Here is a 144,179-nt window from a genome sequence, read left to right on the forward strand (position 1 = left end):
TTTTCTTGTAAGCAGTTAGTATGCCAAGATAATTCATGTTGTATGCCTTTTCACGTTCGTCTCTCATCTACAGCTTGATAAACATTTCCTCGATGTTTTTTCGTGATAAATGATTTCGGGGAAGTGACGTAGTAAATACTTTTGGATTTAATCGGGCATAGGTTGCTAGCTCTAAACACATCAATCACGTTTTCAAGATCATCGTTCATATCACATTTAAATTGAGTTCTATGGTTGTTAAAGGAAAAACTACACGTTTCGTCAGCTAACAGTCTTGATTTGATAGTAGTGGCAAGTTATTGACGTCAAGTTTTAAAGTATTGAGCCAAGTACTGACCCCTGTAGAAAGCCTTTATCTATCTGCTAAGGTCAAATTTTCAGCAATGATTGATATAAATTGTGGACTATTTTCAAAGATACCCGAAGAAAATCCAAAAATTTTTTTTTGGAGATCAAAATGATAAAGTTTATGTAAAAGAATTGAATGATTAATTGTACTGAAAGCTTCATATCAATCAATTAAAAAACCAAGACCACTGATCAACTGTCAGCATCCTTATTGGTGTATACTATTCTTTTGATCCTCTTAAAAAGAATTTTCACTGTAGAAAAATTCAATTTCAAGGAATTGAATGGTGTTTGCCAACCAAATTTCTTGATAGTATTTTTTTCCATACAATCAATATGTGCAGTTTTGATAAATAAAGATTGGCTTCACCCCCCTGTTTAAAAGTAGCATTGGGGGCATGCTTAAAAATTGTCTGTACTCTTATCTCATTTGCTACATCAAATTGTCTAATCCCATTTACTATATGAAATTGTTAATATATATTGCGTAAAAGCGTAAAACACAAGGACTGTGCTCTAGTATTCCTTTAGAAAATAGAATGGGAGGCATATTTGAGAATCTTCAAACTCTAATCTTGTTCAGAGAATTAAATTGTCTCTACCTGCCAATGTTTGTGTTAATATCTGTGTCTGGTTTGGGGCAATTTTCAGAATATCTTTAAATCTAATCTTTTTAAGCGTGCCATACGAAAATCTGCTTATTTCTACTGCACTAGTAACAACCCCAATATGACAGATGAATAAAGCAAATTGGCCCATTAAAAAAATGTCAATTTTGATATGAAATTCAGGAAATTAGAATAATGAACAGGCCTAGTTGCAAAATGTTTTATGCAAAGTTAGATTTAATGGAAATATACGTTGCAAAATTAACTTAGCTCAAAAAACATTGATGTTTCTACATTCTTGCGGTAAATATCCACATAACTGGATTTTCTATGCTAGCTCGATCAAAAAAGGTTTTAAATGAAAGCATTTAACCTTGTACATTCTAAATACATGAAAAATTACATTTAAGAAACGAAGCGCAAGATAATAACTCTATATCAAATTCGGAACCAATTGCAAGAAAGTTGGTTTTGAAGGTTCTTTACTACTGCTACTTAAGTTTATGTTTCTGATTAAAAAAGCAACGAGGTCTTTCAGTTGACCAGCTGACCTTAACTTGCTAATAGAGGCGCGTTCTTCCCCCATACTGTACCCGCTCGCACATAATATTTTCTCACCCTGTTGTATTATTATAATATTTTTGTAACAATTGCAACGCATTGGCATTTCTGGCATTAAAAAGACTGAAAGTGAAATGCTGAATGTTGTAATAGAAACAAATGCAGCATATAAAATTTCTCAATTATTGCTATGAAACGTGCAAAGTTGTGCCAAGCGGTTTTAATTTCTGAAAAGACCTACTTTGTTTCCTTTTAATAAATGCACGTGCTTACTTACGTTTACGTCTAGCCTTTTGTTGCTTTGTATATTGCTTTGTTTATGAAATATTTTCCTACACATTTTTTTGGCGTTATATTCAGGTATATTGCTGAAGTCAGGAAGAGGTTGAAATAAAATGACACGGAGGGCGTTTATCCAAAAGGGGATATTTTTTATTGGTGGCACGTGAGCATAAAATAACCCATGAGTGATTTGTTGTCCATTATTATATTGGCTCCCATTTTTTACAAAATATTTGCTTTCATCAGTATATTTGTCCATTTTCTTATACTACTTTCATTTGTTCTTTTATATTATTCATATTATATTTTCTCTTTACATTTATATTATTTCATTTGCTTATCATCATGGAATTATGATTTTTTTAATGTAGTACTAGACATAAATTAACATATCTCTAATTTTGACCTTGTTTTCAAATCAAATTCATATTTTAATAATACACAAATTCAGGTCAAACATCGGGGATATGTAACTAGATAGATCTAATGAGTTTCTTCCATTTAAGCCTGGTTTCCATATAGCCGTTAGGCTGCCTGCGACTGCTTTCTGCCATCTTCCATCTTCCATTATCCTACAGCTTTCATTTTGTAATAGTTACTGTAATATGTAAATATCATTTCCTCTTATTTAATCCTCTTAAATTTAGCGGTGTTGTGTTAATGAAATAAAAGTTATAAAGGTTGTACTTTATTTACACGCACACAAGGGAATAGAGTTATTTGTAAACAACCTGTGTATAAAAGGGGCCTCTGTTGAGCTTAAAACAAATCGAGTCTCAGTGAAATCTAAGTAAGTATTTTATCGACTTCTCTGAAATGCAACATTATGAAAGGAGTAACTAAACTCTGGACTTTTGTTTGGCATACCGTAAAAACCAGACCCTAAGATCCTAAGACCCAGGACCCTTAAGTACTAACAACAAAAAGGACCCTTAACACCAGAAGGGTTTTCACCTCGATAAGAAAATAGTTGATCGCAGTTGACTGTCATCATCGCACCATGAGGACATATCAACTGTCAAATGCGCTTTTGTGCCAGCTACGGCGTTCTTCCGCATATTATCCACATCAGCTGCTGCCTTCAGATAAGTCAGAAAGTCACAAGGAATTTGAAGATCTTTCAAAGTTATTTAACCACTTGGAGTCAACCATAAAGAAGAGACACAGATCAAGATCAAGGCCTGTGTCAGAGATGAAGATGCAGGCACTTTCTTTGGTTGCTGCTTGTCGCTTTTGCGTGATTTTTTTGATTCTGCCACCCCTATACTGAGAAAATGACATTATTGGCAAATCATGGGGTGTGTAAAAAGAAGTTTGAAATGATTCTGGAACTGATATCTACTAACAGGGGTCAGCTTCAAAAATCCCCCGCATAAAAATAAATTCAATAAATTATTTGATATTCATATTCTATAATCCAATGGCAGAGGTTTTCAGGATACATTTTTTGATATAAATATTTGTGCAAAGTTTGCAGGAAAATATCAACAGTTCTGTGGCAACCACTCTCAAAGGGAACAATAGAAAAGAAAACTAGAAAAAGCCCAAAAGGCTGCCGTAAACTTCCTTGTCGCTTTCTGACTCCATGACAGACTCATTTGAAGGCAGCGGCATACTGGAAAAACCAGACCCTATGACCCTAGGACCCCTATGATCCCTAGGACCGTTAACTACGAAGAACAAAAAAGGACCCTTAACTACTGTTGGGACCACTATTTCTAGCGGTGCCCCTATCTTAATATTTAATGATAAACGAAGTGTAAGATGAAGACTCAGAGAAAAATCACCATTTTGTGTAACTATTTTGTATCAAATCCATCAATATTCTATTTCACATTTTCGCCGATCACCATCATTACTTCAACTCTACTCCAACCAACTAACTAACTTATTACGAGTTACAACATACATAATCACGTTGAATGAGACTTTTCGATTGATATTTTCCATACGTTTGTCCTTATTAGGTATTGAGAATCAAAACATGTTATTTACCACTGCGTTAAATCAAATATAAAATCAACATTATAATTAAAACTCTACATGCTGCCATGTATCTCGGCAAGTATTACACTATTGAATGTAATAACAATAACTGTGTGGGGTCTTGGGATACCAAGGAAGGTCTGGGCCCCAACACATCTCCCCTCCTTGACTCGCTCGAGTCAAGCATAAGACGTGTGCGCCACTCTGAATCCTGCGCCGCTGCTCTCCGTACCTTTGTCACACCCTTCTTAATCTCATGCTCCACACCCTTTTCGCTTTCCAACCTTTCACTTTCTTGAACCGAACTTGTCACACTTTCCTTGTCGCCATTTATGTCTCCATGTCTCCATTCTATAGGGTACAATTTTTGCAAAGGCCTAGAAATAAAATCTGGTTTGTTACGTGAAATAACGCATATCTTTGCCCCTCTGATATGTCCATCTCTCCCCATTATGAGCTTGTCTATTCTCCCAAGTTTCCAAATCGATCTTTTCACATTGTCCTCGTGTACCACTACGGTATCTCCAACTCTGATTTTGGCCGTACCTTTACCTGAAAGCTTGTGGTGCTCCCGCAAATTTACTAAGTACTCGGTTCGCCATCTGTTCCAAAAATGGTCCAGGTTTTTCAACAAATACTTGTATCTTCTAGAATACGAAGCATCGTTACTATTAATATCTTTAGCATTATCTGGCAATGTTACCAACCTTCTACCAAAAATTAAGTGCGAAGGGGTTAATGGCTCCGAATCGAGCTCTTCAAACACGTAAGTTAAAGGCCTCGCGTTAATGATACTTTCGACTTCGAGAATCAATGTGCGAAGCTCATACTCCGTTAGTTTTGCTTTCCCAATAACTTTGCGCAGACACCTTTTAACTGTCCCAACCATTCTTTCGAAAAACCCACCCCACCATGGTGTCCTTTCTAGATTGAACTTCCAAATAAGTCTCTCGTTCTGTAAAAAGGTTAAAAATGTGGGGTTTTTGTTTTCAAATTGTCGAAAAGTTTTGCTGCCGCCTTGAACATTTTGGCATTATCAGAAATGGCAAGGCTTGGCACACCCCTTCTGGTTACAATCCTACGAAAACACCTTAAAAATGACTCCGTAGATAAATCATTGACGAGCTCTAAAGAGACCGCACGCGTAACGCAACAAGAGAACAAGGCTATGTACACCTTATTCATGCTCCCATTCTTTGCTCTTACAAACAAGGGCCTGATCTATCCAGCGCCAGTATTTGTAACGCCCCAGCAGTGGAGGTTACTGCTGGAACTACTGCGCTGGACCTACATGACACCACCGACGACAGTGATGCAAAATCAGCATTACATAATCTGCGTTTAAAGAACATAGGTCGTATGACTATCGGGTATCCAAATATAAATTCTATTAGGAATAAATTTGATGCACTATTAGCGATAGTTTCACAAAATCTTGACATTCTAATGGTCACCGAGACAAAAATTGATGATTCAATCCCAAAGGGACAATTCTATATTGAAGGTTATGCTGATCCACTACGGCTTGACAGAAATTGTGAGGGTGGCGGTCTGTTGGTCTATGTGAAAAGTGACATCACAATGAAGCAGTTAAAGTCATTTAAATTTGATCTTGACATTGAATGTATTTGTTTTGAAATCAATTTAAGGAGGAATAAGTGGGCTCTTTTCAGTGTTTACCGACCACCGTCCCAATCACAAGATCACTTTTTCGAAAATCTTGGCAAAGCAGTTGATCATTACAGTGAAAAATATGACAAATTTTTATTACTTGGGGATTTTAATACAGTAGAGACAGATCAACAGATTCGTACTTTTATGAATAGCTATGACCTCAGAAATCTGGTGAAGGAGCCAACCTGTTTCAAGGCTGACAATCCACGGTGTATTGACCTAATCTTAACCAACAGATATAGGAGCTTCCAACATACCACCACTACCGAGACAGGTCTCTCTGACTTTCACAAAATGATAGTCACAGTTTTGAAAACGACGTACCAAAAGGCTGGACCTACTGTTATTAACTATAGAGAATATAAGAAATTTTCGGAGCAGACTTTCAAACGAGAACTTAAGGAAGAGTTGGCTAGCATTAAAACAACTGATTTAGACTACAGTTCTTTTCAAAATTGCTTTGAGGAGGTACTTGATAAGCATGCACCGATGAAGAAAAAATACGCTAGGGCCAATGATGGTCCCTTCATGTATCGAGTTCTTCGTAAAGCTACTATGCTGCGTTCTAGGTTGAAAAATAGATATAATAAAAGCCGCACAGCTGAACATTGGGAAGCGTTTCGTCGACAGCGTAATTTGTGTGTCAAATTATTTAGAACGGAAAAGAGAAATTTCTATAAAAATTTGAATACTTCTGAATAATCGAACTCAAATATTACCCTTATCGATAATAATAGGATGATTTCCAATGATAAGGAAGTTGCAGGAGCCATGAACGATTATTTTGTATCGATTACTGACTCATTAGGTCTTACAGAGAACAGGGAGGTTACCATAAGTACAAATGGTTTATCAGATCCTATAGAAAAGGCTATAATGAAATATTCAAAACACCCTAGCATTAGGAAAATTCGCAGTTTTGCTCGAATTAACGGCTACTTTAAATTCCAAGAGGTTACTTTGGAACAGATGCACTCTGAAATTGAGGGGCTTAATCCTAAAAAGGCAAAAACCTTTGGAAATATACCCGCGAGAGTGCTGAAAAATAGCTCTGACATTTGTTCCGAATCGTTGCAGCTTGTTTTCAATAACTGCATTCAAAATGGTGTCTTTCCGGACCTATTAAAACTAGCAGATGTCACTTCCCTCCACAAATCGGAGGAGAAAACCAATAAGAAAAATTACAGACCGGTTAGTGTATTACCAACTGTTTCAAAGGTTTTTGAGAGACTTATGGATAAACAAATTATTGATTATATGCAATCTTATTTATCGTCACTTTTATGTGGTTTTCGTAAAGGGTACAATGTGCAGCACGCATTAGTTCGAATGCTTGAAAAATTAAAAGCAAGCTTAGACAGGGGAGAAAATGTTGGCGCAATCCTTATGGATCTCTCGAAAGCCTTTGATTGTATTAAACATGACCTCCTTGTAGCAAAACTAGATGCTTACGGATTCAGCCATGAAGCACTGTGTCTTGTTAACAGCTACTTGGAAAATAGGAATCAGAGAGTTAAGATTAATGGATCATTCAGTACCTACAAACAACTGTTCCTTGGTGTTCCGCAAGGATCAGTTCTTGGTCCCCTCTTCTTTAACATCTACATAAATGACTTACTCCTCTCCTTAATGGGTACGGATATCTGCAATTACGCGGATGATACAACTCTATATGCGTGCGATAAAAATCCCAATAATGTAATTGCAAGGCTAGAGAAGTATAACTATGACTCAAGTATAACTATCCAATGGTTCGCTGATAACTTTATGAAGTTGAATACAAACAAATGTAATTTACTTATTCTTGGTTAAAGTTCTAATCAACAGGTTAAAGTTAATGTAGGAGATTGTATCATAGAAAACTTGGAAGAGGAAAAGCTACTAGGTGTTGTGATAGACAAAAAACTCAGTTTTGAGACACATATCAGTAGGTTATGTAAGAAGGCTGGTAGCAAACTCACCGCCCTCGCTCGCATATCTGGATACATGGACGCTAATAAACTTAAAATCTTAATGAGAGCATTTGTAATTAGCCAATTCGAATACTGTCCACTAATCTGGATGTTCCACAGTAGGCACTTGAATAGTAAGATTAATAGAATACACGAAAGAGCTCTGAGAATTGCATACAAAGACTATGATTCTAGCTTCAACACTCTGCTAGAAAATGATGGCTCGGTAAATATTCATGTAAAACACCTGCAAAATTTTATGATTGAAATGTTTAAAACAAAGGGAAATATCAACCCTCCTTTTATGAGGGAGATTTTCTGCGAGCGTCTTGCTGTTTATAATTTGAGAAATAATAATGAATTTATGGTACCAAGAGTAAGAACAACCATTTATGGAACCGAAACTATCAAATATAGAGGGCAGCGTCTTTGGCTCTCTTTACCTCAGCACATAAGGAATGCTCAATCTATTAATGAGTTTAAGAAAGAAATTAAAAGCTGGAATGGCACAGACTGTACATGCAAACTATGTAGGACGTTCGTGCCACAGCTTGGTTTTTTGTGATTCTATCTTTTAAATAGCTCAGGTTTTTATATTTTTTTTTTTAATGGATCATTTTGTACTTGAAATTTTATGTATTTAATCTCGTATGTATTTAGTTGATGTAGTAGTTTTAATAGTTGGCTTGGATTAACACATTTCTTTGTAAATAGCTATGTAGCGCTAACTTCAAATAAATTGATTATTATGGCTAATTAAGTGATTCACAGACACCTAGATGTTAATTGGTCCGGATAATCTAGGAGGGAGCAGTCAGCAATAAGCTGACAAAGGTCCCATTCTGTCATCTCAAGTTTACATAGACAATGTCTGTCTCAAAATCCTGGCTGTTCCTAGCAGTGCTGTCTTTTGTATCACCTGTAATTTTACATCAATTCCGATCTTTTCCATGTGCTCTTCAACACAATATGATATACACCCTAATGCCCCAATCACAACAGGGATGACTGTCACCTTCTTCATATTCCACAGATTTCCGATTTGCTCCTTTAATGGTTGATATTTCTCAATTTTTTCTTGTTCTTTACCTTTTACCCTATTATCACCAGGAATGGCAATATCGATTATCTTCACATCCTTTTTTTCCTTGTCAACAACAACAATGTCTGGCCTTCTAGCTTCAACAACCCTATCACATTGAATCATAAAATCCCACAGTAGCTTAAACTTGTGATTCTCTAAAACTCCTTCAGGTTTCTGCTCATACCATTTTGTGGCTCTTTCAAATCCGCACTTTTCCGCTAACAACCAATGAATATACCTTGCCACATTGTCGTGTCGTCTTTTATATTCTGTCTGTGCCAGTTTAGCACATTCGCTCACCAGATGACTAACTGTTTCTCCCTTGTCACCGCACATTCTTCATAAAGGCGTATCACTTGTTTTATCAATGTAGTGCTTGGTATAATTAGTGCGCAGCGCCTGCTCCTGTGCACTACACACTAATGCTTCAGTGCACCCTTTCAGATCTCCGTTCCTTAACCATGACCAGCTTTTTTCCCAATCAATTCCGTCAGTATTCTTAGTAAATTGCCCATACATCGGCTTATCTTTCCATCGTTTCTCCAAGCGCCTTTTTGTCTCATTCCTATGTTCATTCGGTGCTACTGCCTCTTCAGTATTCATTGCCCCAAGGTCTCTCACTTTTGACATAATATTGCCTCTAGCATGCTTCACATACCAAGCCAGGTTGTTTGTCTCATTTTCAGTACAATACTCACAACTTATCAGCCCCCTACCACCCTTTTTCCTGCTAACATAAATTCTTGCTACATCGCTTCTAGGATGAATGTCTTTATTCATTGTCATTAATATCCTGGTTCTTCTGTCCATACTTTCTAGCTCGTCTTTTCTCCATTTAATTATTCCTGCTCCATAGCGCATCAGGGAGATTGCCCAGGTATTTGTTGCTTTAATCTTATTCCTTCCATTGAGTTTTGACTGCATGACAAGTCTAACCCTTCTGAAATATTCTCTTTGAAATAATTTCTTCATCTCCTCTTCTTTTATTCTATCCAACTCTGTTATTCCCAGATACTTATATCCTTCTTCACCAACCTCCTTGATCTTTTTCACATTGACAAGTTCAATCTCTGCACTTCCTGTTAATTTTCCCCTTCTTAAGGTCACAACACCACACTTTTTTATCCCAAATTCCATTCCTATATCTTGACTAATAAGGTTAACAGTAGATGTTAGACTGTCAAATTCATTTTCGTTTTTCGCGAACAACTTCAAGTCGTCCATGAACAACAGGTGATTGATCTAAACACCATCCAATGTATATCCCATTTTGACTTTTCTGAGGACTTCGGTAAGAGGTATCATGCAAATGACGAACAAAAGTGGTGATAGGCTGTATCCTTGGAATATTCCTCTGCGAATATTTACAAGCCCTAGAGTTTCCCCACATGATGTCAGTTGTACTTTCCAGTTGGTCATCGATCTTTCTATAAAGTTAACAACATTGTCTGATACTCTATAGAGCCTTAGACATTCTATTATCCAGCTGTGGGGAACCATGTCGTAGGCTTTCTTATAGTCAACCCACGCCATGGCTAAGTTTTTATGCCTTCTTTTACAATCAGCAAGAATCGTCTTATCTACCAGAAGCTGATCCTTTGTACCCCTGCTATTTCTTTTACAGTCTTTTTGTTCTTCAGGTAACATCTCATTCTCATCCAAGAACGTGTAGACATTTCCAGAGATGATTCCTGTCAACAGCTTCCACATTAATGGCAAGCAGGATATGGGTCTATAGTTATCCACTGCATTGCCATTTTTTGGATCCTTTTGACATAGCACAGTTCTGCCGGTGGTCATCCACGAGGGTATTTCTATTTCATCATTTATCAAATCATTGAGTTGGGCAGCAATTCTTTCGTGTAGAGATGTAAGTTTCTTTATCCAAAACCCCTGGACTCCATCAGGGCCAGGAGCTTTTCAGTTAGGTATCTTCTTGGCTTGCTGATTTACCATTCTAGTTGTTATTTCAATGTCATTTTGTGATAGATTAGGTTTGTTGTTTTTTAACTCCTCTAACCACTTAGCCTTTTTATTGTGCTGTGTTTCGTTGTCCCATATGTTCGACCAAAATTTTCTACTTTCATCTGCATCTGGTGTTGTATTCTCTCTTTTGTCTTTACCCTGTAGTTGTTGATATACCTTCTTTTGGTCATATTGAAACATTCGATTAATTTGGTATTGTCGCGTCCTTTGCTCGTACCTTCTTAGTTTGAAAGCCTTGGCTTGCATTCTCTGTTTCAACTCTTCAATTACAGTAGAGATTCGTTTTCTCGTGATGTTATACTTTTTTGACAGTTCATGGTATTTCCCTTTCTTCGATACTTCACCTCTCTTTTCGCGCTCAAGTATGTTAATGTGCTTTCTAAGTTCATTAATAGATTCGCTTATTCTTCTTTTCCACCATGGTTCTTTTGTCTTATTTTCTACCTTTGGTTTCCCTATGCCTAGTTTCCTCGCAACATACAATGCAACAGCACTGATCAGTTTGTTTGTGAGAAGTTTTTGCTATTATCATTATTGCTATTATCATCAAAAAGGCTTCACCTCAAAAGTATCAGGTACATTAGAGCACACAGCAATGATGAGCCATTTAATAAATAAAGCTCGCATTAAGCAACGATCTTTAGTGGTATCTTTGCTGGATCTTAAAAACGCATTTGGCGAAGTTCACCACAAGCTGATACCAGCTCTTCTTGCTTATCATCATATACCTTCGGAAATTCAATCATTGATCTCAAGCTTATATCTAGATTTTAAGACCTGTATCATAACTGATAAATTCCAAACCCCTGCAATTCCCGTTCGCCGCGGCGTATTGCAAGGTGACTGCCTCAGCCCCCTTCTTTTCAACCTTTGCTTCAACACGTTCATACAATACATCAAATCAGATAAATATAAGCAGCTTGGTTTCTCCCCCCATGATGGTAATGACCGCATGTTTCAGCCAGTACACTGGTTTCAGTTTGCTGATGATGCTGCTGTTGTTACCAGTGGAGAAAAGGAGAACCAACTCTTATTAAACTGCTTTACCAGATGGTGCCAATGGGCAAACTTCATTGTCAGGGTTGACAAATGTGTTACCTTTGGTGTCAAGAAACACTCTACGCGATCCCTCCAATTTCAACCGAAACTTTTCATCTGTAACCAAATAGTGCCTGCTGTCAAAAATGGCGATTCCTTTAAGTATCTTGGTCGTTTCTTTGATTTTGAAATGAGTAACCAAGATCATAAATCTAAACTCGTTTCTCTTTTCTCTACTCTTATGAAGGATATTGACGACTTACCTCTCCATCCTAAAAACAAACTGCTATTATACCATCGTTATATTCTGTCAAAAGTTTCATGGCATTTTACTGTTGCAGATCTACCAAAGACCTGGGTTGTCCAAAACCTAGACAATCTTGTTTCCAATTACATTCGCCAGTGGCTTGATCTTCCTGTTTCTGCAACATTGAGTGGAATAATCCCCCCAAAAAATCAGTTTGGCCTAAATCTACAACTGCCTTCTATCAAATTTACGCAATGCCAAACTGTCTGTCGCAATGCCCTAAAATCTTCTCCTAATATTGACATTCAAACCCTATGGAAAAACACCAGTCATGGCACGAACCTACAGTACGACATCTATCGTAATACTAAAGAGGTATTAAAGGCTGTCAAATCAGACAACAAAGAACGTCTCTCCCAAAACTTAACATCTCAGGGAGCCACAATTACCTTCCTACTGAAACATTCATTGGAAAAGCTGAACGGTATTTGGTCAAGTACACAGAGCAATTTGCCTAGTAACATCTTTAACTTTACCATCAAGTATCTTAACAACACTCTTCCAACTCGAAAAAATCTGCTGAAATGGAACCTTAGTCAAACATCTGACTGTGAATTCTGTCTTCTTCCAGAAACACTTCTACACGTTGTTGCTGGATGCAAAGTGTACCTTGACCAAGGACCCTATACTTGGCGTCATAATTCTGCATTAAACTTTCTAGCCACTTCCTTCCAAGCAATAAATGGGTCTTCTCTCTACGCAGATTTACCAGGCTTTCTTTCCCCTTCTATCATAACTGGAGATCAACTACGCCCTGACTTACTTCTCAAAACTAAGGAAAACTGTCTGTACGTTTTAGAGCTAACCATAGGCTTTGAAAAGAGGTCAGGAAAAATGCCACCCTCGTATCAGACTTAAAACGTCAGTTTAAGTCAGTCTCGTTTGTCAATCTTTCCATCAGTTCACTTGGTATTTTTGGCGACTCCTGCAGCTCATTCATCGACATGTGTGACTCTTTGTCCATTGGTCATCAACAGAAACGCTACCTCATCTCCAAACTTACAAGCATCTCCATTCGCACCACATACTATATATTCTGCTGTAGAAACAAAACTTGGACTAATCCAGAGCTACATCCCTTTTAACAATTTTTTTTTTCTCATTACTACGATGTAATAGTTTTTATTTTGTAAACACAGGCTAGCCAGTTACAAATTACCTTGTAATAGTGAGATTTGTAATTGTAGTTTTAACAGGAATTCAAAATGAAAAGTTTCCATTATTATTATTATTATTGCCAGACACAAATTCGGGTCAGGATACGTTACCTGAGGAAATAATTGATTTAAAAACCGGTGTACGTCTCCCAAAAACAGATGAGCAGTGGAAACTTGCGAATCAGTTCTTCCATTCAATTTTATCGAATTTCACTCTCCGTCAGGATTCGATTGGTGAAGCCATCATCCACATGAATGAAGTCATCTTTAATTATTGTAAAGACACATATGGGTTTCAAGAGAACAATTCAAACAAAGGACTTGTCGAAAAGTATCAACATCATAGCCTCAAAAACTTGAAAAAAGACCTGAAATTACTTAAGGATAGTCATGCTTCGTTAGACGAAATACGATACGTCTCCCGTCTCTTACGTAGCAAACTTGCTAAGAAGACATCTACTATCACTTCCTGCGAAACACTTGACCATGATCTTTCTATTTCTAAAAATTTCTGGGGTTATGTTAAACGCTTTCTACAAAAGAAACCTTCCCTTCTTCCATCGTTCTCACTAGAGCGTTGCAAACAATTCTTTATACAAACACTCTCTGCTAAGCATCCAAACAAACAGTTTCCCATTCCATCTTGGATTCCTTCCTTCAGTAATCCTACTCATCCTTTTCATTCAGATCCTCCTCCGTACCAAAAGATAACCTCCATTATCCGTCGCATGAAATCCTCTAGCTCTCCTTGTCCAATTGACAAAATATCAGTGATTTGCTTCAAACGCTGTCCTTATTTTCGCTCTTTCTTAACTGATTTGATTCGCTTAATCTGGTTATCTGGACATGTCCCATCGGAATGGAAAAAAGCTTGCACTATATTAATACACAAAAAAGGAGATACAGAGGATCCCTCAAACTTCAGACCTATCACTCTCCAATCGGTCCCACTAAAAATCTTCACATCTTGCCTCCGAGATTCTGTATTTGATTTTCTCAAACAAAATAGTTTCATAGAACATCAGATTCAAAAAGGTTTTACCCATCAGATATCGGGTACACTAGAACATACTGCGATCATGAGCCATATAATAGACAAAGCTCGAATAAAACAACGGTCTCTAGTCATAACATTATTGGATCTAAAAAATGCCTTCGGAGAGGTTCATCACAATCTAATCAAATCTGTTCTGTCTTATCACCACGTACCAGAAAACATCCAGTCCCTGATTTCTAGTCTCTACATAAATTTTAAAACCTCTATTATCACAGATAAATTTGTTACCCCTGCTATTCCTGTTAAACGTGGAGTTCTTCAAGGTGATTGCCTAAGTCCCCTTCTATTTAACACTTTCATTCAATACATAAAGGCAGAACATTTCAAACAACTTGGGTTCTCTCCCCATAGCCAACCAGACTGTATGTTTACCCCAGAGCACTGGTTTCAGTTTGCAGACGATGCTGCAATCATTACAAATGGGGAGAAAGAAAACCAGCTACTCTTAAACTGCTTTACAAGATGGTGTCAATGGTCTAACATGATTATAAGAGTAGACAAATGCACAACCTTTGGTATTAAAAAATTCTCAACACGCTCCCTACAATATCAGCCAAAGCTCTTTAGCAATAATGAAATGGTCCCTCCTGTCATAACTGTAGAGTCTTTTAAGTATCTTGGGCGTCACTTCGACTTTAATATGAGCAACCAAGAACATATGTCTAAGCTCAGCTCCATCTTCACAGAACTCCTAACGCAAATTGATTCTTTACCTCTCCATCCAAAGAATAAGCTGCTTCTTTATAACAGCTATCTTCTCTCACAAGTTTCGTGGCACCTCACAGTAGCCGATCTATCAAAAACCTGGATCGTCGAAAACCTTGATAATCAAGTTTCTGCATTTATCCGCCGTTGGCTCGATTTACCCATAAGTGCTACTTTAAGTGGCATTATTCTGTCAAAAAACCAGTTCGGTCTTAACTTGATTCTTCCTTCTGTTAAATTTATGCAGTGTCAAACTGTTTGTCGTAATGCACTGAAATCCTCTCCCAACAAAAACATCCAATCTTTGTGGAAAAATACCAGCCAGAGCATGAACATCTAATATGATGTTTACAGGAATACTAGAGAAGTATTGAAGGCTGTTAGATCAGAACATAAAGAGCGCCTTCAAAACCATCTTGTATCTCAAGGTACCGTTCTTTCCTTCATCTTTGACTACTCTCTTCCTATAGCCTCTAAAATATGGACCACGGTTCAAAGCAACATGCCCAAGAACATTTACAGTTTTACTATCAAAAATCTTAGCAACTCCCTTGCCACGTGAAAAAACCTATCTAAATGGAACATTACTCAGTCGTCCGATTGCTCTTTTTGCCATATGCCAGAAACGTTACTTCACATTGTTGCAGGCTGCAAAACATACCTCGAAGAAGGCCGTTACACATGGCGCCATAACTCTGCATTGAACTTCCTAGCACAATCTTTAAAAGCTATACCTAATTGCTCTCTTTACGCAGACCGTTCAGGTTATCTCTCACCCTCTATCATAACAGGAGACTCTTTCCGTCCTGATCTACTTCTAGTCACTTCTGACCATCGACTATTCATACTCGAGCTTACAGTAGGATACGAAACTAACTTGGATGTTAATGCTAACCGCAAAAAAGAGAAATACTCGAATCTCATTCACAGCCTTAGCTCAGCCTATTCTTCTATCATGTTTGTTAATCTTTCTATCAATTCCCTAGGTATCTTTGGTCTCTCTTGCTCCTCTTTCATTGACATGTGCAACGCTCTAGATATCAGCGAGAATCATCTCCGCTTCATGATCTCCAAACTATCCAACTTAACTCTCCGTACTACCTATTACATTTTCTGCCGCAGAAATAAATCTTGGAATAATCCTGAACTTCTTCAATTCTAACGATCTCTGCTACTGACGACTTCTAAAACAAACAATGACGAACACACTTTTTCCTTCTTTTTTTTGTTAATTTCTTTTGTTTGTGGTTGTAATAGTCTTTTTTTTGTAAACCCAGGCTAGCCAATTGCAAATTACCTTTGTAATAGTGAAATTTGTAATTGTAGTTTTAATTGAATTGAAAATGAAAAGTTTCCATTATTATTATTATTATTATTATTATTATTATTATTATTATTATTATTATTATTATCATAGTCGTAGAGCGGTCGCGTGCGGACGCTGCTGTACACGGCTCCGGTTTAACTTCATTTATCAAGCCTGGATTTATTCGTTTCTATAAATTGTTTCAGTCAATCGATCAATAACGGTTAAAGGACTTTGGAAAGACATGGTTCGATCTTATATTATCTCAATTCTCATTCTATTTACCATTTGTTCGTTTTGTGGAAGGGACTTTGTTACGTTAGGCCGACATCAATGGCGCTGTAAACGACAGATTCACAGCAAAGATACTGGACCCGATGGAGCAATTAACATTCCATTGATTAACACCAGATCAAATTCTGTTGTTTTGAACAGTCAACAATGTGTTAAGTGCTGCTGTGGCAAGTCCTGCAAAGGGATCAAAGGCCTCCGCATTCATCAGAGAAATTGTAAGGTTTTGAAAGGGCTTGGCGAAGAGCAACTGCATGAAATTGTGACTGATGATGATCTGGATACCAATGACAACCCTGGTGTGCCTCTTGAGGAATATTTTGAAATAAAGCCAGGAATTCGCCTACCTAGTTCTGACAATGAATGGTTACTCGCCAACTCGTATTTTCAATCTGCACTTGTAGATGTGTCCATAAATGAGTCATCAGTTGATAACGTTACCAGGTTGATGATGGATTCGATTTATGATTATTTTAGGGACACATGTGGTGTGATTGAAAACTGCAACAAAGACCTGTCTACAAAATACAAGGACCACTCATTCAAAAGCTTTAAAAAACAATTAAAGGCTCTTAAATATTCTAAAGCCCCCATTCTTGAAATTAAATACGTATCTGGACTTATTCGAAAGAAGCTCAAGACAAACATTCTACAAACAAATACTTCTGACACAATTGATCATGATAAATACATCGCTAAAAATTTTTGGAGTTACGTCAAACGCTTTTTTCAAAGTAAGTCATCACTTCTGCCATCATTTTCTGCTACGCGGTGCACCGAGTACTTTAGTAATGCTTTTTCTGCCCTTTATCCAAATAAACGATTCACTATTCCTTCTTGGATACCTTCTTTCGATGAACCATCCTATCCATTTGACACACAACCTCCATCATATCAAGTGATAACTTCTATTATACGTCGCATGAAATCCTCCACTTCTCCCTGTCCCCTTGATAAGATATCCATCATTTGTTTCAAACGTTGCCCTTACCTACGATCTTTCCTCACCAAAATTATTCATAGCATTTGGATATCTGGCAGTGTTCCATCCGAATGGAAAAAAGCATCAACGATATTGATCCACAAAAAAGACAATACAGATGATCCTTCTAACTTCAGACCAATAACCTTAGAATCTGTTCCCTTGAAAATCTTCACCTCCTGCCTACGTAACTCTGTTTTCAACTTTCTGAAACAAAATGGTTTCATTGAAAGCCAAATTCAAAAAGGCTTCACTCCCAAGATATCAGGTACTTTAGAACACACGGCACTTATGGGTCATATGATAAATAAAGCTCGCACAAAACAGCGCTCTTTGGTTGTTACCCTGCTTGATCTCAAAAATGCTTTCGGCGAGGTCCACCATAATTTGATTCCCACTATTCTTTCGTACCATCATATACCATCTCATATTCAGGCTCTGGTCTCCAGCTTATATTCGGGCTTCAAGACCTCTATCCTCACAGATACATTCCAAACCCCTGCCATACCCGTTTGTCGTGGTGTTCTTCAAGGTGACTGCCTCAGCCCTCTTATCTTTAATCTATGCTTCAATACGTATATTCAATACATAAAAGCAGAAAAATATAAACAGCTTGGCTTCTCTCCCCACGACGAAAACGATCGCATGTTCCAGCCAGTGCATTGGTTCCAATTTGCTGATGATGCTGCGGTTGTTACTAGTGGTGAAAAGGAGAACCAACTCCTGTTAAACTGCTTTACAAGATGGTGTCAGTGGGCAAACTTTGTAATAAGGGTTGATAAATGTGTCACCTTTGGCATTAAGAAATACTCAACAAGATCTCTTCAGTTCCAGCCAAAGCTTTTCGTGAACAACCAAAGCGTGCCTGTTGTTAAAAATGGAGAATCTTTCAAATACCTTGGCCGCTTCTTTGACTTCGAAATGACCAATGGCAGTCATAAAGAAAAACTGCTATCAATGTTTCCCAGCCTTCTGAAAGAAATTGATGACTTGCCTCTGCATCCCAAAAATAAACTTCTATTGTACCACAGATATGTATTGTCCAAAGTTTCTTGGCACTTCACTGTTGCAGACCTATCGAAGACCTGGGTCATTGAGAACCTCGATAATCTTGTCTCTAAATACATTCGCCAGTGGCTTGATCTTCCCATAAGTGCTACTTTAACTAGTATAGTTCTTTCTAAAAATCAATTTGGTCTCGATCTTCAGCTACCTTCTGTCAAATTCACTCAATGCCAAACTGTTTCACGCAATGCCCTCCGAACTTCTCCTAACACAAACATTCAAGCTTTATGAAAAAACACCAGTAGTGGGATGAATCTGCAATACGACATCTACCGTAACACCAAAGATGTACTGAAAGCAGTAAAATCAGACAGTAGAGAGCGCTTGGCATACCAATTACTATCCCAGGGTGCTATTATTTCATTTCTGTTGGACCACTCTCTTAAAAAGCTCAATGGTCTTTGGTCTGTTGTGCAGAGCAACCTACCCACGAACATCTTCAACTTCACCATCAAGTACCTGAACAATACTCTCCCTACGCGCAAAAATCTAAGCCTTTGGAACCTAAGCCAATCATCTGATTGCGAATTCTGCCTTCTTCCCGAAACTTTACTCCATGTCGTTGCAGGCTGCAAAGTTTATCTCGAACAAGGTCATTATACCTGGCGTCATAATTCTGCTCTAAATTTTCTTGCAACCTCCTTGAAAGCAATAGAGGGATCCTCTCTTTTTGCCGATATACCTGGCTTCTCCTCACCATCCATCATAACTGGAGACAATCTGCGCCCAGATCTACTTCTGCGTACAAAGGAAAACATTCTTTATGTTTTGGAACTAACGATAGGATTTGAAACTAACCTTAACTGCAATGCAGAAAGGAAACGTTCAAAGTATGCTCGCCTTGTCTCAGATCTAAGACCAAGGTTCAAATCTGTGATATTTGTAAATCTCTCCATCAGCTCTCTTGGCATTTTCGGCGACTCATGCAGCTCATTCCTTGAAATGTGTGACTCTCTTTCCATCGATGATCAACACAAACCATATCTCATTTCTAAGCTTTCTACGATATCCATTCGTACCACCTATTACATTTTTTGCTGTAGGAACAAAACATGGACTAACCCAGAGCTACTCCCCTTTTAACGTTTTTTTTTTCTTTTCTCTTTACTATGATTGTAATAGTCTTATTTTTGTAAAAACAGGCTAGCCAGTTACAAATTACCTTGTAATAGTGAGATTTGTAATTGTAGTTTTAACTGGAATTGAAAATGAAAAGTTTCCATTATTATTATTATTATTATTATTATTATTATTATTATTATGGCTAATTAAGTGATTCCCAGACACCTAGATGTTAATTGGTCCGGATAATATAGGAGGGAGCAGTCAGCAACAAGCTGACAAAGGTCCCATTCTGTCATCTCAAGTTTACATAGACAATGTTTGTCTCAAAATCCTGGCTGTCCCTAGCAGTGCTGTCTTTTGTATCACCTGTAACTTTACATCAATTCCGATCTTTTCCATGTGCTCTTCAAAACAATATGATATACACCCTAATGCCCCAATCACAACAGGGATGACTGTCACCTTCTTCATATTCCACAGATTTCCGATTTGCTCCTTTAATGGTTGATATTTCTCAATTTTTTCTTGTTCTTTACCTTTTACCCTATTATCACCAGGAATGGCAATATCGATTATCTTCACATCCTTTTTTTCCTTGTCAACGACAACAATGTCTGGCCTTCTAGCTTCAACAACCCTATCACATTGAATCATAAAATCCCACAGTAGCTTAAACTTGTGATTCTCTAAAACTCCTTCAGGTTTCTGTTCATACCATTTTGTGGCTCTTTCAAATCCGCACTTTTCCGCTAACAACCAATGAATATACCTTGCCACATTGTCGTGTCGTCTTTTATATTCTGTCTGTGCCAGTTTAGCACATTCGCTCACCAGATGACTTACTGTTTCTCCCTTGTCACGACACATTCTACATAAAGGCGTATCACTTGTTTTATCAATGTAGTGCTTGGTATAATTAGTGCGCAGCCCCTGCTCCTGTGCACTACACACTAATGCTTCAGTGCACCCTTTCAGATCTCCGTTCCTTAACCATGTCCAGCTTTTTTCCCAATCAATTCCGTCAGTATTCTTAGTAAATTGCCCATACATCGGCTTATCTTTCCATCGTTTCTCCAAGCGCCTTTTTGTCTCATTCTTATGTTCATTCGGTGCTACTGCCTCCTCAGTATTCATTGCCCCAAGGTCTCTCACTTTTGACATAATATTGCCTCTAGCATGCTTCACATACCAAGCTAGGTTGTTTGTCTCATTTTCAATACAATACTCACAACTTATCAGCCCCCTACCACCCTTTTTCCTGCTAACATAAATTCTTGCTACATCGCTTCTAGGATGAAGTTCTTTACTCATTGTCATTAATTTCCTGGTTCTTCTGTCCATACTTTCTAGCTCGTCTTTTCTCCATTTAATTATTCCTGCTCCATAGCGCATCAGGGAGATTGCCCAGGTATTTGTTGCTTTAATCTTATTCCTTCCATTGAGTTTTGACTGCATGACAAGTCTAACCCTTCTGAAATATTCTCTTTGAAATATTTTCTTCATCTCCTCTTCTTTTATTCTATCCAACTCTGTTATTCCCAGATACTTATATCCTTCTTCACCAACCTCCTTGATCTTTTCCCCATTGACAAGTTCAATCCCTGCACTTCCTGTTAATTTTCCCCTTCTTAAGGTCACAACACCACACTTTTTTATCCCAAATTCCATTCCTATATCTTGACTAATAAGGTTGACAGTAGATGTTAGACTGTCAATTTCATTCTCGTTTTTCGCGAACAACTTCAAGTCGTCCATGAACAACAGGTGATTGATCTTAACACCATCCAATGTATATCCCATTTTGACTTTTCTGAGGACTTTGGTAAGGGGTATCATGCAAATGACGAACAAAAGTGGTGATAGGCTGTCTCCTTGGAATATTCCTCTGCGAATATTTACAAGCCCTAGAGTTTCCCCACACGATGTCAGTTGTACTTTCCAGTTGGTCATCGATCTTTCTATAAAGTTAACAACATTGTCTGATACTCTATAGAGCCTTAGACATTCTATTATCCAGCTGTGGGGAACCATGTCGTAGGCTTTCTTATAGTCAACCCACGCCATGGCTAAGTTTTTATGCCTCCTTTTACAATCAGCAAGAATCGTCTTATCCACCAGAAGCTGATCCTTTGTACCCCTGCTATTTCTTTTACAGCCTTTTTGTTCTTCAGGTAACATCTCATTCTCATCCAAGAACGTGTAGACATTTCCAGAGATGATTCCTGTCAACAGCTTCCACATTAATGGCAAGCAGGATATGGGTCTATAGTTATCCACTGCATTGCCATTTTTTGGATCCTTTTGACATAGCACAGTTCTGCCGGTGGTCATCCACGAGGGTATTTCTATTTCATCATTTATCAAATCATTGAGTTGGGCAGCAATTCTTTCGTGTAGAGATGTAAGTTTCTTTATCCAAAACCCCTGGACTCCATCAGGGCCAGGAGCTTTCCAGTTAGGTATCTTCTTGGCTTGCTGATTTACCATTCTAGTTGTTATTTCAATGTCATTTTGTGATAGATTAGGTTTGTTGTTTTTCAACTCCTCTAACCACTTAGCCTTTTTATTGTGCTGTGTTTCGTTGTCCCATATGTTCGACCAAAATTTTCTACTTTCATCTGCATCTGGTGTTGTATTCTCTTTTTTGTCTTTACCCTGTAGTTGTTGATATACCTTCTTTTGGTCATATTGAAACATTCGATTAATTTGGTATTGTCGTGTCCTTTGCTCGTACCTTCTTAGTTTGAAAGCCTTGGCTTGCATTCTCTGTTTCAACTCTTCAATTACAGTAGAGATTCCTTTTCTCGTGATGTTATACTTTTTTGACAGTTCATGGTATTTCCCTTTCTTCGATACTTCATCTCTCTTTTCGCGCTCAAGTATGTTAATGTGCTTTCTAAGTTCATTAATAGATTCGCTTATTCTTCTTTTCCACCATGGTTCTCTTGTTTTATTTTCTATCTTTGGTTTCCCTATGCCTAGTTTCCTCGCAACATACAATGCAACAGCACTGATCAGTTTGTTTGTGTCAGTTATGTTTTCCTGGGTATGACGTAAAACTGCACCCGGTTGTGGAGTTTCAACGTGGGAGAATGAGGTTACCCTTTGCCGCAACTACCTCCAGGTCACCCTTGGGCAAGGTGTACTAGCTGTTAGCTCTCCCCGAGACCATGAAATGCCGGGTTGACATCCGGCGGGGGCTAGTCTGTCTCATGGGTAGGGGGGACTCTTTAGCCTTGGTCGGCAACCCCCCTAGTGATGGTGTCACAAAAAAAAATACCAGTTGGGAACTTGCTACAAAGAACGACCTCTTTTATGAGTGAGATGAATCAAAACAGTGATTTAGATAACAGCGTAAAGGAGACTGGAACTGATGGTGAAGGTCTCTCGCTCGGCAGGTGTCCCATGGAGGAGCAGCGTGGGCCCGGTCGTCATCCTACTACTGCCAGAACTGGATGGTCGAAAAGTATGAATGTAGCAGTAATGGAGTGCTATTTTTTGAGTAAGCCTGTAAACGATGACGGAAAACCAGTGAGAGGCTATAGACGCAGAATGCATAACATTTGGAGAGAGAGACATAGCTTCAATCTGACTGAACAGAGATTATGTGACCAAGCTCGCATGATTAAAAAGAACGGTTGGCTGACTCATGTGGAATTGGAAGAAATAAAAAGAAGAGTTACAACAGAAGAGGAAGGGGTGATAGATGATAGGAGCGTTGGAGAGGAGACTGTAATTAATGAGATACCAGTGACTGAGCCTGAAATAGAACCTGTGGTAACTTTTCTGGAGAGAAGTGAGAGAAGCGAAGCGAATACAAAAATGATAGAAGAAATTATCTCGTGTCTAATCTTTATACTGATTTCCACACTTCAATTATAACAGCTAATTTCAGGTCTCCGGCCATTCCAGTCAAAAGAGGAGTACTGCAAGGGGACTGCCTCAGCCCTCTCATTTTCAATTTATGTTTCAACACCTTTATTCAGCTGGTAAAACAAGACAAATATAAACAACTTGGATTTTCTCCTCATGACGGCAATGATCGCTTGTTTAACCCGGTTCACTGGTTTCAATTCGCTGATGATGCTGCAGTTGTCACAAGTGATGAACGCGAAAATCAATTATTGCTAAACTGTTTTACAAGATGGTGCCAATGGGCAAATATGATCATCCGCGTAGACAAGTGCATCACCTTTGGAATTAAAAAGTTTGCAACTAAATCTGCACAGTTTCAGCCTAAACTCTTCATTAACAACGATCCTGTCCCTTTTGTGAAACATGGCGAATCTTTCAAATACCTGGGTCGTTTCTTCAATTATGATATGAAGAACCAGGAACACAAGGATCACTTGACCTCTTCTCTCCGTGAGATGCTCAAAGTTATCGATTCCTTGAAAATTCACCCGCGGAACAAAATTCTACTGTTTAATCAATACATCCTTTCAAAGCTCTCTTGGGATCTCACAGTTGCTAATCTCTCCAAAACGTGGGTTTGCGAAAACTTAGATCAGCTTGTCACAAAATTCGTTCGACAGTGGCTCGAGCTTCCAATATCTTCGACATTGAGTGGCATAGTTCTTTCTCGTAAACACTTTGGTCTTGAGCTTCTGCTTCCTTCCGTAAAGTTTCAACAGTGCCAGACTGTTCTTCGAAACTCACTCAAATCTTCGCCCAACGAAAACATCAAATCCCTATGGATGAACACCAATTATGGACCTAATATACAGTTCGACGCATACAAGAACACTAAGGCGGTACTGAAATGTGTAAGGGATGAACACACTGAAAAGCTCAAAACTCAGTTAACATCTCAAGGCTTCATCATTTCATTCCTGCTTGAGCATTCATATACAAAGTTAACCTCACTCTGGTCTGCAGCTCAAAGTAAACTTCCAAAAAACATCTTCAACTTTACGATAAGGTATCTCAACAACACACTAGCCACAAGGAACAACCTCTGCTTATGGAAAATTAGCTCTTCTCCAGATTGCTCATTCTGCCTTCAGCCTGAATCACTTCTTCATGTCGTAGCTGGATGTAACAAATACCTTGAGCAAGGGCGTTTTACTTGGAGGCACGACTCTGCCCTGCACTTCATTGCATCATCATTTCAATGTATCCGAGATGTATTCATTTTTGCTGACATTCCCGCTTATTTATCACCATGTATCATAACTGGCGATTCGTTCCGTCCCGACATGCTAATCAAAACTGCTTCTAACTGTCTGTATGTCATCGAATTAACTGTTGGGTTCGAGACTAACCTGGACAATAACGCTTCGCGTAAAGCTGAGAAGTACCGTTCCCTTCTAAAGGAACTACGCCCTAAGTTCAAAAAAGTAAACTTTGTTAATCTATCTATCAGCTGTCTCGGTATCTTTGGTAACTCCTGTGATTCTTTCATCGATATGTGTGATGAACTAAAACTTGACTACCAACACCGTAATTTTATAATTAAAAAACTGTCAGCAATAATTATACGCACATCCTATTATATATTCTGTATGCGCAATAAGACTTGGACAAACCCTGAACTGCTCTCCTTCTAAAGATGCTTTGCACTCATATGATTTATTTAAATATTATAACTTTTGTAAAATTAGTAAACTTGTCACCAGGCTAGCCGATAGTAACTACCTGTAAAGTGAGGTTACTGTTGTAAGTAGAAGAATATAAAATAAAAAATGTTTTCATTATTATTATTATTATGGCTAATTAAGTGATTCACAGACACCTAGATGTTAATTGGTCCGGATAATATAGGAGGGAGCAGTCAGCAACAAGCTGACAAAGGTCCCATTCTGTCATCTCAAGTTTACATAGACAATGTCTGTCTCAAAATCCTGGCTGTCCCTAGCAGTGCTGTCTTTTGTATCACCTGTAACTTTACATCAATTCCGATCTTTTCCATGTGCTCTTCAAAACAATATGATATACACCCTAATGCCCCAATCACAACAGGGATGACTGTCACCTTCTTCATATTCCACAGATTTCCGATTTGCTCCTTTAATGGTTGATATTTCTCAATTTTTTCTTGTTCTTTACCTTTTACCCTATTATCACCAGGAATGGCAATATCGATTATCTTCACATCCTTTTTTTCCTTGTCAACGACAACAATGTCTGGCCTTCTAGCTTTAACAACCCTATCACATTGAATCATAAAATCCCACAGTAGCTTAAACTTGTGATTCTCTAAAACTCCTTCAGGTTTCTGTTCATACCATTTTGTGGCTCTTTCAAATCCGCACTTTTCCGCTAACAACCAATGAATATACCTTGCCACATTGTCGTGTCGTCTTTTATATTCTGTCTGTGCCAGTTTAGCACATTCGCTCACCAGATGACTTACTGTTTCTCCCTTGTCACGACACATTCTACATAAAGGCGTATCACTTGTTTTATCAATGTAGTGCTTGGTATAATTAGTGCGCAGCGCCTGCTCCTGTGCACTACACACTAATGCTTCAGTGCACCCTTTCAGATCTCCGTTCCTTAACCATGTCCAGCTTTTTTCCCAATCAATTCCGTCAGTATTCTTAGTAAATTGCCCATACATCGGCTTATCTTTCCATCGTTTCTCCAAGCGCCTTTTTGTCTCATTCTTATGTTCATTCGGTGCTACTGCCTCCTCAGTATTCATTGCCCCAAGGTCTCTCACTTTTGACATAATATTGCCTCTAGCATGCTTCACATACCAAGCTAGGTTGTTTGTCTCATTTTCAATACAATACTCACAACTTATCAGCCCCCTACCACCCTTTTTCCTGCTAACATAAATTCTTGCTACATCGCTTCTAGGATGAAGTTCTTTACTCATTGTCATTAATTTCCTGGTTCTTCTGTCCATACTTTCTAGCTCGTCTTTTCTCCATTTAATTATTCCTGCTCCATAGCGCATCAGGGAGATTGCCCAGGTATTTGTTGCTTTAATCTTATTCCTTCCATTGAGTTTTGACTGCATGACAAGTCTAACCCTTCTGAAATATTCTCTTTGAAATATTTTCTTCATCTCCTCTTCTTTTATTCTATCCAACTCTGTTATTCCCAGATACTTATATCCTTCTTCACCAACCTCCTTGATCTTTTCCCCATTGACAAGTTCAATCCCTGCACTTCCTGTTAATTTTCCCCTTCTTAAGGTCACAACACCACACTTTTTTATCCCAAATTCCATTCCTATATCTTGACTAATAAGGTTGACAGTAGATGTTAGACTGTCAATTTCATTCTCGTTTTTCGCGAACAACTTCAAGTCGTCCATGAACAACAGGTGATTGATCTTAACACCATCCAATGTATATCCCATTTTGACTTTTCTGAGGACTTTGGTAAGGGGTATCATGCAAATGACGAACAAAAGTGGTGATAGGCTGTCTCCTTGGAATATTCCTCTGCGAATATTTACAAGCCCTAGAGTTTCCCCACACGATGTCAGTTGTACTTTCCAGTTGGTCATCGATCTTTCTATAAAGTTAACAACATTGTCTGATACTCTATAGAGCCTTAGACATTCTATTATCCAGCTGTGGGGAACCATGTCGTAGGCTTTCTTATAGTCAACCCACGCCATGGCTAAGTTTTTATGCCTCCTTTTACAATCAGCAAGAATCGTCTTATCCACCAGAAGCTGATCCTTTGTACCCCTGCTATTTCTTTTACAGTCTTTTTGTTCTTCAGGTAACATCTCATTCTCATCCAAGAACGTGTAGACATTTCCAGAGATGATTCCTGTCAACAGCTTCCACATTAATGGCAAGCAGGATATGGGTCTATAGTTATCCACTGCATTGCCATTTTTTGGATCCTTTTGACATAGCACAGTTCTGCCGGTGGTCATCCACGAGGGTATTTCTATTTCATCATTTATCAAATCATTGAGTTGGGCAGCAATTCTTTCGTGTAGAGATGTAAGTTTCTTTATCCAAAACCCCTGGACTCCATCAGGGCCAGGAGCTTTCCAGTTAGGTATCTTCTTGGCTTGCTGATTTACCATTCTAATTGTTATTTCAATGTCATTTTGTGATAGATTAGGTTTGTTGTTTTTCAACTCCTCTAACCACTTAGCCTTTTTATTGTGCTGTGTTTCGTTGTCCCATATGTTCGACCAAAATTTTCTACTTTCATCTGCATCTGGTGTTGTATTCTCTTTTTTGTCTTTACCCTGTAGTTGTTGATATACCTTCTTTTGGTCATATTGAAACATTCGATTAATTTGGTATTGTCGTGTCCTATGCTCGTACCTTCTTAGTTTGAAAGCCTTGGCTTGCATTCTCTGTTTCAACTCTTCAATTACAGTAGAGATTCCTTTTCTCGTGATGTTATACTTTTTTGACAGTTCATGGTATTTCCCTTTCTTCGATACTTCATCTCTCTTTTCGCGCTCAAGTATGTTAATGTGCTTTCTAAGTTCATTAATAGATTCGCTTATTCTTCTTTTCCACCATGGTTCTCTTGTTTTATTTTCTATCTTTGGTTTCCCTATGCCTAGTTTCCTCGCAACATACAATGCAACAGCACTGATCAGTTTGTTTGTGTCAGTTATGTTTTCCTGGGTATGACGTAAAACTGCACCCGGTTGTGGAGTTTCAACGTGGGAGAATGAGGTTACCCTTTGCCGCAACTACCTCCAGGTCACCCTTGGGCAAGGTGTACTACCTGTTAGCTCTCCCCGAGACCATGAAATGCCGGGTTGACATCCGGCGGGGGCTAGTCTGTCTCATGGGTAGGGGGGACTCTTTAGCCTTGGTCGGCAACCCCCCTAGTGATGGTGTCACAAAAAAAAATACCAGTTGGGAACTTGCTACAAAGAACGACCTCTTTTATGAGTGAGATGAATCAAAACAGTGATTTAGATAACAGCGTAAAGGAGACTGGAACTGATGGTGAAGGTCTCTCGCTCGGCAGGTGTCCCATGGAGGAGCAGCGTGGGCCCGGTCGTCATCCTACTACTGCCAGAACTGGATGGTCGAAAAGTATGAATGTAGCAGTAATGGAGTGCTATTTTTTGAGTAAGCCTGTAAACGATGACGGAAAACCAGTGAGAGGCTATAGACGCAGAATGCATAACATTTGGAGAGAGAGACATAGCTTCAATCTGACTGAACAGAGATTATGTGACCAAGCTCGCATGATTAAAAAGAACGGTTGGCTGACTCATGTGGAATTGGAAGAAATAAAAAGAAGAGTTACAACAGAAGAGGAAGGGGTGATAGATGATAGGAGCGTTGGAGAGGAGACTGTAATTAATGAGATACCAGTGACTGAGCCTGAAATAGAACCTGTGGTAACTTTTCTGGAGAGAAGTGAGAGAAGCGAAGCGAATACAAAAATGATAGAAGAAATTATTATTATTATTATTATTATTATTATTATTATTATTATTATTATTATTATTATTATTATTATTATTATGGCTAATTAAGTGATTCACAGACACCTAGATGTTAATTGGTCCGGATAATATAGGAGGGAGCAGTCAGCAACAAGCTGACAAAGGTCCCATTCTGTCATCTCAAGTTTACATAGACAATGTCTGTCTCAAAATCCTGGCTGTCCCTAGCAGTGCTGTCTTTTGTATCACCTGTAACTTTACATCAATTCCGATCTTTTCCATGTGCTCTTCAAAACAATATGATATACACCCTAATGCCCCAATCACAACAGGGATGACTGTCACCTTCTTCATATTCCACAGATTTCCGATTTGCTCCTTTAATGGTTGATATTTCTCAATTTTTTCTTGTTCTTTACCTTTTACCCTATTATCACCAGGAATGGCAATATCGATTATCTTCACATCCTTTTTTTCCTTGTCAACGACAACAATGTCTGGCCTTCTAGCTTCAACAACCCTATCACATTGAATCATAAAATCCCACAGTAGCTTAAACTTGTGATTCTCTAAAACTCCTTCAGGTTTCTGTTCATACCATTTTGTGGCTCTTTCAAATCCGCACTTTTCCGCTAACAACCAATGAATATACCTTGCCACATTGTCATGTCGTCTTTTATATTCTGTCTGTGCCATTATTATTATTATTATTATTATTATTATTATTATTATTATTATTATTAATATTATTATTATTATCATTATTATTATTATTATTAACATTCCATTGATTAACACCAGATCAAATTCTGTTGTTTTGAACAGTCAACAATGTGTTAAGTGCTGCTGTGGCAAGTCCTGCAAAGGGATCAAAGGCCTCCGCATTCATCAGAGAAATTGTAAGGTTTTGAAAGGGCTTGGCGAAGAGCAACTGCATGAAATTGTGACTGATGATGATCTGGATACCAATGACAACCCTGGTGTGCCTCTTGAGGAATATTTTGAAATAAAGCCAGGAATTCGCCTACCTAGTTCTGACAATGAATGGTTACTCGCCAACTCGTATTTTCAATCTGCACTTATAGATGTGTCCATAAATGAGTCATCAGTTGATAACGTTACCAGGTTGATGATGGATTCGATTTATGATTATTTTAGGGACACATGTGGTGTGATTGAAAACTGCAACAAAGACCTGTCTACAAAATACAAGGACCACTCAATTAAAAGCTTGAAAAAACAATTAAAGGCTCTTAAATATTCTAAAGCCCCCATTCTTGAAATTAAATACGTATCTGGACTTATTCGAAAGAAGCTCAAGACAAACATTCTACAAACAAATACTTCTGACACAATTGATCATGATAAATACATCGCTAAAAAGTTTTGGAGTTACGTCAAACGCTTTTTTCAAAGTAAGTCATCACTTCTGCCATCATTTTCTGCTACACGGTGCACCGAGTACTTTAGTAATGCTTTTTCTGCCCTTTATCCAAATAAACGATTCACTATTCCTTCTTGGATACCTTCTTTCGATGAACCATCCTATCCATTTGACACACAACCTCCATCATATCAAGTGATAACTTCTATTATACGTCGCATGAAATCCTCCACTTCTCCCTGTCCCCTTGATAAGATATCCATCATTTGTTTCAAACGTTGCCCTTACCTACGATCTTTCCTCACCAAAATTATTCATAGCATTTGGGTATCTGGCAGTGTTCCATCCGAATGGAAAAAAGCATCAACGATATTGATCCACAAAAAAGACAATACAGATGATCCTTCTAACTTCAGACCAATGACCTTAGAATCTGTTCCCTTGAAAATCTTCACCTCCTGCCTACGTAACTCTGTTTTCAACTTTCTGAAACAAAATGGTTTCATTGAAAGCCAAATTCAAAAAGGCTTCACTCCCAAGATATCAGGTACTTTAGAACACACGGCACTTATGGGTCATATGATAAATAAAGCTCGCACAAAACAGCGCTCTTTGGTTGTTACCCTGCTTGATCTCAAAAATGCTTTCGGCGAGGTCCACCATAATTTGATTCCCACTATTCTTTCGTACCATCATATACCATCTCATATTCAGGCTCTGGTCTCCAGCTTATATTCGGGCTTCAAGACCTCTATCCTCACAGATACATTCCAAACCCCTGCCATTCCCGTTTGTCGTGGTGTTCTTCAAGGTGACTGCCTCAGCCCTCTTATCTTTAATCTATGCTTCAATACGTATATTCAATACATAAAAGCAGAAAAATATAAACAGCTTGGCTTCTCTCCCCACGATGAAAACGTTCGCATGTTCCAGCCAGTGCATTGGTTCCAATTTGCTGATGATGCTGCGGTTGTTACTAGTGGTGAAAAGGAGAACCAACTCCTGTTAAACTGCTTTACAAGATGGTGTCAGTGGGCTAACTTTGTAATAAGGGTTGATAAATGTGTCACCTTTGGCATTAAGAAATACTCAACAAGATCTCTTCAGTTCCAGCCAAAGCTTTTCGTGAACAACCAAAGCTTGCCTGTTGTTAAAAATGGAGAATCTTTCAAATACCTCGGCCGCTTCTTTGACTTCGAAATGACCAATGGCAGTCATAAAGAAAAACTGCTATCAATGTTTCCCAGCCTTCTGAAAGAAATTGATGACTTGCCTCTGCATCCCAAAAATAAACTTCTATTGTACCACAGATATGTATTGTCCAAAGTTTCTTGGCACTTCACTGTTGCAGACCTATCGAAGACCTGGGTCATTGAGAACCTCGATAATCTTGTCTCTAAATACATTCGCCAGTGGCTTGATCTTCCCATAAGTGCTACTTTAACTAGTATAGTTCTTTCTAAAAATCAATTTGGTCTCGATCTTCAGCTATCTTCTGTCAAATTCACTCAATGCCAAACTGTTTCACGCAATGCCCTCCGAACTTCTCCTAACACAAACATTCAAGCTTTATGGAAAAACACCAGTAGTGGGATGAATCTGCAATACGACATTTACCGTAACACCAAAGATGTACTGAAAGCAGTAAAATCAGACAGTAGAGAGCGCTTGGCATACCAATTACTATCCCAGGGTGCTATTATTTCATTTCTGTTGGACCACTCTCTTAAAAAGCTCAATGGTCTTTGGTCTGTTGTGCAGAGCAACCTACCCACGAACATCTTCAACTTCACCATCAAGTACCTGAACAATACTCTCCCTACGCGCAAAAATCTAAGCCTTTGGAACCTAAGCCAATCATCTGATTGCGAATTCTGCCTTCTTCCCGAAACTTTACTCCATGTCGTTGCAGGCTGCAAAGTTTATCTCGAACAAGGTCGTTATACCTGGCGTCATAATTCTGCTCTAATTTTTCTTGCAACCTCCTTGAAAGCAATAGAGGGATCCTCTCTTTTTGCCGATATACCTGGCTTCTCCTCACCATCCATCATAACTGGAGACAATCTGCGCCCAGATCTACTTCTGCGTACAAAGGAAAACATTCTTTATGTTTTGGGACTAACGATAGGATTTGAAACTAACCTTAACTGCAATGCAGAAAGGAAACGTTCAAAATATGCTCGCCTTGTCTCAGATCTAAGACCAAGGTTCAAATCTGTGATATTTGTAAATCTCTCCATCAGCTCTCTTGGCATCTTCGGCGACTCATGCAGCTCATTCCTTGAAATGTGTGACTCTCTTTCCATTGATGATCAACACAAACGATATCTCATTTCTAAGCTTTCTACGATATCCATTCGTACCACCTATTACATTTTTTGCTGTAGGAACAAAACATGGACTAACCCAGAGCTACTCCCCTTTTAACGTTTTCTTTTCTTTTCTCTTTACTACGATTGTAATAGTCTTATTTTGTAAAAACAGGCTAGCCAGTTACAAATTACCTTGTAATAGTGAGATTTGTAATTGTAGTTTTAACTGGAATTGAAAATGAAAAGTTTCCATTATTACTATTATGCTGATGTACACAGTTCTGATGTTATAACTGGCTTGTTCTTGATGTTTCTTGAAATCGGATCAATACCCATGATCTTAGATCTCGAGAACTTTTCTCAACACTCTTGCAGTTCCTAAAAGTACAGATTTTTGTATTAGTTTTATCTGCGTCTTGACTCCAATTTCCTTGATGTAGTTGCTCAAATTTCGTGTTACTGTTCCAAGGGCTCCCAAGACAATAGGAATAACTTTTGCTTTCACTTTCCATAATCTTTCCACTTCTCTCTTTAATTCGTCATACTTTTCGATTTTCTCTATCTATTTTTCAGCTATTGTCACATCTCCCGGGACTGCAACATCAATGATGTAACACTTCCTTTCTTTCTTATTGACAACCACTATGTCAGGTCTCCTTGCCTGGATTTCATTGTCTGTTTGAATATTGACATCCCAGAGAATCTTTACATTTGTTGTTTCTACCACTCCATCTGGTTGATGTTCGTACCATTTATTTCCACAATCTATGTCATACAGGCGACAGACATCCCAATGGAGGGCTTTCGCTACACAGTCATGTCTACGTTTATACTCTCTCTGTGCCAGTTTTGGGCATTCACTGACAATGTGGCTTATTGTTTCCTCTTTCTGATTACACATTCTACATTTCGAGTCCCTCTGCGTCTTATCGATGTTTGCTTTAATTGCATTTGTTCGCAATGACTGGGTCTGCGCCGCCATTATCAGTCCTTCAGTCTCCTTTTTCAATTCCCCGTCCCGGAGTCATCCCCATGACTCTGGGTCATTTATTTCTTTTGTCTGCCTGAAAAACTGTCCATGTAACGCCTTTTCTTCTAGCTCTGATCGCCTCTCTTCTCTTCTTCGCTTCTTGAAATCTTTCTCTGACACTCTTTCTCCTGCCTCGCATCTCACTGATGACAATATCCTCTCTTTGCTATCCTGAACATAGTTTTCAAGCCCCAAAATTGCGAGCTGAACACAATCCTCAATTTCTACAAGTCCTGGTCCTCCTTCTTTACGGGGTAGGTAGAGTCTTGCTACACTATCTCTTGGATGCAGTGATCTGTACATATTCATCATTTTACGAGTACCCCGATCTATTTCTTTCAGCTCATCCTTTCTCCAGTCAACGAAAGGTGCCGTGTATCTCATCATTGAAACAGCCCAAGTGTTTATGGCAGTTATCATATTGCCTCCATTAAGCTTAGATTTCAGTATCTTTTTCACTCTTCTCTTATATTCTTTCTTTAGACTTTCTTTCATCTTTTCACCTAATACTTGATCAGCTTCCATAACTCCAAGGTATTTATAACCATTTTCCTCGTGTATAGACCTAATGGTTTCCTTATTTGGTAAGTCAATGCCATTAGACTCGACTACTTTCCCTCGCTTCATAACCAACACTGCACATTTTTCTACTCCAAATTCCATACCTATATCATTACTAACAACTCTGACAGACTGTATCAATGCATCTAGTCCACTTTCATTCTTCGCATAAAGTTTGATGTCATCCATGAACATTAAATGATTTATCTGCTCTCCATTTGAACTGAACTTATAGGACGCTTTCATTTTACGCAGTACTAACGTTAGTGGTATCATAGCAATCACAAACATTAATGATGATAAACTGTCTCCTTGGAAAATTCCTCTGGCAAATTTTACCTCACCAATCGCTTCCCCACAAGATGTCAACATGGTGCTCCATTCCTTCATACTGTTGGTCAGCAAATTTTTTACATTCTCTGCAGCTCCAAACATGTTCAAACATTCCTTCAACCATGAATGTGGGATTAGATCATAAGCTTTTCTATAATCCAGCCAGCCCATTGCAATATTCTTCTTTCTTTGCTTCACTTCCTTCATGATTTTCTTGTCAATATACAATTGGTCTAAGCACCCCCTACATCCTTTCCTCGATCCCTTTTGTTCTTCTGGTAATACATTCTTAGCCTCCATAAAAGAATAAATCTCACCTGCCAATATTCCTGTCAACAATTTCCAGCACATAGCGAGACACGTTATTGGACGATAATTACTAGGCACCCTTCCTTTTTGTGGATCTTTGACTATCAAAACTGTTCTTCCTTTAGTCATCCATTTTGGTACATTTCCTTTCCTCAAGCACTCGTTGAGCTGCAATGTAATTCTCCCATGCAGATTAGTAAATCTTTTCAACCAGAAGCCCTGAACTAAGTCAGGTCCTGGTGATTTCCAATTTGGCATTTTATTAACAACCTTTTCTACCTTTTCCCTGGTAATCACAACATCATTTTGCCTGTCAATTTTAATTTCCTCCTTCAAGTCCTGCAGCCATTCTGCGTTTTCATTGTGCCGTGTTGGTTTGCTCCATATATCCTTCCAAAATGCCATAGTTTCTTCCTTTTCAGGTCGTACTTCATTTCTCTCTCCGCCATTCAATTCATCATAGAACCGACTTTGGTTTTCCCGAAACAGTCGATTCTGTCTAAATTGATCTATTCTAGCTTGATATCTTGTAATTTTTCCTGATTTAGCTGTAATCCTTTGTTTTAGTTCTTCACTTACTGTTATGAGACCCTTTTCTTTTAACCAATACTTTCTCTGTAACTGTTCCTGAAATCTTGTCTTAATTGTCTTCCCTTTTCTTAACTCTTCAACTCGGCTTAAATCTTTCCTCAAGTATTTTACTTGCTTCTGCAACCTTCTTTTCCACATAGGTTCTCCTTGCCTCTTCTTTCTAGTGATCTTTACACCTAATCTCTCAGTTGTAACAACTGATGCTGCATATAACAAATCATTGGTCGCGGTGATATTTTCGCTTCTTATTTTACCCAGCAAGCTATTCATCTTTTCAACTTCTATTTTGACAGAACTTTTATTTAGACCTCTCAGAGCAGGTAGCTTTGTCCTTTCAGGTTGGTGTAGTACTTCAAAAAGCCTCTCAGCGATCGCTATTTCCTCGTCTGAAAATTCCTCATCGTCAAAATTTCTAGCACCATTTTCAGCTGCTCCTGTCTCATTATTCTGCTGTACATTATCATCATATTCTATTTGTAATTCTTCGCGTCTGTTGTTAGCATCGCTTTCCACACTTTCACCCTGGCTTTCATCGTCACCTCTGTTGCCTTCAATTGTTTTCTGTCTCTTGATCTCCTCCATCTCTAACTCTGTTATCCAACCCTTCAGTCTTATTTGCCTAACTTGGTCTAGCAGTCTTTGCTCTGATACCTGAGCAAGATTTCTACTTCTCCAGATATTTACCATACGTTTCCGGTAACCCCTCTTATTTGGCTCGCTCGTGACAAAGCACTCCATCACTGTTCTGTTATCTTCTCTTGTCCACTGATTTCTAGTTCTACTCCCCACAGTTGATTCCGCAGTAGCATGATATCGACCGAGGCTGGCCTGCGTAGCACCACCACCCCTGCCGGACGCGACAGCTTCACCTGTGGATCCACTCCCGTTGACGTCGTTCTCTATGTTATTTTCAGAATTAATCATCATTTTCTTTTGAAGATGAGGTTGTGGTTTTGCCTCACCAACAAAGCAGTATTTTTATCGTGACACCATCACTAGGTGGGTGCCGACCAGGGCTGAAGAGTCCCCCCTACCCATGAGACAGACTAGCCCCCGCCGGACGCCAACCCGGTATTTCACGGCCTCGGGGAGAGCTAACAGGTAGTATACCTTGCTCAAGGGTGACCTGGAGGTAGTAGTGGCAAAGGGTAACCTCATTCTCCCACGTCAAAACTCCACTACCGGATGTAGTTTTTTGTCATACCCAGGACAAATTATTATTATTATTATTATTATTATTATTATTATTATTATGAAATGAGTAACCAAGACCATAAATCTAAACTCGTTTCTCTTTTCTCTACTCTTATGAAGGATATTGACGACTTACCTCTCCATCCTAAAAACAAACTGCTATTATACCATCGTTATATTCTGTCAAAAGTTTCATGGCATTTTACTGTTGCAGATCTACCAAAGACCTGGGTTGTCCAAAACCTAGACAATCTTGTTTCCAATTACATTCGCCAGTGGCTTGATCTTCCTGTTTCTGCAACATTGAGTGGAATAATCCTCTCAAAAAATCAGTTTGGCCTAAATCTACAACTGCCTTCTATCAAATTTACGCAATGCCAAACTGTCTGTCGCAATGCCCTAAAATCTTCTCCTAATATTGACATTCAAACCCTATGGAAAAACACCAGTCATGGCACAAACCTACAGTACGACATCTATCGTAATACTAAAGAGGTATTAAAGACTGTCAAATCAGACAACAAAGAACGTCTCTCCCAAAACTTAAGGAGGCAGTTCAGGGTAAAAATGCTGAATAACTGAAAATATGGACCAAATTCAAAAATTGTTTTTTTGCATTCTGTGATGCATATTCTATGCCCCTGAGGTTGAAAAGCTGGTATTTGAAGCTTTACTTTTGAGAATTTTCAATTTGTTGTGAGACCACTTACAAATTTAAACCTTAGCAACGAGTATTTTTTGGTTGCTATGGTGAGTTTTTAACAAAAAAATGCCAAATACAGCAGATATTTAAACCGACAGAAGTCCCAGGTGCTTGTCCATTGTCCATTCCGTCTTTTCCAGCCTCTTTACCATTCAAAATTGCATTCACTTCAACTCAGTTTCTTCAATCTTGAAGCACCTCGTGAAATGCTTTCAGTTCACAAACCAAAATGACGCCTGCTAAAAAGTTTCGATCTATTCGGAGGAAAGTACGTAAGGGATTCAAAGGTATAAAGATCCAAGATATTCGTAAGGCAGAACAAATTCCATCAGCGAATGCTAGTCCAGTGCAGGCTACAAGTCCTCCTCTTGCAAGTAGTGCACAAGGGCCTAGTGAGTCAGGAAGTGTGGCAGACCAAAGTTTCGACCTTGACTCATCCTTCGACGTTATCGATGAAAGCAGTTATGAGACTAGAAACAGGTCTTTACAGCTCGGTAAAAGATATGAACAAATTCATCCTGCGTGTGGTTTCAAAATTATTGACTTTGATCTGCTAAAACAGAGTCTAGAAGCAGCATTTATTTGCACACTTTGTAAAACCGACAAAACGGGAATTGATATCATGGTAGATGAAAAGAAGAGAAAAGGACTTGAAGAAAGCTTGTCTTTTGTGTGTAAAAATTGTGGAAATGAAACTCTACTGCAAACAAGCAAAGCATTAACTGGCAGGAAAGTTTCAGAGGTCAATGCCCGCTCTGTCATAGCTTCATCTTCGATGGGTCATGCCAGATTGTCAGATTTTTGTGGCACCATGGGACTACCACCTCCACTTGCAAAGTCCAGTTATCAGCAACAGCTGAAAAATATATGCAAACATATTGTACAAGCGACTGAAGGAGTATTGATTGAAGCTTCAGAGAAGCTGATACAGATAACAGAGAAAGAGGAACCATTTCAAATACAGTTTGATGATAGTGGTAGGAAAATTGCAAATGTTGGTGTCACAGTTGATGGCACATGGCAAAAACGAGGACATTCTTCCCGGATTGGAGTTGTTTTTGTGATGTCAGTTAGAACTGGTGCTGTTCTTGATTATGTTATCAAATCAAAAACATGTCATGAATGTCGATGTCATGAAAAGGATAACAAGGAGACAGATCAATATAAATCTTGGCATGAGAATCACAAGTCCCGTTGTGAAATAAACCATGAAGGATCATCAGGAGAAATGGAGGCATCTGGTGCAATAGAAATATTTTTAAGAAGTATTGAATCTAGGGGACTTAAGTATATTGATTTTGTGGGGGATGGAGACAGCAGTAGTTTTGGGAGAGTTAAAGAGGCATTGGAGGGAAAATATGGCAAAGATTATGAGGTCAGAAAAGAAGAATGTGTGGGTCACATCCAAAAAAGAATTGGCACTGCCTTGAGAGAATTTAAAAATAAAAGAAAAAGTTGTAAACTTTCAGATGGAAAATATGTTGGTGGTAAAGGGAGACTTACAAAAGTTGTTATTGACAGTATTCAAAACTATTATGGATCAGCAATACGAAACAACAAAGGATCGATTGATGGAATGAAGCAAAGTATCAAAGCCATTCAGCATCATTGTATCATAAACAACTATTTATCATTGGAAGAACAACACCAGTTTTGCCCTAAAGATCAAGATACATGGTGTAAATTCTGGAAGGAAAAGCTATACAATGATGGAAAATATTGCCAAGATAAGAGGCTACCCGGTGTATTTTTTGAAGAACTAACACCAATATTTCAAAGGCTTTCAGATGATGCATTGCTTCAAAGATGCCTGAAAGGATTGACCCAGAATCAAAATGAAAGCCTTAATGGTCAAGTATGGACAAACAGGTGTCCAAAAACAAAGTACTGTGGGACCACAAAAGTTAAAATAGCTGTTTGTGAAGCAGTTTCCATGTGGAATACTGGAGCTGCAAGTAGAGCTCTCCTGATGAAATCTTTGGGTATCAAAGACCTTGGTCCTCATACCTTGAAATATTTGAGGAACCAAAACAAACAGAGGTTGCAAAATTCAAAAAGGAAATCTAGCATGGAATTTAAGACAAAAAGGAAAGCACTGCGTCATAAGGGTAAGAAAAATAAAAAAAACTCTGATAAAAAGTCATATAAAGCAGGTTCTTTTGATATAGACCCTCTACCTGAAGTCAGACAAAAGAAGAAAAATAAAGCAAGAGGAGCAACCAGAAAGCAAGTTGATGATGAACATAATAATAAGAGAAAAAGAATTGATTCAGAAGATGATAGCAATTGTCAAAATATAACATTCATTGATGAAAAAGAAATAGCTGTTCTAACAGAATTCAAGAAAAATAAGGTCTAAAGGAAGAATTCTGCATGGAAGTTTATTATGAAGACTTAATTGTACAATATTTATCACCAGGACATTGGTTTTATCCTATATTTTGGCATCATTTTGGTTGTGAAATAATCCTAAAACTTTACTATGCGTTTTCTCAAAATTTAATATTGTAGACGTGCGTATAGGAAAACATTGATAAATTTAAAATCTGTTGCCAGATCAAGCTCAAATTTTCACAGTATATGTATTTAAGATAGTTCTATGCAATGAATTGACAAGTTTACAAAATTTCTTGTTGAACATATTTGAACTACAAAAAACTATTTTTTGGACATTCCCCCCTATTAATTGATAATTTTGAGAAAACCCCAATACATTGCACAGCTTGTTGCAATGCAGTTTCTCTGCAGAAGTTTCAGCTTCCTGTGGTTGATAGAACTTGTTTTATCAATGTCAAAGGCAAAAAGAGTACACTTGTTTACATATTGTTTCCATGGAAACCAATTTACTTTTTTCATTAATAATTATCAAAAATTGTTTCTTATTTCAATGTCATCCACTAGCAGAAAAATGGTGTATGTATTGACACTTAAACAAAAGTTATGTTGGTTTTGTTAAAACTAACATTTATTCAAATATAACATGAACTGCCTCCTTAACATCTCAGGGAGCCACAATTACCTTCCTACTGAAACATTCACTGGAAAAGCTGAACGGTATTTGGTCAAGTACACAGAGCAATTTGCCTAGTAACATCTTTAACTTTACCATCAAGTATCTTAACAACACTCTTCCAACTCGAAAAAATCTGCTGAAATGGAACCTTAGTCAAACATCTGACTGTGAATTCTGTCTTCTTCCAGAAACACTTCTACACGTTGTTGCTGGATGCAAAGTGTACCTTGACCAAGGACGCTATACTTGGCGTCATAATTCTGCATTAAACTTTCTAGCCACTTCCTTCCAAGCAATAAATGGGTCTTCTCTCTACGCAGATTTACCAGGCTTTATTTCCCCTTCTATCATAACTGGAGATCAACTACGCCCTGACTTACTTCTCAAAACTAAGGAAAACTGTCTGTACGTTTTAGAGCTAACCATAGGCTTTGAAACAAATCTCAACTGCAATGCTGCCAGAAAGTCAGGGAAATATGCCACCCTCGTATCTGACTTAAAACGTCAGTTTAAGTCAGTCTCGTTTGTCAATCTTTCCATCAGTTCACTTGGTATTTTTGGCGACTCCTGCAGCTCATTCATCGACATGTGTGACTCTTTGTCCATTGATCATCAACAGAAACGCTACCTCATCTCCAAACTTACAAGCATCTCCATTCGCACCACATACTATATATTCTGCTGTAGAAACAAAACTTGGACTAATCCAGAGCTACACCCCTTTTAACAATTTTTTTTTTCTCATTACTACGATGTAATAGTTTTTATTTTGTAAACACAGGCTAGCCAGTTACAAATTACCTTGTAATAGTGAGATTTGTAATTGTAGTTTTAACAGGAATTCAAAATGAAAAGTTTCCATTATTATTATTATTATTATTATTATTATTATTATTATTATTATTATTATTATTATTACTATTACTATTATTATTATTATCCTACTATATCTTCTGTCGTCGAAACAAACCATGGCTAAGCCCCGAACTAATTGACTTTTAAATATTGTAATGCAGATAAGCCAATTATATGATGCCTGTAAAAGCGAGTCGTATAATTGTAAATTTAAAATGTATTCAATGAAAATGAGATGTTTAAAAAAAAAATTATTTTTCAACTCTTCTCATGGTCTTGATGGTATACCAGTGTTTTGTCTATGATCAGGCCACCTCCCGTGGCTTAAGATAATAGATCTTTAGTCTTCCATGCAAACCAGTCTTTCTTTTCCAGCTCTCTATTTCGTCCTATTTGCTGTAATCCAAAACTTTTCTCATTATTCTAGCAGTGCCCAACAAACAAGCTTTCTGCAGAGGATCTAAACCAGGTTTAAAGTCGATATTTTCAAGATACTTTGCATCATTCTTCGTGACTATTCCTAGCGCACCAATGACAATTGGTATTATGTATACTTTTGCTATTTCTCTATTCCAACCCTTCAAAAGTTCATACTCCAGATCTGTATAGTGCTCAAACTTTTCCTTCTCCTTCTTTTCAACTCTTGTGTCAAAAGGACATGCCACATCAATTATATAGCATGTTCTTCCTTTCTTATCCAGTAGGACTAGATCAGGCTTGTTATGGTCAATACTTATTTCTGCTTGAATGGAAAAGTCCCATAATAGTTTGACCTCTTCGTTTTCTAAGACCGCCATTTCTTTATCTACGAAATGTTCGTAGCTCTTTGCAGTGGTGGGAAATCCATATTTTTGGCACATCTGCCAGTGAAGGATAGCAGCAACTTTGTCATGCCTTGCTTTTTTATAATCGTTCTGAGCCAACTCTTTACATTCTGATAAAATATGGCTGATAGTCTCATCTCTTCCACCACATAACCTACACGACGGCGAAATGTCTTCTTTGTCAATATTATGTCGTATCCAATTCGTCCTAATTGCTTGACCTTGTGCCGCCATGATCAGCCCTTCTGTTTCTTTCTTCAAATACCCTTTCTTAACCCATAGCCAACTGTTATCGTCGTCCCTTACTTCTTCTGTTTCCCTTAAGAATGCCGAGTGTAGTGACTTGTTGTAATATTTCTCCTCTCGTGTTCTGCGTAGTTTCTCTTTAATAGTTTTGGGATTCTCATTTTCAGACATAATATCTTCATTCACCACCTCTTGTAGTAACATCTCTTCGCTTTCATTAATATAGAATCCCAGGCTCGTCTTTTCAAGCATCACACATTCTTCAACACTTATTAGTCCTCGTCCGCCTTTCTTGCGTTTCAAATAGGTCCTGTCTACATCTCCTTGAGGGAGCATGCTTCTATATATTGTTAGCTATTTACGGGTTTTTCTATCCATGTGTTGTAATTCTGCTTTTCGCCAATCTACTATTCCAGCTCCATATCTAACTATAGAAACTGCCCTGGAATTTATCGCTTGGATCGTATTCCCTGCATTAAGACTCGACTTTAAAATCTTCCTGATACGTCTAAAATATTCCTTTGACAATTTTTTTATTCATTTCCGTATTTTTTGTTATATCGCATTGGATTATACCTAAATATTTGTACCCATCATTGCTCTCTAATGTCTTAATTGTCTCTCCCGAAGGTACGTCTGTTCCATTACTGTCCACTACTCTACCGCGTTTCATTTCTAACATTGCACATTTGGAGATTCCAAACTCCATACCAATGTCCTTACTGTATATCCGGGTTGTTTTAACTAGTGAGTCCAATTCATTCAAACTCTTTCCATATAGTTTTAAATCTTCCATAAACAGGAGATGATTTAGTTTTCCCCTGTTTCGGCCTAACGTATATCCAGCCTTCATTTTTTTCAGGACCATGGATAATGGAATCATAGCCAATACAAAAAGAAGAGGCGAGAGATCTCCTTGAAAGATTCCTCTCTTTATCTTGATCTCATCGAGCATCTCTCCTCCCGATGTCAATTCGACAGTCCAAGATCTCATCGACTTTCTTATCAAGTTGTGAATGTTTTCTGCTACATTAAACATGGTCAAGCATGCAAGTATCCAGGAGTGGAGAACCATATCATAAGTTATTATTATTATTATCAAAGCCCTCCTTCACGTTGTTGCAGGCTGCAAAACATATCTGGAACAAGGCCGATACACCTGGCGACATAACTCTATCCTAAACTTTCTAGCTACCTCACTAAAAGCTGTCAATGAATCTACCATCTACGCTTATATACCTGGCTTTCTTCCACCATCAATCATAACTGGGAAAACCTTCGCCCTGATCTTCTCTTGAGGACTAACAACAATTACCTCTACATTTTAGAGCTAACTGTCGGCTTCGAATCCAATCTTAACACAAATGCTACAAGAAAACACAGCAAGTATGCTCCTCTTTTATCTGGTTCACAGCGGCAGTTCAAATGTGTCTCCTTTGTTAATCTTTCTATGAGCTCTCTTGGCATCTTCGGCAATTCCTGCAATTCGTTCCTCGAAATGTGTGACTCTCTCCACCGATCAGCAACAAAAACGATATCTCATTTCTAAACTTTCCAACATTGCCATCCGTACTACGTACTACATATTTTGTTGCAGAAATAAGCCATGGACAAATCCGGAATTACATCCTTTTTAACTTTGGTTTTTTTTTTCTCAGTTTTCCCTTTTACCTTACGATTGTTATAGTCTTTTCTTGTAAAACCAGGCTAGCCAATTGCAAATTACCTTGTAATAGTGAGATTTGTAATTGTAGTTTTAACTGGAATTCAAAATGAAAAGTTTCCATTATTATTATGACAAAAAATACCATCGACGCAAGCATCGAAAATCACTTTAAGTAACTGACCAGACAAGAGAAGCAAAAACATTTCATCTAGCCTTCAAAAAAGTACTGTGCATGAGATAACGGAGTTTATCAGACCAGGGTTTAGGGGGCCTTTAGAAGGAAGGGAGAATGAAATAAATGGACAATGTTGGCAGAGCAGGGTGCAGCGGCAGAGCACAAATCAGGCGTTTACACAACCTCAAATCAAAAGTCTTCCATCAAAAAGTTCCCCGAAGTTCCGCACTTCTTTAACTTCCCCGCCCATACAGCACACACTGCATGGGTTAATTGTCACGTGGTGAATTTCACAGCCAAATTGCTGGTGAAGATATCGAAGAGGGGGGGGGGGGGGGCGCAGTTTTGATTTTTGACTTCGAAAAGAGTTCTTATTTCACCGCTGCGAAATATTTCGCAATAGGCGCCTACAAATGTTTAGTTTTGGGAAAAATCACAATATAATTTCGCAGTCTGGTGGAAATCTAAAAGGACTTTTGGAACAAACTCGTAGCGAATTCGGTGTCTGAAGTTTAATGCCCGCTTGTGGTGATGAATTTCATAGGTACGTCGATGGATTAAGAAGAAATTAATAAGTACCAGCTGGTTTGAGGGGGGGGGGGAGCAGTGTTTTGAAGTTAATTGATCGATCCTTTAACCCCTTTTTTTACAAAAATTGCTGTCACGCCCTGAGAGACCGCCGCCATGACAGCAAAAACACGCAAAGCCGAGAGCTACCAAATTTACTTTGATGAACAAATTGACGAGCTGAAAAAAGAAATGGCAAAAAAAGAATGTATTAAATCACTCAAGTCGACAATCGAGAAGCAGAACCATCGAATTCACGCTCTTGAATCAAGGATTGTAGTAATGGAGAACCTAATTGCCAAATTGCATGATTACAACGATGATAATGAAAAATATCATGTTTATGGCTTCGCATAAATGGAATACCTCTACCAGCTAAAGGGGAGAAAGAGACAGGTTGTATCGAAAAGGTCAAAAAGGTGTCCAATGAGCTTGAAGTTGACATTCCTGATTCCGTATTAGACTGAGCCCACAGAATTGGAAGACCTCAGACAGTGCGTGGAAAAATAATTAATCAAGTTATCGTGCGTTTTACGACCAAGACCAAAGTTTATCGCGCAAGGAAAAATGCCGAAAATATCGCATAAAGCATAAAGCATAAAGTACTCACATAAAGCTCGACCTCACAAAGAAAAGATTCAAGTTGCTAGAAAAGGTCAACGTTTTCATGAAAGAAAAGGCTTGGTTATGCTTTTGCCTATGTGAACTGCCGACTCTGTGCAAAGATCGGTGATCAGTTCCATCATTTCAATTCAGAAGAAGACCTACTTGATGAGCCCACTGATGAAGCTCAAGGTAGTTCTAATCCACAAACATGATAATAAATTTTCGATTTCAGTTCAAGTTGTCGTTTTGTTTTTCCTCTAGGTTCTTAAGTTGTGACTGTCTGTGGAGCGCGGGATGATAGATTGGGGTGATGGGGTGGTAGAGTGCTTGTTGGATAATTGGGATTTGTCCCTTAAGCTTCGGTGGGCTATTTATTTTGGCGTTCCATTGGCGCTTGAGGTGGCTGGCTTTAGGTGTCCGGCGGGTGTTCCATCGTCCCCATCGTTCCGCTCCGTCTTTCTGTCATTTCGTTCCGTCGTTCCGCTTTCCGTGTTTTAGGGATAGCCCTCAAGTTGTTTACAGTTTGTTTACGATATATTTTCAACTCGGTTTTCCAATACCCTTGGCATATTCAATACAAAATAGTAATATATTTTCCATTGTATTGAGATAAAAGCTTTTAAAGAAATCACCATATTTGGGACTTAAGCCTTCATGAGCAATCAAAACCCAAAAGGAAGGCCTTGGTTGCGTACATTTTATAACTAGATGTAGTGTGTAGTAACTGTACTTTTTTGTATGTTGGGACTTACATATATTGTTTTTCAGGTTATTTCTTGTTTTTTCCACTACGGCTTATTGATGGAGGTTGTATGGGCACAACAACTCTGTTTTACATTGCACCAGCGAGGGGATTCCAGTACCGCGATGCCGGTTGAAACCAATCAGTAGCGAGCAGTAATAGGTTGCTTCCGTCAAAACATTGTGCCGCAAAGAAAAAACCGTAAAGCCGCTCTCAGTGCTTTTTAAACTTTTAAATTATACTGGTTTAGCTGTAGTTTTATCGCAATTCCAAGCCTGGTCTTACCACTAACATTGATGATACGGTTTCTTGCAGTGCACTCTTTTAAACTACACATTAGTTTCTTGCCCTTGTTTTGTCGCATATATAACTTTGCTAAGGTGGTATTCATTTACGCAATAATTGAACTTATTAAACGAATCCCATTGGGAGTTATTTTTTTGTGCGTTGTAACCACAATTGTCTTCGGAAACTCCTCTTTGTTTATGCATATTTTTATACTATATGTATGATATGCTATACGCTCCACACAAAATGGACTATTTTTAGATCTATCATAGTCAAGGGAACATTTCAACATATTTCATCAGATGAACCTCCTGCCCGTAGTGGCGAAGGTAGCGGTCATGCTGGTTATGCTGAGCATGACTAAAAATTTTCAGAGCTAAAGACATTTATTATAACGATTAAAACTTTCCTTCATTGAAAAAGTACTTTCAATTTGAAAGTTTTAAAACCCCTCTCGTCCAGTTTATTCTACTGCCCTTCCTCACCTTGGTCCCTTTTGGTTAGTCATGCTCATTCTGAAGAGCATCACCTACCATAGGGTTTCTTTACGCAGAGAACCCAACCGCTCCTGTGAGTCGGCAGAGTTTCAATGACTTTTCAGTTGGTATCCCTGCGGTAAGTCATGTTCACTTGGAATAGCATGACCTCGTCACTATAATCATAAACCTAGCACTGATTTGATGGCCTGAATTCCATCTTGCGCATGCTATTTTGGTCCGTTTTGGACTCCAAGTCATGCTCATTTTTTTCAGCATAACCGCCCTAAATCTCCCATACATGAAGTACCTTAGGTCTACTTGTGAGCTGAGAGAGATTGCTGCAAGGGAGTGGGAAAATTCAATCGAAGCTATTTCCGAGAGATACATTGTTTATTAACTGCTACAGGGATCACTTGCGTGTGGCTGAGCAAAGTAATTGTAAACCAAAATTGTAATTGAAAACCAAAGTCCGACCCTTATCGGTGAAGAATCCTACCATTGCGTTGTTGATCATACCATAACTTGTTGCTGATAGACGAACTTGTACCCTGAAACTTGCCTGTGTGTTCAGTATTTCACCAAAACCTTTTGCTCATGGAATTGTACTCTTGAAAATTTCCCTTTCTGTCAAAATCACACATATAACTTGTTGCTGATGGATGGAATTTTACAATCAAAATTGCCTGTCCATTCTGGTTTATTCGATATTGCAATACATGTAATTTTACCCTGTAATTTACATGTTATTCAATATTACACCATGACTTGTTGCTAATTATGAAATTGTACTCTGGAATTTGCCTGATATTGGATATTTGACCATAATTTACTAATGGATCGCACTTAGAAATTATTTCTAATCACACTATATATGTAGCTTCCACTCAGCCAACCTTCTCAGTGCAGTTCGATTTCCCTAGGCTTTCTGTTGTCAGGAGCACTATGGGGTTTCTTAAACATGAAAGACCAAAGTTATAGGAAAGCCTTTGATGTTGGGCTTGGGCTTTACTTGTTGGTGTTTATGGCATGTTATAACTTCAATACAGGGATCAAAACTTTTTGTATATGCTAAACAGTACTATCCTTGATACATTTGTTTAAAATATGTAAAAATTCAGCTTACAAAATTTAAGCTAAGTTTAAAATTTTGAAGCAAAAAACAAACATCCCTCAATTCCCTGTATCATAAGCAAGGAAGGGCCTACCTATCATTGAGGGCTTATCATGCCTAACTAATCTTAATTCAGAAACATCATCAAAAGTGTCAATAATTGATAGTAAGAGATTGGATATTTTAGCCATTGCTGACTTGAATAAGTTGATTTATCAAAAGTTAAGATTTTGTAAAAAAAATTTTGTAGATATAATGTTCTCTCATCTGCAATATTTTTCCAGTGTGATCAGTAGTTGGGGGTTTTCAAATGAACAATTTTTCAAAAACATGGTCCCAAAGATATGTCCAAAAACACAAGATTTGAGAGTGGGGTGGAAAGAACATTTAGATGTTGAAGTCATTGCCAGAATTGATTGCGATCGAAACAAGAGCTATTTGATTCAATGTACTAAAAGGGCATTACCCCCCTTTTCCAAGCATCTAAAGGGTGTGGTTGTATATAATCCCCCATCGGCTTTCTGTTCCATACAAAGCATGACCATTGTCTTAAGACCAGCTTCGCCACGACCTGCCCGGAGGAGAGTGGTTGTGGATTTCGCGCTAAGATTCTCGATTGTGATATGAAGAATTAATTTTAGTTATGGCATCGAAAATGGTTCTTGAACCCCAAAAAGTAGAAGAACTTATTATTGCTACTATTCAAAATATACAAGAAAAGAGAAAGCGAGCAAATTAAATTACAGTTTGTAAATCTCTGTCAAAGACTGATGGCCTGAACGATTTCAAAACCTCACGGTAGCTGGCAATGATGCTTGCCGAAGGGAAAATACAATATACTAGGACTCGAGCAAGTGAATCTTTTCGAGTATGCGAGCCAGATTATATTTTGACACAAAAAGAAAATGAAAATAACAGCGAATATTCTCAAGACTCAAGCGAAGAGATGGAAACAAATCTAGGAATCGAAGAGCGCTTTCAAAACATAGAAAACCAACTTGCGATAATCTTAGTGTAGTAAGATTAACTACGATATTGACCTAAAGTTAGGCTTTAATCAACAATAAATCTAAGCTAAATGACAAACATGACGGCCAATGATACAGACGACCGCTGGCAACAACAACCGCTGGCCCACAGGCCACAGGGAACTAAAAGTCATGAAATATGTCCATACAAGTGAATATCATTTATTATGACATTCACCCTGTCCTTTAAATATCAAGTCTATCGACGGGGCGCCAGATTCGCTCAGAGCGCCGCAGAAGGGTGTGCTCAGAGTTAGCAGGTATACTAGCTTGGTGGGTTGTTGTTGGTACGTCTTGTTGTACAGAAGAATCTACAGTTGTAGTTTCTGGCACACAATCTTGAGGCTGAATTTGAACTTGACTTATAAATATGGGTTTGGGTGCAAGATGCTTTGTCGACACAGTTGTCTCTCTACCATCAGGATAACGTACAAAGGCATAGTGGGGGTTTGCCTGGAGAAGCTCCACCTCGTCAACGAATGGTTCAGTTTTATTTATGCGGACATGACGTTTGATGAGCACAGCACTGGGTTCTGCCATCCAGGTAGGTACCGATGCACCAGAAGAAGATCGTCTAGCAAACCTGAACAAACGCTCATGGGCTGTCTCATTTGTGGCAGTACAGAGCAATGACCGTATGGAATGGAGAGCATCAGGTAAAACAACCTGCCAATACTTGGTATGAAACTTCTTAGATTTTAAGGATGTTTCGATAGCCTTCCAAACGATACCATTATATCTCTTAACCTGGCCATTTCCAGCCGGATTGTAGCTTATTGTTCGACTTGTGGCGATCCCTTTTTCTCTTAGAAATGCTTTTAGCTTATGACTCATGAAGGAAGAACCACGGTCTGAGTGAACATATGCTGGCATGCCAAACAAGGAGAATAGAGTAGTGAAGCACTTGATCACTGTAGAAGTTGTTATATCTGAGCATGGGAACACAAAATGGAATCTTGAATGTTCATCCACTACATTCAAGAAATACCTGTTTTCATTGTTGCTTGGCAATGGACCTTTGAGGTCGATATTTAGTCTTTCAAATGGTTGACTTCCTCTGGCTTGTGATATTGGGGCTTAGATTCTGCACAGATTTGACACTGGTTTGTGAAACGCTTTACCCCTCCATTGAATAAGGTAAGTTCTTGCTACGAACAAAGTGGTTAAGCCTGGTAACACCAGGGTGGCACAGTGCCTCATGGAGGGTATACAGGGAATCTTGAAGTGCAGCGCCACAAGTTGCTCTGGAGAGTGCGTCAGGAAGTACATTCTCCTTTCCTGGCCGGTATACGATATCAAAGCTATAACATGCTAGTTCAAGCCGCCAACGCATGATTTTGTCGTTCTTTATTTTACCACGGTTGCGCTGATCAAACATGTAAGATACAGACTTTTGGTCAGTTCTCAGTGTGAAGTGTCTTCCTGTCAGGAAATGTCTCCAATGCCTGATTGCTTCAATGATAGCTTGTGCTTCCTTTTCTATAGAAGCATGCTTAAGCTCACTCCCTTGTAATGAACGAGTGTGGCTGCTAGTGCCACGTCAGATGCATCGGTTTCGACTTCAAACGGTACAGTTTCATCAATGGCCGTAACAAATGCTTCTTCTACAGTTTTCTTTAAGTTGTAAAATGCAGTAACAGCTATAGGTGGCAGAGGGAATGACTTGGAGCTTTTAACCCTATCCAGACTAGGGGGGGCACAAAGTGCCCCCCTAGTTGGTTTTTCTTTCATAACTTCAGGAGTTTGAAAGCAATACCCCTCAGACCTCCTGACTTTTAGTTTTAACTTATCTGACCCATGTTCATATAAAAAGATAATTTTTTTATTATTAATCAGGGGGTTGTGTAGGGGCGTTTTCAAAACTAGTCAAGTAAAAAATAGTTCAATCTGCCACGGATTCGCAACAAAAGTAGATATATTGATGAAAATTAGTATCTAGGCATTAATTTGTGCTCTTTTCATGATTTCTCCTAAGGCATCAAAAATGAACTCAAACATGGCATTTGGTTGTATCGATCATTTAGTTATATAGAAAAAACTATAGCCAAATACAAAATATGTTGAGTTCTTTTGTTAGGAACGTTAATAATTTTGAGAAGTAACATTAAAATTGTGTCAATCTTTATGTTTCTATTAGAAAATGCATCAAATTTGCTTATTTTGATATCTTAGCCCGATGCTTTGGAATTAATGAATGTTTTAAAATTTTCTAAAATTTTCTAAATTTTTGCTTAACCCGGCCACCATTATGATGACGTCATCGTAAAACCACGTGACTTAAAAATTGAACAATAATACTAAAATGTGGAGAAAAGACAAGAGAACCATCCAAACAAAGTTCATTGTCCTAGCTAGAGGGACAAAGAAATTACGGAGGGGGGCACTTTTTGCCCCCCCCCTAGTCTCCCGAAAGTTTCAAAAAGCCTAGTCTGGATAGGGTTAAGTGGCTTGATACGGTTGGAGAACTCTGGGATCCATTTGGAGTAGTAGGAGAACAAATCAAGGCACCTGATGAGGGATTTAGAATCATGAGGCACAGGTAGGTTACGCAGAGGGCTTAGTCTCTCTGGATCTGGACGAATAATGCCTTCTTCAATTTCATATCCAAGAATAGCAAGTTTCCTGGCTGAAAGACGCTTTTTGAGTTGTTGTAACAGATGTTCTTTTCCTTTGCTGCAGCAAGAAACTTTTCAAGGTTTGCACCATGTTCTTGTTGATTTTTTCCACAGATAGTGATGTTATCCAAGTGAGGGAATCAGGGGCGCCTACACAAGGGGGGCTGGAGGGGCAGCTGCCCCTCCTGTCCTCTTTGAAGAGTGGCAGAGGGGGCAAGAAGTGCCCTGAAAAATGATGACCTCTTTGGCTACTCTCGTTATGTTTATATCTATTAGAAAATACTAGAAGGATGATAACACTAACACAAAAATGCAGAGAATGAAAGGTTTGCCTGTGACACGGTTGGCCACAAGAGGGAGAGCGGCAAAGATAATAAATGATAAACATAAAATGTGTTCCCTCCGAAGTACTCCAGGAACCTAAGGAGGATAAATCGGTATAACAACGTAGAGGGCAATCAAAATTTTACAACCAGTCCATTTATAACAGCTATGATTTTTATAAAACCAAATATCGTGAATAGTGAGCGACAAGGCTATTTGATAACCATTTTCATTTATGGATAATTTTGTCAACATTTTCTTTATGTTTAGAATCTTTGATGGTAGAAAACCCAGCTGTATGAGTGGCACATATTCAAGTTAATATTTTATTATATTACCCCACCCTCACACCCCTCCCACCTAGGAGTGCTCGATTTTGTTAATAGAAAAATTTAACAATTCGCCTTCGGCACAAACACTGCCCCTCTTGCCCTAATCTTGTGCAGGCGTCCCTGAAGGGAATACAGCACTGAGGTTGTTTTGTTCAATAAACTTCATCATTTCACGCTGAAAGCAAGCAACCCCATTTGTGACACCAAACGGTAGTCGTGTGAACTGATAAAGTTTGTTACATGCTTCGAAGGCTGTATATTGCTTATCTTCCCTTTTGAGAGGAACCTGATGGTAAGCGCTTCGTAGATCAATTGTGCTAAACTCTCGGTACTGAGCAATGTCATTTACCAAGTCATTTATCCTTGGTAACGGAAAGGCGTCAAGCTGCGTGAAGCGGTTAATAGTTTGGGAGTAGTCGATAGCAAGTCTATTTTTATGGTTATCATCCTTGGTCACGACAACTTGTGCTCTCCAAGGGGAGTTGCTTGGTTCTATGATCCTTTCTTTGAGTAGCCTTTCAACCTCTCCTTCGATGAACTTTAAATCATCCCTGCTGTAACGACCAGATTTGCTTGCAATTGGGTGAAAGTTCTCAGTTAGATTTGCAAAAAGGTTCAGGTGGATCCATGTTGAGGGTACTGAAACCGCAAACTGACAGTGGGGGTTGGCTGCCCCCATACTGAAATGTAATGCTCTCATGCTGTGACTGGAAGTCCAGTCCAAGTATAAGATCAGAACAGAGCCCAGGAAGGACTGAAAAGCAAAGGTTGCAGTATTTCTGGTTCTGGTATTCAAAGTTAGCGCAAAGTTCCTGTAACATTGGCTGATAAGGCCGTAGAAGCCATGGAAACAGCACTACTAGATGGTTTCACAGTCAGCTCAGCCCTACACTCCCCTCACAAAAGTATTGCACCACCTTGTTCAAAATGGCGGCACTTTTTTTCAATATTTTGACAATACAAAACATTTGAATACATGAATTGGGTGAAATAGGCATATTTTATATCAAATTTCGGCGGGAAAAGTTTGCAAATTTTGCTGACGCCATAGAAAACCTAGTTAGAAATGTAAATTTGACGGAAAAACATTATTGTTTGAAAAAATGTAGACCATGCCTCAGGGAGAAAATTAATCAAATGAGAGACGAGTCCCTATATAATTTTTACAGGGAAGTGGTCTTTAGTTTTTAAAAATTGTTGACCATGCTAGATGCAGCCACACAACAGCTTCAATAAATCAAAAAAGGTTTCTCGAGAGTGCTTCAATAGTAATAAACCGAGAAGTGGGTGAACAAAAAAAAATTTACGTTAGAGGGGTGGCAATTTTGTCTGTTTTATTTCACCATGTTTACACCAAGAGACAGTAAAAGACATGAAGCTCGACGCTGAGCAATGTTTTGCAGCTCAAGATTCTTCCAAACAAAAAAAATGAGTGTCTTACACAAATATAAAATAGAAATTCACCTATGTAAAAGGAAACCATTTTTACAACGATTTATTTCAGAACAAGATAAATTCAAATTTTTCCGTGGTGTCGTTCAAGTCCAGATTTGTATATTGTTGAAAATGTTTGGCTTCGTATGAAAAACAATCCGAACCATGAATTTTAAAGGTTCTTGAAGAAACAAAGAATCGTTAATTAAAAGAATTCTTCAGGTTTGGAATGAAATTCCATAATAATACGTTGCCCAATTATATGCAACCAATTCAAGGAGGCATAAAGCGGTTTCAAAGTTCATAGCTCCCGTCAAAATATTAAAATTTGAAACTGTTAAAAGACGTTTTGAAACTGTTATTTTGAAAAAATGTTTCTAAAAAGATTGAAGTTTTGATTGGTGGTTGTTTCACTTCCAACACACTCCCATTCGCCACTTAAACACAATCAATTCGCACAACAATAGCTTTCGATAATTGTTGCGCCATTTTCCCTCCTTCGAGGTGGTGCAATACTTTTGTGAGGGGAGTGTAGATTTGGGTGGAAAGAACTCTCAGTGCTGCCACTGTCAAATAGTGCCTTTTCATTCAAGTTTCCTAGGCTGATTGTAGCTGTTGACTTTGAAAGAAACCCAGGACTTTGAGTAGTGGCTATAACAGGTGAGTGTAGAGATGCTGATACCCTTGAGGTAGCTTTACTTTGACAAACTTTGGCATAGTGTTCCTTTTTTGACTCTTAGCACATGTAGCATCCTTTGCAGGACACTTAGATCTTGGGTGCCTGTTGTTGCCACAGAAATAGCAGCTGGAAGAAGATGTTTCTACAGCAGCAACCAGAGTATGCTCCTGGCTATCTAGAGGGCTTGAAGACTCAGCAGGAATAGCAGCATTGATGAGTGTGTTTAGAGTTGAATATGACTCAGAACTCTTCATGGCTGACTCAAGAGATCTAGCCTGATCAAACATGGTTTTTAAGTCGAGGGTATAATTTTCCAAAAGTCTTTGGCGTATGATATTGGACTGTAATCCAGCAATAAATGCATCTCTTATACTCTCTTCACAGTATTGTACAGCTGTGACGTTCTTGAAGTTGCAATCTTTGCTAAATGCTTTCAGGGCTTGTAAATATTCGTCCAATATTTCAGTTGGAGCTTGTTTCCTAGTAGCTAAAAGATGACGAGCAAAGACTTCGCTTTTCGGTTTGATAAAGAGAGTCTGAAGTGCTTCAATCGATGTTTTATTATCTTCACAATCTTCTATGTGTTGAAAGATACTTGGGGAGACAAAATTGGATAAGACTGCAAGTTTATCTAAAACTTCTTGTGGTAAAACGGCCAAGAAATTATCAAACGTACGTTTCCAGTGAAGCCACTCCTTCGCCGCTGTTCTACTGTTTGGATCGGTTTCTAGTCGCTCTGGCCGTAAGAATCTATCCATGTCCTCTTGAGAATATTGTTGATTAAGATTAACTGCGATATTGACCTAAAGTTAGGCTTTAATCAACAATAAATCTAAGCTAAATGACAAACATGGCGGCCACTGATACAGACGACCGCCGACAACAACAACCGCGGGCCCACAGGCCACAGGGAACTAAAAGTCATGAAATATGTCCATGCAAGTGAATATCATTTATTATGACACTTAGAAAGACTTGACAAAGGAGTCGAAGAAAATGATAACAGGGACGATATGCAAGGTAGACCTGATAAATTCTATGATATGCTAGCAAAAATTAACCTACCAGAAAGAGTAAAAAGAGAACTAAAAGACAAAAACTTTGCTTTAAGGCTTGAAATCATAGGTCTAAAGGAATTGATTGGAGAAAAGATTAATAACCGACCGACGAAAGATGGAGAAAGTTCTCGAGAACAAGATAGTGGTGACCTTTGGAGATTTCCTAAACATACAGTAAAGTCGCGTCAATGTAATGAGATGTTCGTTAAAACTCAAAACAATTTCGAAATTTTGGACAAAAGTATAGAGAAAATTTCAATGACAAATTAATTTTCAAACCAGTCATTGAGAGAAAAAGAGCGCCAACCCAGTCTGCAAAGTCCACGACAACAAAGAAAATCTTTCCCAACATTGTCCCCGGAGACCTGACTTTTGCTGAAGTCACCAGAGCAGAAAAGTACGCAATCTCACCAAACAAAGATATGATCGTAAGAAAATTGCAAGAAAAGCCACGAGTGCAAGAGCCCATCAACAATCTAAAGAGGCCAGTGCTAACTGTTTTAGGAGATTCAACCATCAGGGGTATAAAAAGAAAGAAATTAATCGAACTGAACATAAATACAATTTTTTTGTGAAAACGTTTCCTGGAGCTACTGTCGACGATATTGAATCATACATTATTCCAACGCTGAATAGGAAACCAGATGTCCTTGTTATTTACTGCGGAACCAATGATTTGTGGAAGGAGGAGCCCAAGAAAATTGTCACAAGTTTAACCAAACTTGCGATTCATGCAAAGAAGACCGTCCGAAATGTGGCTGTTCCAAGCATACTTGCTAGAGGAGACTCCGATCTTTTGGAAAAAAAGACTACAAGTTAACACGATGCTAAAAAAGTCACTTGCAGATAAGGAGATTGACTTCATTGAACACAAAGTTTTTATTCTGATTGGAGATATCTTCTTCACGATGATGCAATCCACTTAAATGACAACGGTACAAACGTTTTAGGTAATTATTTAGTTAAATTTTTTAATACTATCTGACTGTTCTCTGATCTTTTAGAACATGATGAAATTGGGATATCAGGTATTAATCTTTCCGAGCAAAAAACGAAAAGTCAACTGACTACACATAAAAATCATATTTCAAGTATCCCACTAAGGCCCAACACATTAAGATGCAAGTTCCACAATAAAATAGAGTCAAAAACACTTGAGTCCTTGACTGTAAGCCCAATTTTAAGTTGTAGGTCAAGTAGTGAACGCTCTTTTTCCTCGATTTCAAACGCTTCTGAAGCAGACGGTGAATGTTCCCTTTCTGCATCTTCAATCGAATTCACGCAACTAGATGGTTCGAATGAAATTAGGGAGATTTTTTAATCTAAGAACGAGAAATCTAAATAATCCTTTGATTGGACTCTTAAATATAAATAGCCTTCGAAACAAAATGATTGACCAACGATTAGTTATTGAAAAATGCTTGCCTGATATTTTGGCAATAGAGAAAACAAAACTAAATTCAGACTTCAAAACTGAAATCTTTCTAAAAAATAATTACCAAAAACCAATCCGGGGTGATAGGAATGAGTTTGGTGGGGGTTTGATGCAATTTGTTAGGAAAGGGGTCCTTTGCAATAGAATTCCTGTTGTTGAGAGCCTGACTAACGAGATAATTTGTTCCGATCTGTTGGTTTGCAAGAAGAATTGGATAATTTTTAGCATTTACCGACCCCCAGAAGCTTCAAACCTGGAACTATTTTTCAGAGAACTGTCTTTTTCATTAAACTCAGCTTTCGACAGACATGAAAATGTTATCATAATGGGCGGTATAAATATTAACACTCATGATACCGGGTACACTACACTAATCTTCTTCTGTGATGTGTCTGCACTGTCTAATTTAGTAAAGGACAAGACATGTTACACCACAAATATATAGTTCATCAATTGATGTCATATTGACAAATAGACCCAGGTGTTTTCAAAACATCAGTGTTTTTTAAACTGGCTTGAGCGATTTTCATTGCCTTGTCCTAACTCTAATGAAAACACACATACCCCGTCTCAATCCTAAAATCATCAGATACCAATGCTATAAGAAATTTGAATCTGAAAAGTTTCTCCAAGATGTAAAGGACAATGACTTTAAAACCGATTTAAATGATGCTGATTTGGCATACAAGAATCTATCGTTCACCTTTCGAAAAATTGTAGCTAAATATGCTCCTTTAAAAATAAAAGGGGAAATACTGCCCCTTTTATGAATCAACAATTGCAAAAGGTAATTTATACCAGATCAAGGCTGGAAAAAGATTAAAAAAGAACCCTACCGTACAAAATAGAATTAATTTCAAGAAGCAAATAAATAAATGTGTATCTTTAAGACGGAAGGCGATTAAAACTCATTTTAAGGAAGCAATCAGACATGAAACTATGTCAACTAAAAAATTCTGGGATATTGTTAAACCCTTTTTATCAAATAAAGGAGGACTTATAACCAGCGATATTTCTCTTGTGAAAAATGACACCGTCATAACAGAGGACCAAGAACTGGCAGAAATTTTAAATGATCATTATATAAAAAAAGTAGAAGAATCCAGCGGTAAGAAGCCCATTAGACTTGCAACAAATCGCTTGGTTCTTGATAAGTATAAAAACCTTCCTAGTGTCCTAGCTTTCATTCAAAGCCCAGAGGAAGTCCTGGCTACTTTCACTTTGCAAGAGATAGGCAGTCAAGAAGTTGCAAAACTATTAAAATCCCTGAGTGGCAAGAAATCTACTGGTGAAGATCAGATTCCCCCGAAGCTTGTATCCTTGGCTGCAAATGAAGTACAAATACTTTATCCACGGCAATAAACTGTAGTATTAGAAACTTTTTTTCCCCAAACGATGCAGTGAAAGTGGCAGTTTGCCCACTAGATAAAAGGGAATCAAATCATACATTAGAGAGAAATTTCCGCTCAGTTAGTGTTCTCAATACCCTTTCAAATATATATTGAAAAGTCTAAAAAAATCAATTGGTTCAACATTAAGATTACACGCTTTCAGTCTTCATTGCTGCCTATCGACAAACGTATGCAACCCAACATTTTTTGATACGTTTGATAGAAGACTGGAAGACTAGCCTTGACAATGACTATCTCGTTGGTGCAGTCTTAATGAAACTTTCGAAAGCTTTCGGTTGTGTCCCACATGATTTGCTTATCGCCAAACTGCATGCGTATGGATTTGATGAAAATTCTCAAGTTCTAATTTCTTCCTATCTCAACAAACGAAAACAATGTGTTCGGATAAGCAATTCAAAAAACCCTTTTCAAGAGGTTATGTCTGGTGTACCCCAGGGCTCTGTGCTAGGACCAGTCCTGTTCAATTTTTACATAAATGACTTATTTCTATTCCTAAAACATGCAACCCTCTATAATTATGCAGACGACAATACACTTTCTTATTTTTCTAGAAATATGCGTGATCTTGTATATATCTTGCAAGAAGAAACGGGAATCGCCTTATCATGGTTAGAAAAAAATGAAATGATTGCAAAACCCTGAAATATTTCATGCTATAATTCTTAGATAAAACAAGAAAAATACTAGTGGAGAACAAATGATCATTAATGGTAAAAAAATTCAATCTGAGGAAACAGCGGAGCTTTTAGGAGCAACGTTGGATTAAAAAGTTGATTTCGACCCGCATATTTCGAATCTTTGCAAAAAAGCTGCAACACCATTGAATGTTCTTAAAAAGATTAAGACGTTTATTGGTTTCCAGAAGAAAAAGGTTCTTGTCCAGAGCTTCGTAGATTTCAATTTCAATTATTGTCCCTTGGTCTGGTATTTTTCATTGTCTAAATCATTACAGAAAATCGAACAGATACAAGAACGTGCCCTTTTCAAGAAAGATTTCTCTATAATGATCATACAAGATCGTATAACGATCTGCTTGTGAAGGCAGACAAATGCACGATGCTCGTCGCTTGTCAAAGAGTTCTGTGTATTGAAATATTCAAAACAGTAAAACAGTAAGGCCCACCTTTTATGCAGAGTATTTTTAAACTACGTTTGTCAAATTATTCATTAAGAAATCCAAATAACTTAGCCAATGTTACACCTAATCAAACAGCATCTGGATCCAAAAGTCTTATGTCAATCGGGCCACAGATTTGGAATGGCCTACCCAACGAGTTGAAATCTGCAGAAAATATGAAGAGTTTTAAGAATCTAATAAGACAATGGGACGGACCGAATTGCAAATGCAGTGCCTGTCAGTTTCAGCCAGAAAATGCAATGTACCCTTTTATTTGTATCCATAATTCCTTTTTATGTACTAACTGGAAGCTATATTCGATTTTGATTAGTTAACATTGTATATCTATGTATTTATTGTTAGCCATTGTTTCTTTACAACAACAACATGGGAGATTCTAAATCTTGTACCGACCTGATTTTTACCGATTACTCTAACCTCTTTGTTCAATCCGGTGTTCATTCTTCTCTGCATTAGCAATTTCAAGACCAAATGGTTTATGGAAAATTATCTGTCACTAACCTGGCACCGCCCCCTTACACTCGTTTGGTACTATGATAAGGCTAATGTCAAGGCGTTTCAGAGCAGCATTGACTTGTTTTACTGGCAAAAGCATCTTGAAAATATTATACATCCTAACGAGTAGGTTGAATTGCTCAATGAAGTCCTTCTAAACATTTCTCTAACTTTATACCGAACAAGTTGGAAACTATGAGGCCTCGCGAGGCACCCTGGATAACGCAACCTGTGAAAAACTTTTTGAGGAAAAAAATCAATGCGCACAAAATCTTTGAGAAGAATGGCCAGCCAAACGACAAACTTGATGGAATAGAGAAGATGATATCAGAGGGTTCTAAACTAGTTGAGAACGCAAAGAAAAATTATCTTTTAAAGGCTGGAAAGTCATTGATCAACGCTGTACTAAACAAAGCTAAGATCCCACTTACACCGCCACTTCTAGAAAATGATATATTTGTAACGAACTTCACTGAGAAGGCGCAAATATTTAATGATTATTTCTTGCTCCAGTGTACGACAATAGATACAGGTAGTGAAATCCCACAGGATGAGCCAGTAACTGCCACCCTGTTGAATGATTTTGCATTTCTGAGGAAAAAATACTGAATATTATAAGATCACTCAATCCTAATAAAGCACGAGGCTGGGGTGAGATTTCTGTGAGGATGATAAAGCTGTGTGATATAACCAGGGGCGGATCCAGACATTCGCAACATTCGCACTGGCGAATGTCAGATTTCCACATGTCTTTTGGTAATTGTCTGTTAATATCTTTCAGCATTGTGAATATTGTACTAGAAATGGCCAGATAATAAAAAAAAGGTCCATAGAATACAAGAAATAAAAGTTTTGTTTCCTGCTCTAGTTGCTATGATGTCACCTTGTTGTTTACTTTTTAGGTTTTATTCCCTCGTTTTCGTGATTTAGAGATGATATATTCGAAAGAGGGCTCCCCCTTTTACGCATAAATTCACAGAGCACCAATAAGGTTTGATGCGAATGTCGAATGGAATTATAATATATTAGGCATGCGTGCGCAAACGAAGTAGTACTGAAAAATGTATGCCAAAAATTTGTGCGAATGTCAGTCCAGCTATGTTATTTAGCCATCTGAAAACCAATAGGAAATGTATATGGGAAAATTTTTTGCGAATGTGGCGAAGGTAGATGCGAACTATGTTCGGTAGCCAGTTGAGGGAGAGAACCTTGGAAAGTGAGTAGATAGAAACCTCGCTTCCAGATCAACGGCCATGATTGTTGTTGGAAAGCTGTGGAGACAGTTGCTTGCAGATAAGCAGCAATTGTACTTCAGAGTGAGTGAAAGGAGTCAAATATAAGATGATTTTTAATTTGAATCAGCGGATTTCTTATGAAGATGTTCAAAGTTTGTCGAAGATTTTGGTTGATGGATGGAATTTGATAGATGGCAATATGCGAGGACAGTTCAGTTTGACCTAAAATTGTTGAACCAAAATTTTGCCTATGTTTTCATTTTCATGATGGAGGACGTTATTTAGACAGAGATTCAGACTCAAATAATATTTTGATGACTACATGATGCTTTTTAAGGTAAATAGCCATTTTTATGCAGGCTTTCAATCAGAACTTTTAGCGTTCGAGTCAGGTACATGATGTACTGTACATCTTGATAATGATGATGTAGCATTCTGACGAATGATTCTGTTCTATAGATATCTTGAAGAATTTGAATATGCTGGATTTTAGAGTTCTAAATATTTTTTATTGATAGATGTTGTTATTATCACAAACCTGTAAATAGTTTGACTGTGCTGGGGATTTGTTTTTGACTAAGATATTGCATTTTCTACGGCGTATTCTTTTCTTGTTAATTTTATGCTGTCAGTTTTGGAAAAATCTAGACTGTCATATTTGTAAATGAAAAAATTGTAATAGTATTTTGATTTTATTTGTCTGGTCATGCCATAAATATGGTAACCCTTTTCACAAGTTTAACCTCTAAAACTAGTAAAATTATTTGTGGATTCCACACTATAAGAGTATACCATTTGAAACTTTTGGTTCTGAAATACCCTTAAGATTCATTAATTTTTGTTTATGAATTTGCAAGTGACTGACAGTTTTCTTTTCTATGTAATTGTGTGTGTAAATAAATGTAAATATGGGTAGTAAATAAGTGCAATCAATGGAATGTTCCTAATGGGGGAATTACTACATTATTAATAAGAAATTCACAGCAAGTTGGTCCTGCCAAGTAAATATCTTATATAAATCCATATAGTAAAAGTTACCATGTTTGCCTTATTTTTTTGCCATTACTGACTTTGTTTGATGTACATTTTAAATTTATATATAATATATTTATGATGTTCTTGTTATGGAAAGACAATGAATTGTTTTAAATTCTGTTACATTTGCTGTTTTACCAACACCTGAAAATACTAAAATTGTATTATGTGTATTGACCTAACTTGTATTTTTGGCCCTGTTTAAGGCACATCACACAGCAGTTTAGATAGAAAGGCGAATGCACAAAATAAATAACAGAAAGCTCTGGGCCCCTAAGGTATTTGGTGTTGAAGTCAAACATTTGGGTGGATATTGCATTGAAAATTTCTACACTTAACACAGTATTTGATTGTTAAATGATATCATTGTATAAATAGAACTAAGATTCCTTTCTTTAAATGGCTGTTTTTTAAGTGAGTGACGTAAAATGTTTTTCATGAGTTTTTCTCCCTGAGAAGGGGTGATACACACACCTAATATACCCTTATTTTAGCTCATCCTCTTTGTTCTTGACAATTTGTGATTCTGTGCCTAGACTTGCCATTAAATCATCATTAAGAGAGCATTTCAAATCTTTGCTGCTGTTTTTCCATCACAAAAGCCATGTAGGAAACAAAACATGCCAACACAACAAAAGCTTGATGAGTGTTTCTCAAAATTTTTCCAGAGATCTCTTTTCTTGTTCACTCAATAAGTAAAATGCCAAATTGTCAATGAAATCCAGACCTGGCTGTGATTCTTAATATTTGTCCTTAAATTTCTCAACCTTTGAGCCTCAATATTTTTATTTAATCTATGCTGTTTAAAAAATGTGTTGTTAGTTTCCTAATCCGAAAACTTAATATGAGGAAAAATACATCTTTAAGTGGAAAACTTCGATTCTGAGACTATAGTAAATTTGACTGATTTTTTGGGCGTGGTCATATAGGCGTGGTCGAAACTTTGCGAATGTCAGATTTTTTTCTGCATCCGCCCCTGGATATAACCTTGGTTATACCACTAAAGATTATATTCATAAACTGTTTGAGAAAAGGTATATTTCCTGAAATATGGAAACATGCAAATGTAGTTCCTGTTCATTAGAAGCATGAGAAAAATGTCAAGGGGAACTATCGTCCTATTTCTCTTTTAACAATCCTTGGAAAAATACATCTAAAAACTCATATTTGACTCTCTTTACTCTCATCTTGTCTCCTTGAATCAGCTAGAACCCGAATCAATCTGGTTTTCGTCCAGGCGACTCAACAATCAACCAATTGATCTTCATAACGCATCCAATATTTACAGCCTTCAATTGTAATCCACCACTTGATGTTCGGTCTGTGTATCTCGATATTTCAAAAGCGTTTGACAGAGTATGGCATGATGGCCTCAGATATAACCTAAAGCGATGCAGTATCTCTGGTCAGCTCCTATTTCTTTTTCAAACTTTTCTCAAAAATCGAAAGCAGAGAACAGTTCTGAACGGGCAGGCTTCTAACTGAAGGATGGGGGATATCTTAGCTGGTGTACCCCAAGGATCTATATTGGGACCCCTGTTCTTCCTTGTATATTCAAATGAACTGACTGGGATTTTAAAGTGCAAAGCTAAGCTCTTTGCAGATGACACGTCCCTATTCACTATAGTTCAAAACTCAAACACAACTACCAGTGACCTGAACTACGACCGAGAGTTGGTGAGGAAGTGGGCTCACGATTGGATGATGTCCTTCAATCCTGACCCAAAGAAGCAAGCAGTTAAATTAACCTTTTCGAAGAAAAAATCCGCAATTGATCACCCAGTAATACTATTTAATAACTTGCCCGTCATGAAAGTTGATGAACATAAACATCTTGAAACTGTTTAAAATATTATAGCCATTTAACCATGAGGACTTGGGTCCGCATTTTATATTCACACTGTTTGTAGTTAGAACCGCAGGGTATCATGTTTCAAGTTGAGTTGTTATGTTGAGTTTTGGTGAAGTCGCAAAAAGAGAATTCATCGCTAAAGTTTCGCTATTTTATACGAGTGAACTCGCAAGGTTGGGGTATTTCCAACAACTGGCACCTCCGACGGGACCCACACGGGGTCGTGGAATAATTTGGTGGAAATTTTAGCGGGAAAATGTCTGAGAACGGCGACTCAGGAACGACGACGCGGGACGAAATGGCCGCACTCGAAGAATTGAAGGACGAGAGAGAAGTATTTAAAGAAGCCTTAGAGGACGCATTTTATCGGTTAAATGAATTAAATGGTACCGAAAATGTCGATCAGGAGCTCTCAAAGGAAGTTAAAGAACTTCAAATCGTGATAGAACCAAGTTTAACCGAGATTAAAGACCTCGACGTTAAGATACAAGCGGAAATGCGAAAGTTGAAGTTAAGATCGTGTTTGGTGGAAGAAATAAAACGAAGCAGGGCATACGCTGCCAAAGTACAAGTGGCTTTGAACAAAGCCGCAGTAACTGAAAAGAAACAATTTGAAAGGGGAATTGTAACCGGAATCAGGGGTTCAACGAGAGCCCAAAGGGAAGACCCCAGAACAAGACAGGGAGATATGTCACCGGGTTTTCTATTTTCAAATTTCCCACCAGTGGAGCTTTCAAGTGAAGGCGCAAGGGCAAGTAATTTGGAGAATTTTGGAGAAAAGGCCGACATTGGTGCGCAAAGATGGGGGGAGCAGCCAGGAGCGTATGGGCAACAAGACATCCTAGGACAGTACAGCGCCTTTGGACAGTTTGGAACGAATACTGGACAACCAGGACCTATCGGACAGTCAGCAAGCAGAATGCAACCTCAAACAAGATTCAACCCTCTCCCAGGAAATATGCGGGAACGTGAGAATGCAGTTAATTTTGGAGTCCAAAATATGGTAAAACTGCCGAGGTTGGAGCTTAAACGCTTTAATGGGGACCCAATGAAGTGGTTAGAGTTCTGGGAGAATTTCGAAAGAAATGTCCATGACAATCCAGGCTACTCGGATGTACACAAAATGTCATACTTGAAGGCATGTTTAGATGGGCCAGCGAGCACGACGATCGCCAATTTGTCAATAATTGGGGACAATTACAAACCAGCAATAGCAATCCTCAAAGAAAAATATGGACAGACAGGATTGTTGAAGGAAGCCCATATGGCAGCTTTAAAGGCGACACAAGGAGTTTCAAATGCAAGAGATGTGAACAAATTGAGGAAATTTTATGATGATGTAGACTCACACTACAAGGCGCTGTCGGTATTAGGAGTTCCAGGAGAGCACTACTCGGTAGTTGTTGTCCCAGAGTTGATGGGTAAAGTACCAAGAGATGTAGCAATCAACATACGTCGATCAAAGGATGTTAATCATGAGTGGATGATAGGAGAGTTTCTTGATAAGTTGTGGCAAGAATTGGTGATAAGAAGTGCGAGTGAGTCACAAGACCAACCAGTAATCGAAAGGAGAAGAGAGGGCAGAGTACTTTCAGTCAACAGTACCTCTTGTGTTTACTGTCTTGGAGAACATCAAAGTAGAGAGTGCAGCCAAGTCAAGGATCCTGATAAAAGAAAGGACATTTTGCGTAAATACAACAGATGTTTTCAGTGTCTTAGGAAAGGACATCCTCAAAGACAGTGCAGAGATAGGAGGCAGTGTGACAAGTGCAAGAAAACAGGGCATCGATATGCAGAGGAGAAACAACCCCAAATTTGCATGTTGCCACTAAAGGAGCTATTGCGTATCAGACGGTGCAGGCAAAGATTAACATACCAGGGTATGACTCAGTTCCATGTCGCATGCTGCTAGACACAGGTAGTGACAAAACGTATTTGGTGCAGAAGATTGCTGACAAATTGAAAGGTAAACCCATTCGACATGAAACAAAGGTTCTTGATACTATTCATGGAAGCAGAAGCCACAGGTGTGCTGTTTATAATTTAGAGATCAGGAATATGGAAGGAGAAGTTCAGCTCATTACAGAGGCCGCAACGCTAAGCAAACTGACAACTGTGAGGAACGCCAGACCTGAAATTGTACAGCAAAGATTTAAGCACTTGAAAGACATCAAATTCTCAGATGTGTCGGAGCACGACGAATTGGAAATTCACGTCATAATTGGTCTTGAAGATTTGGGTAGAGTAAAGACAGGACGTTATATACGGGGGGAGGAAGATCAGCCTATTGCCGAGGAAACCAAATTAGGATGGACTTTGTTAGGACCAACTTATCAAGGAACAAAAACTGATGATCAAGAAAGTAAATTGTTGTTTTGTATGGAGAACAGGCCAGAGATAGCTACAGAAGTAGACAGGCTATGGGACTTAGAGACTGTCGGGATCCGAGAAGGTGATCCAGTGCACGTGGAGTTCAAAGATACAGTCAAGTTCAACGGTAGACGTTATGTAGTAAATCTACCTTGGAAGTCAGCAACAGCCAAAGCCTCATTACCAGACAACAAGAAGCTATGTGAAAAGCGGCTACGTTCTCAGCTGAAAAGATTATCTAGAGTCCCGGAGCAGTTAGAAGCTTATGATGGCATCATACAAGAGCAGATAAAGGCGGGAATTGTGGAAAAGGCTCCCAAGAAAGAAACAGGGGTAACAGCCACCCACTACATACCCCATCATGCTGTCATTCGACAAGAAGCAGAGTCAACAAAAGTGAGAATCGTGTTTGACGCGTCAGCAAAGGAGAGGAAAGGTAGCTATTCGCTAAATGAGTGTCTTCACAAAGGACCACCATTGATCCCTATGCTGTTTGACATTGTGCTTCGGTACAGAATGTACCCCGTTGCTCTGGTGGGTGATGTACAAAAAGCCTTTCACCAGATTGAAGTAGCAGTTGAAGACAGAGATTGCCTAAGGTTTTTGTGGGTTGAAGATCCAAAGAATGCAATTTCAAGGCTTTCTGAGTTGAGGTTCACTCGGGTTATCTTTTGAGCGGGTCCGAGTCCATTCTTGCTAAATGCGACGATGCAAAGGCACATTGGAGGCTATGAGGAGACAGATCCAGAGTTTGTCAGGTTGGTGGTTAAAAGTTTATTTGTGGATGATTTTGTTGGTGGCGGTAGAAACTCGACAGAAGTTATCACATTGAAAAAGAAACTCACCGATGTAATGCAAGAAGGTGGCTTCACTCTTCACAAGTGGAAGTCAAATATTGAGGAAGTGTGCAGCTCGCCAACGGTGGACAGTGAAGGCGATGAAGACGAAACATTTGCGAAGCAGAAACTTAATCTGGATGAGAGCCGAAGTAAAGTCCTTGGGATAAAGTGGAATCCAAGGAGTGATATAATGGCAGTGGAATTGTCACAGGTTGCAGAGGAAGCAGAAAGGGATCTACGCATGACCAAAAGGGAGTTGCTGAGCCGCTTGTCCAGAATCTATGACCCATTAGGAGTTGCGGGTCCGATCACCATTGTTGGTAGAAAGATCTTTCAAGATGCTTGCAAAGAAGGTATAACTTGGGACAGTTTGGTCAGTGAAGATCTGCATGGTAGATGGAAGACATTTGAAAGGAATTTGAAGCAAAGGTCAGAGATAGAGTTCCCAAGATGTGTTGCATTGTCAGAGAAGCCAAAGGAGATGTCATTGCACACCTTCGCAGATGCAAGTCAAACAGCCTACTGCGCGGCCGTGTATTTGGTTGTGACGTTGCCGCAAGGAAAGTTCAGTAACCTGCTGACTGCTAAAACCAGGCTGCCTCCATTGAAGAAGGAAATGACAATTCCACGTTTGGAGTTGACAGCAGCACGGATTGCGGCAAGGTTGGCAGCGACAGTAAAACAAGCACTGGCAGGATTTGAGTTAAAACGGGTCTGCATGTGGTCGGATAGTTGCACGGTTCTCCATTGGCTGCAAAGACGAGGTCAGTATCGCCAATTTGTTGAACACAGAGTCAAGGAAATCGAACATCTGTCAAATGGTGCAACATGGCAGTATTGTCCAACAAGCGAAAATCCGGCGGACCTTGGCACAAGGGGCAAAACACCGCTACAATTACAAGGAAGTGACCTGTGGTGGCAGGGACCATCGTGGCTGATTTCTGATCAGTGGCCAGAACAGCCCATCTTGTCAAGGGAAACGGAAATCGAAGATGAAGAAATAAATCCAGTGTTACAGATGGCCACGACGATAAAAGAAAGGGGACTTTCAAGTTTGATAAGGTTGAAAGATTATAGCTCAAAGAGAAGATTACTTGGTGTAACTGCGTGGATTTTGCGTTTTATGAAGAACTGCAGGGCAAGCAAGGGAGATAGGCTCCAACTGAAATACGTTACAACGGACGAAGTAAAGGAAGCGGAAGAAAGGTGGGTGAAAGTAGTACAATCCGAAATTGAGGAGAGTGCAAATTACAAGCAGTTGGTGCAACAGCTGAACGTTGTAAAGATAGACGGAGTAATGAGATGCAAGGGAAGATTGCAGTTTTCTGGATTGTCGTTTGAAGTACAGAATCCAGCGTTGTTACCAAGAGGACACCATTATACCAATTTGGTAGTGAAAGAAGCACACGAACTTGTACTTCACGGATTGGTGAGTATGACGTTAGCCGAGGTCAGACAAAGATATTGGATTCCAAAGGGCAGGCAAGTAGTGAAGAAAGTGCTGAAAGAGTGCAAGCAATGCGCAAAGAGAAGTTCCAAGCTGCTAAAGGGAACAGTCACAGCTCCGTTACCGGAACTTCGGGTTAAACCAGCACGTCCATTTGAGGTAACTGGATGTGATTTTGCAGGTCCAATTCACTTGAAAGGCAATGAGAAGGCATACATCGCTCTTTTCACATGCGCGGTAACACGAGCTGTTCATTTGGAGCTTACAAAGGACATGACAGCTACTGAGTTTAGGGTGGTTCTGCAAAGATTTGTTAGTCGCAGAGGAGCACCTAGCACAGTCATTAGCGACAATGCAAAGACGTTTAAAAGCACAGGAAAACAGTTGAAGAAGATATGCGACAACGAAAATTGGCAAGGATATTTAACGACGAAGAGAATAGACTGGATATTCAACGTTTCCAAGGCACCGTGGCAAGGAGGATTCTTCGAAAGACTGGTTGGAATCTCGAAAACGACCTTGTACAAAGTCTTGGGACGTTCGAAGCTGAGTTTCAGAGAGGTTGAGACAATGCTCATACAGGTAGAAGGCTTGATGAACAACCGACCGCTGACCTACCAGACGGATGAGCTTGAAAGTGAACCTCTGACGCCTAATCACATGATTTTCGGATATGCTTTGCCAACCATCGCCAACGATGCAAACGATGCCAATGAAGAAATGAGTGACGATGAGGAGTCTTCTGCAAGGGTAAATAAGCGACTTAAGTACGTGTCGACAATAAAGGCTCATTTGTGGAAGAGATGGACTCGCGAGTACTTACAGGGACTGAAAGAGTACCAAAGACAAGCTGGCCGAAAATCGAGAGTGCCGGAAATCGGAGAAATCGTGCTTATCGTTGACAGCACCATCCAAAGAAGACATTGGCGAATGGCGAAGATAGTCGATCATATAAAGAGCAGAGATGGAATGATAAGAGCTGTTAAACTGCACGTTTTGAGCCAAGGAAAGTTGATAGAATTGGAAAGACCATTGCAAGGTATTGCGTCGTTAGAAATAAAAGCACCGGTTTCTGAGAGGAAATCTACACCAGATGGGGAAGACGTAGAAGAGAGGACCAAGAAAAGACCAAGAAGACTAGCTACGTTTGCCGGAGAAGAAACGAGAGAACTACAAACTCGGGTTTTGAATCAAGAAGATTAACTTCTTGATTGGGGGGAGTGTTTAAAATATTATAGCCATTTAACCATGAGGACTTGGGTCCGCATTTTATATTCACACTGTTTGTAGTTAGAACCGCAGGGTATCATGTTTCAAGTTGACTTGTTATGTTGAGTTTTGGTGAATTCGCAAAAAGAGAATTCATCGCTAAAGTTTCGCTATTTTATACGAGTGAACTCGCAAGGTTGGGGTATTTCCAACAAAACTACCTTTGTCTTTGTCTTTCTCTGCTCATATAAAGGTCGCTATCTCGAAGAAAAGAAAATGTTTTGGTAAGCTGAGATTTCTCTTCAGCTATCTGCCTAGGCATACTCTAAATGAACGATACAAGCTCTATGTTCGATCCCTTTTTAGATTACGGCAATGTTTCATACCACATTCCACCAAAAGTATGTGACTTTACCACCAAAAGCGGTAACACCTTATCAAATTTAATAGAGAAGCTAGAGTCTGTCCAATACAACGCTGCCTTAGCTGTAACAGGAGCCTGGAGGGGAACGTCCCGAGAAAAGCTGTACCTTGACCTTGGGTGGGAATCTCTAAACCTCCGCAGATTGAGCAGACGCAAATCAATCCGAACAAGTTTTATGCGGATAAAATTTATCCGGCACAGTGTAAACTGGCTCTTATAAAGTCATAAACAATTTAACCCTTGACTACACAAAGGACCCATTGCCACCACTTCAACAGGTGCAATATTCACTTCGCGAACGTGACACAATCCGGCAAATACGAGCAAGGTCTGAAAAATATAAATCTAGTTTTTATTCTCACTACTTGTCCGAGTGGAACAAACTTGATCCTGAAATTAGATTGTGACCTTTTGTTGCTGTTTTCAAGACAAAGATACTTTATAAGATCCGCCCCCCCCCCCCCCTACAAAATCAGTATTTGGGATTCATGACCCGAAGGGCCTGTCTCATCTTACTCAACTCAGGGTTGGCTTCAGCAAGTTAAACTTTCACAAATTTCAACACAACTTTAGAGATACAATAAACCCAATGTGCCCAGGTAACGATGGAATCGAGGATACGGAGCACTTCTTGTTGCTCTGCCCCTCTTTTGGTGTTCAAAGGACTGATCTCCTCGCTGGAATATGTACTCTTGTACGACCATATGGATATGCAAATCTTGCAAATGATGTTGTGTTGCAAATCTTATTGTGCAGCGATAAGAATTTTCCAAACCATCTCAATAGAAGCATTCTTGAGTTAACAGTACGTTTTAAACAAGTTATATATGAGGTGTGATCTGTGATATTGCAAAATTACTTAAACTGCAGCAAACATCTTGTCTTCTGCTATTCGCTAATATTTTTGCCAGACATCTAATTTCAGAAAAAATGTAGTGTTCTTTGTTTTTTTCTTTCTTTGGTAATTCGTACGTAGTTTTTCGTGATGCCACGGAGTAGTCAAAGTATTTTGCACCCAGTGGCATTGTCCTTGTAATGTCGTTAAGTATTTTGTGGGTAGTGTAACTAGTAAATTTGTATTGTAAATTTTTATTGGAATGTAAAAAAAAAATAAAAAATCTCTGGAAGTAAATTTGGCAAGCTACAGTTGGGGGAGAGCGGTCGTAAGACTACGGTCGAAGACTAAGAGGCGCCACAGCTGTGTGCTGAGCAAAAAATGGCAACACACCTCCAGAGAAGTTCACGTTCAAGCCAGAAGATTGGTCGAAATGGATCAGGAGATTTGAACGCTTCAGACTGGGGTCTTAGCTGAACAAAAAAAAAAGATGAAGAAAATCAAGTGAATACGCATATCTACACTACGGGAGACGAAGCAGATGACATTTTGCAGCCTTTTGGAATGAGCGAGGCTGACAACAAGAAGTATTCCGCGGTTAAACAAAAGTTTAAGGGGCACTTTATTATAAAGCGCAACGTGATATTTGAATGTACTTGCTTCATTATGCGCGTTCAATGTGAAGGTGAGTCAGTTGATAATTTTATAACTGATTTATATACCCTTGCTGAATTTCGCAATTTTGACACACTCCACGATGAATTAGTCTGAGAAAGAACTGTTGTTGGAAAAAGAGACCAAGTTTTATCAGAACGACTACAACTGGAGGCCGATTTGACGTTATCGAAAGCTATAAACTTGGTTCGACAGAAAGAAGTTGTTCGAAAGCAACAAAATTTAATTTCAAGTTCAGTTTTTACAGGATCAAACGTTGATGTGCTTAATGACAAAAGGCAAGCGAGGCCGAGACAAGAACAGCAGAATTAGTTAAGAAAAGAAAAACAAGCAACCGCAACCCCGAGGGAAGTTCTTCTGAAGTGAGGCAAAAAGAAATGTGATAAATGCTTTGGTCCTCTTCACAAAAGAATCCACTGTCCAGCACGCAATTCTCATGCAACTCGTGTAGAAAAACAGGACATTTGAAAAAGGCTTGCAGAAGTAAAGAGCTCAGTGAAGTTTTGGGTGAGATCTTTCCAATTTTTTCTGCTGATAATAATGATGATATATTTATGGGTGAAGTTTGCATCAATTCAGTGCATAGTAACACTCATGATATGCCTTGGCAGGCTGAGGTTTGCTTGAACCGTGTAATCGGCTGACATTTATGCTAGATTTGGGGGCAGATGTCTTTATGATTCCTCATTCGTTATTTGAAAAGCTAGCCAAAAAGGAAATTCTTGAATTGGAGCCTACAAATAAAGTATTATTAGGCCCTTGTAATAATAAAATCAAATGTTCAGGAAAATTTACACGAAAATGGAGTGTAAACAACGAAATGCTAAATGAAGAGATAAAGATCTTCAAACACCTTTGTTAGGAAAAATAGCTAATTCCAAATTGAATTTAATTCAAAAGGTTGATCACATAAACGAAGTTGGAGAAAATTATACCAAAAGGGTTCTTAAAGGGGCTGTGTCACGGTTTTGTAAACAAATCAAATACACGGGACATTGCGCGTTTTTAGCTTAACTTGCACATCGGGATAATGGCGGATGGTGCTCCGGTGCATCGATAAGCTCTATTAATTGTATTTTTTGAGCGTATTTACCAAACTTGGAATGGATATTTGCTATATTTCAGCATATGTACCGACAATCGAAACAATAAGTGTGATATTAATTTGGTCTAGGCTAAGGAAGTGAAGCTTCATTCAATCATGACGAAGATATTCCGTTTGTCTTGGTGAATTCAGATGGAACTAGACATTCTACAACAAAATGATTGCTTAAAATTTGTCCAGCAAACTTTAATAATGTTTCTCGCTTATAATATTCATCGGTAAGGTAGGTTTTTTGGTGTCATTTCGGCCAATTTCTATAAACAGTTCCCTGCCAGTTACGGTATCCTAGCCATAAGAGTGGCCTTTGTTTTTTTGTATCGTCATCGTTTATCCAAAGAAATATGGTGATAAAAGTGAAGTAGGAGCCTTCATTATTCGTTTCCTTCCATAAAACATCCAGAAATGCCAAAGGTTCCCACGATGGGCACGGATACAAAAACTGTTTGCTATTGATCGCAGGTTTTTTCACCCAAACAACTTTCGCAAACTAGCGTGTTGCCACGCGGGATGTACCTTGTGACACAGCCCCTTTAATGAAGCCTTTCACCGATACTGTTCTGAGCCAAGAACAGAGATAATTCAACTACCGACTGAGTCGGGCCAGAATGGTGGTTTAGGGAACTTATGGGCAGTTGTAGGGGCATTGGCGATTGTTGTTGAGAAAATCGGAGGCAAATCTCTTTCAAACAAAAATGGCAACAATTTCTTTCATGGTACTACACAACATCTTTATTGAAAAGAATGATACTATTCCATCAAAGCTTGATTTGTCTGTTAATTCTTCAACACAACAAAAGCGATAAAGAGCAACAATACGCAATGTTATGTTAATGAAAGCTTCTCACAAGATTGTTGATCTAAGAAAGAATGAAGCAAATAAAGCCAGAACAACCATTAAGGTGAGTTTGCATAAAAAACTACAGACCCTTTATGGCAACCAAACATTAAGTGCTAATTAGACACTTAATTGTGATTAACAGAAGAACAAATAACTTTTTTAAACACGCAAATTACTAACAAAACTATTACGCAAGCTGGATGATAGAAATTATTAATATCTTTTTACTATGTTTCTACTTAATTAAAACTGTTTTATGCATTATAATTCTATTGAAGAAAAATTATGCGAACAATCTTATCAGAAGCATTAAACCTGTTATTCACTCTGCTAACCCCAGCTAAACCCACTATTCAGGCACTCCCATAATATAAAGATTTTAGTAAAACAGCAACAAAGGACTGCATTTCAAAACCTAACTTTAAGATTGAGAAATACAAAAGGAAAATTATAAAAAAAGAGCTGTAGCTACAAGCTCAACAAATAGGGAGCTGTACAGCAATCTGATTGTTGGCAAGATCAAATTCATATAAGGGGTTTTTTAGAAAAAATTTAAGTTTTACCAAACCTATACTGTGTATTCAAAACTTTTACAAATTTTGTTGAGACTTTGTTATTCAATCACTAAAGACTTTGAATTATTTGTAAATATGCTAATCTTGCTAATGTTCAGACATGACCATTATTTTTTAATGTCTAATGATTTACTGTGATAACTTTAAAATTGATAGTAAGAAGAATAGTTGTCCATATGTTGTTGACCCTGAATATTACCAGAGCTAGCTTGCTGTGGTGGGTTTTGCGCATTTATCAAATGTTGTACAAGTTCCAGTTCGTGCTGTCTAGATTTTTCTGCTTCTTCTCTAGCAAGGGACAAAATTCACTCATTCCATTTTGCCTTTCTAACTGGCTTCTTCCTTCTTTCGCCTTCCTTGCTTTTGAAGATATTCAACATTTCATCATCATCTCCATTTGCCAGACTATCATCATCACTTTCATTTTCAAGGGTTCTGGCGTCTATCCTGAAAGTGAAAAAAATAAATTATCATCAAAACATCCTTAATGCCAGTATCTACTGTTAATCCAGCTTTATTGTTAGTTTTACTGAAATTCACGTTTATAATGGTATAAGAATACTATAAATTATGTCCAGGCTTGAAGTTCTTAAAGGAGAACTGACACGCAAAAATAACTTTGGTTTATTCGATGCAAAATTTGTCGCTGACTTCTGGAAAATCTGGAAAAAGTTTTCTTCTAGGATTCGCCGTTTTTCTGATATTTGCACTTTTATCCGTCAATTACGTCACAGCCAGGACTCGGAAATTTCCCGAAGCGGAAACAAGATTATCGCCAGGAGTTGTTAAAATTCTCGGTTGACGTCACAAGTGACATGTTAACAATGCCGTTGTAAAGGCTTTGACCGCAACGGTGAAAGTACAAATGAAGTTTCGTGTTTTATTGAAAATAGTGTGCGATAAAAAGACAAAAAATTGTCAGGCATTTCATTTATAAGTATAAAGAAGCTAGAAAGTCCTAGCTACATGTCTGATAAGACGCTAATATCCACATAAAATTTATTTTTATGCCATGATATCTTCCAAGCAGCATGCTTCGAAACATTGAAAGAACCTCAAAGCTTGTGAAAAAAGGAGTCGACTTTGTTTGAAAACTGATACCGTTTCTTCAAAGTTTTTATTTTTACAATTACAAATAAAACCGCAACATAGGGGTGGGGGGATGGGGGGGGTGGGGTTGAAGCAATAGCCAAAAGACAAACGAAATTCAGTGGAGACAGCGGTAAAAACGATCCTGCAACCTGCTTTGGGTGCAGTAATATGAATTCAAGAAAAACCTTGGTTGATGGGAGCTGCGAGTGTGACTAAAAAATAATTTCACTGAACGTGATTGTTGTATTTGAACAGAGGTTGAGATACTAGTCTTGCAAAAAGACCATCCCCCACCCAAGTCAAAATTGCTTGCAAGAGAAGAGAATGTGCCAGTTGATAATCCTATGACAGCTAAACAGAATTTTCTTCGACTAAGAAATCAAGTTTTTTAACTAAGAGGTAAGAGCCTATTTCGTAAATCCAGATTTTTCGACTGCCAGGTAACTTATCAGTTCCCGAAACCTTCACGTCCGGTGAAAATGGCATATAATCCGCACAAGTCGACTTTTAACCCGCCTTTACTATTTAATATCACTATACAGTTTACTCGTTTGAAACATTGAAAAATTCAGCGAATTAGGCCATACAGACAAAGCAGTCTGGACAAAGACGCCTCAATCTCAAATGAAATTCTAGTTTTACGATACCTGATCTCATTTAGATTGTAGCAATAGCATTGTTTTTAACAGAAATTCCATATCAGTTCGTGCTTCCAATCTGTTCTTTGTTCATAACATCGTCACTGTTGAGCCATGGGACGACTGTCTGCCCAAGCGGCAGCGCTGGCTGGTAGCAAAAACTCAGACGGCTTAAACTCTCCATTTGTCTCGAAATCAATGTAATAAAACTCGGACTCAGAGTCCCAAACCATTGAAAAAGTCAATTATGTGTCATAAATGCTTGTCCGCAGCATTTTGTTAAAGGTTTCTATAGAGAAACACAATGCGTGCTGAGAACATGTCACTTGTGACGTCAAAGATGATCGCCCACTCGTGACGATTTTCGCCTCGAGTCTCAAGTTGTCGGAACAATTGTCGTTTCTCAACTTAAAACGCCTGTATTTCAAAAACGGTAACTGTGATTTAAAAAAATTTTTCGATCCCGGAATTTGCTTGTCACAAACTACCGTTTTAGCCAAAGTTATTTTTGCGTGTCAGTTCTCCTTTAAGAAATTCCCTAGTCTTAACATTTTCTTTAATCATTGCTGTTATTTCGGATCAAGTATGGTTTCAGTTAGAAACGGCACTTTCATATAAAATGTGTCAGTTGTGGCCGAGCAATATTCTTATGACTTTCTCAAAAATTGGTTGATCCTGAGCTTGAATATTTTTAGAAACTATTTTCTTATTTCTCCAATACAAAACCAAAGCCGAGTTTCCTTTAAAAATCATATTAATGGGCATAATATTTTTGGATCTGTTGTCTCTGGCTTTCTTCAATATGTTGATTTAACGCTGCTTTATAACAATTGTCAGTCAATGTGTAGTATTTACACTTAAACCACAGACCTGGATGATACTTTCGTGGCTTTTTTGTCCGGTATGTTGTTTTCTATGCCTGCTTCGTTGGAACATTCGCCACAATAGCTAACGCCTGTCCCGGACCACCATCCTGGAGTCTCGTCATTCTCTTCTGCAAAACTACATGCGTTACATAAAGGAATTTTGCAACTTTCGTACAACTGAAACAGATGTCGGTTTTTGAGTGACACAAAGCCATTTTTTGCTGTTTTGTTATTGGCGCCAAATGATGAAAAATCTTCCCTAAGTATGCACTGCTTCATTTAAGCAGAAAATAAATTACTTTTACAATGTTCGTAATTTATGCATTAGGCTCGGTGCATCAGAGTCGCTCCAGAGTCGCGTAAGCGATAGGTTCAGTCGCTCTAACTGCATTCTGCTGCACTCAATCAAATCAGTCGAATTCAATCCATTTAAATGTCGCTCTTCTCATGCGCCTAATTCAAGGAATAGGCCCGGCTTATGAGAAGTTTGACTTTTAACCTAGGCGTAAGTCAGTTCTTATCATCAATATCAAATCAATATTATCATTATACAATTATCTTCTAAGATAAATTTCTCAAGAGTGATATTATAAAGTTTCTAGCAACAATAAGATATGTGATTACCGAAGCAGCAGGGCTGCGAGTTTTAAAGCAACAAAATATAGAAAAAACATAAAAAACTACGTTTGATACTCTTGCTGCCGGATTGTCCAGGGAGGTAAAAGTTGATTAAGGTGTTATGAATACCAAGTGATGATGACCACTAAGTCTGTTTCAAACAGGCGCCTTTTACTTGCAAGCATAAGATCATTGCATCGCCTCTTGGTTGTTGTGTTACGTTCATTGTCAATTTAATATTCATTTCCACAGGTGCGTGCGGCACACTGCTCATGTTTCATACTTTAATATGTTTTCCTATTTATGCGAGAACTGTTTTTATCAAGAGAGTTGGTTGATTAGTGAAAATTCTTTCATTTCTGGCTATTCTACCTAAACATTTTTGTCGGTTTATGCCTTTAGACTAAAGAAAACGTAAATCTTGCCCAAAACATTAATCACGTTATCTTTGTCCTCTATATTGAAGCCCCCTAGACGTCAGACATTTTCACGCGAGGAACGAAACTTATTAATGATTACCAAAGCTTCTAGTATATCTGAATTGTAGTAGGAATAAACTGAATGCGTTTTTTCATATTTCCTAGTTTGACAAATAGTTCGAAAAATTGAAAGACTTCAAGCAAAAAAAGATACCTGACAAAGAAATCATAAAACATGTCAGCAAAACTGCAGGAGTAGATCATTAGGCCGAACATAATCAATTAAGCATGGAAATTCATTTCACATGAACAATGAATTACCTGCGCGTCGTTACGGCTTTGATTTCTCTTAATTTATCAATTAATTTTCACAAAATAATCTTTCTTTAAAAAAGAAGAAATTTGGGCCACAAGGCTATCTAAAATTGCTTTTAAGTAAGTACATTGTAAACATTTTGACTGCTTTAACAAAGCCAAAGGGAATTGGCAGAAAGTTGTATTTTGTTCTTCGTACAAGACCTATTATCGGTAATTTGAGAAAATCAAACAACAGTTAACTTTAAAAATTTTTTACTGCCTGCCTAAGAGCTTTGAACAACACGTTTTGTTTCATCTATGCTAAAGAGTACATTTTATATTATTTGTTGTTGTAAGCATGTGTCAATTTGTGTCGAAGAACGTTTGCCTTTTGATTTTAAATAAAAAATGCTTCGATGATTATTTCTATTGCTTTCTAGAATTTCCAGAACATCGGCACCAATATGTTAAGGGTTGTTTTGTTTTTTGTGATTATGGCTGTACACTCTGAAGGTAAGGATAAATATTTCCATTCATATTTCTTGACAAAGCTTTAGATTTAGCCAGAGTAAATTGATAGTTTATGTAGACGAACTTGCACGTAAGTTCGGGCGTAAAACAATTTTGTTTTGCTGCGGCTTTTTGTCTCCGCAACATATCAATTACTGATATTGCCACTATTGTCATATTCCTCAAGAGTATTATGTTTGCTTTGGCCTCGATATGGTAGCTCTGTCAATATGATTCTACTTGACGGCAGTAAATTTCATGGTGTGTCCAAAACGACTGTCCTTACTTGCCACTCTAAGTTTAGCTAGCGGTGAAGACACTGCTGTTATATTTATCCAATGTCATAAACATAAAATACTTTGAAAACATTTTTGACGTATATGATGAATAGAAAAAGGCAAATCATCTCAAAAAGTTTATTCGAAAATAAAATGCTGGCAATCTGTTACAAAGAAAGTACAATGTTCATTCTTTACAACATCAAACACATTTCATCAAACCAATAGCAACAAAATAGGGATTCATAAAAAGAATTGTAAGAACATGGCAAATGAAAATGAAAAATATCGTGCTGTGAAGAAGTATTTCAGGAAAGAAGTCTATAACGAAAATTAAATTGAGGTTGAGCATCTCCAAAGGGAAAGTAGGACCATAAAACCAGAAAAAAGCAAAAGATGATGTCAATAAAGCCGCGATGAAAATCAGTAACAATAAAGCAGTCTTAAAGAAAGAATAGCAAATGAGCTGATAAGTTAGTCAAAATGAACTACACCAAAAGATAGCAAACAAACTGAATGAAATATTTGAAATCCATAAAAATCAATCTAACACAGATGAATCAGTTCTTCTACCAATACCAAAGCCAAATAAACATAGGGGTCTGTTGTAGAATTCGCGGCCAATTAATCTGCAAAATACAATGAGAAAAAATTCTATCTAACATGACACAGAACACATAACAATCAATCACCCTACATGAGAGGACGATCCACGTCTGATATTGTTAGACACGTAGATTCATAGCTGGCAAGGCGTAAATATACAAATAAATTACAAGTTGATCATTATGTGAATCGATAGAAGCAGCGCCATTGATACAAAACAACAAAAGCCTTTGGTGAATGTATTGGAAACAACTCTAAAAGAAGATGAACAAAGGATGAGTCGCATTTTCTTGGAAGAGTCGTGCGCATCAACCTCCATAAAGTTTGGAAAACATATAAAAAAAGTGGAAACAAAAATAGGATCCCTAAAAGATGATGGAATTTCGGAAATTTTTTTCAACATAGCTCTGATTTTTTATAAACATTCTCAATTGAAAAAGAAGGACAGAAAATATACCAAGAATAAAAAAACAAACAAATTTATGCTGATGATGGTGACTTCTTGTCCAAAGAAAACTCCCGTTCTAAAGTATTGAAAGAAATTGTAAAAGACTACCTTGGAAGATTTAACTTGAAAGTAAATGAAGAAAAAACAGAAGAAATGCTTTCTGGATCAGCCACTGAGCAGTGAAATGAAAGAAACAAGAAAGAGAACTACTGTCATTTATTGTGCTTAAGAACAAGCACACCATATGAACAATCTTTGAATTACTGGTTTGAATCTCCACCTAAAAAAAGATATACCGTGAAAGAAAAAAAAACCCTGCCTATATTGCTTGACAAAGACATCATAGAAGCAGCAAAATACCATCAACGATTGCAAATAAGACAATTTAAAACATGAGAGGACCTTAACATCCTTAGACATCTCGCGAACGAGCTGCATAGATTGATAGACTACTAATTTTATCTGTAGTGTCGCACAAGGTGAACAATGGTAAGCCCAATGCGCAGAAAGGAAAAGAGAGAGGATCTTTAGGGTATATCAAGTCAAAATATGAATCCAAACGTTAAAGTTAGGAAACATATATGCTAAATTGTGAATCAAGAAACGCCAATCAGAAACAGGAGTGGCGAAACAGGAATGGGGCTTAAGCCCCCAAACAATACTTGTTAACCTCAACGTTGGCAGCTGTTGTAGAGACAACATTCTGAGCCAGAGATAGCATAAATTGACGTTTTCTGTTTTTACAATAGCACAAGAAATCCCTTTACAATTTAAGTGACCATAGCTTCACGAGCGATAAACTAACTAACTCACTTAACTGTCGTGGCAAGTGCATTGTATACCGAAACACTGGAAGGTGTCAACGCTGTGGCTAACGGGAAGATAACTGGGTCCAAACCAATACCCTGGGCTTTTAGTAATTACAACAGCAGCTAGTCTACTATGTAGGTACGTAGTTACGTAGCCTGTCGCCATGTCTGAAGAAAAATGGTACTGTTATGATGCTATATTAGGTTTTCAGAATCTAACTATTTGATGAAACAAGGTGCTTAGAGCTCCCAAAGCCAGTTACACATAAGGTGCCTCGATGCAGGAGCACCGAGCCTTAAAATTCGTTTATTTGTAGCAACAAATATTTAAGAGATGCAATGCACCTCTTCATTGTCAGAGCCGTTTAGAGACAATAGAAAGAAGTGCTCATTCAAAATTTGATTTCCATCAAACGTTTTTTAAAACATCTCTTTTGTTCTCATGTTTTGCGTTGGTTAGGTCACCACTTAAAACATTTACTTTACGCACACAAGCGAAGTAAGTCTAAATTGGGCAAATACAACGCAGTAACTGTGCGGCAGCGCTTGATCATAACAAATGTTTTAACAATTGTTTGATTCGCTGGTAAAGAAATGTATTGTAATGTTTCACGGCTATTTAATTCGTTTGGCCTGGCCTTGATAAATATTTTTTGTTCAACTCATTTATTGATTTTTTCTAGCTACAGTGACAAATTATTTAGCTTTCAATTAATTTTCAAAAACGCATGCAATGTTCGGACTCATTGAAAAGGGAGCCTTGTCTATGCTTGGGTCGGGGGGCTCTAAAAATGTTAAAGCGGCCCTGGTCAACCCCATTTCTCTTGGTTTGTACTCAATCTCGTACCAAGTTATATTTTTGGGTTTGGAAACCTAAACTTTACAACTTGCCTACTGAAAGAAAAGTTTACACATTACATTAAACTAGGATGATGTTCAAGGTGCAATTGCATCAAAACTTTTTCACACGGTTTTACGATTTTAAGAGAAATAATGCACGGGTTTACGGATTTTGCAAAAACTTCAGGAGGTTTTACGGTTTTTTGGACCCTCCTTCCCAAAAAGAATCCCTTCATTCTGCAAGCAGGCTACGAATTCCATGCATTAAAACAACCGTTTCTTGTGTAATACGAATTTTCTGATCATTAGCGATGATTTTATTGTTTTGAATAACTTATGAGTATAACCATAGTGAACAAGGTTTGTAAAGCCTTTTTCTTTCTCCTTATTTGACTTCATCTGTTGTTTTAGAGCACCTTCGATGCGTTTTGAAGCCCACAATTCCCTTGCACAATTTCCAAAAGCAGCATTGTAGGCAAAAACTTTTGTTCGCAAACAGAATGTATCACCATAACCCGAAATACCAACATTAAACTTGTAGGAATCGCTTTTCTTCAAACTCCTTAGTTCAAGTGTAGTAGATATTGACCGCTAATAAGATTTAAAAACAATATTTGAAGATCAGACCGAGTGCACTAACTTCTTCTTGCTACAAATCAACAGCCAATAATAACAAGAAAATGATCGAAACACTTCATTGTCAATTCAACTACAAATTTAGAGCTATTATTCTAATCAAATTTGCATTTTGTTAGCTTGGTTTTACAAGAAAAACTATAACATGAGTGAATTAAATAATCAGAATTGGTAAAGGGGGGAAAGAATTATACAACTACCATGAGTTAAAAGAGATGTAAAGTTGGATTTGTTCATTGGTTAATTTCTGGAGCAGAAAATATAATAGATGGCACAAATGAAGTCATAGAAAGTTTGGCGGTAATTTTTCTTCTGTTGACCAAGTGAAAACGTGAAAAATTGCACAACTGACTTGAGCTAACGCTTTAGATCAGGGAAGGGCAACCCCTTTTGAGACTGGCCCAAATCTTCCAAACATTTTCTTCTAGCGGGCCAAATGTAATGAGAAAAAAGAATGCAATTGTTGTAATAAAATGGTGATAATAATATTGGAAAACTTGCGTTCAATTTAAATTACACTACAATTAAAAACTTCTTGTTTACATAGATATATTTCAACAATCGTAAGCGTGAAAGAAAAAACTGAATCAAACCACTCAAAATTAAACAGATGTCATTCAGGGCTTTGAGAAAACATCCTAGAAAGGAAATGCAGTATTATCAACTAATCAACGTTTAGCAGCGGCCTTTTAGCTCAGACCTCTCACTTTGATTCACGTTTGCATCAATTTATCTAATAGATGCTCTTATTAAGATTCACTCTTTCTGCATTTGTTAACTTTCGTCCAGTATCCCAAAGATTCTGCTGACCTTTCTTTAAGCAGAATGGATTCCTGAAAACAGATAGTGAACAAATTTTTCCATGATTCTCAGGTTATAGTGGATAATCTGAACTTGAATCAATGTGTTACATTAAAAGTTTGCGACCCCTCCTAATATTATCTTTGCAAACCAAAATATAATTTTGCCAAATTCCTACTTTGTAGCTTGAGCCGCGGACAATCAACTGTTGTTTCTTTTTATTACAAATAACAAACATTGGGTTCCTTTAGACTCCGTTTACTCCTAGTTTACTCCAAACTGCTAGTAACATGAGAGGAAAATGAATGAATCGTTTTACTGTTATTTTCATCATGTGCAAATGACCCCTATATCTGTGGAGCAAAATAAGGAGGTGCCAACAATTAACCAATTCAAGTATTAGAAGACTGGATATAGAAACTCTTATAGACTTTAGATCGTAGTTAATAGACTATAATTTTAAATATTATACTTTATTATTTTTCGTTGTGGCCCCAATTGGCTTGTAAGCTAGATATTTTTAACATAAAAATTTTGATCGATTGATTGACTGGTTTCCTTGCGTTTGACCAATCGGCGACCGCTAGCCTCTTACCTAGCTGTAGAGTCCAACAGAAAAGATTCGTCTAGAGAAGTCGTGACTTTTTTCTTGGCGTCCAACAGATTCCAAAGTCCTATAAGATGTACACAAGAAAAAAATTTAAACCCCGTTTACACTGTGCCGGATAAATTTTATCCGCATCAAAATTAGTTCAGATAGGTGTCGCGTTTACACTAGACCAACGCTATCCGCACGAATTTGAGAGCGGCTATCCGAACAAAATTAGTTCACCTAAGAAAGTAGATTAAATTAGTTCGGATAGCTATGTGGTACAGTCTAAACGCTTTTATCCGGATAAATTTTTTCCACATCGTATCTTGCACGAAAGTGATTGGCTATTTCTTCCAATTTAGTTTTCACTGTCTCCCAATCAAGACCTTTCGCCATTTTGTTATTATTTGTACATTATTTTTTCTCTCTTTAAGGGAAACCAGCATAAAGCGTTTGAAGCTTTTTAAAATCTAGAAATTTTATTTTCAATTAACTCTAGTCGCATTTTCCCTAGAAAATGTTTGCAAAATCCAATTTTTTTACGCTTTTGTTCACACCTAATGAAAGCTTAAATGTTCATAGACCTCCCAAGCTTGAGGGGTAAACTATGCCTAGTTTTGGATTGGGATGTGCCATTTAGGTTAACATTTTGGACCCATAATTCCGCAAATGTCTGAAAAAATGTGAACCATAACTTTGAAAACATGATGAAAACTATACCCATTTCTCTGCAGAGCAAATATAATTTTTAAAGCCTATGAAAAATCATCAACCAAATTTTGCATGTCCTATGCCCCAAAATCTCAATATTACACATACCTCATACCTTTATTTCTAACTGGATATTCTTTTTGCTAATGCTAAATCTCCCTTCTAATAAATTTGCAATATTTCCACAAAATTGTACCCATAATTCTGCATGTTTCTCCAAATGGTACGCATAGTCCCGCACAAATTTAAAAAATTAGTACCGATAATTATGCACTTTTCAGAAAAATGGTACCCCTAAATAATGGCACGTCCCCGTACCTTCAAACATGTTAAGGCATCTCCCCCGACCATCCAAGAGTAGGTACCGGTTTTATAAAGACCAAATTCACTTATAAAGAGCTAATTGTCGGAAGCCAAATGGAACAGAAGCGAAATGCATCTTTCAAATGTCTGAATTACCATAATTGGAATAATATCCATTTAACATCTAAGGGGAAAATTATGGCATAAGTTGTCTACAGAAAAAAAAGTCATCAAATCTTGCCCAGGTTAAAACTTAGATAAAAATTGGAAAGGAGAAGAATGTTGTTGTGAATTGTGTAGAAGCTACATAGCACAGGTTGAGTTCTTTGTCTAGAAAATTAAGAAAAAATTCGTTTTGGTGTAAAAATATTTAAACATCGTTTAACTATAAACTCATTGTATAATTTCAAAAGTTTTTTAGTCTTCAATGTCATTTCTTTCATCAATTAACTACTTGTTTTTTACTTTTCATCAATTAACTACTTGTAACTATAAATTATTCATTCTTGATTTTTAATTATATTTTTGTAAAGTAGGCATAAGTTAGCTTGTACATAAAATGTACATGGATAACTATATTATACCCACTTACTGTAAATAAATTAATTATCATTATCATTATTGTGATTATTAGTAATATTCTGTTTTAAGTTACACTAAATTCATCACAAGTAACCAGTACCATAAACGTGCTCTTTTTGTTTATCCTTCTATAAGAGCCCTTGGCTATCTGGGAACCTCATCTCTCTCTCTCTCTCTCTCTCTCTCTCTCTCTCTCTCTCTCTCTCTCTCTCTCTCTCTCTCTCTGATATGCTACGTAAACTCATATTTGACTCAAGTCAAACTAAATCCATTTTGATGACATTCATGAGCATTTGCCTCAGTCCCCTACTATTCAATCTATGTTTCAATACTTTTATACAGTACATAAAAGCCGAAGAATACAAACAGTTACGTTTTTCCCTACATGATCAGATGACCGTATGTTTTAACCAGTCCATTGGTTTCAATTCGCAGACGCTGCTGCCGTTATCACCAGCAATGAGAAAGAAAACAAACCTCTACTGAAGTGTTTCGCTCGCTGGTGCCAATGGGCTAACATGATCATACGTGTCTATAAATGCATCATTTTTGGAATTTTCCACAAGTTCTCTTCAGTACCAACCTAAGCTTTAAATAAACAACAAATCCATCCCATCTTTCTCGAATGGAAACTCTTTCAAATACCTCGGACGTCATTTTGACTTTGAAATGACAAACCAAGAACATAAATCTGACCTTTACCATCACTGGTCAACATGCTTAAACAATTCAGTTCCCAGCCTCTTCATGCAAAAAATCAGCTGCGTCTTTATCACAACTTTGTTCTTTCTAAAGTCTCCTGGAACCTCACTGTAGCAGATCTTTCAAAGACGTGGAATGTCGAGAATATTGACAACCTCGTATCCAAATACATCCGCCAGTGGCTTGACCTCCCAATAAGTGCTACCTAGAGTAGCATTATTCTTTCTAAAAACAGTTTGGACTCAGCCTAACTTTACCATACACCAAATTCTTACAATGTCGAACAGTTTTCTGCAACGCATTAGCACGAGAAAATACCAGCAGTAGCACAAATATACAATATGATATGTATAGGAACACCAAAGAAGCATTTAAGGCTGTCCAGCATGAGCATAAAGATCGTCTGCAAAACATTCTAACCTCCCAAGGATCTTTATTATCACTACTCTTTAACCAGAATCTTCCACAAATAAACAAAAAACGTCCAAGGATATTTTCAATTTCACCATAAGGTACCTGAACAAAACCCACATGGAAAAACCTGAAAAAATAGAACTTTAGCCAGACCTCTGACTGTTCTTTCTGTTTTCTACCAGAAACCCTTGTTCACATTGTTGCTGGCTGCAAAACCTATCTGGAAAAAGGCCGATACACCTGGCGACATAACACTATCCTAAACTTTCTAGCTACGTCACTAAAAGCTGTCAGTGAATCTACCATCTATGCTGATATACCTGGCTTTCTTTCACCATCAATCAAAACTGGAGAAAACCTTCGCGCTGATCTTCAATTACCTCTACATTTTAGAGCTAACTGTTGGCTTTGACTCCAATCTTGACACAAATGCAACAAGAAAACACAACAAGTATGCTCCTCTCTTATCTGGTTTACAGCGGCAGTTCAAATGTGTCTCCTTTGTTAAACTTTCTATGAACTCTCTTGGCATTTTCGGCAATTCCTGCAATTCATTCTTCAAAATGTGTGACTCTCTCTCCATCGATTAGCAAAAAAACGGTATCTCATTTGGAAACCTTCCAACATTGCCATCCGTTCTACGTACTATATATATTTTTGCAAAAATAAACCCAGGAACAAATCCAGAATTAAAACCTCTTTAACTTTGGTTGTTTTATTTTTTTCTCAGTATTTCCTTTTACCTTACGATTGTTATAGTTTTTTATTGTAAAACCTGGCTAGCCAATTGCAAATAACCTTGTAATAGTGAAATTTGTAATGTGTCCACTATTATCCATTCAATTTGCTATTTTATGATCAAACACCGAGTCATTACCAGTGACCTAAGTTGAGTGAAATTGAAGTAAGTTAAAAGCATTGTTACACTGTACATTTATGTAAATATACTGTATAGTGTAACAATTATTACACTGTACATGGTTCTCCTGAAGAGTAAGTTACTCACGAAACAGGTTTGTAGAGATAAATCATGTAGTCTTATTTTCTTCAACTCTATGATATGTCACGCTCTACGTGCTAACGTATTGAGCACTGTGCTACGGAAGTATCAAAAGACAAATTTATGTATGTAAATATATATATATATATATATATATATGTAAATATATATATTTATATATATTAAAAAAACCATTAAAAGAACTGTTGAAGTAGAAAGCACTCTTCTCAATATGTGTGCAGTGGTATTCAGGACTATTTTAGGGCCTCGTTAAGGAATTGATCACCCAGAATTCGCCAAACGTAATTAGCAGTTCCTTTCTTAATCATTCCTAAGGCACCTGCATTTACTGTCAAATGTCTTGGAACACTAACGTCAGTTTTCAAAGGCAAATTCAGCCACCCCCCTTTCCCCCTAAGAACAATGTTGATATACTATAGAAAAAAGAAAGAGGTTGTGGAGTACTCTTTTTCGTGTGCCTTGTATGATATTTTCCTATACTTTCAACATTGTTTTTGGCGGGGAAAGGGGGACGGAAGTAGTTGCACTCGGGAAAACAAATGAAAAATAGAAAAGCACAGCGCAAACACGACTTTTTCATTATCTCTCTACTCGTGTGAATACAACGATTGATACCTATAATAAAATGACGCTACCACCTCAAGACTGGTTGTGGATTATGATTGCCATTTTTAAAGTTTGCAATTATGAACCACAAAGCAAGGTAAAGAACGAACAGCTATCCTGCTCCGTGTAAACTTCCAAATATCTTTTTTTAAGTTGACAGTTGAAAACATATGACGTCTGCACGATTGTATAAACATCAGTCTGTATTTCTCTCTCGTGTTTTCAGAAGAAATTTCGAGTACTTGCAGAAAACCATTTAAATCGTCATTTTTTATGAAATTTATTTACGAAATTTCCATCACAATGATATAGATAGTGTTTAGCAAAGATTTTTCTACTAAACGTATCTCAATTTTGTTTTAGCTGCCGGCATCTCTTTCCCTGATCTTCGTGGTGGAGTGCTTCTAAGTGCTTTTCCTGGGATGTCTCCAATATCTTCAAGCTGGGGAAACTGCGGTAAGTATAGTTCACTTTTAGTCGCTTTTTATAGAAAGGCGGGTATATGTAATTCATGCTTTTAGAATCAGAATCCATAGAAAGGTTCAACTTTTTTTACTGTAAGTGAATTTCTGAAACCATTTTTGCAACGGATAAGACCCTTTGACTCTGGGAAAACTACGGATCGCCTTTGGTACCGATAGTTGTTGAAATTTTTCTAAAAAGTCTCAACAAGGTTGTGCAACAGCAAAATATTCGTGAGTCATTGAGGACATCTTTTTTCTCACTGATCAACATAAGTTGCTAAGAGAATAAGTTCTCTGCGTTGTAAATAGAAATTTAATAATCTTTAAGCAACTTGTTTTGAGATTATCGCGGGCGCCTTTGGAGCACGGGTCCGGAATGTCCAAGAAGACAGGATCAGAATAAGGCTATTTTTATAATGTAACGGAACATCCGTTATAAAATAAAAATTTATTGTTGAACGTGTCTCTTCTATTTCAACTTTAATTTCTTTGTTAAATTCTGCATTCAAAACATCTATGGTTACCAAAATAAAAATCAAATCACGAGCATGATTTCCTCGATTTGTTTTTGCATATTTCTTGACAAAGCGAGACACATTTCTGTGGACGCGAGTTCATTTGCAAACAAGGGTTTCAGACAAAAGGCTCTCAGACTAGGGCTTTTTTGTCGACTATGAGACAATTTTTGTAAATATGTTATGAATATGTATTATAAATATGTATTTCTTGCCAATTCATGTTCACGTATCGTATCTTATCGCTTTCGCTTTCTGTTTCACAGATTAAAGTGTGCATACTTAGTAATCCTCCTATTGTTAATTGGCTTTACAATTCACTAAAGTAGAACAACTTCATCTTCAGTGACGTCGGAACGAAACTCATAATAGAACATTTCTTTCTGACATATTTTTAATTTGGCAGGTAACAGTTACCTACTATTTCATATATAATGTTAGCCATTCCTATTAGTGCTCAATTCCTTAAAGAGTAGTTTAGATCTTTAAAGGATAATCGCACTACATTATTTTTCGTCAAGTTCTGCGCTACATCATTTTTCGTGAAAAAATATTTTCATTTTTTCACGAGATCTCGTGTTTTAAACCAAGTATATTTGCAAACATAGTCGCTGTGCGAGGACGTGTCTGCCGTAGCTATCGCATCAATATAAAGTTAAAAATACTTGAAGCAATTGCAGAAATTCGAAACCAAAAGAAAAGGCCATGTGGTGATGAAATTTTTGATGTGGTCACTAAAGCTCCGTTAAAACGCTCTCAAAATTTCACTGAACATCGCTCAACATTTGTAGAGTGCAAATGTTGAGAGCGTTTTAACACCCTGTTCAGTGATGTTGAGTGGTGTTGAGCGGTGTTCAGCGATGTTGAGTGGAGTTTGAACAGATTCAAAAATGTCCAGCGGGTCGACTCAACATTTCTATTGTTGAAGGTGTTGTTGAGAGATGTTGAGAGCGTTTTAACACCCCCATACAACAATGTTCAGTCGGCGCCAGCGCACTAGACTTGAATTTTGCGCGCCAAGAAAGGCTTCAGCGCGCAAGATTTCAGATCAGACCAAGAGGTTGAGAGAAGTTGAATTTTATAAATCGTAATGGCACACCATGACAAACGCTTGGAAACAGTTGGCAGTGAAAGCAAATCGGATGAGATAGCAATTCAAAGCATGTTGCAAGACCAATATCCAGACCTTAGGAAATCATCAGGCAGCTACTGTTAAAGTGAAAGAGTATCCGAAGTTCATCTTCCAAACTTGTCTTGGAACTCTGAGAGTCCGAAGTTCACAGCTCAACGAATGTTGCGTTGAATTGTTGAGAGCGTTTTAAGACACCCCAATTCAACATCACTAAACGGGTCTATTTTGGAGGGACTGGCTATGGAAGGGAAAAACACTAGCAAAGATTTTGTGGATTTCAAAAAGTCTCTGGACATTAAAATGGCCATTTTGAAAGAAGAAGTGGGAAATATGAGCCACAACAAGCCACAACAATATATAGGCCACAACAAGCTAAGGAAAAACAAAATAATTCTGGTGCAAATTTGAGAGATGAGTTCATCCACAATTCTTTATTTCCTGCTTTCTCATATCGATCCTGAAAGGTTAATTTCGGAGCATCAACGACAAATTAAATTTTTGAGGAATAAAATTCTCAGTTGAAATAAAATTATAAAAATTTCCCTTCAAAATCAAACTCAAAATCAAATGAAGGATGACGTTTTCAAAAGCGCTAAAGAAAACGATGTACGATGGCAAGTAATTTCCTCGAAAGAATGAGAGCCAGAGGCGCCGGAAGCACGGGGACAGCGGGAGCAGCACTATGCCCTTGCGAAAATGCCCTTGTGTATTTATGCAAATGGAATAAATATATATCATCTCAAGTTCTTGGGTGAGAGAAAACAATAGTGCCGTTAGGAGCAAAAAAAAATATTGGACGCATTTGCATTAACTTACCTGCAGTAATGCTCTTTGTTTCTGTAGAATAAGCTCAGTGAGTAACAGAGGAATATGGGGCCCTAAGAAAGCTGAGATAGGGCCCCCTATTAACGGAGCGCAAGAAAGTTCAATCCAATGTTGTAGTGGAGCATGTCAAACTCTAATGCAATACGAATAACTGATAATTTTGTAAGCTAACTAGTAGATGCTTCAACTGAAATAATTTTAAAGCTTTTAATAATGGGGAAAACTTTGAAGAACAAAAATGAGAAGATCAGAATACATGATAAAGAAGTTGCCATACCAAGAAAGAAATTTACAAAGACGAAAAGTACAATTAAATAAGCTTTATTTTGGACGGGGACGTGCCATTTTGGTTTCAAATATCTGGGCACATTTTTCTGCACATGTCTGAAAAATGTGATCCATAATTCCGCAAACATGACTAAAACTATACCCATATTTTCTCAAAGCAAATCATTTTCTTAAAACACAAAAAAAATCATCAAATAAATTTTGCACTTTCTTTGCCAAAAAATCTTAATGTAACACATTGATAATCTCACGTCACTAAGGAAACATTTTCGAATCTGACAAGCTTTGTGAGGTTTTCGTTAGCACGGACAACTACAGTGTTATGAGTTATATAACATCACGCTGGCATTCGTGACATTTGGTAGATGGTAGTCTACAAGCTTTTACATTTCTATTCTGTTGTGACTCAGATTGCTTATTAATGTTGGAATGAATGAGGAAAACTCTTTGAATTTAGGCTGGCGCTTGCTCCACTTGCTTCTGTCTCGATTTAGTTTCAGTTATAAATCAGCATCAAAGAAATTTTATTTTGGCTCTAACATCGTACAAGTTACAAAAGACACTAGTTTGTCGAAGACGCAAAACGTTTGGAGTATTTTGGAGCTTACGTCAGCCCGAAGCATCCCCTTTTAAGAGCAATCTGATTTAGAGTTAAAACAAGCTTGAGGATTGAACGGAACTCATTTTGGGTCATATCAAACATTGTGCCAAAATTATTAATTTTATTCCAGAAAAACAGGCGATTGTTTTGTTTCACCTTTTCTTGAATGTTGAGTACACAAGCACAGAATAGTAAGTCCAACAGACATGATGGCATCTATTTCCCGTTTTATGCTGGTTAATCCTTGATTTTCATAAAGAAGTGCTGCTTCGGTGCTCTATGACGGAAACTTTGAGAGATTTCTGAAAATTGGGTTGTCTGGTGAAAAACACATTTAAACCGTTCGCACTGTACCTACAGATTCCTAAAAATTTAATCTAATACCGCCTTTGAAGATAAAACAATAGGAATTAACTTTGTAAGTTATCACTATCAATCTGACACTGAAATAAAGTTATCACTATTATTCAGCTCAGTTCAGTTTTATGTTTTAAAATCCCTCTACATACAGTATCTTCCTCGATCTTGTAGGTCTAGAAACACTGTTAAAACAAGTGATTCTGCCATCGGTCAACAATTTTTTAGACAACCCAGATTGTGCAAAACTCTATAATGACGACATGTTTCGGATAATTGGCAGAGCCCGGTCGTCCTTCCATCTAGCAGTTTTGGAGTCAATCCAAAACTCATTAGCCCCTAAGCCTACTTTGAACTGAAACTGTTTGCCATTTACACAATCAAGAGCTTTCAAAAATTTACAAGAATTATGGCTTTCAACTGTATCACGTTCATTTTCGCCCAGTAAATTGTCATCTTCAGATAATAAAAGGGCAAGGTTTCACCCAAAATTTGTTGTAGTTTCTTGCTTCTGCATGCTCGTCTCCAACATCCTACTTTCCACAGCTATGAAATTTTGAGTTGTGTGCGGGACATACATTTTTCTGATGATGAGGGCCTGACAAAATCTCCAATTTTTTGAAAGGACGGTTTTTTGGCATTTCTCATTCTTGTACCTTGAGTCCATTTTTGCACCTATACTTCTGCATTGGTTTCTTTGCTGTGAAATTTTCAATGCCTCCACAATTGGATATGCTAAACCTCTCCTGCCTTATCAGAAAACGTATAGAAATTCTGTTTCAAAGATCATTAATAGCTTTTGAAATTTTTATCTCGCTCTCCAGTTGCAATCTTTCTGAAAGGTTTTAACACGAATCCCAAAATAAAACGTTCACGGGTAAATTTGTCATGTCTCTTTTTTGCACTTTTGTACATCTTTTTATTGGTTTCATCAACGATTGTGTATATCAATTAGTTGACTTGATCCTGTTCATCTCGATTGTAGAGTTCGGAGGTTATTCTTAAACGCTTGTAATGTCGAATCCAATTACACTATTCTTATGGCTTGAAATGGCATGCAGGCCACACCAATATAGCGCTCCTAAGGTGCTGACCGTACTTTAAAGGGAAATGAAGTGAAAAACGATTTTTTGTTTAATTATTAAGTTTCCCGTGCTGATTCTCAAACAGTTTGACTTTTTTTGCTTTTAAGTTGTGTAGCTTTAAAATTGTTAAGTTTTTAAAATCGAAATTTGCCCTCATCAATGGCGGAGCGAGTACGTCGTCAGACCACTGTGTCACGTGAGCTTGTGACGTACATTTCGAGCTTTTCCGTTCAAACAACTCGCTTTCTACAATTTGCCAAGTAGTTCTGTATCAGGGTTAGGACGTTCCCATTTATACCATTGCACTTTAATTTGCATAAAAGGCCCTCGTGCCATCCCTGTCAAACACTTTGCAGAGATCAAGATACTTTTTCAAATATCTTCCCAAAGCTGGGTAGAAGTGAAATTGGCCTGTACTTCATTTCGTTCTGCCTGCTGTCTTTTTTATGAACATGAGTTATGTTAGCCTTTTTCCAAGGAGCAGGAAAGGTTCCTGTCTCCAAAGATTTTTCAAATATTGAAGATAGTGGCTCAACTATTGATGCATCGCACTGCCAGTTGATATTGTTGCACAAAAAAACACTCAAAATGTTAGCTTTGGTATCTACGTTAGTAACAATGACTCTATTTTCGAGAATAGGTGGAATTCCCGAAATGCTCGTCTTAGGCCCCGTTCACACGGGAACGCAATCGCTCCGTTCCGTTCTTTTCCGTTCCGAAAAGCTGAACGCTCAGGAGTTGTGTTCACACGGGAACGCTTCAAACGACATCGTTCCGTTCCAAAAAGTGGAACGATAAAATAAGTGATACGAAAAGTGGAACGGTACGCAATCGTTCCGTTCCGTTCCCGTGTGAACGCGCAGAACTGGTCCAGAAAATGGAACGATAAGAGTTTTGCCCTTGACGCATGCGTCTGTGTTGTTGTTGAGGGAAGGAAAAGGTGACAATGATAAACTCAGCGAAGAAAATGGAGGATTTCAAAAACACCATTGGTTGGATCTCGCCGTTTGTCCATTTAAACGATTCAACACCATTCTGCAAACATTGAAATTCCTTCCTTTTAGGGTTGGCTTCAATTTTCCCACGAGCTTGCTTATTTTGGGGCGCCTTTGTATTCTCCATTTATTCAAATTGTTTAAAAATTCAGAGATAGGTCAGAGATAAATCGAAATGATGAAATCTATCTCCATTATGGACATGCGCATTAAAAATCATTCGCTTATTTTGACGCGCAAATTGCAGAACGGAACGATTGCGTTCCCGTCTGAACATAAACAAAAATCGATACGCAATCGTTCCGCTACCGTGTGAACAGTATACCTTTTCGTTCCAGAAACTGGAACAAAAATGGAACGGAACGATTGCGTTCCCGTGTGAACGGGGCCTTATTCATAAGTTTGTTCAGGGTGGTCCAATATTTTTTGATACCATTAATAGCATCGAACAGCTTTCACCGAGCTTTAGATAATAATTTTCTTTGGCATCATTTTTTATGTTTCATTACTAACTTCCCTCACTTTGATCCAGTCCTCTTGCTTTCTTCCACGCTGCAAAATTTTTTTGCAAACCCTATCTTTTCGCCTTATTTCTGTTTTAACTTCCACCGTCACCTAAGGGGCATGCTTCTCATTGCATTTTATAACTTTGTTTGGTATTTTAGTAGACAGTATGCAAAAAATTCGTTGTGGTGAAAACTTTGGTCATTTCATTTGAACCAAGAATCATAAGCCGATAAACCCAATCAATCCCATTAATTGTATCCCTAATTGACTGGATGTCAGCTTTGCGTAGTCCCACACAGTTCTCTTATAGAGTGATGGGGCAGGGATAGACAAGTTCAATTTCCATAGACAAGCTGGTGTTGGCAATGATCTTTCAGAGAAGGATGAACCTCAGACTCAACAAAGAGATTAGGTTGGTCAGTTATGATGAGATCAATACAAGACATGCTCTCTCCACGTATGTTTGTGGCCTCATTTATTAATTGGTACAAGTTATTTGTCTCTATGAACTCAACTAGAGCAATTCCATCAGGATTTTCATCATCACTCTACCACCACTGAGGTGATCTACAGTTATAATCAATACAGTTGGTTTCTCCTGCCTAAGACGAGTTAAAGTCATCTGCAATTTATCCATGAAAACATAGAAATGTTCACTTTTTTTACTAAGGCTGCGGTAAACAGTAACTATGAATATCTTCTGTCTGCCAATTTTTTTATCAGCAACTATTATTTCCTCTAATATTTCAAGATCCTTTTTACGTATAATTGACAGACCCTCTCGAAAGTACATGCAGATATCCCAGATTTTGGAATCACTTGGATGATCATTGCGAAACATCTCCTTGCTGAAACCTTCTATGGAGATCTCCTCATCTCACACTTTATTATCCAGCATTGATTCACACACTGCAATAACGTCGTATTAATAAAGAGATTTGTAGGCCTCAATGAGTAGAATGTTTATACCATTTCTTGCGCACATGCTGTTTAAGTTCAAATAAATGAATCACACACAGTTTTCAGTTTGTGGACCAGGATCCAATTCAATATCTCCAGAGAGAAGTAAAAGTAACTCTTTATGGATCATGTGAAATGAATCAATTACTGAACCTATAAACAAAGCGTACATCAAGTGAGGAAAAATGGTACAATTTGTTTTTATGGAACAATTAGATTTCAATAGCGGCATAATTCTTGTGTCAAAGATATGTAATAACAGGTAAATGGCGAAATACGTAGTCGAAAGTAATAGCAAAATTGGTTACTTTCACATAAATATGACATATTCCCAAGATACCCAGTCCTATGGAAAAAAAACGAGAAACAATATTTAGCAATGAATCGATCATGAGCGACAGCGGCATAGCTAGCACTGATAGCCAAATAAGCAGGTGCAACTAGGCAAAGGAACAAAACACTGTTATAAGAATCTCTTAAAAGGTACGAACTTAGGTGCCACTGGGACAAATCATGGGACATGTCGTTAAGAGTTTATTTGTGGCTACTATGTCGTTAAGAGTTTCACAAAAGGAAAAGGTCAAAATTTTAACAACAGGGAATAGGTCAAATCTCTCTGATAAATGTACCTCTAATAAAAGAAAACAATAAAGACTAAAAAGTTAAATAGATTGAAGTAATTACAAGAGAGTTATAATAAGTTATATAAAGGGGGGGGGGCTGGAGCAAAACCACTCAGATGACTAGATTTTGTAGTTGTTATGATTTCCAGCCCATTTTATACCTTCACAATCACTTCTTTGCCCTACGCACTCACGCGCATACGCACACACGCAGAATTATTCTAATTGGCACCATCACTATTTTCATCATCATCACGATGGTCTTGCTGATCTTCAGTAACCCTACTAGCATCATTTCTGGTAACACTTCGAGTAACACTTCTTTCTTCATATTCTCTAATGATAGTTCGCAGATCTTCTTCACTATTTATGTAATTAAACTCCTTGGCGATCTTCGCGCATAAACAGCAGTTAACATCTACTAATGCAAAACAGAGCTTCTTCCTTGTAAGTAAATCGCTTATCTTTCTTATTGTGTCAATCTTATTCTTTGTCAAATTCAATTTTATAAATTGCCTTCATAGACCCATCTTATAGCTTATTGTCTACAATAGTCTATAAATTAGTCTACAATGCCCTTCGCTTCAACCTGTTTAAACTAACGTCTGCACTACATCGCATCCCAACTCAATTGCACTATCTTTGAATTGGGGTACTCATCCCATGTCTACAGAACATGATTGTCAAAGCATTTTCTGTATTACTTTAGGCATAAAAACAATTCATACCAGGATGTACGTTAAAAGAGGAGGACTAAAAAGACCGGCCATTAAATGATATATGTTTATAAGTTTATTAAAAGACTTAAAATATTGTCCATATTGTTATTACCTTATCAAAAGATGTGTCAGAAATTTTATCACATTGCTGCTCTCTATTAATGTTGAGTTTGAGCAAATTTAAAAAAGTTTATAATTCGGCACCAAAAAACTCGATTCTCCAAATTTGAATTCTGAACATCACGCAGTGACAGAATACAATAAACGAACATTGTACTCTGTATGTAAAAAATCTCTTCTGATTAGTTATAAAAAAATATCATCAAGAAGTTTGTAAAGGGTTTTTATTGTACGAGAAAAACACGAATAAATCCAGACTATTCTACACATTTTGATATGAGTGTAGTATCTTGAAAACTTCACCTGGGCAATCTTAAAAACATCAAGCCTTGTTCAATCCCTCCTTCTTGATGATTAATCTAGTGATTTGGCCTACGATTCAAGATTTGGCCATTGGCTAACTAGTTTTAACAAGTTTTAATAAACTTTTAACATTGTCCCTCTAGTTCTAACTTATAACAAATTTATCTTTTTACTCTTATGAACTAAAAGTCCGGTTCCTTTGAATAACCCTTGTATGTAACCCCTTAATTTCATTGTATATGCAATAGGTAGCTTATTCATTTCCACTGTCTCTCTGCAAAATTTTGAAATCTTTGTCTTCTTTGACTAAAGTTCTTTTCTATCAATTTGTGATAAATGTATGCTGGAAGTGGTCCAGTTATTCCAGCACAAATACCCCAATACCAGCAAACCATCCATTGATTGGCCACTGTTCGTAGATTCCTAGCAAAGTGGATAAAATTTAAGGTATTAATCTTTTTTAGGCATATTTCATGCACTTTCAGGCATTTTTTACAAGAAAACTGAGTATGATTATTTCTTGCCTTCGTTGCAAGAAAAGAAACAAGGCTCAACGTATCACTTATTTACTTTATCATTCCTACTGACAAAAAGAATATCGCGGGAGACTCTTCATCCTCTAAGATCTCATCGAGCCTAGGCTAATCTTCATCACTATTTTCGCTGTTCTCGCTTGTTCCTCGGTAGGGCAAGTACTCCACATGCTCCAAACACTTCCTCGTCGCTCGATCCCATTCCTGAAGAGCTGTCGAGAAAACTGCGAACTGAAATTTTATCTACTAACCGATTTCCTTCCCTCCGATTCACTTTACTACAATGTTGTTTTAATTTCCACGCTTGGGAATTGGGATCGGGACAGGTGTCCATGACTTTACGTCAGCGCCTGAAACTTGTTTCCAGACCTCTCCGCCACAGAAATAGAGAAATTTCACACTTAGCATGATAAATGCGGATAAACGAAACGAAAACCATAAAATTTCGTGTCTATAATCAAAATCAGCACGATGAAAACTACTTGTCAAATTGTTTTCATTTTTTACTTTATTTCCCCTTTAACATAAAAGTCCATATGCACACTTCCCAGTTGTAGCTCACAAGTTTTTGTGTAACCATGTCGAGTTAGATGAGCAAGAGATAAAAAGTTTTATTTGATTCTCGTCTTTGCTGATTAAACAACTAACTCGATAAACAATAAATCGAGATATTCATCATATTTCAACTTTTGTTTTAAATAATCCTTAAGTAGCTTTTATGATTAGAGCAGAAAATGTACCTTTCAAGCCTCAAACATTAGAAAGCCTAACCAGAGTCGGTGCTACTGAAATGTTGGTGCGTGTGATAGCCAACTTTCAATACAAAAAAATTTTACCTCTAAGAAATGTTTCTAGCATCAGCCCTGCGCCTATCTGTATTTCTGCAGCTGACTTTACCCGGATAGTATAAAACTAATAAATCAATGCATCTTTTAGGTAATACACAAGGAGGAAGATTCACACAGTCAAACCATGCTTGCGTGGTAGATAAACTTAAAAGTGATTTTGCCTATGAAGAGGACGTTGCAAAGGAACTGGTGAGACTAGCAAGTCAAGGGACTGGAGCTGTACCACCAACAGCTTTAGGAAGTCGAGTAAAAAAATTTTTTTATTATTATTTTGAGAAAAAGAAGTCAGATTAGTCTCAAATCTAAGTAGATCTTATCAGTTATTTTTGCCGTGACAGTTAACTTAAATGAACAAGTTATTTTTCTAGAACACACATTTTTGTATGCTAGAACACACATTTTTCATGCAAAAGATGGAACATACATTTGGTTGGAATATTTTGTTGAGATTTAATGCCCATTTAAAGATTGCAATTTTAAGAATTTTTTTGGTATAAAATAAACGTGTATACATCCTTGAGACAGCTTGCCACTTTCTCAGGAAGGCATTGATTTCTATTTTTGCTATTATTCTTTTGCCGAGCATTGTCATATGGATGTTGACAGTTTATCATCCTGTTTAATCCTATCAATTTCATTTAGAACTTCAACATTAGAAGTTAACCATTTTTCAAACAATATCCTCTTTCAATCATCCTCTTTTTTGCTGTTATGAAACTGGGTCCCCAACTGCAAACCTCTCCAAGTTATATTGCCCAGTTGCATTAAACAAAAATGATGAACAATTTACTTCAAATACAATACTGCAAAATTGTACTATCCGGTTTTACTTCGCTGGCAGGTATCCACTCAAAAAGGCTATCCAAAACCTTTTCTGTGATTTACACATTCAAAAATGAGTTTGAATGGTGGACATCATACAACATAATGGTCAGAGAGTGCCCTGTATGTTAACAATTATTTAAGGAGACCCTTCCTTCTCTAAGTTTTGTAGTCCATGCATCCCCTCTATTAACTGCGGAGAGTGTTAGATAATAGACATTCCTTTCAGCCTCTAGATCATATACTGGCTTTATAAATTCTCTTTTTAATTGTTACCTTGTTCCTGTGTCTGATTCAATGAGGGTATTTGCTTTCCACTTCAATCTCTGCAGTTGAGCTCTCAATTTCTCTTAACAATTCCAATAGTAGCTTGGCAACACATCATGTCCTTGTTTCCATTCCAATTGTACTTATTGTTCCTTTTTTTAACCATCTCATCGTCTACATTTTTTTCTCTCTTAATCCTATCGTCTCTAAGTCCCATAACTCTTCGTTTCCGTACAATTCCTTCCTGTCCGTAAAAATATGAAAATTATATACTTGGCTGCAAGTTTCCTATTAAAAGAAAATGAGAGTACTCCACCTTCTTACATTATAAAAGCTCATTTCCAATGCTAGAAATCTTATCATCTGGATACAACGTCTGGTTCATAAAATATTTAGGTATATTATCGGTTTCGTTTTGTCTAAAGGTACTAACATATCATTAGTTTTAATCTTAGCAAGTAAACCCGCACTTTGAGCCAACTTAGATCTTACAAAGGAACCTTCGCTACCTAAATCAAATAGTACTCTGACTTTTACAGATTTTGTTTAACCGTTAAGCAATCCCTGTGCTGTGCTGTCTGCAAAAATATGATTTTCTCTACACCCACATGCAGCATAGGACTTATGCTGCTTTTAAATAGGCTGTCGCAGCAAACTTGTGACTACTTTAACATAAAACCCGTGTCAAATTAGCCAAGCTGAGCATTTTATAGCCTCTCTTGGTCAATGTTCTATTGCATAAGGACTTTTGACACATTTAACGCTTTAAAAAGATGCACTCGCATAAAGTAGTGCCTATTGGGAGGTTTGGAACTTCCTGTACCAATGTACAGATTAAGATAGACGGACTGTATAATAAATAACTGCGAGTTTTGCTCTTGTCAAAATTTTTTTTCTGTTTATATCTTCCTTCTTAAAATGTTTTGTTCCTTTGAACTATTTTGCTTTTCTTTGAATTACAAATATTTGTTTGCAAAACAGAGAGGAAATTTTTGACAAATTGTGGAATGGTCGATGATTGGGGGCCTTCTTTCCCCCAGCCACAAGGCCTCTAATGGTGCACAAAATATGCCAGAAATACAAAACCCTGCTGTGTGACTCTTGGGCATGCAAACAAAGAAACGGCCATACATACAAAAAAGATGTTTGCGCTCATTAATGTCTGACAACAGTTAATGTCTGTGACTCCCTTACAATACTGTGATGCATAGTTTGCTTTATAATATATACAAAATAGGGCAACAGTTTTTGTTGTCAACGCACTAGCAGTTTTCAGCCTAAATTCTTCCTTACTGGTCTTCACAGATTTCTACTCTACAACTTATTCTTCAACTTCCCCGCGATTCATGCCTTTGCAGAATTCAAAACATAATTTCTCAAAGAGAAAAATTTAACAAACTCTGCAACATCCAAATTATTTTGTACGGCACTATCAAACGAATCCCGAAATTCTTGGCACTGTTTGGGGTTTTCCTGAGAAAGCTAAATTTGGGTTACTTGGCCTGCCACTTGCTTATTGAGAATTTTACCAATTGAGTCCTAAGGTAAACAAAATTAATTTTCTCTAGACAATTGTGGTTTTTTCATTTCTATGAATATAGATTCCCCACCGCCAAATTGAAGGATGATCGGGGTCTGCTAATAATCCCAAACATGTCGTCATTATACTTTTCGGACGATCTGTGGCCAATGGCGGCATAGCATGTTTTACTTGTTGTTTATAATCTGGAAGGGTGAAGGTTGTTTCTAATGCTGGAAGGGACATGCTGTCTTATTCTATCCCTCAATCTTTGGATGGTGCGTCCTATTTAGCGTAAATTACAATTGCACGTAAACTCGTAAATAACAGAAGTCTTTTTGGTGGAAGGAGCACAAACATTTTGAATGGATGGAAGGGTCTTTTTTTGTACTGTGAATAATACGTGGATTAAAAAGAAAGAATTATTTTAGATAAACTAAGCAATTTTGTGGGCCAATTGTTAGTTTAGAAGAAAAACTGAAAAAATCTACTTGATGACATTATCTGGAGTTTTTAGTTGGGAAATGATATACATTGAAGCGTTTCAGACAAAAAGCTTTTGTAAGAAGTTTCAAAATTTTTGATGTCTTCAAAGCCATTTCTATTACTTTGAAATCGCATTTTTCTTGACAAAAGTAATGATTACTCTTTTTTTATTATTTTTAGCCTAAAACAGCTGATGAGAAGTCACGAAAAGCTGCATGCTATGTTGCTGAAGAATGCAGCTGTAAATTTACGCAGGACTGGTGTACAATACGGGACTAAAATTGTTAACAATTTGTATACCTGAACAATATTTAAGTGAATTATGTATTATGCATTGCGCTTAGATTATTGTATCATGCCAAAAGTATCACACGTTTCATTATTTTATTGAAATGCTTTTAAGATATACTTTTTACTAAACTAAAGAAATCTTAAAGTTATGAAAGTTTAAAAGCTACATAATTCAAATTCAAATTCAAATTCAAATTCAAATTCAAATTCATTGGCATTCAGCAACTAATTACAGGGTACTTAAATTAATTATTATAGTAGTTAATACAGAATATATGACATCTATTTTAGCTAATAACAAATAAGTTGCCTAGGACGCTGGGAGGAACCGAAACGGTTTTCGAGCCTAGCGCCCTAGTTGGTAATAGTTAATCATGCAGTATAACAGTAACAATGGAACAAGTAAAAGTTAATTACAAGTAGAAACTAATTACTAATAATTTTGATTTGAATTTAACATATAACAGAAGAAGAATAGAAACATATTAAGATTAAGATACAGATACTAAGAAAAAAAGAACAAAATACAAAGGGGCAAGAGGAGAGAACAAGGATATAAACGAAGGGGGGGGGGGGGTGACACGAGAGTTCTGTTCGTTTTCAGTTTAGAAATCGAAGAATGAGATATTCGGGTTGGTTTAAAGTAAGTGCATTTGGGTTTTATAAATATTTTTGCAGAAGCCAATTTCGGAGATGTTTTTGGAAGAGTCTTTTGACTGGTTTAGAGCGAATATTAAGTGGGATTTCGTTCCAGATTTTAACTCCATTGAACGTAATGAATCTCTTTTTAAGGTTAGTTCTTGCTTTGGGGATAGCAAAATTTTGTTTTGCAGCTTGCCGTGTATCATAGCTATGTCTTGATGTTGTTTTTTGGAAGAGCTGACAAAGAAAATCCATTTGCGTGCCTGTGTTTACGTCATACATAAACTTTGCACATTGCAGGGTGTAACTATCATTGAGGTTTAATATATCAAATTTATGGTAAATTGGTTTGGAGCTTGCTGTGTTTTTAGCAAAGTTCATTATTCGTAGAGCTTTGTTTAGATTTCGGCCCATAGGTTTTAGGGAGGACAGATTTGCACTCCCCCAGTTAATTAAAGCATAGTTGACGTGAGGCTCGATAAGAGAAAAGTATAAGTTCCTTAAGATTTGTGGAGGAACATAATGCCTAGCCTTAGCTAGTATTCCAATGCCTTTAGAAATTTTTAGATTTACCTGTTGAATGTGTTGTTTCCAGCTAATGTCCTTATCTAAGAGTACACCAAGGTATTTTATACAATCCTTTTGAGCAATTGATTTGTTATTAATTGCTAATTTTATTTCATTTGTTTTATTTTTTATCGAGGGAGAGATTATGAGGAAGTTTGATTTATCAACATTTAAGGTCAGTTTATTGGCTACTAACCAGTCTGAAACTTTGCTGAGCTCATCGTTTACGATGAATTCTAATTGACTTAGATTCTTATGCGAGAAGAAGATACTAGTATCATCAGCAAAGAGGTGAAATTTTAGGATGTTTGACGAAAACGGCATATCGTTAATATATAGAAGAAAAAGCAAGGGCCCAAGGACACTGCCTTGTGGGACTCCAAATTTTATATTGCAGGATTCTGATAGAGTTCCATTTATGCATAATTTTTGTGATCGGTTTGTTAGGTAAGATTTAAACCAATTTAGGGTCATGCCTCTTACTCCATAATATTCAAGCTTGTAGATTAGTATATTGTGGTCAACAGTATCAAAAGCTTTAGCAAAATCTAGAAAGATACAAGTTGAAAACTGTTTGTTTTCAACAGCATTTACTAACTGTGTACAGACGTCGAGTATGGCAAGAGAGGTTGATTTGTTTTTTTGGAATCCAAACTGGTGATTAAAAATTATTTTATGCATATCAAGGAACTTTATTAGTCTGGCATGCATTAATTTTTCAAATATTTTATTAAAAATAGGAAGTAGGGAGATAGGTCGGTAGTTTGTAACTTCAAGTTGAGACTTTCCCTTGTAAACGGGCACTACTTTAGCATATTTCAGCATAGTAGGATAGACTCCCGAGCTAAAGGATTCATTGATTAGATCTGTCAATGGTTCTTTTAAAGAATTGCCAATACATTTGATAAGTTTTACGGGTACATCATAAGCATCTGGGGCTTTAGACTCATTTAGCCTTCCTAGTTCATCATGAACTTCAGAAGGATCAACTGGTGATAAAAAAAAGCTAGCAGCATTTGGCTGTGTTAGATAATCTTTATAGTGACTATTTGCCGGACTTAGTTTATTTACAAGATTTTGGGCGATATTAGTAAAGAAATTGTTGAAAGCATTTGCTACACTTTTACGATCCGATAACAAGCTACCTGCAATATTCAGTTGGAAGCTGCGTGAATTTTTTGCTTTATTTTTATGAAGAAGGTCGTTGATGCCTTGCCAAATTTTTTTAGAATTATTTTTATAAGTTTCAAAATAGGACAAGTGATACAGTTTTTTGCTCAGTCTTATGACGTGATTTAGCTTGTTTTTGTAAATTTTATAACGTTGGAACCAGAAATTGTCTTTAGTTTTAATAAACTTTTTATAGAGTGAATTTTTAGTTGAAATAGACTTTAAGATACCGTTGGAAATCCAGGGTTTAAGCTGTTGTTTACGTTGTCGTCTGGTTCTTTGTCTCAGTGGGGCGTGTTTATTAATAATAGTTAACAGCTGAGATTGAAACAAGTTATATTTTGTATCTAGGTCATTTGAGTTTACAAGACTAGAATTAAAATCTATTTTATTGATATCATCTATGTAATTTTTATTAACAAAGTTTCGATAATCTCGCGACATTGATATGTCTTTGGTGTTATTTTTACCTTTTCCATCATAAATTACGAAATTGGGTAGATGATCTGAAACCTTATCGATAAGATTTCCACTAACTGCGTTCAGTTGAAGAGAATTGATGAATATATTATCAATTAAACTAGGAGTAGAAGTATCATTTATTCTCGTTGGTTGGATAATTAATGGTTTTAGAAAGTTTGCAAGCATTAAGTTAAGAAAGGAATCAGCACATGGTATTTTATCAAATTTTAGAAGATTAAGGTTGAAATCTCCGCTTAGTATGACTAATTTGTTTTCTCGGCCTATTTTGTTAAGAACAGTTTCAAGGTATTTTAGAAAACCTGAAGAATCTTTGCAGGGATGCTTGTATGCAACACCGATCAAGGTATTTTTTCCCTTAGGGTTATTAATCTCAATCCAGAGTGATTCGAATTCGCAATTTTTATCTTTTGAAGCTTTTGAAAGATCGTCACGTCGAAGAAAAGATAGGTGGTCAGCTAGAAAAAGGTCACAGCCACCCTTAAGGCTATTGCCTGTTAGTCCTTGATAGTCATGGTAGCCTTCTAACCTGAGCTGACTTATACAGGCATTGTTTTGCTTGGTGTGCCAAGTTTCAGTAAGTGCTAGAATATTAAATCTATAGTCAAGGTTACAGAGCAGAGTTTGTAGGTTTCCAAGATTTTTCCGGACGGAGGAGATGTTTGTGTGTAGAATACCCGAGGTATTATTTTTATTTAGGTTTAGCTTTTGAGTAAGTTTATGGAATTCATGGTTATCATAGTAGTTAAAATTAGTGCTGTCATCTAGATTGGTATCAACATCATTTTTGAATAGCATTTCGTGTTCTTTAAAAGCTAGTTTACAAGTTTTAAGGCTATCAAGGTGACTATAGTTTACTAGGGAGATACCCGAGGATTGACATTTACATGAGAAATTGGAGTTGAAAGAAAGAGTAGACAGTTCACCGTTGTCGATCTGCGAGAAAGGAAGTGAAGATAATAGACTAGAGATGCAGTGTGGACATTGCCAAGATGTTAAATGAGAATCAACTTCATTTATACAGAAAGTGTTTAACTTGGCACATTTTTTGTGAATGAGATGAAGGCATTGACCACAGGGAATGGAATTTATGGCAGAGCGGATAGACTTCTTACAGACCGAACAAGTTTTGTCATATCCTGTTGATGCAGATGTGATAAGATTGAATTTGGAGACGGATTTAGCACTTGCAGTAAAATTAAGCTCCCTATTGAGTTTGGCGTCATCAAGGTTTTGAAAAGGAAACACGGTGTTGCGGCATGGGCGGTGTTAAGATGTGAAGGAGATAGAACAACGCATGGGTTGAACAGAAACAAAACGATAACTTTATATTAACTTCAAACGGCCTACACACATAACTGTAATACTGTCAACTGTAATCTGAAACTATATAAACATGGGTCACATAAAGTAATGCTCCTGCGCATAGTCAATTAGGTTACTACATCACTCCTCCTTTTAAAGAAGTTTTTTTTCGTATACTGTTTACAAAGTGTCCAATGGTATTGGTTCACCATATCGTACTGGTGCATAACGTTTTCTAACTAGTCTTTCAGCAGGTCTAGGACCCTCTTGTTCACAAGCGTATGTGGCTCGATTTGATTGATTGGCATCTTCGGAATCCGACATCTGAGCGCGTAATTTTTTAAAAAATGATACGTTGCGAGTTACACGACGATGATTACTGTCTTCTGCAGTTATCTGCGTACCTTTACGGTTTACGACTTTGTATTGCGTTTTGCTGAATCGTGTCGTTAGTTTGTCCCTTTTTTGTTGGCGGACAAGAACAGTATCTCCAACTTGAAGGTTGCTCTTCCTTGCTTTTCTGCGTTTGTTTGCATATGTTTCTTGGTATGATCGACTGCGTTCCTCGTTTATTCTAGCTTCTTTGTGTCGATTTGTTACGCGATGCTTCTCTAAAGTAGGGAATTTTCCTTGTACTTTCCTGTTGAATAAGAACTCTGATGGCGCAATTTTCGTTGTGCTGTGAGGTGTATTACGATACTGGAACAAGAAACGGTTCAGTTCTTGTTGCCATACCTTACCATCTGCCACTGCGCTTTGTACGGCTTTGATGAGAGGCTGATTAAAGCGTTCGACTTCTCCATTTGCCTGCGGCCAGTAAGGTGTGACAGGTTTATGGTTTATACCGAGGATATTTACATATCGTGCAAACTCTTCACTCGAGAATGGTGGACCGTTATCTGTCTTTAATTCACGTGGTATGCCGTGTACCGAAAATATTTTGTCCAGCTTCGGAATGACAGTTGATGCTTTCGTGGATCGCACAATTTCGGTTTCCGGAAATCGCGAATAACGATCAATGACGACTAAAAGATGATCTCCTGAAGGAAGCGGTCCACAGAAATCGATATGAACAGTTTCCCATGGTCCATTAGGAAAATCAGTTTGTTGCAGAGGTTCTGGTGGCGATGGTTTGCCGACAATTTGACAAGTCAGGCACGAATCTAGGGTATGCTGAACTAGGTTGTCCATACCTGGGAACCATACTTTTTCTCGTAATAGACTTTTTGTTTTGGAAAGACCTTGGTGAGCTTCATGGGCAATATCTATAGCTCGTTGCTGAAGTGACTCTGGTATAACTAAACGTGTTCCTCTCAAAACAATTCCCTTCGCACCAACAGTGAGCTCATCGTTGATTGCACAATAAGGCTTTAAACGATCAGATGCTTGCCATCTATTTGTTCGTATAGCGGCTCGCAATGCTTGCAATGTCTTGTCAGTGTTGGTAGCACTCGCTATTTCGTCTAGCGACATAGCTTTAGGCACAGAGTGACTCGTAATCATGTTTACGTACTCCTCCGCAATTCTTTCTTGTTTTCGCGATTGTTGACTGGAGGGGTGTCTGGATAGATAATCAGCAGAGTTCTCGCTTCCTGCCTTGTACTGCACTTTAAACGAATAAGGTTGTAGTCGCAAAACCCATCGCTCAATCCTCGCGGACGGCTTAGAGGTTGAACTGCCGTAAATGGTTTCCAAAGGTTTGTGATCTGTAATCAAAGTAAATTCGTTGCCATATAGGAACAAATGAAAATGTTCTACGGCCCAAACGATGGCTAGAGCCTCTTTTTCCGTTTGCGAGTATCGTTTCTCAGTATCGGACAGTCCACGACTGGCGTAAGCAACAACCTTGTAATCATCACTGTTCTTGGTTGCTTGACTCAAAATTGCGGATACACCTACGGGACTTGCGTCCACCGTAACGAAAGTTTCTTTATTGGTATCGAAATACGACATAACGGGAGCTTCAGACAGAGCCAATTTTATGTGTTCAAATGCTTTCTGTTGAACTGCTTGCCATACGAATGGTGTATTCTTTTTTGTCAACTCTCGAAGTGGTGCAGTGAGCGTCGCAAAATCTTGGATGTACTTAGCACTATAGTTTGCCATTCCGAGCAGGCTTCGTACCTCTTTGATGCTGGTAGGTATTGGTGCATTCTGAAGATCGCTTATGCGTGCTGGATCTGGCTGCGTACCATGTTCTGTGAAAATTTGTCCATAAAACTGAATTGATTTCTGTAGAAAGTTACATTTCTTGAGATTTAGCGTAAGGCATTTTGAATGCAGACGTTGCAAACAATTTTGCAAAGCTAAATCGTGTTCCTTGCGAGTTTTGCCAAAAACTACGATGTCATCTGCGATGTTCAGCACTCCATTTATACCTTGTAAAGTTTCTTGTAAAACATGCTGGAAAATTTCCATAGCAGCATTTGTCCCATAATTGAGACAAGTGTATCGATAAAGTCCTACGTGTGTGCTGAAGGTAGTGATAAAACGACTGTCTATGTGTAATGGTAGCTGGTGGTAAGCTTGGTTTAGATCCAATTTACTGAAATATTTGGCACCATTGAGTTGAATGCTGATATCATTCAATGTAGGGATCGGATAACGTACACGTTTTATTGCAGTATTTGGCACACGCATATCTACGCAAAGACGAACAGATCCATCCTTTTTCGGTACTACGACGATTGGAGATACCCACTGCGAAGGCGCGTTTTCTGGTACAGCTTCAATGATCCCCTCTTTTTCCAGCTGGGTGACAGCTTCTTTAACTTTCTTTCTCAAATGAAAAGGAATTCTCCTTTGCGGTTGTGCACGTGGTATTGCCTTTTCGTCGATGTTTAGCTTCACCGAGTACCCCTTCAGTTTACCAGTTCCTTCAAAGACTTTGTTGAAACGTTGAATAATGGCATCAATTTGCGGATCAATATGTTTTGTAGGGGTTGCTGAAACTGAAAGTTTGTTCAATTTCAGCGTTATGACTCCAAGTTCTTGTGCTGTATTGGCTGAAAGTAAACAACCAGCATTACGATCTTTTAAGACATAAAATGTTGCAACTCCATAGCGAGATTTTGTTGTGATCATCGATTCAAATTTTCCTATAAAACAAACTGGTTTCGAAGAGTTGAATGGAAAAGCTTTTATTTTGGTTTGTTGTAACTTGACTCCGTGCATCTTTTCGAAAGTATTTCTATCGATAACGTTGATTGTGGATCCGGTATCCAATATCATGTTGAACTTGTGACCCTCGACCACAACATTAACCACAGGGCTGCGTTTTGATAATTTGTCGTTGCCATTTGAGACCGTATACAGGTATTCCTCGTCACTAGAATTATCCTCATGCTGCAAAGGTCTCACCGCTGCATGTGATTTGCGAGAATGTGCAGGACGTCTTTGTTTCTGCTTCGAGAATTTTGAGCTCCTACAAACTGATTGAAAGTGGTTCGGTTTGTTGCACTTGCGACATGTTTTCCCTTGTGCGGGGCATTGATTTTTGTGCGGCCATTCTCCTCCACAATTGTTGCAAGTCTTGTTATCAGACTTCGATTGCAAACGGTTCGTTGTTTCTGTGTGTGCGTGGGTTGTTTCTATATCTCGGGCTTGATACGAACTGGTTTCATCCCGTCTTCCATCGATTAGCATGTCTTTAAGGGTATACGTAGGGTCACGCAAAGCTCGGCGTCTTATACGGGAAGATCGACCCCCTATAATTATTTGTTCCTCGATTTCAAAGTCTACATCTTCGAATTCGCATGTACTGGATATCTGCCTGAGTCGTGTGTGAAAAGTATCGAGCGATTCTTGATCTCCCTGACGAGTTTCACGAAAACGATAAACTTCATACCGTCGATTTTTCTGAGGCTTGAAGTACTCAATGAGCTTGGCTTTTGTTGTCGCAAAGTTGTCTTCATCCCCTTCTCCGTTGACATCACTCAACTGGTTAAAAATTTCTCGAACTTTGGGTCCAGCTTGGTAAAGTAACAAAGCTTTCTGGCGCTTAGCGTCTCGAATTCCGCTAGCCACAAGAAAAGTATCAAAATCACGTAGCCAAAGTTTCCATCTGGCAGCAACACTCGCTCCAAGTTCTGCATTCGGGTCGAACGGTGGTAATGGATTGAGTTGTACAGACATTCTCGTCGCCAATGTTAAGATGTGAAGGAGATAGAACAACGCATGGGTTGAACAGAAACAAAACGATAACTTTATATTAACTTCAAACGGCCTACACACATAACTGTAATACTGTCAACTGTAATCTGAAACTATATAAACATGGGTCACATAAAGTAATGCTCCTGCGCATAGTCAATTAGGTTACTACAGGCGGCAAGACCAAGTACTAACTTCGTCGTTTGCGAGAATCTTAAAATCCTTTTTTTTTAAACCTGAACATTTTAAATGAAACCAGAAATCACAGAAATCACAACAAATTGAGTTGTGATTATCGCAGACTATTTTGTTACACCTAGGGCAGAGTCTGTTTTCACTCATTTTTATTTTTAAGGGTTGTTTGTAGGTATTTGAAAGTTACATAAATTAGATATAAAATTAATAAAAACTGTTTTTGAATAATGGCTGAACAGAAGAAAAGGAAAAAAAGTATCTCACTCTATTTTATCCAGGTCCGCAATGAAATTTACCTTAAGGGCTGGGGCCTTTTCATCTTTTCGTAAGAATATTGAGCCATTTCGTGTCCAGATGAATTTAATGTTCATTTCTTGTTTTTTGATCTTCGTTAGGCGCAGTAGGTTTTTGAGACGGCTGGTCAGGCTTTCGTTGATGAAGATTTTTCCTTTGTTTGGGTTATTAGGGTCGGGCTGCAAATCGTAACCGAGATCTGTGGTGCGAAGTTTCTTAGCTTTGGTTTTTGACTCTTTTGACATGAATTGCTCCTTCTTTTTCCTCGATTTGAATTTGACGATTATAGGGGCATCAGGCCTGCGTGAAATGCGATGGCATGCTTCGATGTCGTCTTCCTTTAGTGGGATATCAATTTTTTCTGCTATGTTAAGGACTATTACTTCACAATTTTCCTTATCATCGCGCGGAATACCACCAAACTCGAGCATTTCTCTCCTACCATACTGCTCAAGGTCATCAATTGTTTTAGCACGTTGATCGTCTTTCTTCTCTAGCTTGATGATACGAGAGGCCAAACTTTCGTTTTCCTTTTTCAGTTCAATGTTCTCACGCATAAGATTCCCAACTTGTGTCCGAAAAGTTTCGTATTGGTCGGCTTGAAATTGTTGAGAGTTTTCAATGTCAACCAGTTTTTTTTCAATGTTTGTTAGACGAGAGCCAAGAGTATTTTCTATTTCTGTTTTTACTGTGTCTTGGATTCCAGCAATTGTTTTACCAAGGCGATTTTCCACAGCACTCAAGCTTTGTAAAATGAAGTCTTTGATTTCTTTATTCATCTCCATTTTTATAAATATTATTTAAACTCTGTGTCATTTTAAAACATAAAATTAAAAGAAAAAAAACATAAAAAGAGTTCACCAAATTAGTTATTTGACAGCGTGAAGTATTTCAAGTTCTTTCATGTTACCGCCAAATAAAACACGTCCGCTCACTAGCGCGAACATCCTCACATGTCAAATATATCTTTCATAAAAAATCACATCATTTGAGGATAGTTGGCAAAGATTAGAATCTGCAATTTTTTTATTCACAAAAGAGTAGATTTACCAATATTAAACGAATAAATAAAGGCGACGGCATTGTGAGCAGTATGAATCATTTCATGAATGGCAAGTGAAGTTTTAGGTGTTGGAAAGCAACGATTATCTTATTTGCCTTGCGTTTTATGAAAAGTGTTGCTTGTACAGATCTTTTTATGACGATTCTTTCAATGCATTTGAGGCTCTTAAGTGTTCTAGTTTATCTCTGGAAACATTTGTCTTTTCATTTATAGAGGATATGAGATGTTGTTTTGAGCATTTTCAAGTATTGCTTGGTAAATGGAGCTCAATCTTCATTTTATATGGCTTAGTTTGATTTGACAATTGGACCTACATACCTACAAATTCTCTCCCTTTCTAACTTCATTTTTTTGTTCGCCAAAACTCAGTTCTATTACTTCTGAAACATTCTCGATAAATCTTTTTTGATTTCTTGCAGCTGTTGTGTGGCTGCATCTAACTTAGTCAACAATATTTCAAAATTTAAAGACCATCATCTTCATTTTTTAATTTTTTAATAAAAAACGTTTTTGTGTAAAAGACATTTCTAAAAGACACTTCTATTGCGTCAGCAAAAGTTTCCAATTACTGACATTATGATGTTGATCAAAGTTAACACCATAGTTGCCGTCGGTCCCAAACAACACTATGGAGCGATCTATCTAAGCAACCAACCCTCTGTCAACCAACAAAGAAGCTTAAATATGCGCAGTTACACCAGGCAGGTAAACATAAGGAAACGAAGCTGCTGGTGTCAGTAAGGGCGCCGTTTTGTAGAATAACTGCTAACGAATAGAAAGTTGCTTTTCCGCCACATCAGATTCGACTGAGAGAGAGAGAAAATATTGCCATTTGCAAAGTTTAGAAATAACTTGCACGATGGAAATTATGGAGATATGTGTTATGACGTTTCTCAGAACTATTTATATTTTCAAAAATTGGCTTAGGCGCATTTATTAATGTGATCATCTAAAGAATTGAAAAGAGGCAGTGTTAAAGAAGATAGAAGACAAAATCAAAGCAAACCATTTGGAAATGGTATTTGTTTGCAAAGTTAAGCGGAGGCAATATGGCCACGATGCTGAAGTGTATAATTTTTATGTAATTCAAATGCAATTTTTTATATGAAGATCTAGCTATTGATAGAAGTTTCCAATTTTTGATTTATTCCATTAAGTCAATGCGTCATTGAAGTTTACTTTAAAATATTCACAAACTAAAAGATAGCGACAATTTTGATATCAATTCAGCTACAAGCGAAACTAGGCGGTGCATGCACATTTTGATGTTTTTCCTGAAGTAGTTCTCAGAGTTTGTAAAATCCTCTAATTTCCTCTTCCAGAACTACCTACTTTCAACTTATTCAAATGCCCAAAATTGAGTTGTAATTCCCATATGGTTGTGGCCCATTTCACGTTTTTGATCGAATGCATGTTTTTAGGACCTTGTATTTCCTTTATTTTGTGGTGACATAATCAGTTTTTGTGTCGATTAGGTCAATATAATGTTAAAATTTCTATTGGTACCAATTAGTCTCCACAGCTAATGAGTGAAATGACCTTTTCAAAATTGTCAGTTTTGGCGGGGTTTATCTAATCTGCCATTTAGAATTATCTATGTATATATATGTTGCATGTAGTAATGTTAAAATTGTCTTTCAATATTAGTATCACACTCATATACTTACAACATGTTATCTACGGAGACAAAAGACTGAGTTCTAGTGTTAAATAAATCTAAAATTTTGGCAAAAACTCTCCTACCAGTTTTTGGAAATTGCACACATAATGTTAAAAGCAAGTTTAGGGGTCATTCACAAATACTTTCTGTCAAGTTATAATAATTTTGCAGTTAAAAGAGGGGGAGGGGGTTATGAGTTGGAACTAATAAGAATTCTGCATTTTGCACAAGAATGGCTTTTGCCCACAATGACCAAAGCAAGTTTTCACCAAACAAATATTCTTCTTTGTAGGCCTGAGGTACAAAGGAATATATATCTTAAGGGTACAAAATGAATTTAGACACGTGAAAAACAAAGGCACTCTAAAAAGGAGAGAATTTAATTTGCTACGTTTTATAAAACCCATTTCAGAAGCATTCATAACAGCAGATAAAGCGTGTCAAGCAAACAAGACTTACATTCTACTTTACTTGCTAATTACTCTACGATACTACAGGTACGATACCATGGAGAGCAATGGACAATGCCAACCCCATCAGGGGTGGCGCTAGAGACAAACCTTCAAGGTGCCGAAGTTTATATTCTCCGTAACTGCCGACGCTGGATGGGTCAAATTGCCGACAGAAAAAAAAATCGATTTGCCCCATATAGCAGGCAGGGCCGTCGCGAGGCAAGCCTCGTTGGGGGGGGGGGGGGGGGAATGTGGAATGCAAATTTACCTATGATTAAAAAATTATTGCCTGAAACTTTTTAGCTGGTGTCACAAACCTCTGCAATACATTTTGTTAATCTAACTCTGTATGATAATAACCGACTTTTCTTATAGCCTTGTCAAATCACTATATCGGGACGGGCAAAATATATAGTTACTACCTGAGGCGGCACCATGGTTGCCGCCGAAGGGGAAGGAAATTTTCGAATTGTGATGCTTCTAGTCTATTGAAAATTATTGTCTTTTTGCAAAACTTATAAAAACAGCAGACAAAAACAACAATTTCGCCATGGTCTTGAAAAATACCAGGTTATCAGTTACTTTTAAATTTAGATCCCTCTCTCCATCTTAGCATGCCTTATGAATGTTAAGAAAAATCTGGAGCTCATAGTGAATTGCAGTTGACGCTTCTACTGAGAAACTTTAGGAGAAATGGACACGAGGCACAATTTTACCTAAGATTGCTTGATCCTTAATTAATTTTATGACAGGAAGGTCTCTGAAATACCTAAAGCGTTTCTTCCACCGAGCGGATTTTACCTGAAATTTCCTATTGATATACTATTGGGGTGGGTGTGACAACCCCCCAGTCGCGACGCCCCTGAGCAGCACCTCCAATGAAGGGGCACCGATATAGAGCATTTTTCCAAGAGCAAGCAAGCATACAGAGCAAGCAATAGAGCATTTTTCCAAAATCGTTTGTTGTGGGTGCAAAATTCTCCCTTGCCAACTCCCCGCCCCCACTTTCCAACCTGTGTCGGAGTCCACGAGATTTTCTCGGCAATTTGTGCCTTGTAAGAAACTTAATGCGCAAATATTGCCTATTGTTGAATGTTTCTTCCTATCTATGTTGGAAGAAGTTATTCGATGATTTTCTCTAAACCATTTGTTGTCGCAAGCTATGCGGTGAACAATGCTTTTAAAAAATAGTTGATGAAAAAGGACAAGAAGTGCTTTTTGAAAAATTTATCACGCAAAACGTGCTCATGATCGAAATGTTTTCATTGGCAATAATAATGTCTTGAAACGAAAAGAGAATCCCTTAAGAAGAAAATTCATTAAAGACTTTATCTAGGACAGCGTGATTTTGCTGTTGTTAGGGTAAATTTCTATGAAACGGTCCAAAACATGATCCAGATCAAGCATCTCTGCACGTTTCGCATGAATTGGCATTCGCACGAGCAGCAACGGGGATTTCAACCGAGAGGAGCACGATGGTTTTGTGGGTCATACGAAGGAGCACCATTAAATTAAGTCACAGCCAGTGCAGTTTTCTCCTCGATTATTTATGTCATTCAAACAACATGTAAACCGGGTGACATCCATCAAGTGCCGACGGTATTGAGGAAGCAAAAATTGATTGGCTGCCGACGGGGGGGCTAACAAAAATCTAGGGGGGGCTACAGCCCCCCCTTGCCCCCCCATGCCGCCACTCCTGAACCCCATGGCCATTACATGCAACTAGACAAACAAATACGAACGCTACATGTACACATAATCAATGTTACAAAAGAAAATGAGTATATATATATTAACTGCCTTGTTGCTCTGACAGCATAGCTCGGGTTGTGTCTCAGACAACCTGTAATCTTCTATATATATATATATGTATATAGAAGATTACAGGTACAAGACAATACGTTTTCAAAAACTGAAAATAGCAAATAAGTGGGTGAGGCACAAGATTAAGGGATATTTGATGAAACTGATTTTATAAGCATTCAAAGCGTTCCGTTCTTGAAATATACAGGATAGTAGATTACAGAATGAGTTTATTCACTTCAAATGGCAATTTTTGTCGCCGTACAAAAGAATCTGTAAAAGGATAGAATTAGGAACGTTGGTAAATTCAAATAAGTGCAGTACTGGAATGACAGAAGCAAGGAGGTCACGTCTTTGTTCTTCAAAAGACTGACACGACAATAGGAAGTGCTCCGTATCCTCAAGACCATCGTTGATTGGACACATCGGGTTGATTGTGTCACTAAAATTATGACTGAGTTTGTGGAAATTTAGTTTGCTCAACCCTACCCTAAGTTGAGTTAATAAAGAAAGCCCTCGAAGGTCATAGATACCGAAAACAGAGTTAGAAAGTGGTCTACTGATCGACAGCAATCTATTCTTGAATATATCAATAGAAGGCGATTCTCTGATTTCAGGGTCAAGCTGATTCCATTCATGTAAGCTGTTTGGGAAAAAGCTTGACTTATATTTTTCAGTTCTTGCTCTAATTTGTCCAACAACGGGTTGATTGCGAAAAGCATAATATGATTGAATCAGCTGGGGAATAGGATCTCTTAGAAAATCTGGCATCAGATTGTTAATGATCTTGTAGATCATGAAAAGTCGTCTACTCCATCTTCTCAAGTACAGGGATTCCCATTCTAACTCTTGATACAGCTTTTCACGAGAGGTACCTTTCCATGTTCCTGTTACTGCTAATGCTGCAGAATATTGAACCGATTCGAGTTTTTGCATCAGGATATTTCCGCGGCTATTTGAACTGATTTCCTTGCATGGGAGGTGGTAAATCACATCATCATAATCTAAATGAGGTCTGACATAGAGTTTATAAAGCATATTCAAGGTTTCTCGAGGAAGATATTTTGAAAGAAACTTCAACATTCCTATTGCCTTTCTTGATTTTGCAATAGCTGCATTTATGTGACTTATAGAAGAAAGCCTTGAGTCGAGTGTAAGCCCAAGATGCTTATGCTCGTCTACTTTCATTACTTGGATATTATTAAAAAATATCGGGGGATGATCAATTTTGTCTCTCTTTGTTGAGAAAATTATCTCCACTGCTTGCTTTCTAGGATCAGGGTTGAATGACATCCTCCATCTATGTGCTCATAATCTTATACGGTCAAGGTCATGGTTCATGTCATCAGCTGCCAGTTTAGGATCGTTTATAATGGTATAGAGAGAAGTATCATCAGCAAATAATTTAACAGTACATTTAAAGGGCCATTCCAGCCCAAAATTTTATTTCAGAATAAGATGAAATCAGACCTCCTGAAAACGAATCTGCTATTTTTTCATATCTCTAGCCGTTTTGTAGTTATTAGCGTTTGTAAATTGGTCATTGAGTTGAATTGTTTTTCAACCGTGTTATCGGAGTTCTTCGGATTGACGTCACAAACATTGTCGGCCTCGGTATTTTCGCGGCAAGTATCATCGGCTGTTCAAAAGTCAACAAGAACCTAGCGAAATGGCAAACAGGGCCTAGCAGCGGCATGCTTTTTAGAAGGCCAGGCTTTTATCTATATAAAGAGACAAGTATCGTCGGTCAGTCTTGATATTCAGATCGAATATTGAAGTATTATATCGCACGAATCTGGCTGACAGAGCAGTCAAATTGTCAAAGTAGGCCAGCGAGACAGAGACATGAGGATGTTGACGGACTGGATAATGGAACGTTGCTTTTGATGCAGTCTGTTTTGGCAGGCCAGTTTTCTGATTTTTAAAAGAAGATTCAAGCTTTTTCATCAGCTCTACATTCAGTGCAATAGCCAAAAAAGCCATCACGCAATTTATACGGGAGCAAGGACCGAGATATAGAAGAGGGGGCGGGGGGCCCTGGCCCCCCAATATTTTAGTACCATAAATAATCAGTACCATAATTTAGTACCATAAAAAATTGGCGGAATTTTCATTTGCACATCTCAAAGGAATAAATTCCCATGAATACTGCAAAAGTTCCACTTATCGAGGTCTCCCTTACCGGTTGCAACGTCGTTTGGATACCTATATTTTTGTAAGAAACCACTTATAAACTCCAATACTAAGAACGAATCATTTTAGAGACTTTTTGTCGTAGATCTTTTAGTCTAAGAAATCTAATGGTATATCTTTATTTAAGATCTGATATTTCTTAGAAACTCTCAGTACAGATACAATTATTTAGCTTTTTTATTAGAAATAGCTGTTTTGCCACATATTTTTAAAAAAAAATTGTTGTTTGTTAAATTTTGTTATGTTGGAAGTCGGTGAGGTTACTTATTAATCATCAATCTTTTTGTTGTTTTGTTGAAAAGATTACTACATAGTTAGGCAGATATTAATGATATTAATGTTTCATGTTTTTTGGTTTGCAGATAAGGAATCCAGTTGTTGCTGCCTTAGTTCGTCACATTTGATGATTTTGAAATGTGTGATCATTTAACCTCTTTAGAAAAAAAATTTTTCAGTAATAAAATTTTTCTCACAACCAAAATTAATTTGGTTTGGCACTGCTGGTGACAGCTGTTGTTATATATAATCAGCAGGGATCCCCCCAGACCGTTAAATTTGCCGAAAAGTGATCATTTAATTGCCGACAGGTTTGAAAATCCATTGATGGCAAACACTCTACGCTTTTGAAATATGATTTTGAAGAAGAAGGGTGTCCACACCCCTCACGTCCCCTTTCAAGCAGGCCGTCCTGCCCCCCCAAACAAAAAGTTGTATCTCGGTCCTTGTTTGGGAGGGAAGACCTAAAAAAAACCAGTATACCAGATTGATACAATAGATTCATCAGGATAAAGAGCTTCATATCAATATGAATTATTGGAAATAAGACAGGACAATCAAGGACATGGACATTGAAGTATACAAACTTTCAAGACAGGACTAAAAACCTACCATTAGTCATGAGTCAAACAACTTTTTTCAAAAAAAGACAAAAAAGTGATTTGAGATTATATTAACATTACATCTTTTTCAATATACTTGTGTAAAAATAATTTTTGTATTGAATCTTTAAGCTATTGCAGGGGCCTTGCCAGCTCCTTCAAGCTGACAGAATTTTAACCTGCTATATTAATGAATAATAAATACATGTTTGTATTTAAATACATGCTACATTGAATAATATATTATAAATATATGTACAATCAGGCCAGTGAACTAGCTAGCAAATTTGTAATTTAAATTGCATATGAGAAATGTTCTTATAAAAGTATCATGAAACAATAATCTATTGCAAATTTTATAGAAAATACCTATATGTTGTTACTAGTTTGAAATAATAGCTGTGGATTTGCAAACTTTATATATAGATATGACCAAATTATCTATAAAACTTTGATAATTTCAAAAATAGTTTCAACAGTCTGCTTTGTAAAAGTTTTAACACAAAAACAAAACAATATGTCAAGGTCTTTGTGGTAACTCTTGTAGGGAAAAGAGGGGCAAGTTATCACTCCCCCAAAGCCAGTAGCCAGATAAAAGGATGCATGTAATCTCCAGCCTTTATCTAGCATTTTTGGCAAGATCCTTCCTGTTGATCCATAAAAGAGTTTGTTACCTTTTTTATGCCTAAAATAATAATGTTGACAGGGATAAATACTAACCTACCAGTGAAATTTACTTTAGAGTCACATTATCACATAAAATGATCAAAGAAATCATTACCTTTTTTCACTCAGGGGCATTCAGAGTATAGATATTTGAAAGGACCAAAGATAAATTTGGAGATTAAAGGGCAACCACTGTTGCTATAGCAAATAGCATCTATGGATATTCATTAGGTAACACAGAGATAAATTTAAATGATATTGGCCATGCTTGTATGAATCAATGCTAGAATAGCAAAGGTATATTTAACAAATATAAACAATTCTGCCTTTAAAACATTAGAATGAGGGTATGACACATCTGTTCCCAAAACCAAGGGTGTAAATTCCATGTTTTTTCTTTGGGGTAGTAGATCTTTTGCCCTGGATATTGATCTGGCAAAATTTTGAAATTGTGCATCAGTTTTATGATGAAATAGGCAGAACTCCAAAATTGAAGGCGAAACATGGTAGAACATGATAACTAAGGGTTGAGGAGACAAACCCTCAAACATTTTTTACAGATCGGTACCTCGGGCAAGGGTGTACTGCACAGATCATTGGCAGGGATATAGTGCTAGGAGGCTCAGGCCCCCTTGTTGGTACCAAAAAGAAGCAAACTTCTACTTTCAGTACTACTTTATGTGACATTTTGCTTGAGAGCCCCTGTTGTACTATTCTTAGTATCACACCTGACATCTCTAACCATTTGGTGGACAGTACACGGACTGTTAGAAATCTTACATTTAGAGGATACAATTTTTCTCAAATTGCATTGCTTAGGGGATGTGTGTCACAACATTCAACATGGTAAAATGATAACAGGCACCGTAGAGCATTGAGAAAAGTGGGGGTCTAAGAAAGTGGGTGGGGGGCTAAAACCATATAAAAAGAGGCTTTACTAGTAGTTTATTATCTAATATTTAGCATTTCTCCAAAAAGTGGGGGGCTAAACCCCCCCCCTCCCCAGCTCCCGCCCCTGCTCCGCGGTGCCTGGATTGTGGCTTACGGGAAAGCTTCCATCTTGTGAATGGGGTTCTTCTTCTAATGCGGTAAGACATCAATTATTATTCACCTCCCTGGAAATCCCTGAGATGAGACGACTATAAGAAATGCCTTCGGTCAGAAATTTATTCACATCTGAAAACTCGTGAAGCATTCGGTCTTGAAAAACTTGCTGCGTTACCAAGATGCGGATTTGCATTCAGGTTCAAGTTTCCATCTTTGATTTGTCGATTTACTAGTCCATGTTGGCTGGAAGCCTCCGCTAAACATCGATCGCAATGAAGGAAAATAAATAAAACGACAACCGGGATCCCGACATGAATCGCCTCTTCCGAGCCTCTACCGAGTCGTGCGAATTTCAGTGCGAACGTATAACAATGGCGCCGAATGTTGAAACAATGGTCCCTTCATACGTCACAAGGTACTTTTTCCGAAAAAAATTTTGTCGTATTTTTACGGTGATTCTCAACTTTGAGCGTCTATATCTGGAAAACGAGTTAAGCTTTTCGAAAAAATATTTCACGATGGCTTCTTTTTCTCGACAAAACCTGACTGGTTTGGGTTCAAGGTGTTTTCAGCAAGCTAATGAGAATATAAAAAATCAAAGATCAATTTTTCTAAAATTTTCCCAAAAATTGAAAGAAGGGAAATTGGTCGATAATTCTCTTTTAAATTCTTTGCATTTTTTTTGTGCACAGGAACAACGTTTACACACTTCCAAGTTTCAGGGAAAATACCCTTAAACAAACAATTCTCGAAGATTAATTTCAATGGCAGTACAAGTGCGCTATCACATATTTTTATCATTCGCACAGAGATATCATCCCATCCATGAGCTTTGTTAGGGTTTAGCGATCGAATTATTCTCAATATTTTATCGTCAGTTATAGCGATGTTTGTTAGTTCAGTACCATGTTCCGGTGGATCACGTGAAATAGTACAGTGTCTAAAGTAGTACATTGTAGAATGAAATAATCATTGAAAATCTGAGCCTTGGATGAGAAGTCATAAACAAAAATGTCATTTTCTAGGAGGTGAGGTATTTCTGGAAATTTAGCTTTGTTCAGAACTTTATTGATTAGCGACCAGTAGGTTTTACTACCAGTAGTAGGATTTGCAAGAGTCGTTCCGATCTTGGAGTAATATTTCTGCTTAGCATCTTCAACAATTTTAAAACTTAGAGAGATCATGTTTTGGATTTCTCTCTACATGTCTGCTGGTCGGCCCTTTCTAACAAAAGATTTGTAGGCACGATTCTTTTTCCGAAGAAATGCTTTGATACCCTTGGTCACCCATGGGGCTTGACACGGCCTTATCGTTTTGATTTCATTGGGTATTGAATTAGAGCACACGTTGAGAACGACTTCTGTCAGCAACTTTACTTGTTCGTTGGGGCGCTGGATCGATGCTTTTTCGGTAAGAATCAATTCTGGCCCTGTCGTAGTGCCAGAGTCTCCGTGTATAAGAGGGTGGGGCAAGATTATTGGTCGACAACCTACTATATACAATTTAGTGATGGCACTGTTCGTAAAGTGACGGATGAACACCTGAATCGATGAAGATGTTTGGTTGGTCTGTGAAAATGAGATCTATGCACGACTTGGACTCACCAATCATATGTGTTGGCTCATTAATCAGTTGATGAATGCCAAGATCGGAAATTACAGCCTCAAATCGTTTTCCTTCTTCGTTTTCATTCTCATCTTTCCACCACTGGGAGGAGCGACAGTTGAAATCCCCTGATATGATTACAGCAAAAGCTCGAAATTATTCATAATATTTTTAAATTCTTCTTGATTCTGACTAGGACTCCTATAGATTATAGCAAAAAAGTATTTCCTCCTATTGATTTGGATTTCGCAAGCAACACATTCGGGTAGCGTGACAAGGTCAGAACGCTCTTTTTTCGGAAGAATCTCTTTCACATAAAGCCCAACACCACCCCTTTTGATATCTAACGGATGATTCTGCTTGATGAAAGAGTATCCATTCAGTACTAGCTTATCCTCATCAATGCTACTATCAAGGTGAGTTTCCACCACACCTATCAAATCATAATCATAAACAGAATTGTATGCTTCGATGAGTGACACTCGAAGAAAATCGTATGCTGTTATACTATTTAAATTCCAGCAACAAAAATCTAGGGTCTCCGGGCCTGGATTTAGTTCAATGTCCTCACTTAGCAAAATCACTCTTTGTATCACCCATAGTACATAGATCAGGTGAATTATATCACAAACAGCATACCATTGAGTGTAGACTAAGAGACAATAGCTAAGCGATCGGTACCTTAAAGGACAAGTGACACGCTTTTGGCGCCAAATTTTTTTCTTCTTTTAACTTAAAGTAAAATGCTGTATGAGAGTGTTGTTGAAATATTTTTCCTTTCTGATTTCATTTTCCTACTTAAAAACCCTTTTCAAATTATGGCGGGAAATGAGTCACGTGACACCATGACGTAGATTGTGATAATTTGTTATTGCTGCTACTGGTATACAGTGCAATATTAACATTTACAACACAGTTCTAAACGAATACAGTTCGTCTGGACCTGTCGCGTCGTGTTTCGTAAACTCTCTTCGTAAACAGGAAAATTCCGAGTTATCACAATGTACGTCATCGGGTCACGTGATAAAAAGCAAAATCGCGTTCCCTGTGCCCCCTGATTAGAATTTTTTGTTCTAAACCAGATAAAACTTACTTCTAAATGATGATCTATTAGTTAATGAAAAGAAAAGATAGGGTGAAAAGTGTGTCACTTGTCCTTTAAGCGAAGAACTCGATAAGAAGCAGAAGAAATCTTTTTAAAAATTTCAAAAATTGTATATAGGATGATCCTAGTGTATGAGTATATCAGTGAGAAAAGCGAAAGTAAATTGAACTGAGGGTAGATAGAATGGACTGCAAGAAAATGGACGCTTATTATGAAGGTAATGTAAATATAAAGATACAAATAGAGAAGAAACAGAACCTGTAAAGCGTGACAATTTGCCAAGCCATCGAGAGATAACCGAATGCAATTGGAAATTTTTCACGAGATACGGAACCCCCTATTGCCGTGCGCCACTGGTTGATATCAACCTGCATCACCATTTGGGAAACCAAACGGCTCAAGGAATCTGGATAAACTATATATCATTCGATGCACAAGATTATGTTAAATGTTATTTTATAACGCTATTTTATAAAATGTTTTAAAACATTATTTATGTCCAAGGGTTGATCTTCCTTTTCTCCCACCAGCAGCAGCCTCAGAAAATCCATTTTCGATATTTTTCCGCTATTTTCTGCTATGCCATACTTATGATGTACATAGACGTGATCTTCTCAGCAGTGTACAGGCGATACTGCTGCCTCATGGCTTGCTAAATCTTTCAAATAAAGACCTACTAAAACTCATCCTTTATGGCCATGAACAGTTACCATTCAATTTACACTAGGTGAGCAAGAGTATTGCACCACTTTGACTAATGAATAATGACGTCAGCGTTGTGAACAACATGCCCTTTGAAAGGCGTGATTCCATGATTAAAACTAAATCAAACAAAACCTTTTGCCAACACTTTTGATTCTAATTTTGAGAAAAATATCTTTTAAGAATAGCAAAAAAGTAAATTTTTCATTGGACAGTCTCGAAGCTTTGATACCCTTGTAAAACAAATTAAATTAAATCGAAAACTTTTGCAGCAGGTAACTTTTAAACGGGACATGATATATTTAAGTAAACTTTGCAAGGCCATATTTAGGTCTTTGAGATCCGAGAAGATCATTTTGGGCCTTGAATTAAGCGTAAAGTGACACTTTTACAGCCGTTTTTTGATGAGGGTTTTTAGAAACTGGCGGGTCAATGTTTACGACCGTTTATCGCAGAAATTTTGGTATTTTCATTCAAAGAGGAGATGAAATGCTGTTTTGAAAATATTGCTATAATATTTGTTGTTTAACAATATCGCAATTGGCTGGAAGGGATGGAGGTAAAGGCTACTGGCATGTTTAATTGATTGTATTCTGTTGCAACATGTTACGTAATGGTATCCGAAATTAGGCCTTTTGCAGGACTAAAAATGTTGGGAACGTGCACTCAACAGTTACGTAATAGCTGATTTTGTAAGTAAGCTAATGACCTTTGTAATTAGTAGCTAGTCTAGGACGCGTAGTTAGAGTAGATTGCTTGCTGCTCTATTGTTAGCTAATTAGAAGCTTCTAGAAAGTTTTAATGATCGCTGAGGTAGAACTTTTTATCACGTGTCACGTAGAGTTAAGCTAGTTGCATGTTTCGCAATGAACAAGTCGCTAGAAACTCAAAAACAACAAAAAACGTGCGACCAAAACTTTTGAGAAATACTTTAATAAGAGTCAATAAAATTAACAGTTTTGGGCAACCAAGCAAAAATAAGTATCTCCAAGTTCGCCTTAATGAAATCTTACAGGCTTGTGCGAAGAAAAACCTTTTTGCTGCAAATATATTACAGGTACTCCTATCGCCATAGCTCAGTTTTCATGTTTTGGCAGTGGTCGATATTGCTTAAAAATAAGAAGAATCAAAGGACATATTTGCATTTTCCATTTTCATTATTATACCTTGATAAAATTTCCCATTATTTCCCACCCTAAAGGTGATATTAAAACTTTAATTTAACTTGCTTTAGCTATTTGAATCCCGGTTTGCTATAAAAAGTTCGCGACGGTGCAGCCATTTTGAGAAGAGGGGGGGGGGGGGGGGGGTGCAATACTTCTGCTCACCTAGTGTAAATTCACTAATCCTTACGGCAACATTGAAGTATGTCCAGGCCTCTGAACGGTATGAATGATGCAGGAACAAAAATCTTTAAATCTCCAATTGTGTTTTAATACTGTGATTTACGTATTTGTCTAATGTTAGGAGGTTATCATGATATATTGCTTCTCCAGGCCGAAATTTCCCGCAACTCGCGCGCGAAAGCGCGCGAGTGAAGGGCTTATAGTCTGCCCCGCGTATAAGTAGCATATGGAAGCTTCAGTTCATGTTGTCAGCACTTTGTCAGCAGATTTTGTCACATTTTTGCTGCCATGACAACTGTCAATCAATTTCATTGTCAATCAATCGGCTTTGTCGAGGTGGTCGTTAAAGGTAATGTGTCCAGCTATAGCAAGCGACTCTGCGGGGTTTTTAGAAACATGTGATTTTTCATGTCATCGCCCCAGTCATTACGGTCGTTCTGTTTATTTATCCTGCTGGGAGGTTAGCTTTTCATGTGAGCAGTTTTGCATCGCAAGAATACTAACCAATCGCAAACTGTTATTTTGATGGGTGGCTTGACAAGTTGGGTATACGCAGTCCTTTTATATGGACACATTACCTTTAACCGCCACCTCTTTGTGCGGAAGGCAATTATCTTCGGAGCGTTGCTCTGCCAAGACTCTGCTAAAGGCCTTCAGTTTTTTTTTGGAAGGAAAACGGTGCCTCAGCTTGCTCTTAATTTGTTTTGGGAAGTTTTGGGAATCAAAACCAGTCGAATGCCACACCTTTCTCCCAAAAACTCGAGACCGTACAAGCAAAAGTTATGATTGTCATGATTATCGCCTGTATATCGCTGTACGAATCCTTTATCGCAATCGATTTTAGCTGTACCCGTTCTATCACCTGTCCATTTTCTTACGTCTTTGTTTACTTCACGAAAACGAAAAATTAATGTCAAACCCTCGAAAAACTTCATGATCTTCAAAAGGGCGTTGGACTTAAATCAAAAGCAAACTGAACACCAAAAATTCTTGATAAAAAGAATAGTTTAGCATCAACTAGAGCAGCTGTTTTTAATAAAATTGCGAAAACCCAAGATGGTGTCTTCTTCGAATGTCTTCTTCAAATTAAAATTTCAAAACAATCATTATCAAGGAACTAATTGTTTGCGGGCAGTACTAGCAAGAGCTATTTCTAGTTGTAATGTAGTATAATAGTTTCCGTGCGGTAAAGTTTCAGGTGATTCTGTTTGTAAGCTTCTTATCGATTAAAAAAAAGACTTTTCAGTATACTCTCGATTGAAAAAGCATAAAACTCTCCTTGCATTTTCACTTTAACTTTAATCGACAGCAACTTGAGCAAATTATTACATCCAGTTTGAGGTAGAGAATTTTGGCAACCTCCCTTGGAGGGAATTTAGAAACCTCCTTTGCTTGTCAACGGCCATCTTTGTTTTTTAAAAGCAGCAGAGGAGAACAGATTGTACTCCAGAGTGAGTGGAAGTTATCAATTTCTTAGATGGTTTAAACTTTGAATCATTTGATTTCTTATCCGAAATTTGGTAGCGATGTAATTTTCGATTTTAGACCTCTTGACACTTGACTTCGAGTCAAAGACCTCTTGACAAGTCTTGATAATACTAGCTTTTGTCGTAAACTGACCGAATATTTTGTTCTTAAAAATAAAGAGAAGCATGTTTTACATAAAAAATAATTACATCATGTTAAAAGTATCGTTGATCCGATTGGAATTGCTGGTTCTGAAGTGTTTAGGGCCTCAACTTTCTGTTGCATTCCCCACATGGGGAACCATGTGGTGCTCATTCTGAAGGGTTTTGCAATATAATTTTTTGAACGATTTTTCGTTATTGAGCGTGACAGTGTTGTCAAATTAACGTCATTTTTGTGGAATTTCAAATATTTTTTGGAAAAGTAACTTTAATTCAGACTGTTATGTCACCTTTTTGGTTTAGTGGAAAAATACATCAAAATTAAATGGCTCGATCCCACATAAAAGTTTAGTTGAATATTGTTTTGCTAAACAATTGTTTGTATTTTGGAGGATTTAAAAGGCCAATATCTGCAAGAAGGCTAATAACTCAAATTTTCTTGGACATAGGTTTTTGCTGTATGTTAAAGATTTGATTCCAATTTGCAGTAGTTTCAAAGAATGTTGTTGTTTTGCATTATTCATTGTGTTTAAACCACACTAAATAGACTCTATTGTATTTGTAGACATAGAATGAATCTCAATTGACCTGACTGTTGACATGATACCTGATTAGATTGCTGTACAGTGCAAGAAATGCTCAGATTGTGGTTGCCAGACATATGCCTAGGATTGCTGATTGCCTGTTTTAGATACACTATCAACAGAAATCATGATAAGATTTGTTTCTTTCAAGTTCTGTTTTCATTCACTTGTATAGTGTTAATTCAATTCCATCAAAGCTGACTGCTCTCCTTCTCCTCAGGACAATGACTGCACACACCTTCAACCCAAATTTCATACCAATGTTCTCACTAAAAATATACACTGTCTGTGCTAGGCTATTAATCTAGTTTTTGTTCTTTCTAAAGAGCTTATGGTCATTATAAAGAGTAAATGGTTTAGCTTGTATTCTTTTTGGCTCCATTCATATGATGCTTTTACTTTTCATAAGAGTAGGGAAAGTGGGATCATGCATACGACAAAAATCAGGGGACAAAGGCTATCTCCTTAGAATATGCCTCTATTGACATCAATTTCACATAAATCTGATCCATTGGAGGTCAAGTGGAGTTTCCATTTTAATAAAATCTGTGATGTTTCCAGCTATACCACACAATTCAAGACTCTCTAGCAGCCAAATATGAGGGATAAGATCATAGGTCTTTCTATAATCAATCCATGCCATGGTCAGACTTTTTTTTTCTTACAATACTTTAGAACTGCTTTATCAATTGATAGTTGATCATTGGTTCCTCCAATTTTCCTTCTGCATCTTTTTTGCTCCTCTGGTAGTAGATTTTCACTTTCCAGAAAACATTTATTTCCTCTGATATTATACCAGTCATTAGCTTCCACATGAGTGGCAAGCAGGTATTTGGCCTAAAATTATCAACTGAAATTTTTTATCCAGAAACCTTGCACTCCATCATGCTCTGGTGCTTTCCATTTGGACACCTTTTTATATTTGTCATTAAATTTGCTCTCATCAGTTACTATATTTTGCTGTTCCATTTTCCCTATCTCTTGTTTTATCTCTTTTAACCAACTAGCATCCTGTTTGTGTTTCTTCTCTATACTCTATTGCTCCAAAAAGCCTTGGTTTCCTCAGCCATTGGTATTTGACAATCACTGCTTCCAATCTGACAATTGAACTCTTTGTAGACATTCTTTTGATCCATATTAAACAATCTATTTATCCTTTACTGCTCTATTCTCTGTTCGTATCTTGTGATCTTAGTGGCTTTAGCAAGGATTCTTTGCTTTATTTCTTTGACCACAGTTGTTAGCCCTTTCTGCTTCACTCTCTATTTTTGCTTCAAATGTTTAACTTTGCATTCTCGGCGCTCATGTACCTCTCCTCTTCTCAGTCTTGCTAGAAAGCTAACACCTTTTTTTAGCTGCTTTATATCACATTCAATACGCTTTTTCCACAAAGGCTCCTTTTTCTTCCCTTCTTTATATGGCATAAGACCTAATTAGTCTGCTACCCATAAACTCGCAGCTTCTATTACATTGTTAGTTTTGGTTCTGTTTGTTGTTTTGTTTATTTTAATTACCCTGTTTACTCTTGCCGTATGTCTATTGAAGCATTTTATGTCAACTTTTTTAAAGGAAATACCACTGGTATCTCTATTTTCAATCATAATTTCCAGCAGTTAAGCAATATTAAGCTGTGCTTCCTCATCTAATGATTGAACATTTTGAATGGGATTACTTATATCCTGGCATGCTTCAAGGAAAATATTATGGGTTCCCTCATTAGGTGTCTTGCACCATTATAACAGATAAACTACCGGGGCATTCCCAATTGCAAAACATAAACAATCAGCTAGTTGTGAGAAGACAAGTCAAAATATGCCGTGAGACTTTGAGAAAGAGATTGGCAATTCTGTTGAACATTTCAGGTTTTAGACTGCGTGCAAACTTTGCTCTTCGTTGGAAAGGAAAGTAACGTCTGCACGCAGTGTATTGCACGTTTAAGAAGGCTTCAAGATTTGAAGAAAAATTCAAAAAGAAAGTGTTGGGGACCTCACGCTAGTCATTTCAAGTAATCCTGATTGTATAACTCTTTTCATAATTTACAAGTAAGCAGAAATCTGTTAATTGGCAATGTATTATTGATCGCAAGGTGCTAACAATCACGAAATCGATTTCATGCATTGCTACATACTTATTTTGGCTTTACATTTGCATCTTACTTGGTTGATGAATAAAACATTCCTGGAATTTTTTGGCTTAATTTATGTTTAAACGCTAAGATCAACATTTTTTTATCTTGGCGTGTAACTTTTTTGAGCGTTCAAGTGCGTTCATCTCCTGCAAGTTGAACTCCCGGAGCATTCCCATTTGGCGTTGAACTTGAACGCTTAGAGATGAACGCACTTGTGGGAACCAAGCTTAATAGCCCTAGCTTGATCGCACAATCGTTGCTCAGTAATATCAAAAACTCCACGTTCTCTCCACTCATTCATCATTTTTTGACGATATCCTCGTATTGGCTTGCCATGCAAATCCAAAGGTTTCCTCCTTAGGAATATTCAATCATAGCCTTGTTGACTTCTTTAGACCATTTTTGTTCTGACAGTCATGGAATGACGACCGGGCCCCCGCTGTTGTACCGGGGGATACCAGGGGTTGTTTTCTAAATTGTTTATATTCATTTCACTCATAAGGAAGATTGTGTTCGTCAGGTGACACAACACTATCTCTAGGAGGGATGCCAACCAAGGCTAAAGAGTCCCCACTACCCATAAGACAGACTAGCCCTACTGGATGCCAAATTGGAATTTTATGGCCTCGGGGAGAGCTGACAGGTATTGCGACCTCGCTCAAGGGTGACCTGGAGGTAATTGCGACCAAGGATAACCTCATTATTCAACGCCGAAACTCTGTAACAAGATGAAGTTTACGGTCATACCCAGGACATATTATCACTATCATTATTATTATTATTATTATGGCTAATTAAGTTATTCACAGACACCTAGGTGTTAATTGGTCCGGATAATATAGGAGGGAGCAATCAGCAACAAGCTGACAAAGGTCCCATTCTGTCATCTCAAGTTTACATAGACAATGTCTGTCTCAAAATCCTGGCTGTTCCTAGCAGTGCTGTCTTTTGTATCACCTGTAACTTTACATCAATTCCGATCTTTTCCATGTGCTCTTCAAAACAATATGATATGCACCCTAATGCCCCAATCACAACAGGGATGACTGTCACCTTCTTCATATTCCACAGATTTCCGATTTGCTCCTTTAATGGTTGATATTTCTCAATTTTTTCTTGTTCTTTACCTTTTACCCTATTATCACCAGGAATGGCAATATCGATTATCTTCACATCCTTTTTTTCCTTGTCAACGACAACAATGTCTGGCCTTCTAGCTTCAACAACCCTATCACATTGAATCATAAAATCCCACAGTAGCTTAAACTTGTGATTCTCTAAAACTCCTTCAGGTTTCTGTTCATACCATTTTGTGGCTCTTTCAAATCCGCACTTTTCCGCTAACAACCAATGAATATACCTTGCCACATTGTCGTGTCGTCTTTTATATTCTGTCTGTGCCAGTTTAGCACATTCGCTCACCAGATGACTTACTGTTTCTCCCTTGTCACCGCACATTCTACATAAAGGCGTATCACTTGTTTTATCAATGTAGTGCTTGGTATAATTAGTGCGCAGCGCCTGCTCCTGTGCACTACACACTAATGCTTCAGTGCACCCTTTCAGATCTCCGTTCCTTAACCATGTCCAGCTTTTTTCCCAATCAATTCCGTCAGTATTCTTAGTAAATTGCCCATACATCGGCTTATCTTTCCATCGTTTCTCCAAGCGCCTTTTTGTCTCATTCTTATGTTCATTCGGTGCTACTGCCTCCTCAGTATTCATTGCCCCAAGGTCTCTCACTTTTGACATAATATTGCCTCTAGCATGCTTCACATACCAAGCTAGGTTGTTTGTCTCATTTTCAATACAATACTCACAACTTATCAGCCCCCTACCACCCTTTTTCCTGCTAACATAAATTCTTGCTACATCGCTTCTAGGATGAAGTTCTTTACTCATTGTCATTAATTTCCTGGTTCTTCTGTCCATACTTTCTAGCTCGTCTTTTCTCCATTTAATTATTCCTGCTCCATAGCGCATCAGGGAGATTGCCCAGGTATTTGTTGCTTTAATCTTATTCCTTCCATTGAGTTTTGACTGCATGACAAGTCTAACCCTTCTGAAATATTCTCTTTGAAATATTTTCTTCATCTCCTCTTCTTTTATTCTATCCAACTCTGTTATTCCCAGGTACTTGTATCCTTCTTCACCAACCTCCATGATCTTTTCCCCATTGACAAGTTCAATCCCTGCACTTCCTGTTAATTTTCCCCTTCTTAAGGTCACAACACCACACTTTTTTATCCCAAATTCCATTCCTATATCTTGACTAATAAGGTTGACAGTAGATGTTAGACTGTCAATTTCATTCTCGTTTTTCGCGAACAACTTCAAGTCGTCCATGAACAACAGGTGATTGATCTTAACACCATCCAATGTATATCCCATTTTGACTTTTCTGAGGACTTTGGTAAGGGGTATCATGCAAATGACGAACAAAAGTGGTGATAGGCTGTCTCCTTGGAATATTCCTCTGCGAATATTTACAAGCCCTAGAGTTTCCCCACACGATGTCAGTTGTACTTTCCAGTTGGTCATCGATCTTTCTATAAAGTTAACAACATTGTCTGATACTCTATAGAGCCTTAGACATTCTATTATCCAGCTGTGGGGAACCATGTCGTAGGCTTTCTTATAGTCAACCCACGCCATGGCTAAGTTTTTATGCCTCCTTTTACAATCAGCAAGAATCGTCTTATCCACCAGAAGCTGATCCTTTGTACCCCTGCTATTTCTTTTACAGTCTTTTTGTTCTTCAGGTAACATCTCATTCTCATCCAAGAACGTGTAGACATTTCCAGAGATGATTCCTGTCAACAGCTTCCACATTAATGGCAAGCAGGATATGGGTCTATAGTTATCCACTGCATTGCCATTTTTTGGATCCTTTTGACATAGCACAGTTCTGCCGGTGGTCATCCACGAGGGTATTTCTATTTCATCATTTATCAAATCATTGAGTTGGGCAGCAATTCTTTCGTGTAGAGATGTAAGTTTCTTTATCCAAAACCCCTGGACTCCATCAGGGCCAGGAGCTTTCCAGTTAGGTATCTTCTTGGCTTGCTGATTTACCATTCTAGTTGTTATTTCAATGTCATTTTGTGATAGATTAGGTTTGTTGTTTTTCAACTCCTCTAACCACTTAGCCTTTTTATTGTGCTGTGTTTCGTTGTCCCATATGTTCGACCAAAATTTTCTACTTTCATCTGCATCTGGTGTTGTATTCTCTTTTTTGTCTTTACCCTGTAGTTGTTGATATACCTTCTTTTGGTCATATTGATTGCTTTGATCCTTTGCTCGTACCTTCTTAGTTTGAAAGCCTTGGCTTGCATTCTCTGTTTCAACTCTTCAATTACAGTAGAGATTCCTTTTCTCGTGATGTTATACTTTTTTGACAGTTCATGGTATTTCCCTTTCTTCGATACTTCACCTCTCTTTTCGCGCTCAAGTATGTTAATGTGCTTTCTAAGTTCATTAATAGATTCGCTTATTCTTCTTTTCCACCATGGTTCTCTTGTTTTATTTTCTATCTTTGGTTTCCCTATGCCTAGTTTCCTCGCAACATACAATGCAACAGCACTGATCAGTTTGTTTGTGTCAGTTATGTTTTCCGTTCTGATGCTTATCAAGGCGTCGTTTACCTCCTTAACAGCCTCATTCACAGATTTTCTGTCTGCCTTTTTCAGACTTCGTGATTGACTTATGTTCCCTTCTTTCATGATTTCAATAATTTCATTTTTGTATTCGCTTCGCTTCTCTCACTTCTCTCCAGGAAAGTTACCACAGGTTCTATTTCAGGCTCAGTCACTGGTATCTCATTAATTACAGTCTCCTCTCCAACGCTACTATCATCTATCACCCCTTCCTCTTCTGTTGTAACTCTTCTTTTTATTTCTTCCAATTCCACATGAGTCAGCCAACCGTTCTTTCTAATCATGCGAGCTTGGTCACATAATCTCTGTTCAGTCAGATTGAAGCTATGTCTCTCTCTCCAAATGTTATGCATTCTGCGTCTATAGCCTCTCACTGGTTTTCCGTCATCGTTTACAGGCTTACTCAAAAAATAGCACTCCATTACTGCTACATTCATACTTTTCGACCATCCAGTTCTGGCAGTAGTAGGATGACGACCGGGCCCACGCTGCTCCTCCATGGGACACCTGCCGAGCGAGAGACCTTCACCATCAGTTCCAGTCTCCTTTACGCTGTTATCTAAATCACTGTTTTGATTCATCTCACTCATAAAAGAGGTCGTTCTTTGTAGCAAGTTCCCAACTGGTATTTTTTTTGTGACACCATCACTAGGGGGGTTGCCGACCAAGGCTAAAGAGTCCCTCCTACCCATGAGACAGACTAGCCCCCGCCGGATGTCAACCCGGCATTTCATGGTCTCGGGGAGAGCTAACAGGTAGTACACCTTGCCCAAGGGTGACCTGGAGGTAGTTGCGGCAAAGGGTAACCTCATTCTCCCACGTTGAAACTCCACAACCGGGTGCAGTTTTACGTCATACCCAGGACGATTATTATTATTATTATTATTATTATTATTATTATTATTATTATTATTATTATTATTATTATTAACATATAACTTGGATGTTAATGCTAACTGCAAAAGAGAGAAATACTCGCATCTTATTCACAGCCTAAGCTCAGCCTATTTTCTGTCATATTTGTTAATCTTTCTATCAGTTCCCTAAGTATCTTTGGTCTCTCCTGCTCCTTCATCAACATGTGCAACCAGTGGCAAAGCTAGAGGTCATGCAGGTCATGCCAAGCTTGATCAAAAAATTTTCCAGAAAATAAGTTTTTAATCTAGGATAAAATTTCTAGTTATCTTAAAAGATTGGGTTTTTTTTCACACTGAAAATTCTCCAAAATCAAAGAAAATTTTTCTTTGCGTACTTTTATGTAACTTTGTAGGAGCAAACCTAGGGTTTCTATATTTAAAACTCAATAAAGCTCAAGGGTTTCCAATTTAGTCATGCAAATATCACAGGGATCCCAATTTAATCAGGCACTTTGAAATGTGCATGACTAAAACCCTATGTTTGGTCATGCAAAACCATGTGAAACAATGGAAAGAGCCCTGAAAATATGATGATTATTACGTTTTAGTCATGCACTTTTGGAATGGCATGACCATGACCTTGACCGCATCGTTTCCCTGTTCGAGTTCAAAAAATGAAACTGAAGAGGAAGTATACTAGTTCATGAGGGAAGGGATTTTGTGAAATGTTACCCTGCAAGAAATATAGCAGCAGAGAAATAAGGAAAAGTAAAAGTTTCGTGATTTTAAAGAATTGATGCAGCAAAATAAAAGTTGGTAGTGGAATAGACTATTCCGGTTGTGGACTATGTTTGCTAACACATATATTTAGGCCTATGTCAACGAGAATATGACATGCACGAACTAGTAGGCCTGCGGCGCCTGATGATAAGGGAGGCAATGCTCATATTGCAAGAAAAACAATAAAACAAACTACCTGGTTCTAATATCATTTTGTTACTCTGCTGATAATTGACAAGCCCAAAATATTACATGCTTTGATATTGGCTAGTGGACTTACATGCTAAATTTCCATAATATGTTGCTTGAAATATTAAGAATGAATGTCTCTAGAACTTGTTGTTAGTAGAAAAAAACACACATGCTTCATTGTTCTTGCTCGTTAGAGACATGCAATGTAAGTTTGAGATACAATGAAGCATGAAATTCGTGTTGTCTTATTAAGACTTTCAGGCTTTTCAGTCTTTATCTCATAATGACCTTTTTTGTTCTTGATTTTGTGTGAGATGCGAGTATTGAGATTGTTTCAGAGGAGAACTCGCTATTTTCTGATTATAATCTGTTTTGCCAAATTAAGAATAATGAATTTAAAAGAAATGAGGTGTAGCATGAACCTTGACTAGGGGGCATTTTTTTTATTTGTAAAAACAACACTATTTGTACTTGTAAGTACACTAGTTCTAAGAAAGGAATTAAAAAAGGGTCATCTAAAGTGTATTTATTTTGTCATGTATCAGAGCAATCAATTTAGACATTTTATATAATGTTGTGAGAATCAAATCCAACTGTGTTATGTTATCTAAAAAAGCCTTCCTTCAGTATCTGACAGTTTAATCAAGTGAATCAAACTGCTCTTGAAATAGTAAATAGTAATAAATTGAATGTCAGAGTTTAAAAGTGAATTTACATTAAAAACAAATTAACAATTTAATTTCAGAATTTAAAAACATGTTTAGCACCTAAAGCCAAGGCTTTTTCAAAACATGTCTCAAGAGAGTTCTGAAAATTATTCTTTTGCAGATTATTAACAGTTTTATGCCCTCGAAGGCTTTTTGGGTATTTTGACAATAGCTGAAAACATTTTTTTCAAGGGAACTGATCTAACCTTAACTTAAATTTGGTACCATGCTGTGATGGCGAAAGCCCTGTTTATTTTTCACCCAAGTGCATGACCAACTCTCCAGAGCTCTGGCTCTGGCTCTAGATATCAGCGAGAATCATCTCCGCTACATGATTTCCAAACTATCCAACTTAACTTTCCGTACAACCTATACATTTTCTGCCACACGAGTCTTGGAATAATCTTTAATTCTAACGATCTCTGCAACTGACAACTTCTAGAACAAACAACGACGAACACACTTTTGTTTGTTAATTTCTTTTGTTTGTGCTTGTAATAGTCAAACAATCTTTTGGTGGTACAAAACATGTAAATGGCTTTGAAAAAAAGCAAACATTTAGTAAACTAAAGCTTTTTGTCTGACACTCTTTAGAGTTTAAAACGTCAGAACATAGATCGAAAATTTTACGCTAGGAAATATATATACCCAGTTGTGGATCAAAATAGGCCAATCAGAAAACACGAGCACATGACTGTATAGGTTGACCAATCAGTGCCGCTTGCCTTTTGAGAATGTTACCAATGGAGTCCTAGGTGAAAACGAACTCCTATTGTCTACACAGTAACGGTTTTTTCCGTGCTTATGTAGATAGATTCCAAAACTGCTAGGTGGAACGACGATCGGGCTTTACCAATAATCCGAAACATGTCGCCATTGTAGTTTCTTGCATAATCTGGTTTTTCTAGTAAATGCTGCCCGATAGCAGAATCGCAGGTTTTAGTTGTAATTTTAGAATTGCAAGACCAAGGTGGCTGTGCTCTTTGCGGATGGGTTTTATTTCTAATATTGGAAGAAATATGTTGTTTTATTCTATCCTCCAATCTTTGGGTGGTGCGTCCTACGTAGCCAGAATCACACTGGCACGTAAATTCATAAACAACAGAACTTTTTTGTGTGCCAGGAACGCAGTCCTTTTGAATGAACACATAGGCTTACGCATAGGGCACTGATGATTTGTTCCAAGTCTAAACTCGACTCGGAACTTGAAAAACTAACCAAGATCTTTCTGGAGAACGGCTATCCAGAGGATGTTATTTCGGTTTAAATTAAAGGGCCACTCCAGCCCAAAATTTTTTTCTGAGATTTTTGCATAAATTGGTAGTTAGTCGAAAAAAAAAGCCATCCTGAAATTTTTTTTTGAAATGCTTAACTCGTTTTGTAGACGCTTAAGGTTGAGAATCACCGTAAAAATACGACAAAATTTTTTTCGGAAAATGTACCTTGTGACGTATGAAGGGACCATTGTTTTAACATTCGGCGCTATTGTTATAAGCTCGCACTGAAATTCTCACGACTCGGTAGAGGCTTCGAGAGGCGATTCATGTCGGAATCTCGGTTGTCGTTTTATTTATTTTCCTTCATTACGATTGATGTTCAGCGGAGGCTTCCAGCCAAAATGGACTAGAAATTCGACAAATCAAAGATGGAAACTTCAACCTGAACGCAAATCCTCATCTTGGCAACGCAGCAAGCTTTTCAAAACCAAATGCTTCACGAGTTTTCAGATGTGAATGAATTTCTGACCGAAGGCATTTCTTGTAGTCGTCTCATCTCAGGGATTTCCAGGGAGGTGAATAATAATTGATGTCTTACCGCATTAGAAGAAGAACACCATTCACAAGATGGAAGCTTTCCCGTAAGTCACAATCCATCCTTATCCAGGCACTGCGGAGCAGGGGCGGGGTCCGGGGAGGGTGTTTTAGCCCCCAATTTTTGCAGAAATGCTAAATATTAGGTAATAAACTACTAGTAAAGCCTATTTTTATATGGTTTTAGCCCCAACCCCCATTTTGTTAGACCCCCACTTTCCTCAATGCTCCATGGTGCCAGTTATCATTTTACCATGTTGAATGTTTGGCGAAACTGCAGGGTGTAGAGGTTTGGAGGGGGTTTGGGGGAGGTTTTACACACACCCCCTAAGCAATGCAATTTGCCAGGCTTTGAGATAAACTTTACCCTCTAAATGTAAGATTTCTAACAGTCAGTCTCGTGAACTGTCCATCAAATGGTTAGAGGTGTCAAGTGTGGTGCAAAGACAAGTACAACAGGGGCTCTCAAGCAAAATGTCACATAAAGTAGTGCTGAAAGAAGAAGTTTGCTACTTGTTTGTACCAACAAGAGGGCCCAAGCCTCCTAGCACTACATCCCTGCCAACAGTAGCGGCGCCACGGGGGGGACTGGGGGACACGTCCCCCCCAGTTCTCAGCAGAATCGATTTTGTATTTCGTCTAAATTCGATGAGAAAATGTTGGGGGAGGGGTAATATTTTGATATCGTACTTTTTGTGATGTTATCCTATGATTTTCAAACTGCCAATTTTCAAACAAAAGTTTGTCACAGGCGTTCCCTTCGGATATAATTGGCGTTCCGTGTTGGTAAAAGGGCGTTTTCTGGTGTTTGAAAGGGCGTGGCTTAAATTTGTTGGGTTTGTCCCCCCCCCCCAGATCTTAGTTGCTGGCGCCGCCATTGCCTGCCAATGATCTGTGTAGTACACCCATGCCCGAGGTACAGATGTGTAAAATTTTTAAGTGTTTGTCTTCTCAACCCTCAGTTTTCATGTTCTACCATGTTTCGCCCTCAGTTTTGGAGTTCTGCCTATTTCATCATAAAACTGATGCACAATTTCAAAATTAATATCCTTAGATGCTATTTGCTATAGCAACAGTGGTTGCCCTTTCATCCCGCTATTTCTCTTTGATCCTTTTAAATATCTATACACTGAATGCCCCTGAGTGTCCAAGGTAATGATTTCTTCGATCATTTTATGTCATAATGTGACTCTAAAGTAAATTTCACTGGTAGGTTAGTATTTACTAGCTCCCCTACGAAGCCCGTGGGTCAGAGGGTCGTCTGAGATAGAGAAGGGGTAGAGGCTTCCCATTTTCTAGCGATAGTCACAGGAGTGCGAGTGAATTTTGGCAGAGCAAGCTGCTTTTTATCACGTGACCCCTATGGGGCGTGACCATTCAATTGGAGATAGAGGCTAAACATTTTTGTCTTGTCTTTGCCAAGGCTAATTTTCCTAGAATTCATTGGGGCCTTCGACAGAATTCTTGTCTTAACCAAGGCTAATTTTACTATCATTTTTTGGGGGTTTTAAGAGAATTCTTGTCTTTTCGAGGCTAATCTATGTACCCTACCTTAGGGCCACTGGCAAGCCCGCGTAGCGGGCTTCGTAGGGGAGCTAGTCTTCCGTTATCTGAAAGTTGCTGCAAAACATTTTCAAGCCCGGGTCTATTCGTGTACCTCGTTTAAATATTTTAATGGTTTACCATCTAAGTCTCGTGTTTATTCTAATTCCAGTGTTTGAATTTTCCATGTAATTATTTCATTTATTCCTCGACGACTCGTGGGCTCTTTGACACATTTTTAGGAGATGTCTTCCAGGAGTTTTTCTATTCATTTAGAATCAAAATTGAAACTTTTCTAGCAATACAGTTTTGGTCCTCGTTGACAAATGGGTTTTGCTCAAATATTTTCTAGGCCTTTCCTTAGAACTCTCATGCTTAATGTGAATCCAACGTAAAATATAGAACTTCCTTCAGTTCTCGTTGACTCGTGGTTCTGGTTTAAACATAATTGCGGGCTTCCTCAAAACTCCCCTGTTTATTCTGAATCAAATGTTAAAACTTTCTAACAACAAAATTTTGTTAGCCGTAGCATGTCCGTGGTGTTTGTTCAGACCTCAGCTGAAAAGTTTTTAGACAACAAAACTCTTAAAAGTATGTCAAATCTTTAAAAAGTGACTTTTCGAGATCTAAACTGCAAAGAATTAGAATTATCACACAGTTCTTTTCATTTGAAGCCCAGGTATCATATCTTCGTCAGAATTAGCTTTTGAAACACTGCAGCAACAAAGAACTAAGAAATTAAAAGATAAAAAACAGCCAAAGTTTCGTGCATCAGAAAGGATCCTTACTCCAACAACAAATTAACAAAATACAATTTATTGATAACAGCTAATCTTCATAGATTTAGTCATTTTCTCCTCATGTTTCTTTGTTCGATATAACGCCAGCATAAATGCCATAAATTTCGTTTCGAAGGTCCGAAAATCACTTCTGCGTCATAATTATTGCTTGAAACGCTCTTTGATCTAGATGAAGAGCAAAAAATCATAAAGATGTTATTTCATGGTTAATGAAAGCACGTTTTAAGGAAATCGATAGTCAAAATGCTTTGTAAAAATTTCAGAAAAAACGTTTGCCCGAGAGTTAAGCCACCCCTTTAAGCGACCGGTTTTTAGTGTAATTTCGTTGAAATAAGCGCAAAATCATTTGAAACAGTATTATTGGAGGGCAATACAGCCAATCCATATTCTTTTAAGCACAAAACTACGCAAGAGGAAAAAATTCAGAAAAAGACGTTCGTGGCAGGTCTAGTGACTCCTTTAGCAACCGGTTTTTAGTGTAATTTCACCCAAATAAGCATAATGTCATTTGATATAGTTTCTAGAAGGATCCATTTACCATTCCGAAAATGATGCTGGCACAATCTACCGTAACAGTGAGCGACCGGTTTTTAATGTAATTTCATCAAATTAAGCATAAAATCGTTTGAAATTGTTCGTGTTAAGCGAACAATGCAGCCAATCCAATTTCTTTTTAGCACAAAAGTACGCAAGGGGTAAAAAATTCAGAGAAACACGTTCACGGCGGGTATAGCGAACCCTTTTTGCCACCGGTTTTTAGTGTAATTTTTTAGTGCAGAAAGTCATTTCAAATGATTTCTAGAATGATATCTACAATTCCTAAAATGCTCTCAAAAGTAGAAGTGATTTTAACTTGGGGGCAGGAAAATTCTATTTCAAAAGCCGTCGCCCTCACAATGCTTTCTGGGTGGTGTTCCCACCTACCGATGGCGAGTTTATTACTGGCATTCTGAAACACGCTATGTTTGTTGCTATGTCGATCAACTTAAAGGGGTCATGATGGGTCAAGAAATTCATTGTAGAAATGCACGACAGTACATAAACTTTTCCTAACAACAAATGCTAGTTACCATCTACAAATTGTGTAAAACTAAATGAAATCCTAAACTATTAATTCAGTTTATGCAATTTTTGTCATTGATTACAAAAACAGCGAAAAATAGAGAAGATTGAAATAGTTTAGGGGCAAAACCTGGATATTTCCATTCATGACAGGGGCAAGGTCGCCTGGTTTCAAAAAAATACACGCAAAACTTTCAACAAATGATAAACACACGATTCTCGCAAGTAGTGCCGAAGATACATTGAAGAAGTTTAAAGCTTAGTCATGATAAAAACATTACTTACTTGCACGACTTTGTGGCATCAGTCAGGCAGGCAGGGGATGAATTTGTTGCAGTTCTAAAAAGGGGTAAACAGGAACACGTTATCAAAAGATGCAGTTTAACTACAAACGATCAATCTTTCAAATAACTAACAAACAGGGTGAAACGAAAGCCACCCCTGATCATAAAGAGTGAATTTCAGACACGGAGGGTCGGGGGCACGATAAAACAAAAAATTGCTGACAATATTTCTCAATACAAACAGAATAAAAGTGTTTCTTTGAGGTTCTTTAAGTAATGATACCGCGTATCGCATGCAAATCAAACAGTTGTTTCAAATGGCAATTACAATGAAATAAATGGTAGGGGCAAGATCGCCTCGGCTGCTTCCAACGGAAAAACACTCAAAACATTAAGACAAAATTTAAAAAACGCGATTGTTGCTACTCCATTTGACAGCAATAAAAAATTCAAACTTTACTTACACGCATGATTTTCTGGCAGCAAAGACGGAAGAAGGCGAACCACCAGCAATTTGTCGTTGCAATTTCTAAAAAGGGGTTTAAAAAAAACGAACGCGTTTGTTATTAATAAAGGTAACGAACGAAAGACGCAACTGAACCGGACGATTCGTCGAGCAGAGCAATAACAGAAAGAAGTAACGAAAACGTCAAGCTTCAAACTCACCGTTCGGCAGGCAGGCAGGCAGCAAGCAACCATTCCCAAGGACGACCAACAACGAAATGGAACGGAACAACCCTACTCGACCACAGGTAGAAAGAAGCTCTCTTGCTTTCTTGCAGCTTCAGCATCGACTGGCTCGTGGAATCACGTGCCCTTTGTTCCATTGTATGGATCAGCGAATCAAACCGTAAGAAGAAGCAGCAACTTTTCTGCCTCAGAAACAACATTTCCGCCTGAGAAAAGGCAAAAGATCTTGAGAACCGAAGCACCCAAAAAGACGTACTACACTAATGTGGGTAGATCGATCACCAAGCTTCGATTGAAAATCTTATCCAAGGAAATCCGCCCTGCCCTTTGGGCAGGGAAGGGAGGTCAGCAGCGGGCGGTGTGGATCCATTGCTCGGGCTCATTTGCATGTTAGCACATTGGTATTAGTTAGATTCCTGTCAACATTATTATTCTAGGCATAAAAAGGTAACAAACTCTTTTATGGATCAACAGAAAGGATCTTGCCAAAAATGCTAGATGAAGGTTGGAGATTACATGCATCCTGTTACCTGGCTTTTGGTTTTGGGGGAGTGATAACTTGCCCCTCTTTTCCCTACAAGAGTTACCACAAAGACCTTGACACATTGTCCTCTTTTTGTATTAAAACTTTTATAAAGGCCAATATTTTTGAAATTATCAAAGTTTTATAGATAATTTGGTCATATCTATATAAATTTTGCAAATCCACAGCTATTATTTCAAACTAGTAACAACATATAGGTATTTTCTATAAATTTTGCAATATATTATTGTTTCATGATTCTTTTATAAGAACATTTCTCATGGACAATTTAAATTACAAATTTGCTAACTATTTTTATTTCAAAAATAGTTCACTGGCCTGATTGTATATATATTTCTAGCTTCCTCGCAATAGCTTGAAGATTCAATACAAAAATTATTTTTACACAACTATATTGAAAAATATTAAATGTTAATATAATCTCAAATCCCTTTTTTGTCAATATATATAAGAACAAATTTATAATTATTGAAAGAGTTGTTTGACTCATGACTAATGGTAGGTTTTTAGTCCTGTCTTGAAAGTTTGTATACTTCCATGTCCATGTCCTTGATTGTCCTGTTTTATTTCCAATAATTCATGTTGATATGAAGCTCTTTATCCTGATGAATCTGTTGTATCAATCTGGTATACTGGTTTTGTTTAGGTCTTTCCTCCCGAATAAATTGTGTGATGGCTTTTTTGGCTATTGCACTAAATGTAGAGCTGATGAAAAAGCGCGAATCTTCTTTTAAAAATCAGAAAACTGGCCTGCCAAAACAGACTGCATCAAAAGCAACGTTCCATTATACAGACCTTCAACATCCTCATGTTTCTGTCTCACTGGCCTACTTTGAAAATTTGACTGCTCTGTCAGACAGATTCGTGCGATATAATACTTCCATATTCGATCTGAATATCAAGACTGATCGACGATACTTGTCTCTTTATATCAATTCCAGATATAAAGTCTGGCCTTCTAACAAGCATGCCGCTGTTAGGCCCTGTCTGCCATATCGCTACGTTCTCGTTGACCCTTTGGACAGCCGACGATACTTGCTGCGAACTTACCGAGGCCGACAATGTTTGTGACGTCAATCCGAAGAACTTCGATATCACAGTTGGAAAACAATTCAACTCAATGACCAATTTACAAACGCTAATAACTACAAAATGGATAGGGATATGAAAAATAATAAAAGATTCGTTTTCAAAAGGTCAGATTACATCTTATTATGAAATAAAAATTTTGGGCTGGAGAGGCCCTTAAGGAGAAGATAAGAAATTTCTCGGTTGACGTAAAATTTGGTCCTCAAAAGTGCCCGGTCTATCTCAAACTACCCTGGATCGGTGACAGTTCCCGACGTTTTGAAAGCCAAATAAAACAGGCCA

At 37.8% G+C, this 144,179-nt stretch overlaps 14 protein-coding genes and 1 long non-coding RNA gene across 16 annotated transcripts; 5 read left to right on the forward strand and 10 right to left on the reverse strand.

The window, feature by feature from the left end:
- Positions 1-2,749: 2,749 nt before the first annotated feature.
- On the reverse strand, positions 2,750-4,674 carry LOC135681942 (uncharacterized). Its single transcript, XM_065196612.2, has 2 exons — positions 4,018-4,674; positions 2,750-2,878 (listed from the first exon to the last, which is right to left on the reverse strand). The coding sequence occupies exons 1-2, from the start codon at positions 4,672-4,674 to the stop codon at positions 2,750-2,752; spliced, it is 786 nt and encodes a 261-aa protein (XP_065052684.2).
- A 3,593-nt stretch (positions 4,675-8,267) lies between these two features.
- LOC148958400 (uncharacterized) lies at positions 8,268-8,831 on the reverse strand. The gene has a single exon (XM_089112964.1). It carries the CDS (start codon positions 8,829-8,831, stop codon positions 8,268-8,270), a length of 564 nt encoding a protein of 187 aa, XP_088969090.1.
- A 3-nt stretch (positions 8,832-8,834) lies between these two features.
- LOC148958401 (uncharacterized) lies at positions 8,835-9,719 on the reverse strand. Its single transcript, XM_089112965.1, has one exon. The coding sequence runs from the start codon at positions 9,717-9,719 to the stop codon at positions 8,835-8,837; it is 885 nt and encodes a 294-aa protein (XP_088969091.1).
- A 13,059-nt stretch (positions 9,720-22,778) lies between these two features.
- Positions 22,779-25,003, forward strand: LOC148958402 (uncharacterized). The gene is made up of 2 exons (XM_089112966.1): positions 22,779-23,231; positions 23,441-25,003. Exons 1-2 carry the CDS (start codon positions 22,779-22,781, stop codon positions 25,001-25,003), a joined length of 2,016 nt encoding a protein of 671 aa, XP_088969092.1.
- Positions 25,004-25,269: 266 nt separating this feature from the next.
- Positions 25,270-29,487, reverse strand: LOC135681303 (retrovirus-related Pol polyprotein from type-1 retrotransposable element R2). Its single transcript, XM_089112967.1, has 2 exons — positions 29,041-29,487; positions 25,270-28,008 (listed from the first exon to the last, which is right to left on the reverse strand). Exons 1-2 carry the CDS (start codon positions 29,485-29,487, stop codon positions 25,270-25,272), a joined length of 3,186 nt encoding a protein of 1,061 aa, XP_088969093.1.
- A 2,844-nt stretch (positions 29,488-32,331) lies between these two features.
- Positions 32,332-33,505, reverse strand: LOC148958403 (uncharacterized). The gene has a single exon (XM_089113079.1). It carries the CDS (start codon positions 33,467-33,469, stop codon positions 33,050-33,052), a length of 420 nt encoding a protein of 139 aa, XP_088969205.1. The 5' UTR covers positions 33,470-33,505; the 3' UTR covers positions 32,332-33,049.
- A 3,543-nt stretch (positions 33,506-37,048) lies between these two features.
- Positions 37,049-40,206, forward strand: LOC135682825 (uncharacterized). Its single transcript, XM_065197891.2, has one exon. The coding sequence runs from the start codon at positions 37,438-37,440 to the stop codon at positions 39,565-39,567; it is 2,130 nt and encodes a 709-aa protein (XP_065053963.2). The 5' UTR covers positions 37,049-37,437; the 3' UTR covers positions 39,568-40,206.
- Positions 40,207-44,269, reverse strand: LOC148958404 (uncharacterized). The gene has a single exon (XM_089113078.1). It carries the CDS (start codon positions 42,480-42,482, stop codon positions 41,466-41,468), a length of 1,017 nt encoding a protein of 338 aa, XP_088969204.1. The 5' UTR covers positions 42,483-44,269; the 3' UTR covers positions 40,207-41,465.
- A 9,895-nt stretch (positions 44,270-54,164) lies between these two features.
- On the reverse strand, positions 54,165-54,950 carry LOC148958405 (uncharacterized). Its single transcript, XM_089112968.1, has one exon. It carries the CDS (start codon positions 54,948-54,950, stop codon positions 54,165-54,167), a length of 786 nt encoding a protein of 261 aa, XP_088969094.1.
- Positions 54,951-65,910: 10,960 nt separating this feature from the next.
- LOC148958406 (uncharacterized) lies at positions 65,911-66,897 on the forward strand. The gene has a single exon (XM_089112969.1). The coding sequence runs from the start codon at positions 65,911-65,913 to the stop codon at positions 66,895-66,897; it is 987 nt and encodes a 328-aa protein (XP_088969095.1).
- Positions 66,898-66,930: 33 nt separating this feature from the next.
- On the forward strand, positions 66,931-69,711 carry LOC148958407 (uncharacterized). The gene has a single exon (XM_089112970.1). The coding sequence runs from the start codon at positions 66,931-66,933 to the stop codon at positions 69,709-69,711; it is 2,781 nt and encodes a 926-aa protein (XP_088969096.1).
- A 2,247-nt stretch (positions 69,712-71,958) lies between these two features.
- On the reverse strand, positions 71,959-78,050 carry LOC135692346 (uncharacterized). 2 transcript variants are annotated; one of them, XR_016144670.1, is made up of 2 exons: positions 75,909-76,763; positions 71,959-74,616 (listed from the first exon to the last, which is right to left on the reverse strand). XR_016144670.1 is itself a non-coding variant. In XM_089113025.1 (2 exons), exons 1-2 carry the CDS (start codon positions 77,042-77,044, stop codon positions 74,475-74,477), a joined length of 417 nt encoding a protein of 138 aa, XP_088969151.1. In that variant the 5' UTR covers positions 77,045-78,050; the 3' UTR covers positions 71,959-74,474. The 2 variants fall into 2 exon arrangements, 1 of the variants encoding a protein (XP_088969151.1); XM_089113025.1 differs by lacking the exon at positions 75,909-76,763 and adding an exon at positions 76,770-78,050.
- A 99-nt stretch (positions 78,051-78,149) lies between these two features.
- On the forward strand, positions 78,150-102,299 carry LOC135681895 (uncharacterized). The gene is made up of 5 exons (XM_065196537.2): positions 78,150-78,237; positions 78,540-78,612; positions 88,322-88,414; positions 98,922-99,079; positions 102,108-102,299. The coding sequence occupies exons 2-5, from the start codon at positions 78,564-78,566 to the stop codon at positions 102,204-102,206; spliced, it is 399 nt and encodes a 132-aa protein (XP_065052609.1). The 5' UTR covers positions 78,150-78,237; positions 78,540-78,563; the 3' UTR covers positions 102,207-102,299.
- An 8,690-nt stretch (positions 102,300-110,989) lies between these two features.
- LOC148958408 (uncharacterized) lies at positions 110,990-111,808 on the reverse strand. Its single transcript, XM_089112971.1, has one exon. It carries the CDS (start codon positions 111,806-111,808, stop codon positions 110,990-110,992), a length of 819 nt encoding a protein of 272 aa, XP_088969097.1.
- A 28,448-nt stretch (positions 111,809-140,256) lies between these two features.
- Positions 140,257-142,322, reverse strand: LOC148958409 (uncharacterized). Its single transcript, XR_016144669.1, has 4 exons — positions 142,241-142,322; positions 142,039-142,103; positions 141,576-141,629; positions 140,257-140,393 (listed from the first exon to the last, which is right to left on the reverse strand). It is a non-coding gene; the product is annotated as an uncharacterized LOC148958409 (long non-coding RNA).
- Between the last annotated feature and the right edge of the window lie 1,857 nt (positions 142,323-144,179).

This window comes from Rhopilema esculentum, chromosome 16 (genome assembly GCF_057945365.1).
Source record: "Rhopilema esculentum isolate cy_ngs chromosome 16, ASM5794536v1, whole genome shotgun sequence".
NCBI classification, from domain to species: Eukaryota; Metazoa; Cnidaria; class Scyphozoa; order Rhizostomeae; family Rhizostomatidae; genus Rhopilema; species Rhopilema esculentum.

Excerpts from the sequence above, each read along its gene's own strand:
- LOC135681942 (XM_065196612.2), bottom strand. The coding sequence starts at position 4,674 with ATGGTTGGGACAGTTAAAAGGTGTCTGCGCAAAGTTATTGGGAAAGCA. Across the intron at positions 2,879-4,017 it reads TTAAGAAGGGTGTGACAAAG|GCAGCAGCTGATGTGGATAA; the intron begins GTACGGAGAGCA and ends ACTTATCTGAAG.
- LOC148958400 (XM_089112964.1), bottom strand. The coding sequence starts at position 8,831 with ATGTGCGGTGACAAGGGAGAAACAGTTAGTCATCTGGTGAGCGAATGT.
- LOC148958401 (XM_089112965.1), bottom strand. The coding sequence starts at position 9,719 with ATGGACGACTTGAAGTTGTTCGCGAAAAACGAAAATGAATTTGACAGT.
- LOC148958402 (XM_089112966.1), top strand. The coding sequence starts at position 22,779 with ATGAATCAAAACAGTGATTTAGATAACAGCGTAAAGGAGACTGGAACT. Across the intron at positions 23,232-23,440 it reads AGCCTGAAATAGAACCTGTG|CTGGTAAAACAAGACAAATA; the intron begins GTAACTTTTCTG and ends ACCTTTATTCAG.
- LOC135681303 (XM_089112967.1), bottom strand. The coding sequence starts at position 29,487 with ATGGCACAGACAGAATATAAAAGACGACATGACAATGTGGCAAGGTAT. Across the intron at positions 28,009-29,040 it reads GAATTGATGTAAAGTTACAG|GAAAACATAACTGACACAAA; the intron begins GTGATACAAAAG and ends CGTCATACCCAG.
- LOC148958403 (XM_089113079.1), bottom strand. The coding sequence starts at position 33,469 with ATGGCGGCGCAGACCCAGTCATTGCGAACAAATGCAATTAAAGCAAAC.
- LOC135682825 (XM_065197891.2), top strand. The coding sequence starts at position 37,438 with ATGACGCCTGCTAAAAAGTTTCGATCTATTCGGAGGAAAGTACGTAAG.
- LOC148958404 (XM_089113078.1), bottom strand. The coding sequence starts at position 42,482 with ATGCTCCCTCAAGGAGATGTAGACAGGACCTATTTGAAACGCAAGAAA.
- LOC148958405 (XM_089112968.1), bottom strand. The coding sequence starts at position 54,950 with ATGGATAGATTCTTACGGCCAGAGCGACTAGAAACCGATCCAAACAGT.
- LOC148958406 (XM_089112969.1), top strand. The coding sequence starts at position 65,911 with ATGGAAGGAGAAGTTCAGCTCATTACAGAGGCCGCAACGCTAAGCAAA.
- LOC148958407 (XM_089112970.1), top strand. The coding sequence starts at position 66,931 with ATGCAAAGGCACATTGGAGGCTATGAGGAGACAGATCCAGAGTTTGTC.
- LOC135692346 (XM_089113025.1), bottom strand. The coding sequence starts at position 77,044 with ATGAAGCAGTGCATACTTAGGGAAGATTTTTCATCATTTGGCGCCAAT. Across the intron at positions 74,617-76,769 it reads GCCACGAAAGTATCATCCAG|GATAGACGCCAGAACCCTTG; the intron begins GTCTGTGGTTTA and ends TTTCACTTTCAG.
- LOC135681895 (XM_065196537.2), top strand. The coding sequence starts at position 78,564 with ATGTTAAGGGTTGTTTTGTTTTTTGTGATTATGGCTGTACACTCTGAA. Across the intron at positions 88,415-98,921 it reads TTCAAGCTGGGGAAACTGCG|GTAATACACAAGGAGGAAGA; the intron begins GTAAGTATAGTT and ends TGCATCTTTTAG. Across the intron at positions 99,080-102,107 it reads CAACAGCTTTAGGAAGTCGA|CCTAAAACAGCTGATGAGAA; the intron begins GTAAAAAAATTT and ends TATTATTTTTAG.
- LOC148958408 (XM_089112971.1), bottom strand. The coding sequence starts at position 111,808 with ATGGAGATGAATAAAGAAATCAAAGACTTCATTTTACAAAGCTTGAGT.